The 144,179-nt window shown below is 39.1% G+C and overlaps 2 protein-coding genes and 2 pseudogenes across 18 annotated transcripts; 2 read left to right on the plus strand and 2 right to left on the minus strand.

Moving 5' to 3' along the window:
* Positions 1-6,908: 6,908 nt before the first annotated feature.
* On the minus strand, positions 6,909-118,345 carry MTMR8 (myotubularin related protein 8). 17 transcript variants are annotated; one of them, XM_005593777.5, is made up of 14 exons: positions 118,240-118,345; positions 85,632-85,754; positions 82,369-82,531; positions 80,963-81,120; positions 76,146-76,274; positions 74,842-74,976; positions 70,991-71,123; positions 69,550-69,659; positions 63,125-63,250; positions 61,949-61,998; positions 59,441-59,641; positions 56,659-56,787; positions 13,698-13,824; positions 6,909-11,793 (listed from the first exon to the last, which is right to left on the minus strand). In XM_005593777.5, exons 1-14 carry the CDS (start codon positions 118,261-118,263, stop codon positions 11,269-11,271), a joined length of 2,133 nt encoding a protein of 710 aa, XP_005593834.2. In that variant the 5' UTR covers positions 118,264-118,345; the 3' UTR covers positions 6,909-11,268. The 17 variants fall into 17 exon arrangements, 16 of the variants coding, with proteins under 16 accessions (XP_005593834.2, XP_005593833.2, XP_073884954.1 ...); XM_005593776.5 differs by having other exon boundaries at positions 82,366-82,531; XM_074028853.1 differs by lacking the exon at positions 85,632-85,754.
* LOC135969296 (importin subunit alpha-3 pseudogene) lies at positions 35,835-39,946 on the minus strand (annotated as a pseudogene).
* LOC123571398 (small ribosomal subunit protein uS2-like) lies at positions 99,799-100,802 on the plus strand. The gene has a single exon (XM_045384443.2). The coding sequence runs from the start codon at positions 99,878-99,880 to the stop codon at positions 100,763-100,765; it is 888 nt and encodes a 295-aa protein (XP_045240378.1). The 5' UTR covers positions 99,799-99,877; the 3' UTR covers positions 100,766-100,802.
* A 24,545-nt stretch (positions 118,346-142,890) lies between the features above and the next one.
* The window catches only part of LOC102138747 (SHC-transforming protein 1 pseudogene), a 1,734-nt pseudogene continuing 445 nt past the window's right edge, over positions 142,891-144,179 (plus strand).

Genomic DNA, 144,179 nt, shown 5'->3' on the forward strand with positions numbered 1-144,179 from the left:
TTTTATTTCTTTGCTGAAATTTTCCAATTTTTCACCTGTTTCAAATGATTTTTTATTCCTTTTTGAATCCTTTTTATGATGGCAGTTTTAAAATCCTAGTAATTCCAACATCTGATTTATCTCAGTGTTGACGTTACTTGATTGTCTTTTCTTACTTAAATTGTGAGTCTTCTATTATATCCTGGATATTTTGTTTATTATGTTAGGAGACTCTATTTAAACTTTCTATTTTAGCAGGCACTCATCTCGTTTAGCTTTAGCATGCAGATCCTCTCCTACTTTTGTCAGCTATCGTTCCAGTGAAGTTTGGTTTTTGAAAGCTTTTTGGTGCTGTTTTGGTCTGATTGGTTTGTCTGCTGCCACTGGGGCTCCTCCTGTTTTCTGCTTGTGCTGCCTGAGGGGAGCAGGACATGGTTTCCCTAGGCCTGTTGCCCAGGGTCTCTTAGTTGGTCATGGAACTTTCAGGCTTGCAATGACAAAGAGGCTTCCCTGCCTAGTCCCTGGTTTTGACAGGGTCCCCATCTGCCTGTGGAGATGAAGTAGTCGTCCTGGGATGAGCACTTGTGGCAGGGCCTCTTTTGCTGATGTCTCCTGCTGCCCAAGTCTCTGAGTAGGGAAGGGTAGAGACGGAGAGCCCTTTGTCTGGCTGCTTATTGTTAGTGGGGAATGAGGGAGGTCTTGATGTCTTGATTAATCCCTCTCGATGATGCTGTCAGGCTCACCTCTTGTTGGAGGGAATCCTGCTTGATCTAGGGGAGGAATAAGCCTACCTGGGCTGCCTTCTCTTGTTAGGTTGGGGGTCAAGAAATACCCAGCCTGGACTGCCACTTTGTTGGGTGACAGGACATAAAACATCTTGCTGCTGTGTTTTTACTCTAGCCCTGGGATCCCAAAACAGCTCTCCTTCATACCACCTTTCAGAGTTCTCCTTTGGTTGCCACTTGTGTTATTTCCAGGCCTTATGGTTGTACTTAGTGGGAAGGAATAGTGAGAAATGAATCTACACTGTCTTGTCTGTACTGGAAGTCCAATCAATCAATAGGGGTTTAGAGTATGAAATTCTCAAGATAGACAATATTTTAGTCAGTCTTATGTTTCAGTAGCCTCCATACTAGCTTGTTGACTTTGAACAGGACTTCAGTTATGTCATCCACACAAAATATATTTAAAGCTCCCAGCCCAAGACCGGGCACGGATGAACCACTCAATAGGTATTCAGTCTTTTCCTAGAAATCATCTAGTTCAAACCACCTGTCTTAAATATAAGGTAACAGAGGCCTAGAGAAACAAGGTAGCCTTTCAAATGTGCTGTGCCTTACATATACCCAAGTAGCATTTTCCCCTGAAAGGCCAAAAGCATACTCCATTCATTCTTGATTTTGTTCCTTCCTTCTAGAGGTAGTTCTAGTTCAGTTGGACACGATTTGAAGATTGAAACTAATCATACCAATTTGTATTTGAAAAGTACTTCCAAATTTGCAAAGTGCTTTTGCAGTAACAATTTCCCTTGGTTGTCATAATCACAGCATGAGTCTGGCAAGGTAGAGATTATTCCTGTTTTGCAAATAAGGAAGCACAGTAAGTCAGAGGGCTGACAAATCCAGAAGCGCTTTCTCATTTAGGGGCTTCCTTTGACACCATCTCTCCTGTGAAACTAAGCCTTTACTGAATGACAGGAGGCTGTGAACATAGTTGATTTCAGAGTGCCCAGCTTGCCACACCCTCAGCCACAGCTAACACAGTGCATTACCTTGGGACTACAGAGTGAATAAATTCCAAGATCAGGCTTATGTTCTATACATAGTACCATGAAAATTTGGAGCTCAAATTACCCTTAGAGTTTGATATGGTTTGGATCTGTGTTCTAACCCAAATCTCATGTTCAATTGTAAGCCCAGTACTGGAGGTGGAGATCCTTCATTAATGGTTTAGCATCATCCACTTGGTGTTGTTCTCCTGATAGTGAGTTCTTGTGGGATCTGGTTATTTAAAAGTGTGTAGCACCTTCCTCTTCACTCTCCTGCTCCTGCTCCTGCCATGTGAGATGCCTCACTTCCACTTTGCCTTATGCTCTGATTGTAAGTTTTCCCAAGGCCTCCTCAGAAGCCAAGCAGATGCCAGCATCATGCTTCCTGGACAGCCTGCAGACCTGTGAGCCAATTAAACCTCTTTTCTTGATAGATTACCTACTCTCAGGTATTTCTTTATAGCAATGGGAGAAAGCACTAATACAGAGTTTGTTTGTTAAAAAAAAAAAACAAAACTCCTACCAGAATAGATGAAATTACCCATCTGTATAGGTCACCTCAGGGAAGGTGGTTACCTCAAATTAGAAAGCAGGTTGCTGAATTCTAACCAAGGAAAATAGGGTATAGCTCAGAAAGGCAAGATTGAAATTTGATATAGAAGAAGGCTGTAGCGTGTTTGACAATAGGAGCCTGATTGAATAAACTATAGCTCATATAGTGAGATACTATGTGGCCGTTAAAATAGCAAAATAAACCTCTATTTATAGAAATGGAAAGATGTTCAAAATTAAGTGAGACTATTACATAAGAGTGAACAGTACAGTCCTATTTTGTTCTCTGCATGTAGATTTCTCTCTGCATAGAAAAATTATGATGTGTTCTTTTTTGGTTGTCTATATTTTAAAAACATTATACAATGAACAAAGATTTGTTGGTTAATTCAGCATAATATATATTGGAATCTGACTGTACATAGACATTATGTGAAGAGTAGGAAGGGGCTGAATGGAGGTGAAAAAAGAGGCATAAGAGTGAGAACTTGTCAGTGTAATCAGCAGCATCAGGGCTGAAGGTAGGACGAGGCTGACTAATGCTTTTTGACTTTTTTATGTGCCAGGGACTTTACCAGGTGGTACTTTACATGTTAGCTCTGTTAACTTGCATAACGACCCTGTGTGGTAGGTACAATTATCATTCCCATTTTATAGATAAGACGTCTGAGGCTGAGAGAGAGAAAATGACTTGCCCAAAACCACTGGGCTAGTGAATGGCAGAGACAGGACTAGAACCCAGGTCCCTCTGTGTTCCACCCACTGGAGGCCCAGATCACGTAGTCCCCAGAGAGGGAAGCTCTTTTGAGGCCTGGAGGAATAACCTCCAAATTCATGAGTGAGGTTGCTGGGAGAGGGGGTGGTGGGGGCAGGAGAGAAGGCCCTGAAAGGGGATGAAGAGCTTGGTCCGTAAACAGGTCTGTCCCCAATGTGAACGGACAAACTGATATACTGTCAGCACTCTTTTGTGAGTTAAGTTGGTGTCAGTCTTGCCCTCACAGCTGGTCACTGACAGTGCTCTTCAGAACCAGGTGCCCGGATACCTTTCTTGTCTTATTTTAACATCAACAGAGTATTTTAACCTATGTGCAGATTCTGTCTTTGTAAAGTGGTTCATCTGTTGAGGCTAGGTCAGTGTACCATTTTTGGAGGTATGCCATCTTTTCTTTTATTTGTAGCTAATACACAGGAACCTCACACATGCAAAAGACTGAAGGTTTTTAATTTTGGATAAAAAGCACTGTATCGTCCAAACATTTACAAACTGTAACATAACTGCAGTAGAGGGCCAATGGGCTCTGTGGCACTGGACAAAACAACTGGCAGTGAACATCGTCACTGGGTCACACATCCATATCGCAGTGGTGTGACAGGCTTAAGATAACACATAACAGGGGATTAAAGTCAATCATTCACGCTGTTGTACCTTGGCAAGTTCAGACTTGAGCTGCTGTGACAGTGTCAGTCTGTAAACCTGGAGCTAATAAAAAGTCAGGTTCTCAAAGAACCTATATAGTTCAATTCTGAATTATACATCAGTTGCATATCTTCATGCAGGTATGTGGCTGACATTAATGTATTACAGATAACACTGGTCATATACTTGAATCTTACTTTTAAAGCTGCCTGATAATATATCCCAGAGAAAAGGCCAATTGCTTCACTTTGGTTTGTATCTCTGGCTTGGCATGTCCCAAAGTACTCATTAAACTTAGCTGGACAATAGCAAAGTAAGAGGCTTAGCACTAAAAGAGTTTCTAATTTCTTGGACAAATCCTCTTCATCTGAATGCCCAAATAACCTATGAGACCAGATGCTACTAAAGTTCTAGTACACACACACACACACACACACACACACACACACACACACACACAGCTACACTATGAGCTATATTCCAAAAGGACTGAACTTGTTAGCTGTTCCTATGCCAGAGGCATTGTCAAACTATAATATACAACATGCTCTGTTTCAGAAGTAGAATATGTGCTCTGCATTCTCATTGGCATTCACAAAATGAAGAAACCACCCTGTCTGCAAATGCAAGTGAAGTGGAGACTTGGAGACACTTTATGTGAACTGGTATGGCCAAATGCATGTGAAGTGGGACCAGAAGATAAGGGTCTTTGAACAATGATTATTTATGATTTTGGTGCATGTTTCTCACCTGACAGGTGAGAAATCCAATGTTGCTTCAGCAAAAGAAGCAAAAGAAAGCTAAGGACTGATCTGCCTCAGGGACATGTTAAGGGGAGAGAATACCACCCATCATCCTTCACTCTCTAGAAGAAGAGAAAACCCAGGACTACATATCACAACAGAAAAATGTTGACAAAGAAAATACACAACTCATAGCATTCTTAAGGAGAGTTTCTACCAGTGTAAAAGCCTTAAAAAGAAAATATAGTAGTCTCAGTACCACTTGGAAAAGACTTTTGGACCTTATTGTGAACAATTTAATCTCAAGGAGCACATGAAATTTTAAATAACTGGAATGCTGGTAATCATGGATAGGTATATACTCTTTTTGTTGAACTGGCCAGGTATGTTTCTGTATTATTCTCTTCCCCCGACCCTTCCCACCTCCTTCTCCACAACTGGGATTCTGTAAGGGCTGATGTAGAGCCCTCTAAAAAGTTAAGTATGAAACCATGAAAATGGTTGAAAGGTTAACAAAGCTGTGGAAGAGAAAAAAGCTTTCAGGTTACCCCCAATGCTTCAAAAAGCACCAAGAGACAGGACACCAGACTTAACATGGAAGCCATTGGTTTCACACATGCCAACTTCTCAGCATATGTTTGTTCAGTTTCTGTAAGACTCATGGGTCTAAATGAGACAGCTGTTTTCAAAGCACACTTCTCTTTTGTGAAAACAGTCACAAATCACAGAGAATGTAACATGCTTTTACTTGCATTGACATGTAAAGGAGACATGGGCTGCCAAGACTGGTGACAATACTAGTACTTCCTATTTCAGGGGAAGGCAAAGACTGTCAGTCCCACAGCCAGGGAATCAGAGAAGATGTTTTATAGGGCTTGAAAAGCACATTTTGCGTTTTTGTTTTTTGCTTTGGAAAAGTTTCTATGCCACCATCAAATACTCTGAAATCACAACTGCCTTTAAAAGGACGAGAAAACAAGAGTCCGTTATGACCTCACATCTTTCCATTTGTCTGTTACTGCCTGACACCTCAACCATTTCTTCACAGTATATTAAAACAAAAACAAAAACATAGGAACAGCATGTAAGGCTTAAGCCTTCTCTTTTTGTTTTTAAATGTGTACATCAAAAGGAAGGTTTTGATTTGGCACTTAGAATAAAGCAATCAGACTTGGTTGGAATCATATCTGCCTGTATCATACAAACAATTCTGAGAGTGAGATGCCTGAAGGTGAGGTAAAAATTTAGTTTAGAGATCACTAAATCATAAACATTGGAAAGTAATAAAGTGAGAATTATCCTCCTAGGTATAAACCAATCTGGAGTACAGTAAGCCCCTTTTGAGAGGGATATTTTAATGTAAAGGTAATTTACGTTACCCTACAAAATTGTTTAGAAAAAGTACACTTAATAAAATACGCTCATAGAAAGATTTCCCAATAGTATATCAAAGCCTAATTAGCATCAAGAAGAGTTGGGTGTTTAATAAAAGCCAGTATGTAACAAAGAACTAACATGATCATCTTTAGTTATTAAACTTCTCTTTCTACTAAATTAAGGCCAAGCTTAAATAGTTACCAATTAGGTTTGAAAAGCACCTCTTAAAAAGACTTGGATTCCTTTTTGGCTGGAAGTGTTCTGAGAAAGGTCTCACTTCCAGTGAAGTGTGAGGGGTATCTCAGACAAAAGGTGTTTCATGTATGTTGGCAGGCAATGACAACTGACTTGCTGGTAAATGAACATAATTTCTAAGGGTACTTTCCAAAGATACACATGTCTAATATATTCACCATAAGCTTTAAATTCTTTTAATTAGTTCTATATAGAGTTTCAGGTTTTCTTTCATAGAGCAAACCTTATTAGTGAATTTCTTCTTTAAAAAGTCAAACTGTTAGCTGTTATTTAAGTTTGTTATTTAAAATTGTTTTATTACTGTGATAAATCTGTCATTCCATAAACTAAGTAAATAATTAATGCATTTTTAAAACGGTGGCCATGGTAGACTCTGAGCATGGCCACAAGCACAGGGACAGAGCCTGCCTCATGCTTAGAAAAGATAAGCAGTAACCCCAGGCCTGTGAAACTTGCGTAGAAAGCAGGCAGAGGTCAGATTAGTGGATGACAGTGGCAGGTGGTTAAATGCCTTCCTATTTAAGTAGAGTAGTCACATGAGAATGGAATTTCTGCTTGGGGAACTGGAAAGGTAGGACAGTGGGGGAAGGGAGTCACATTTCTTTCATAGGATAGGTGCTATATCAGAGTATGAAGTGAAAGCCATTAATAGATCATCTTTTCTAGTACTCCTGGCAACTTACCTTCAAGAGTCTCCTCACTATTGCTGGGCTCCTACCTATAGATAGCTAATCTGCTTTTAATAGTGTATAAATACCTGGATTCCATCTTTTTCTTCTCAGATTTTAATTAATTATTTATTTATTTATTTATTTATTTATTTATTTATTTTCCTATCTTGAACGCTTTGTTCTTCTTCTTTTTTTTTTTTTTCCCGTGGTGAACAGGTTTTATTTAGATAGAGTTTTCATGGCAAAGGGAAACAAAAGATATGGATAAACAAAATCTTTTCCCTAATACATAGTTCAGGTAACATTTTCTAATGTCTCATCTCTTGTTCCAACCAAACCACTGCAGAACATCTAAAAGTACAGCATCTGAATCCATAAATTTCCAATCTCATTCCTGGGGAAAGTGTAGAGTAGTAGCTGGTATTATTGGAACATATTAAAAATTTTGGGATTTTGTCACTGTGGGAGAAATGACTTTTCCAACTCTCTTTTGCCATTCAGGTCTTCAACAATGACCTGCCTCTCAAATATTCCTCTCCAGCTGAAGTTACCCAACCTTCTAAGACAACTAATTAGCCAAGGACCAATCACCTGAGGGCTAAAGTAATTATCAAGACTATATCAACTTGTTCCATGTATTAAATTAGATCACTGGAAAGCTACAGATCCCAAGTTACGGCCTTCTCACTGCATGACTTAATACTCTGTTGTTGAATTTTGAAGTTTAATGGTAAAGGTACAGCCATATGGAAAACATTGCATAAAACAACTGTGACATATAACTGCTTAGTAGATAATCGGATGTCAAGAATATTAAGATATAAGAATTGTTGAAAGACAATACCTTAAAACTTTTTTTTTCTAACGAGCTGGTACAAACCTTGTCTTAAGTAATGCAATCCATGTAACTCCTTACATTTCTTCTTTTGTCTTATTTTCTAATATTAACTGCAATTGCAGCAATCATCTTTACCTTAATTTTTCTGGAACACATATTTTACCCAACTGTTACTTGTATTAATTCTTATTTTAATGGTTCTTTTATATTTTTATTGGTTTTGATGAAGCCAGATCAAATCTAATTTGGATTTAGAAAGGTATAAATAATAGATAAAACCTGCCTACTTTCTTCTATGTTGTCTTTGAAAGTTGATGGAGGGTTATTTTTTGAATTAGAGTATTTTTCACATCAGGAAAACAAAATTAGCTAGGTGTCTGGGTTAGGATGGGGTATCATGGGTATAGCAGAGAAAGAATGGAATAGTTCACTCTAACTTACGCAGAGAGAGAATGCGAATAGTTCACTCTAACTTAGGCCAAGATTGATTTTCTGAAATGGCTTTGGAAATATGCTACCTTTCCAACACTATAGCTCCCTCTTCGGCATTGAAAAGTCTTAGGTTAACTTTATAAAAAGGTGACTTATACTCCTGGTTTAACAACAGCCTGTATATATATATCTTTTAGGATTACTTTGCAGATGGGACATAGGTAAAAAAGCATGGACTGAAGAGAGAAGATGAATGACAAGGGTGTGAACCCTCAGGCACCATTATTTTAGACTGTCTTTCAGTGATCAGTGACTATGATGAGGAAACAGTCTTAGCAGTGAGAGAGGTCTTAGAGAAGATTTAGGTTCTCTTGTTTCTTTTGTGTGTGTGTGTGTGTGTGTGTGTGTGTGTGTGTGTGTGTGATAGAGTTTTGCTCCTGTCACCCAGGCTGGAGTGCAGTAGCGTGGTCTCGACTCACTGCAACCTCCGCCTCTGGGGTTCAGCGCTTCTTGTGCCTCAGCCTCCTAAGTGGCTGGGATTACGGGCACCCACCACCACGCCTGGCTAATTTTTATATTTTAATAGAGACAAGGTTTCACCATGTTGGCCAAGCTGGTCTCCAACTCCTGACCTCAGGTGATCCACCCGCCTCGGCCTCCCAAAATGCTGGGATTACAGGCGTGAGCTACCACGCTTGGCCTAGGTTCTCCTGTTTCTCTTTCTTCCTTTGCGGCCAGGCTCTTCTCAGATTTTTAAATCCAACTGTAAAACCAAAAGGTGTTTTGTGTTGAGAATAAATAGGTGATTTTCATGCAGTCTTTTTTTTTTTTAAGTTCTGTATATTTTATATGTAAGTAATAATGTGGCATGTTAGGGAATAAATATATCAAAGACCAAACAAACTGGCCTCACAGATTTTGAGACTGAAATCAATCCCATGGCCTTAGATAATTAACAAAATAATCCAGTCTTTTAAAAATGCTGTTTTCACCTTTGGAAATACCAGAGTTGTGGTTTACTACTTCTAGTATAGAATTATATTGAAAAGACCTTCCTTTCACTATTGATTAATTTTGTTTTTGATCTAAGAAATAAGATTAGGTACTATGTACTGTACCTGTACAGATCTTTAGGAATAAATCAAGACTCTTCAGTCTTTTATAGAATTTGCAAAAACTACTACATCTTGTCATTTACCTTTTTACTTTCTTCTCTGAAAACACACTCTATCCAGAACATCATGCTAATTAATAAACTGCAAAATGCACATTGAGATATGGGAGAAAGATCTGGGAGCAAGATCCAGAATGGCTCACTGGTGGCAGATTGGTACCGTCATCCTTTTTGGCAACTTCCTTCACAAAGCCAGGAGTAGATGTAGCCTCCAGATCAAAACGGTGTGCACAAACCCCATTTTTTTTTTCCAAAAGAAGTCAAATGACAACTGGCAACATCTGATGATTTAGGTTATATAAAGCAAGGAATAAATCATGGAAAGAGGAGGACCAGCGAGATAAAAAAAGGAAATCATCTTGATGCTTTAAAATTATAGGATCAAGGTAGCTATCAAGAACATGTAAGTAAAATATGGCCTTTATTTATTAATGGGGAAGACCCAAATAAATTAAGAGTTCTTTAAAAACAAAAAATTAAAAATTTACCAAGAGGAAGTAAATAGAAAAATGACTCCTGTTTACATATAAAAAAAGACAACCAAGATGATTTAGAGTTCTTCCACTAAAGAGGATATTTTGGGTCTACAGTTTAGCTAGGGATAAGAAATCAAGGAGCTATCCTGGCACTCCTCTCCTACATTTAAATTAAACCCTTAAAAGGTTCCTCTTTCTCTCAAAGAAAAGCACCTAATGAGGTAATCCTTTAGATATTTCTACGTGCACAACTGGATGTGATAATCAAGGGATGCCTCTTTAAGTCATCTAATTTTTTAGCTTAAGCCAAATATAGAGTATTTGGAACAGACATTTTGGGTGAGGACCTGGATTCTGTTGGTATTAAGAGTTCTGGAATTGCTGAGAATATACAGAGCATGACCTAAACTGACTGAGGCCTATCCTACTCTCAGTATGTGGAAGTAGCAAAATCATGACTGAATATCCAATAGGACAGATGAAAAACCCATCAAGTATATCAACCCCTAGGAGAAAAGCTGGTGTTTAAATAAAAATACATCCCTTTCCCCAGGAGTATCTGGATCTGCTATCAGAATGGACTTTTTTCAAAACTGTACATTAGCACAAGGTGATAAACCTACCAGATTTAAAAGTAGTGCCAATTGTGTCTAAAAAATCCACAAACCTCATGAGATATCTAGATAAGCAAAACCATTTGTCTTCATAAAAAGACCTAAAAAGGGTCCTATTTTCCACAAAACCAGATGGGCACACAGACCATGTCTCAGTCTGAGTCTGAAGCACTGAGATTTTCAGTTACTTCCTGAACTGATGCAATTAATGTTACTAATTCAAACCCCATTAATTTGAAATTTATAATTTTAGACTGTAGTGGATTCAAATTTACCTATGGACTATCTATGAAAAAGGGAATTGGCTAAGTATTATAACAAGACCTAGCTGGCGTGTGGGTTGGGGAAAGCATGTGTTGTAACTTAAGAAAACTTTCCTTATATATTTCAAACCACCAAGCACTCATGCACTCATGCTAACAATTAAGCATCATTTTGATTTCCTTTTCAGGAAAACATTATATGTCTCCATTGGCAATAATGTTAGCTAATATCCCATGACTAAGCATACCTGAAAGTAAGATTTTCTTTTAATATATTCTGCAATTCAGTTACCTACTGTATACCATCTCTCCATACCCTCAAAAGGGTCATTATTGACCACTGTGACAATATTTCCACTTCACTCTCACATTACAGCAGTTAGGATAGAAAATAGGGGCGGTCGATCATTAAGGAAAACAGACAGTAGAACCAGCTTAATATGTGTCTCACCTGAGAGGCAACATTTCTATAGTTAAATCCCATTTTAGAACAATAACATATTCTTTCTCTTGCCTACACTCTGTACTGCTTAATATGAACATATTGGTCACTTAATCAGTAAAGTAATTCCCTTCCAGACTTAAGTGGGGAGAGGGATGCCTTGGCTTCGCTCACTTAAACCAATTGGAAAAGCAGCATAGCCCTCTCTGGGACAAGAATCATTGTAGCTGCTGTAGGTATACCTAGCATGGAAGATGAGTAACTAACTCACTGATGCTTGGAGTAGTCTGCCTCCTTGGTGCTGGCCTTGGAGATGCCTGTGTCCCCCAAGATGCCCATGTCCCCAGAGAAACCCCTGGCCTCAGAAATACCCATGTTTCCAGATATGTCAGTGGCCTCAGAGATATCCATGGCCCCACAGATTCCTAAGTCTTCGGAGAAGCCCATAGTCTCAAAGGTGCTCATGTCTCCAGAGATGCCCATGGCCTCAGAGATGCCTGTCCCTCCAGAGATGCCCACATCCCCAGAGATATTTATGGCCCTAAGGCTGCTCACAATCTCACAATGGTTATGGTGGAGGTCTGCACACTGGCTTTTTACTTGATCCATCTGAGCTCGGAGGCCTCCTTCCCTGGAGAGGGTGCCATTCTCCATCAAGGTATTCAGGTCTCCATCGATACCCATGAAGCCAAGAGGATTGGTCAAAGGACTTCCCAGATGCTGGGATAATAAGTTTCCTAATTGAGTGCAGGTACAGATCTCTTCTGGTGGCTCATCACGGGCTTTTAGTTTCTGCCTCAGGAGCAAGAAAGGGTTAAGAAGAATTAGAAACAGGAGAAAAACTAGGCAAACATCACCTTGATCTGCAGAGATCCTATTGCTGTCACTTATAATGGTAGCAAATGACCTTTTGCTCGACCCCTCCCCAACAACATCTTTCCCTCATCACATGCCATAGTACTTTAGAAGCCCTACCATTGAAGAATCTCAAAGGTCTTATATCTATAAAAGTCCTCTTTTATGATAAGTGCAATTTTGTTCATGGGATGGGGAGAGGGCGGGGGAATAGATCACTAATATTTATTGAATACTTCTATGTGCTAGGCACTTTACACACAGTATTTCTGTTTATCCTTATAATAAACCTATTAGTTTAGGTATTAGCTATATTTTACAGATGAAGAAACTGAGGCTGAGAGAAGTTAAGTAAGTCACCCAAATTTGCACACGTACGAAGTAAACAACTAGGATCTGACCCTGCATCTACCTAATGCCAAAGTCTATGACCTGTCATCTACCTCATGCTACCTCTAACAGATATTTTCACTTTCAGAGATAATATAATGATTCACTGATACTTTACAACAGTGATTCTTTGGGGTCATAAGTCCCCATTGAAAACGTGATGAAAATTATGGACCTTCTCTTCAGAAAAATGCATACATTTTTCTGAAGGTGATGGGGGGAGTCTTTTAAATTTTCATTTTGTACCTTATTATATTCTGTATTTTCTAACTTTACACTTATATTGTCTTTTAAAAAAAGTAAACAGGGTTATCTGGGTGATACTATCAGCCATTTTTGTTTTTCTGCTCTGTATTAAAAAAAGAAAGTTAATAACACACATACATAACAACACATACACACTTCAAAAAGAAGTCTTTCCAGAGTGATCTGAGTCTATGTGAAATGAATCTGATTCTCTCTCAGGAGTCAGGCAGGGATAAGTGAGAGGGCTGGGTCAAGAATAGGGCACCTTCCCTGAGGGCCTTGTGGAAGAATCTGCTAGTAGCTAAAAGAGGAGCCCTAAGAAGAAGTTTCTCTACTACATCTAATCTACTGAAGACTGGGCCTTCTCGGGGATGCATGCTTCCTACGATTTTAAGTTATGCTTTAGTTCGCCCTCCCACCTTTTTTTCAAATGGAACCAAGTAACTGGCTGTTGCCTCCCAAGAGGACATTAAAAAGGTTGGGATCTGATGTAATCACAACACATTTATTTTCACAATAAAATGACATTTGTTTACTTACAGGAAGCAGAAAAGCTATGCCTTATCTGGCTTAAAGTGGGTTCACATCCAGTTCCTAAATAGCACACCATTTCCAATAATTCTTTTCTAAGAGGTACCTTTCCCCTGTCCTTCAAACAAACCCTTAGGGATCCCTACATTTCATAAGCAGCTCAGTTTATGAAATCAACAAGAAATAATTTTTGAGTTCTGTAACCTGTAATTAAAAAACAAGTGTCCAACATGGTCACTCAATAAGCTGAGTTTGCAGTCTACATGGGAAGGAAATAAGAACCTTCTTTTATAAGATTTTTAATTGGAAAACAGCAATTGCACTGTTCTTATCAGTATACCCAAGATGTTATATTTATTCTCTTGATGGATAACAAATGCTATGTGATTTCCCTAGTCATTCCCTCTTGTTCCTCCTACTCATTCCATCCAGATCCAAAAAGAGATAAAGAGAACAACTTTACTTGTTTATCTAGTTGAGTGACATATTTACCACATTTTGGGAAGTAAGAAAAGGAGTTATGCTGAAAGCTTTGTAGACACGGGACACATGAAAAGCCAAAGAGTATAAAAAAGCCAGTCAGGGAGCTTTCCACAAGTATCAATTCAACTCCAAGCAGGCTGGACCTACCCAGAATGGGCAAGAAGATCTCTCTTTGGGACTTTTCTCCTCACCTTTTCTAGTTCATGCACATCTGTCTCCAGCATTGCTCTCTGTTTCTTAATTTCCAGGAGGTTCTCTAGTATACTCTGCTTGGCCTGCAGCCCTTTGTCAAAGCGGTTATACATCCCACACCAGAACCTCAAATAGACAAAAAGGGTGGGGGGGGGGAGTGGGTTAGTTTAGCTGGAGTGATTGATTACCAATGTTTTCCTTGTGCCAAGAAAATATTAGCCTAGTAGGTGGGAAGATCTCATGAGTACTGTAATTTGATGACATTAAAAAGAATGGACATGCTCATAATTGGAAAGAGTAAAGATACCAGCAGAAAAATCTCAGGTGAAGGAGACACTTTAGACTTTAGCAAACTTGAGGTTCTTTTAAACAATCAAATTATGCTTTTACTTTGAGATAATTATAGACTCACATGTAGTTTTATGAAATAATAAGGGAGAGGAGTGACATCACCAAGATGGCAGAATAGGAAGCCCTGGACTCTCCTTCCCCCAATGGATACACTAATTTAATTGCAACACAAGGATCAATTCCCTTTATGAGAAATCCAGCAACTCATGGAGAGGCTTCTGCAGCCTGGATAAGTATGAAACCAACCAGATTGTAAATAAAACATCTGTAGAAAAAGCAGAAACATCCACTCATCATAATCCCTACTCCCAGCACAGTGCCACAGGATCAGGAGGAAACCCCCATTCCCAGCTTCTACCTCAGAATGGAAGAAGCTGGACTGCACATCTAACATCCCAACTTCTCCAGGTGCCACCTGAAAGACCGGCTTCTTTCTCACCTATTTCAAAGAGTTGAAAGGGTCTGGCATGTGATAGTGTCCGGAGGGCTACAGAGAAGAAAGTGGCAGTTTCAACTAGCATGTAGGCATGTACCACAGCTCCTGTACCTGGCTCAACACAGGGTAGGGGGAAAATCCCAGTTCCCAGCTTCTCCCTGGGAAGGGGAAAAGTTGGAACATGCACCCAGCATTCTAAATTCTCCAGGATCTACCAAGGGAATGGCTTTTGTGCCACCTGCCTAGGAGCATTGATGAAACTGGACATACTCTGGATGCCTGGGGGACACTAATAACAAAGACAGCAGTTTAAACTAGGACAATGGGTTGAAAGGCCCACAGAAGCTCTGGCTTGGTTGGCTGGTGAATGTCTTCTCCTATACAAGGCCAATTCATATGACTGGGAGTGATAGTGGATTTTTCTAATGTGGAGAAAAAGGGTAACACAATCTGAACAAAGAAAGAAGCTAAAACTCCAGAAAGTGACTCTAATGAAAATATATGAATGACCCGACATAGAACTCAAAGTATCCCTCATGGAAAATCTCAACAAGCTCAGGAGAACAATCCATAAACAAAGTGAAAATTTCAACAAAGAGACAGAAAATGTAAAAGAATAGGCAGATGTCTTAAAGCTGAAGAATACAATAACTGAAGTAAAGAATCCAATAGAGGAGTTCAACAACAGACTAGAGCAAGCAGAAAAAAGACTAAGCAGACTCAAACACAGATTATTTGTCATTATCCAGTCAGAGGGACACAAAGCAAAAAGAATAAAAAAATAAATAAAATAGCTTAAGGGACCTATGGGACACCATTAATTAGCAGACCAATATATGCATTATGGGAGTCCCAAGAGAAGATAGGAAGGACTAGAAATCTTATTTAAAGAAATAATGACTGAAAACTCTCTAAATCTGGGGTAGGAAATGGATATCCAGATCTAGGAAGCCAAAATGACCCAAATACGATGAATCTAAAGAAATCCACACTGAGACATATGATAATCAAATTGTCAAAAGTGAAAAACAGAATTTTGAAAGCAGTAAGATAAAACCAACTTGTCATATGCAGGAAAATCCATTAGGACCATCAGCAGACATCTCAGCAAAAAAACCTTTCAGGTCAGAATAGAGTAGAGAGTGGGATAATATATTCAAAGAGCTGAAGGAAAACTAAAACTATGAACCAATAATGATATATGTAGCAAAACTGTTCTTCAAAAACTAAAGAGAGAACACGACTTTCCCAGACAAACAAAAGCTAAGGGAGTTCATTACCACTAGACCTGCCTCACAGGAAATCTAAAGGGAAGTCTTCTCTTTAGATTGAAAGGGAAATGAAAATGAAAACAAAAATGAAAGAATGCTAAATAGCAACACAGTAGCATAAAAAAGTATAAAAGTTGTTGGTGAAGGTAAGTATATAAACTAATAAAGAATACTATATTACTGTAATGATTGTGGGTAAGTCACTTTTAATTGTAGTATAAAGTTTTTAAAAAGTATTAACATAATTATAAAGTATGCCAATGAATATACAATATAAATAGATGTAAACTTTGACATGAATAACATAAGGGAGAAGAAGAAAACGTGTAATGTGTGCATAATTGAAGTTAAGTTGTTACTTGCTTAAGACAAGAGTGTTAGACTGTTAGATATTTTATGTAAGCCCCATGGTAGCTACAAAGGAAATACCTACAGAAGTTAAAAAAAAAAAAAAAAAAAAAAAGTGAAACAAATCAAAGCATAAACTAAACAAACAAACAAACAAAACAAACAAAACATAAAGGAAGAGAGCAAGAAATGAAAAGAGGAACAACAACAAAATCCCTACAAGGCAAACAGAAAACAATGAACAAAATGGCAACAGTAAATCATCCCCTATCAATAATTACTTGAAATATATTCATAGATTAAACTCCTCAATAAAAATACACAGAAAGACTGAATAGTTTAAGAAAAACATCCTATTATATGCTGTCTATAAGAGACTCACTTTAGATTTAAGGGTACACATAGACTGAAAGTGAAGAGATAAAAAAAGATATTCCATGCAAATTGTAACTTAGAAAAAGAAAAAATGCACGTGTGGCAATAGTAATATCAGACAAAATGAACTTTAAGTCAAAAAATGTCACTGAGACAATGAAGAATTTTATATAATTATGGAAGAATCAATACACCAGGAAAATATAACAATTATAAATATATATGCATTCAACATCAGAGTACCTAAATATGTAAAGCAAACACTGATGGAACTGATGGGAGAAACAGACAAAAATACAGTAATAGATTACTTCGATACTCTACTTTCAATTATGGATAGAAAAATCAGAGAAAGAAATCAAAAAACAAATAGCAGACTTGAACAACTCTATGGAACAAATGGACCTAATAGATATACAGAATATTCAACCCAGTAACAGTACAATACACATTCTTTTCAAAAGTACATGTAACATTCTTCAAGGTAGATCACATGTTAGGTCATAAAATAGAGCTTATCAAATTTAAGAAGATTAAAATCATACCAAGTATTTTTTTCTGTTCACAATGGAATGAAACTAGAAATCAATAGCATAAAGGAAACCTGGAAAGTTAAAAAATATATGGAAATTAAAAAAACACACTCTTAAACAACCAGTGGGTCAAAGAAGAAATCAAAAGGGAAATTGGAAATTATCTTGAAACAAACAAAACCACAACATACCAAAATATGTAGGATGCAGCAAAGGCAGTACTAAGAAGGAAATTTATAAGCTCAGCTATTACAGAAAACGGTATGGAGGTTCGACAAAAAATTAAAAATGGAAGTACCATATGATCCAGCAATCCCACTTCTGGGTAGAGGAACTGAAATCAGTATTTTGAAGAAATATCTGCACTCTCATGTTCATTCTGGCATTATTCACAAAAGTCAAGATATGGACTCAACCTAAGAGTCCATCAATAGATGACTGAATAAAGAAAATGTGATAAATATACATAATGGAATACTATTCTACCTTAAAAAAGAAATAAATGCTGTCATCTGTGACAACATAGATGGAACTGGAGGACACTATGTAAGTGAAATAAACCAGACACAGAAAGACAAAAACTCTGTTCTCACTTATACGTGGAAGCTAGAACAATCAAACTCATAGAAACAGAGAGTAAAATTGTGGTTATCAGAGGTTGAGATAGGAGAGAATGGGGAGATGCTGGCCAAAGGGTAGAAAGATGCAGTTAGATAAAAGGAATGAGTTTTTGAGGTCTTCTGCCCAGCATGCTGACCATGGTTGACAATAATGTATTGTATATTTCAAAATTGAAGAGAGTAAATTTCAACTGTCTCACCACAAAAAATGATGGCTAAATGAGGTGATAGATATGTTAATTAGCTTGATTTAATCATTCCTCATTTTATTAATATATCAAAACATCACACTGTACACCTGAAATATATACAATTATGACTGGCCAATTAAAAATATTAATAAAAAGAGAAATTTATAGTGATAAATTATAGTGATAATTTATAGTGATACTAAAAAAGAAGAAAGATCTAAAATGAAAAACCTAACTTTATATCTCAGGAACTAGGAAAAGAACAAACTAGCCCAAAAGTAGTGGAGGAAGGAATAATAAAGACTAGAGAAGAAATAAAAGAACTAGTGAATATAAAATCAAAGAAGCTAAGAGGTGAGGCCAGATGCAGTGGCTCACTCTTATAATCCCAGCACCTTGGGAGGCCAAGGCAGGAGAATTGTTTGAGGCCAGAAGTTCAAGACCAGCCTGGACTACACAGAGAAACCCCACCTCTACAAAAAAATTTAGAAAACAGCACATGCTTGTAGTCCCAGCAACTTGGGAGCTGAGTTTGAAGGACTGCTTGAGCCTTGTCCTGTCTGCAGCCAGGCCAGCAGAGTGAGTCTCTGTAAAACAAACAAACAAACAAAGAAACTAAGAGGTGTTTATTTTTCAGAAAAAAAATTCCAAAATTGATAAAACTTTAGCTAGACTAATACATAAATAAAATCAGAAATGAAAAAGGAGACATTACAACTGATGTAACAAAATTTTAAAAGATCATAAAGACAACAATGTACCAATAAATTGGATAACCTAGAATAAATGGATAAATCCTTAGAAACATACAACCTACCAAGACTGAATCACAAAGAAAAACTGAACAGACTAGTATTGACTAAAGAAATTGAATCAGGAATCAAAAACCTCCCAGCAAAGAAAAGCCCAGGGCTAGAGGCTTCACTGAAGAATTCTCCCAAATATTTAAAGAATTAATGCTTTTTAAATTGTGTCTATTTGATTCTTCTCTCTTTTCTTCTTTATTAGTCTGGCTAGTAGTCTATCTATTTTGTTGATCTTTTGAAAAAACCAGCTCCTGGACTCATTAATTTTTTTGAAGGGTTTTTCATGTCTCTATCTCCTTCAGTTCTGATCTGATCTTAGTTACTTCTTGTCTTCTGCCAGAATTTGTTTGCTCTTGCTTCTCTAGTTCTTTTAATTGTGATGTTAGGGTGGTGATTTTAGATCTTTCCTGCTTTCTCCTGTGGGCATTTAGTGCTACAAATTTCCCTCTAAAGGCAGGTTTAGCTGTGTCCCAGAGATTCTGGTATGTTGTGTCTTCGTTCTCATTGGTTTCAAAGAACTTATTTATTTCTGCTTTAATTTCATTAATTACCCAGTAGTCATTCAGGAGCAGGTTGTTCAGTTTCCATGTAGTTGTGCAGTTTTGAGTGAGTTTCTTAATCCTGAGTTCTAAATTGATTGCACAGTGGTCTGAGAAACTGTTTGTTATGATTTCCGTTCTTTTGCATTTGCTGAGGAGTGTTTTACTTCCAATTATGTGGTCAATTTTAGAATAAGTGCAACGTGGTGCTGAGAAGAATGTATATTCTGTTGATTTGTGTTGGAGAGTTCTGTAGATGTCTATTAGTTCGGCTTCGTCTAGAACTGAGTTCAAGTCTCATTGCTCCATCTAATATTGACAGTGGGGTATTAAAGTCTCCTGCTATTATTGTATGGGAGTCTAAGTCTCTTTGTAGGTCTCTAAGAACTTGCTTTATGAATCTAGGTGCTCCTGTATTGGGTGCATATAAATTTAGGATAGTTAGTTCTTCTTGTTGCATTGATCCCTTTACCATCATGTAATGCCCTCCTTTGTCTTCTTTTTTGACCTTTGTTGTTTTAAGACTGCTTTTTTTAAAATTTATTTTTTATTTTTTGCTTTCCATTTGCTTGGTATATATTCCTCCATTCCTTTATTTTGAGCCTATGTGTGTCTTTGCATGTGAGATGGGTCTCCTGAATACAGCACACCAATGGCTCTTGACTCTTTATCCAATTTGCCAGTCTGTGTCTTTTAATTGGGGGCATTTAGCCCATTTACTTTAAGATTAATATTATTATGTATGAATTTGATCCTGTCATTATGATGCTAGCTGGTTATTTTGCCTGTCAGTTGATGTGATTTCTTCATAGTGTCGATGGTCTTTACCATTTGGCATGTTTTTGCAGTGGCTGGTACTGGTTGTTCCTTTCCATGTTTAGTGCTTCTTTCAGGAGCTCTTGTAGGGGAGGCCTGGTGGTGACAAAATCTCTCAGCATTTGCTTGTCTGTAAAGGAGTTTATTTCTCTTTCACTTATGAAGCTTAGTTTGGCTGGATATGAGATTCTGGGTTGAAAATTCTTTAAGAATGTTGAATATTGGCCCCCACTCTCTTCTGGCTTGTAGGGTTTCTGCAGCGAGATACGCTGTTAGCCTGATGGGCTTCCCTTTGTGGGTAACTCGACCTTTCTCTCCCTTAACATTTTTTCCTTCATTTCAACCTTGGTGAATCTGACGATTATGTGTCTTGGTGTTGTTCTTCTCGAGGAGTATCTTTGTGGTGTTCTCTGTATTTCCTGAATTTGAATGTTGGCCTGTCTTGCTAGGTTGGGTAAGTTCTCCTGGATAACATCCTAAAGAGTGTTTTCCAACTTGGTTCCATTCTCCTCATCACTTTCAGGTACACGAATCAAATGTAGGTTTGGTCTTTTCACATAGTCCCATATTTCTTGGAGGCTTTGTTCGTTTCTTTTCATTGTTTATTCTCTAATCTTGTCTTCATGCTTTATTTCATTAAATTGATCTTCAATCTCTGATATCTTTTCTTCCGCTTGGTCAGTTCAGCTACTGATACTTCTGTATGCTTCATGAAGTTCTCGTGCTGTGTTTTTCAGCTCCATCAGGTCATTTATGTTCTTCCTTAAACTGGTTATTCTAGTTAGTAATTCATTTAACTTTTTTTCAAGGTTCTTAGCTTCCTTGAATTGAGTTAGAATATGCTCCTTTAGCTCAGAGGAGTTTGTTGTTACCCATCTTCTGAAGCCTACTTCTGTCAATTCATCAAACTCATTCTCCCTCCCATTTTATTCCCTTGCTGGCAAGGAGTTGTGATCCTTTGGAGGAGAAGAGGTGTTCTGGCTTATGGAATTTTCAGCCTTTTTGCGCTGGTTTTTCCTCATCTTTGTGAATTTATCTACCTTTGGTTTTTGAAGCTGGTGAGCTTCAGATGGGGTTTCTCTGTGGATGTCCTTTTTGTTAATGTTGATGATATTTCTTTTGCTGTTCTGTTTTTTTTTTTTTTTTTTTGACGGAGTCTCACTCTGTCCTCCAGGCTGGAGTACAATGGTGAGATCTCAGCTCACTGCAACCTCTGCCTCCTGGGTTCAAGTGATTCCCCTGCTTCAGTCTCCTGAGTAGCTGGGACTACAGGTGGGCGCCACCACGTCTAGCTAATTTTTTGTATTTTAGTAGAGACAGGGTTAAACCATGTTCATCAGGCTGGTCTTGAACTCCTGACCTTGTGATCCACCTGCCTCAGCCTTCCAAAGTACTGGGATTACAGGCATGAGCCACTGTGAACAGCCAATGTTGATGCTATTTCTTTCTGTTTGTTAGTTTTCCTTCTAACAGTCAGGTCCCTCTGTTGCAGGTCTGCTGGAGTTTGCTGGAGGTCCACTCCAGACCCTATTTGCCTGGTTATCACCAGTGGAGTCTGCAGAATAGCAAAGATTGCTGCCTGTTCCTTCCTCTGGAAGCTTTGTCCCAGAGGGGCACCTGCCAGATGCCAGCCAGGGCTCTCCTGTATGAGATGTCTGTTGACTCCTGCTGGGAGGTATCTCCCAGTCAGGAGGCATGGGGGTCATGGACCCACCTGAGGAAGCAGTCTGTCCCTTAGCAGAGCTCAAGCACTGTACTGGGAGATCCATTGCTCTCTTCAGAGCTGGCAGGCAGGAATATTTAAGTCTGATGAAGCTGTGCCCACAACCGCCCCTCCCCCCCAACACTTCTCAAATTATTTCAAGAAATCAAAAAGGAGGGCATGCTTCCAAACTCATTTTATGTTAGCCAGAGTTACCCTTATACCAAAGAAAATTATAGGCTAATATTGCTGATATTGAATATAGATGCAAAAATCTTCATGAAAATACTAGCAAACTGAATTCAACAGGACATCAAAAGGAACGTATACCACCATCAAGCACAATTTATCCCTGCAATGCAAGGATAATTCAACATGTGCAAATTAATTAATATGAGACACCACATTAACAGAATGAAAGATAAAAATTACATGATTACCTCAATAGATGCAGAAAAAATGTGGCAAAATTCAATCCTCTTTCATAATAAAAACTCAGTAATTTAGGTATGGGAGGGATTTATCTGAACACAATAAAGTGTATATATTACAAACACACAGTAAACATCATACTCAATGTTGAAAGACTGAAAGCTTTACCTTTAAGATTGGGAATAAGACAAGAAAGCCTGCTTTCACTAAACCTAAGCATGCAGGTAAGAGACTTATACACAATAAACTACAAAACATTGTTGAAAGAAATTAAAGATGATACAAATGAATAGAAAGACATTCCCTGTTCATGAATTGAAAGACTTAATATTGTTAAGATGTCAATACTACCCAAAGGGATTTACAGATTTAATGCAGTTTCCATCAAAATCACAATGGTGGTTTTTTATAGAAATGGAAAAAATACATCCTAAAATTTATATGGAATTGCAAGTCACTCTGAATAGCAAAAACAATCTTGAAAAATAAGACAAAGTTGCAGGTCACACACTTCTTGACTTCAAAACATATTATTAAGCTACAGTAATCAATACAATATGGTACTGGCATGAAGACACACATATGGACCAATGGAATAGAACACAGAACCCAGAAATAAACCATTGCATATACAATGAAATGATTTTTGATAACAGTGCCAAAATAATTCAATGCAGAAAGGACAGTCTTTCAAAGAAATAGGTGCTGGGAAAACTTTATATCCACATGCAAAAGAATGAAATAGAAATGAATAAATTCCTGGACACATACACCCTCACAAGACTAAACCAGGAAGAAGTTGAATTATTGAACAGACAAATAACAAGTTCTGAAATTGCAGCAGTAACAAATAGGCTACCAACTAAAAAAAGCCCAGGACCAGATGAATTCACAGCCAAATTCTACTAGAGGTACAAAGAGGAAATGGTACCATTCCTTCTGAAACTATTCCAAACAATTGAAAAGGAGTGACTTCTCCTTAACTCACTTTATGAGGCCAGCATCATCCTGATAGCAAAACCTGGCAGAGACACAACAAAGAAAGAAAACTTCAGGCCAATATCCCTGATGAACATCGATGCAAAAATCCTCAATAAAATACTGGCAAACTGAATCCAGTAGCACATCAAAAAGATTATCCACCACAATCAAGTCGGCTTTATCTCTCAGAGGCAAGGCTGGTTCAACATACACAAATCAATAAACGTAATTCATCACATAAACAGAATCAATGACAAAAACCACATAATTATCTCAATAGATGCAGAAAAGGCCTTCAATAAAATTCAACGTCCTTCATGTTAAAAACTCTCAATAAACTAGGTATTGATGGAACGTATCTCAAAATAATACGAGTTATTTATGACAAACCCACAGCCAATATCATACTGAATGGGCAAAAGCTGGAAGCATTCCCTTTGAATACAGGCACAAGACAAGGATGCCCCCTCTCACTACTCCTATTCAACATAGTATTGGAAGTTCTGGCCAGGGAAATCAGGCAAGATAACGAAATAAAGGGTATTCAAATAGGAAGAGAGGAAGTCAAATTGTCTCTGTTTGCAGATGACATGATCCTATATCCAGAAAACACCATCGTCTCAGTCTAAAAGCTCCTTAAGCTGATAAGCAACTTCAGCAAAGTCTCAGGATACAAAATCAATGTGCAAAAATCTCAAGCATTGCTATACCACCACCAAAAAATAGACAAGCTGAGAGTCAAATCATGAATGAACTTCCATTCACAATTGCTACAAAGAGAATACAATTCCTAGGAATACAGCTAACAAGGGATGTGAAGGCCCTCTTCAAGGAGAACTAGAAACCACTGCTCAAGGAAATGAAAGAGGACATGAACAAATGGAAAAACATTTCATCCTCATGGATAGGAAGAATCAGTATCATGAAAATGGCCATACTGCCCAAAGTAATTTAGAGATTAAATGCTATTCCCATCAAACTACTATTGACATTTTTCATAGAATTAGAAATAACTACTTAAAAATTCATATGAAATAAAAAAAAAACAGCCCATATAGCCAAGACAATCCTAAGCAAAAAGAACAAAGCTAGAGGCATCACACTAGTTGACTTCAAACTATACTACAAGGCTATACAGTAACCAAAACAGCATGGTACTGGTACCAAAACAGACACATAGACCAATGAAACAGAATAGAGATCTCATAAATAACACCACACATCTACTACCATCTGATCTTCGACAAACCTGACAAAAGCAAGTAATGGAGAAAGGATTCCCTATTTAATAAAAGGTGCTGGGAAAACTGGCTAGCCATTTGCAGAAAACTGAAACTGGAGCCCTTCCTTATACCTTATACAAAAATTAACTCAAGATGGATTAAAGACTTAAATGTAAAACACAAGACCATAAAAACCCTAGAAGAAAATCTAGGCAGTATCATTCAGAAAATAGGCATGGGCAAAGACTTTATGATGAAATTGCCAAAAGCAGTTGCAACAAAAACTAAAATTGACAAATGGGATCTAATTAAACCAAAGAGCCTCTGAACGGCAAAAGAAACTATCATCAGAGTGAACAGACAACCTACAAAATGGGAGAAAATTTTTGCAATCTACCCATCTGACAAAGTTCTAATATCCAGAATTTACAAGGAATTTAAACAAATTTACAAGGAAAAAAACAACTCCATCAAAAAGTGGGCAAAGGACACAAACAGACACTTAAAAAAAAAAAGATATTTATGTGGCCAACAAACATATGAAAGAAAGCTCAACATCACTGATCATTAGAGAAACACAAATCAAAACCACAATGAGATACCATCTCACGCCAGTCAGAATGGTGATTACTAAAAAGTCAAGAAACAACAGATGCTGGCAAGGCTGGGGAGAAATAGGAACACTTTTATACTGTTGTTGGGAATGTAAATCAGTTCAACCATTGTGGAAGACAGGGTGAAGATTCCTCAAGGATCTAGAGTCAGAAATACCATTTGAACCAGCAATGCCATCACTGGGTATATACCCAAGGGAATATAAATAATTATATTATAAAGATATATACACACGTATGTTTATTGCAGCACTATTCACAATAGCTAAGACTTGGAACCAACCCACATGCCCAACAATGATAGGCTGGATAAAGAAAATGTGGTACATACACACCATAGCATACTATGCAGCCATAAAAGGAATGAAATCATGTCCTTTGCAGTAACATGGATGAAGCTGGAAGCCATCATCCTCAGCAAACTAACACAGGAACAGAAAACCAAATACCGCATGTTCTCACTCATAAGTGGGAGCTGAACAATGAGCACACATGGACACAGGGAGGGAAAAAACACACACCAAGGCCTGTCAGCAAGGGCAGGGGTAGGGAGAGCATCAGAACTAATAGCTAAAGCATGTGGGGCTTAATACCTAGATGACAGGTTGATAGGTGCAGCAAACCACCATGACACATCTTTACCTATATAACAAACCTGCACATTATGTACATGCATCCTGGAACCTAAAATAAAATAAAATTAGAAAAACAGAGACAAAATAAAAAAGAATGAAGTTGAACCCTTACTTTACATCATAAACAAAAATTAACTCAAAGTATATAAAAGACCTAAAGGTAAGAGTGAACATTGTAAAATTATTTACATTGAACACAGGATAAAACGTCATGACACTGAATTCAGCAATCTTATATCACAGATATAAGACCAAAAGCATAGGTAACAAAATAAAAATGGATAAATTGGGCTACATCAAAATTAAACTTTCGTGTATCAAAATACACTATCAGAAGAGTGAAAAGGAAACCTGCAGAATGGGAGAAAATATTTGAAAATCATGTATCTAGTAAGGAGTTATTATCCAGAATATATTAAAAACTCCTACAACAACAAAATTATAAAGTGTGCAAAGGACTTTAATAGTCATTTCTCCAAAGAAATTAAAATGGACATGACACACATAAAAAGATGTTCAACAACACTAATAGAGAAATGAAAATCAAAACCACAATGATATATCACCTCACACCCATTAGAATGGCTACTATCCAAATAAAAGGAACAAAGCACAAAGAATAACAAGTGTTGGTGAGGATGTGGAAAAATTGGAAACCTTGTCCACTGATGATGGGAATATAAAATGATGCAGCCACTATTTAAAACACTATGGTGCTTCCTCAACAATGTAAAAACAGATTTAACGTATAATCCAGCGATTCCACTTCTGGATACATATCAAAAGAGTAGGAGCCTGAACAACATAGCAAGACCCTGTCTCTACAAAAATAAAATAATTAGCTGGGCGTGGTGGCACATGTATGTAGTCCTAGCTACTCGGGAGGCTGAGGTGGGAAGATCACTTGAGCCCAGGAATTACAAGTTACAGTGTGCTATAACTGTGCCACTGCATTCCAGCCTGGGTGACAGAGCGAGACTCCATTGCAAAAAAAAATTTAAAAAAAAAAAAATTGGAAGCAAGGACTCAAGATACTTTTACAAACATGTTCCATTCAGTATTATTCACAAAAGCCAAAAGGAGGAAGCAACCCAATGTCCACTGCCAGATGATTAAAAAAAAAATATGGTATATACAACCAATTAAATATTACTCAGCCTTAAAGAGGAAGGAAATTGTGACACATGCTACAATATGGATGACTTTTGGGGACATTATGCTAAGTAAAATAAGCCAGATACAAAAGGAAAAACATCGTATGATTCCTCTTATATGAGGTAGCTGGATTAGTCAAGTTCAGAGATAGAAAGTAGATTGGTGGTTGCCAGGGACTAGGTGGCATGATTTGTTTAATGGATCGGGTTTCAGTTGAAATGATTTGTTCAATGGGTAGGGTTTCAGATGAAAAAGTTCTAAAGATTGACCTAACACTACTGAACTAAAACCTAAAAATGGAACTAACCTAAAACCTAAAAAAGTGAACTAACACCTAACAATGGTCAAAAAGGTAAATTTTAAGTGTATTTTACTACACTTAAAAGTAAATTTAAAAAGAAATAATAGCGTTCCCATGGACTCTTTACTCAGTTTCCCCAATGGGTAACTGCAGTACAATATCCCAACCAGGATACTGAAACTGATAGTCAAGATACCAACAATTCCACTAGACAAACTCCTGTTCTCCTTTAGTAGCCACACCCACCTCCCCCTCATATCCACCACCCCCTCAGAGTGTGGACTCTGTCCTTAGCCCTTCGTAACCATTAATTTGTTCTCTATTTCTTTAATTTTGTAAAGAAATTTATGTAAATGAAACTATGCAGTAGATAGCATTTTGAAATTGGCATTTTTCATTTAACATATTCTCTGCAAGGTGCTGCATATATTTAGTTTGTTCTTTATTGCTGAGCAGTATTCCATGGTACAGATGGACCACAGTTTGTTTAACCATTTACCTGTTGAAGGACATCTGGGCTGTCTTCAGTTTTTGAGTATATGAATAAAAATGCTATAAATATTCATGTAGAGGTTTTCATATAAACAGAAAGTTTGATTTTTTTCCGGCATATATGGCCAAGAGTACAATTTGTGCAATTGTTGGGGCATATGGCATTTGCATGTTCAGTTTTTTAGAAAACTGACAAACTGTTTTTCAAAGTGGCTCCATACTATTTCATATTTCTATTACATAAATGAGCCAAAGGTAGCCTCTGCATATGGACCTTATGTTGTTTATTTTTTCTGAGCAGGCTGGGAACCCATTCGCTCAAAAGCCTACCAGTACCAAAATCAAATTTTTACACATCCAATTGTTTTAAATAGCCAAAGTAAGCATTTTTTAACCCTTTAGAGCCTTCCTGTCTTGCATACCCCACAAAACTGCACCCAACATCTGCTAACCAAAGATAAGATTAACCCTGGAGTAATAAAGACCTCACATCACTGTTGCCCTTCAGAACCCTCTGACCCAGCAACTTCCTGACATGCTGCCTAGTGATCTAGACATGTAAACCCCTCTGATATTCCTCTTTCTTGAAGAGAAGTTTTCTTGCCTTTCTCCCCTTCTGAGTGCTGGCCTCCACACTCATGCAAACATGCCTGCTGAACACCCTACACCCGCCCCCCTCAAAAAGCTTGTTGTGTGCTACGGCGGTCATATCTTTTCGTTTTCTCCTTGATCAGTCCTGAAATCCCTCAACTCATTACAAGTGGCAACAAGGATGGAATTTTAGTGATGACCAGGAAATCAATATGGGACCTACCAAGTCAATAGGAGGATTAATGTCAAAACAACCCTGGATGACCTTAAGTACTTGGGACTCAGAATTTGGAACACCTTCGCATAACTTTGGCATGGCATTCTTCTGTACTGAATTGCACTCTACATTTTCCTTTTTTTTTTTTTTTTTTTTTTGAGACGGAGTCTGGCTCTGTCGCCCAGGCTGGAGTACAGTGGCCGGATCTCAGCTCACTGCAAGCTCCGCCTCCCGGGTTCACGCCATTCTCCTGCCTCAGCCTCCCGCGTAGCTGGGACTACAGGCGCCCGCCACCTCGCCCGGCTAATTTTTTTTTGTATTTTTTAGTAGAGAAGGAGTTTCACTGGGTTATCCAGGATGGTCTCGATCTCCTGACCTCATGATCCGCCCGTCTCGGCCTCCCAAAGTGCTGGGATTACAGGCTTGAGCCACCGCGCCCGGCCGCACTCTACATTTTCTATGGTCTCCCCCATGCCTCATGAGACTGGAGAAGTGGCAGTGCCAGTATTTGAGTAAATCCTCGCCATCAGAACTGACTTTTGAGAGAGAGGCACCAAGCTGCCCAGGGAAGGGCAGTCTGCTCACCTGGGTCTCCCACTAGAAAAGCACTAGGTCGGCACTTGTGGGCCTGAATAGAAAAAGGGAAAGTACATACCTATGGATCACATGTGGGTTACCCCAGATCCCATAATGGTCTATAGTGGGAGAGTTCCCCATGGCCAGACTGGTAATATGTGATGAGAATACTCTGAGATGAGAGAATATCCTTGTCCCTGGACACTGCTATGGCAGGCAAACAAGCTGATAAGGCAGAGATGTCAGTCTGATGTGGTCTCCTAAGTACAACTGGGAGAGACACTTGCAAGCAGCTAGTAGTCCTCTGCTATCATGACAATAATGCTTTTGATACTCTCATTCCAGTCCTCTGTTGGAAGTATACTGAGCTCTCCATCTTTTGGCTGAGCCGACTAAAGCATTATTTCAGTGACTAAATCAAGGAAAGTTATATCCCAGGACACCAAAGGAAGTGACTATCCTACTCAAGGGATGCTCCAAACCATAAAGTAGGTGCATGTTGGACCTCGCTGTTGGTTGCTTTTCACCAGGGTTTGCCCAGAGAGGAGGCAGAAACTCAAACTCCTGTAGGAGATGAGTTGGAAGGGAAGATCCTGGGGAAGAGAATTGGTGACCTCTAAAGAAGAAAGCAGCAGCATGGTGTCATCATGCTAGGGACTAGGGCCATTTACCCTCTGCTTTGCCAGTAACCACCAGCAAAGTCATAAAACAGAAAAACAAAAGAAGATGGCCACTTCTCCTTTGGAGCAGAAAATGCATCCTCTTTCTTGCCCTTACATCCAGTCTCTCCTTAAGGACCTGACCCAGGAACTGAACGAAAAAGGGGCTGTCTGACTATATATACAGAATATATCTGGCAGGGAGCAAACTCCACCTAATAGGGGAATTAAACAATTGGCTGCCATAGTACAAGATGGAAAAAAATGGTGTCACTGCTAAAGGATCCCACATAATAAGCATGGAAGGTAGGAATGACCCTCAAAAGAGGCTTTGTGCCTCAGTCCACATATACCTTGTTGATGTGGATTTTTATGGCTTGGTGGGCTTCCCATCCTATATTAGGCCTTATAAAGGCCTGGGAAGACTGTCAATGGAAAATGTTAACCAAGGCTAAAGATCTCCTCCATCAGCTGGGGATGTTGAGGTGGGTTTATCAGGCAACAGATGACCTGCAGCACGATGACTTGGCAAGTCCAGAGGAAACTGAATTCAGTCCCACATCTAACTACTTATTTCTCAGGAGGGTTCCTGACAAGTGTAAGTCCTCCTTTTGGGCAATAATGGCTAATGCTAAAACAATTTAAGAGTTCATAGCTTCACTCGATTTAGTAGAAATACATGAAAGACAAACTCAAGTGTTGCCTGTTAATTTTATGAATATAACTCCATCTAGCCTAAATCAAAATTACTACCAACAGTTATGCTGCACCCTTCTAGACCAAGCAAACCACGTAGAGCCAGGTCCATGGTTTAGCTTGAGCCCTGAGATAAACAAAAGGGGTTACATTGGACTCTAATGGACAAAGGGGCCCAAATCGGATGTTCTCTCATACATTGGTGAAACAAGTATTAACATTTACTAGGGTTAGATTACAATCTGCAGCAGGTATTCAAAGTCAGTCTCATTTGGGAAACCTGCTCCTGATCTCCTTCAGTGGCAGGGACCCACCCCCACATAGGGATCTGGTGGTTGCAGAAGGTGGCTACTTCCAGCAGACAATCACCCTTTTACCATATTAACTGTAGTTTGGCTCCACAACATTGGCTGGCTTTGTTGGACATGGGTGCCCAAATCTCCCCAATCCTAAGAATCACTCATGCTTTAAAGGAATCCCCTCAACCCTCACCCTGTCCAGGAGGATGATTATGTAAAGGAGCAATTATTTACTTAACTATTAAAACTGATCCAGTTCTGCTAAAAGATGCTTTGAATCTGGTTGTACCCCTGAGACTATCCCTTTTCCCATTATTTGAATAGACTTCTTCAATCAGCTAGTAACTCCACAGAACCTAATGCTTTTATGGTATTGGTGGCACTACCTGGTAGGAACCAATTAACTTTCCCCTACCAGTGCAGGTGGTAAATATGGCACAGAACAAGCTAAGGCAAGACCCTGAAAGATTATAGGCCATCATAGCTTAGTTAAATAACATGTACTGATTCTTACCATCTCACCTGTCAATTCCCTGGTAAAGCCTATGTGTAAAGCCACTATTAATAAAGAGAGGTTAACTACAGAGAGTTAAATAAGAGCACCTTTTTATTGGAGCACTTCTACCAGATATCATCACCTTAATGGACGACATTCAAAACAACATAGATAAATTGTACGGAGTTATATACTTGCCTAACATGCTCCAATTGGGAAATATTTTGTAGAAGAGCTAATCACAATTTGTCTTCACTTTTGAGGGTGAAGAGTGTATTTTTTTCCCAGCGACTTATGGAATACTCAAATAGCCCTGTGATCAAACATGTGCAGACATGACTTAGATGCCTGCCCCATATTTCCACCAGAAATTCAGCTTTGGCATTATATTGATAAAATCCTCCTTACTAAACCTTGCCAAGATTCTGTCTCAGAGGCTATCACAACTGCGAGCAAACACTTCAATGAGAGGGGATGGTGTCTCAGTCCACTTAGGCTGCTATAACACAATACCATGGATTGGGTGACTTATAAACAATAGAAATTTATTCCTCACAGTCATGGAGGCTAGGAAGTGCAAGATCAAGATGACAGCAGATTTGGCATCTGGTGAAGGTCCTCTTCCTGCTTCATAGATGGTTGTCTTTTTGCTGTGTCCTCACATGGCAGAAGGAGCAAACAATGTCTCTGGGGTCTCATTTATAAGGGAACTAATCCCATTTATGAGGGCTTTGCCTTCTCGGTCCCAACTCCTAATACCATCACATTGGGAGTTACGATTTCAACATATGAATTTGGGAGAACATAAATATCGTCTACAGCAGATAGGAAACTGCCCCACATAAGGTACAAGACCTCTCTATTAAATCTCGGGGTTACCTTTGGAACTCAGAAGGCTGAACTATTCTCAATCTGGTAAGACAAGCTCCTAGTGCTCCAACCTCGCACACTGGTAAAGAAGATCCAACATTTGATAGGAATGTTTATATTCTGGCTCCAACACACTCCTCACCTCCAATATTTGCTACTGAGTCACCTGTAAGTCTCATTTTTCAGTGAGAACCTGGAGCAATGAGGTACTAGATAAACTAAAGGATGCTATCACTTTGGCTCTCCTGTTAGTGTACCTCAGATAAAACTTAAAATGAGATGTTTCTGACACACACACACATACACTCTCTCACACACACACACACACACAAATTGTTTCCTAGATTCTCTGGAGGTAAACCTAAATGCAAGAACTAAAACTGTAAAATTCTTTTTTTTCCCCACAAGAAGATTTAGAAGACTAAAACTGTAAAATTCTTAGAAGAGAACATAGAGGGAAATCTTCATGACATGGAAATTGGCAATGATTTCCTCAATATGACACTAAAAGCACAGGAAACAAAGAATAAATGGATAAACTGTACTTTATCAACATTTTGTGCACCAAAAGATACTATAAAGAGAATAAAAAGGCAATCAGAGAATGGGAGAAAATATTTGCAAATCATATATATGGTAAGGGATTGATATAACGAATATATAGAGAATTCCTAAAACTCAACCACAAAATCAAACAACCCAATTCAAAAATGGGCAATGGACTTCAATAGATATTTCTCCAAAGAAGATATACAAATGGACAATAAGCACATGAAAATATGCTCAATGCCACTAGTCACAAGGAAAATGCAAATCAAAACTATGAGATACTACTTCATACCCACTAGGATGGATATTATCTAAAAAAAAGGAAAAATACAATTATTGGTGAGGATACAGAAAAAATGGAGCCTCTGTGCATTGCTGGTAGGAATGTAAAATGGCACAGCCACTGTGGAAAACAACTTGGAAGTCATTTAAAAAGTTAAATATAAAATTACCATATGATCCAACAATCCACTTTTAGGTATATATCCCCAAGAACTCGAAGCAGGAAATCAAACAGACAGTTTAATACCAATGTTCATAGACAAATTATTGACCAAAGCCAAAAGATGGAAGCAACCCAGTTGTCCATCAATGGATGAATAAACAAAATGTGCTATATCCATACAATAGAGTATTTTTCAGCCTCAAAAAGGAATGAAGTTCTGATACATGCTACAACATGGATGGACCCTGAAAATACTATGCTAAGTGACATAAGCCAGACACAAACACATACAAAAACAAATATTGTATGACTTCACTTACATGAGCTACCTAGAATAGGTAAATTCATAAAGATAGAAAGTAGAATAGAGGTTGCCAGGGGCTGCTGGGAGGGGAAAATGGAGAGTTATTTTGTGATACTATGGAGTTTCTGTTTGGGATGATGAAAGAGTTCTGGAAATGGATAATGATGGTAGATACACAACTTCTGATTGCTGATTACACTGTACACTTAAAATGATTAAAATGGTAAATTTTATGTTATGTATATTTTACAAAAAGCAAAACAAGCAAAAAATACCATGGGGCCAGAGGACAGACTGTTATATAAATGAACCACAGATAGCCTCTGTATATGGACCCTATGCTGTTTACTTCTTCATCATAGGTTAGGAACCCATTAGCTGAAAAGCCTGATGGTACCAATCTGAAAATTTTACACATCCAATTGTTTTAAATATAGCCCACATAAGTATATTTTTAGGCATTAGAGCCTGCCTGCTTTACATACACTACAAAACTTCACAAAACATCTACTACCCATAGACAAGAAAAACTGTAGGGCAATAAAGACCCCAAGCTGCTGCTGGTCTTCAGAGTTTCCTGACCCACAGACTCCTCGCTGTGCTGCCTAGCAACATCATATATTAATAGATATGTCAGCCCCCTCTCCTTCATGAGTTCCTTAGCCCTCCTCCCCTTATGGGTTATGCCCTCAGGCCTATACCAGAGAGTCTGGATGGCCTCGTGCTGTGAAGGATTTTCCCAGGTGCAAACCTGTCAAAGGATCACTTCAAGTTTGCTGTGTGTTAATGCCATCTCATGATTCTTATCAGAGGTAAAATCCTTCAAAGTCACTATAATCCCCACCAGGAAGGCAGGAAAAATTCAGCTTTTCGATATCTTTGACAGCACTTTGTACTGTCACCATGTTTTTTAAATTTTAACCATCCTGATAAATGTGTAGTAATACCTGATTGAGCTTTTAATTTGCATTTACCAAATTGGCTAATGATGTTGAACATTTTTCTTTTTTTTAAGTTTTAATGTTTATTTCCCCAAGACAGCCTAGCTTGCACTCAACTTGGATAAATTTCATAAGCTAGTTTTCTGCTGTTACTAGTTTTAAACTTGAATTATATTTCTGATGACAAGACATGCTGCAAAAAATACTCTAATTCAACAGAGTTATGCTCACAAAACAATTTTTATCCATTCTACAGTGTTTCAGAATTACTAGTTGATTTTTAAACACAAAGTATATATAGAGGCTAATGGTGGTTAATGTGATATATTTCTTATAGCAAACTGCGGTTCACACAATACTTGTGCTCAAAGGGGAAGGCGCAGGATTTCCTAAAATGAGCCATCTTATAAAGAGCTCTTACTGTACAAATTACATCACATTTACTGTACGTAACCTCGAAACTGAGGTATTATTCAATTTATAAAAACCACTTGATCAGTCTTTATGAAGCAGTACATATGTGACAAATTCCATTTTAGAAGTTTCCACCTCATTCTCATATAAAACAAAATTTGAAAACAAATAACATTTAAATACAGCATGGTATTCTACCACAACCGAAACTTTTTTCTTCTCTACAGGACCCAACAAAATCCGAAAATGAATTATGCTGTAGATTTACCTCATGCAAAGATCTTTATGTTCTCCCGGAAAGTGAAAAGCATGGCCTTTTAAGTACATTTTACTGTTTTATACTATTATGGCAACTTGTGTACTGCAGCACAGTCTCTTTTGAGAAAAAGTTACGATTTTTTTTCACGCAAAAATATACACAAATTAGCTTTGATAAGGAAAGGCTTTCATAACATCAAACATTCATTCAGTGCAAATGCACAGGAAAATCTTCCTGAAATGTTTTCTGACTTGAGAGTCAACTAAGAAGAAAGTCATACTAGGTAAAGTAAATAAAAACTCGTAGGGGTGGGGAGGAAAAGGGGTAAGGGGAAATAGAAAACATAAGTTGCAGAGTAAACAAATGTCTGCTGCTGATCCAGTATTTGTTTTTATGTCCAGTGTACATTAATACTCATGATCACATTTTGACGATTTACTAGGTTATCAGCCACCTGAAGGCAAAACAAGCTTGCACGTGTTCATATACAGCACCACTACCACACTCCTGTACATAGTCACTCCAGGACTAGGAGTCTAATTCATGAATGAGAGCCCCAGATTTTAAAGATGATCCTGACTGTCCATCACTGAGCCAGATATTCATTCAACATTTTCCATTCAGACACTGCTTCATAGCAAGGCCTAGGCTCATTTTCCTTTTACTTATACGGGCATCCAATTATCTTTTCTGCTTACAAGCCTTGAAGATAATAGTACTACACTTTCCCCTCAGTTTATATAGAGTAAGTCAATGTTCTTTCTCAGTCACTGAACATCTGTGACCTGTAGCCCTTTTTACTATGAACAGCCTAAATAAGCATTCATGTAAAGTTTTCATTACATTTTGCCACTCATTCTCACTCATACCCATTCACCATCTTGACCACATTTGGGTATTTTCTGTGATTCCAAATGAAATCTTCACATTTTCTTTCCCAATTTAATGCAGAAGCAGATCCCATGAGCTAAGCTTGATGGATCAAACATACATATACACACATATATATATATAATATTTTATATACATTTATATATATAATATATATAAAATTGCACCTAACTTCCACAATACTGTTCTAAAACTGGAACCGTTCTACTGGTATACTGGCAGATAAACTGAAACCAAATGTTCCACCTTGAATTGCCTCTGGATCAAGGCTAAGATCTTTATCAACATCATTTGAAGAGAACTGAGCAATGATTTCATAGGTCAATTTGTAGATGTTTCCATTTTCATGATTTTGAAGTTTTTCAATTTTCTCCAGTCCCCCACATTTTTCTATAAGATTGGCTATGGATTCTGCCTCATTTTTAGCCATTTTTAATATATTACTTAGTCCATCCTGTACTACTTGTACAACTTGTACATCTTTTACAGTCAGCTTCTGAGTGCCAATATCCCCTTATCCAAAAGGTTTATTATTCTTGGTACAATATTGGCATCAATTACTGCCTATATCTGCTGCTGATTACCTGCAGTAATGTTACAGAGGAACCATACTGCCTCTTTATTAATTTTCTCTTTGGGATGTGTCAGGATTGCCCACAAGTATGAAAGAGCATCATAATTCAAAACTACTTCTGTTTGCTCTTCAATTCCAGTGGCCAAGTTGCCCACAGCTTGAGGTGCAGCAGTCTGAACTACTTGGTGGCTGAACAGAGGAACCAAATGAGGAACTATTGCAGAGTCTATTACTATCTGTATTTGTTAATTGCCAGAAGTGTCTGTTCATATGCTTTCCCTATGTTTTGATGGGGTTGTTTTTTTCTTGTAAATTTGCTTGAGTTTGTAGATTCTGGATATTAGCCCTTTGTCAGATGAGTAGATTGCAAAAATGCTCTCCCATTCTGTAGGTTGCCTGTTCACTCTGATGGTAGTTTCTTTTGTTGTGCATAAGCTCTTTAGTTTAATTAGATCCCATTTGTCTATTTTGGCTTTTGATGCCATTGCTTTTGGTGTTTTAGTCATGAAGTCCTTGACTATGCCTATGTCCTGAATGGTATTGCCTAGATTTTCTTCTAGGGTTTTTATGGTTTTAGGTCTAACATTTAAGTCTTTAATCAATCTTGAACTAATTTTTATATAAGGTGTAAGGAAAGGATGCAGCTTCAGCTTTCTACATATGGCTAGCCAGTTTTCTCAGCACCATTTATTAAGTAGGGAATCCTTTCCCCATTTCTTGTTTTTCTCAGGTTTGTCAAAGATCAGATGGTTCTAGATGTGTGGTGTTATTTCTGAGGACTCTGTTCTGTTCCATTAGTTTATATCTCTGTTTTGGTACCAGTACCATGCTGTTTTGGTTACTGTATCCTTTTAGTATAGTTTGAAGTCAGGTAGCGTGATGCCTCCAGCTTTGTTCTTTTGACTTAGGATTGTCTTGGCAATGGGGGCTCTTTCTTGATTCCATATGAACTTTAAAGTAGTTTTTTCCAAATCTGTGAAGAAAGTCATTGGTAGCTTGATGAGGATGGCACTGAATCTATAAATTACCTTGGGCAGTATGGCCATTTTCACGATATTGATTCTTCCTATCGGTGAGCATGGAATGTTCTTCCATTTCTTTGTGTCCTCTTTTATTTCGTTGAGCAGTGGTTTGTAGTTGTCCTTGAAGAGGTCCTTCACATCCCTTGTAAGTTGGATTCTGAGGTATTTTATTCTCTTTGTAGCAACTGTGAATGGGAATTCACTCATGATTTGGCTGTGGTTGTTTGTTATTGGTATATAGGAATGCTTGTGATTTCTGCACATTAATTTTGCCTCCTGAGACTTTGCTGAATTTGCTTATCAGCTTAAGAAGCATTCCCTTTGAAAACCAGCACAAGACAACGATGCCCTCTCTCACCACTCCTATTCAACATAGTGTTGGAAGTGCTGGCCAGGGCAATCAGGCAAGAGAAAGAAATAAAGGATATTCATTTTACTAATGAATAGGAAAATGGAACTCAAATTGTCCCTGTTTGCAGATGACATGATTGTATATTTAAATGTAAATGGACTAAATGGTCCAATTAAAAGACACAGACTGGCAAACTGGATAAAGAGTCAAGACCCATCAGTTTGCTGTATTCAGGAGACCCATCTCACACACAGAGACACACATAGGCTCAAAATAAAGGGATGGAGGAAGATCTACCAAGCAAATGGAAAACAAAAAAAAGCTGGGGTTGCAATACTAGTCTCTGATAAAACAGACTTTAAACCATCAAAGATCAAAAGAGACAAAGAAGGCCATTACATAATGGTAAAGGGATCAATTCAATAGGAAGAGCTAACTATCCTAAATATGCATGCGCCCAATACAGGAGCACCCAGATTCTAAAGCAAGTCCTTAGAGACTTACAAAGAGACTTAGACTCCCATACAATAATAATGAGAGACTTCAACACCCCACAGTCAACATTAGACAGATCAACGAGACAGAAAGTTAACAAGGATATCCAAGAATTGAACTCATCTCTGCACCAAGCGGACCTAATAGACATCTACAGAACTCTCCACCCCAAATCAACAGAATATACATTCTTCTCAGCACCACATCACACTTATTCCAAAATTGACCACATAGTTGGAAGTAAAGCACTCCTCAGCAAATGGACAGAACAGAAATTATAACAAACTGTGTCTCAGACCACAGTGCAATCAAACTAGAACTCAGGACTAAGAAACTCAATCAAAACCATTCAACTATGTGGAAACTGAACAACCTGCTCCTGAATGACTACTAGGTACATAATGAAATGAAGGCAGAAATAAAGATGTTCTTTGAAACCAATGAGAACAAAGATACAACATACCAGAATCTCTGGGACACATTTAAAGCAGTGTGTAGAGGGAAATTTATAGCACTAAATACCCACAAGAGAAAGCTGGAAAGATTTAAAATTGACACCCTAACATCACAATTAAAAGAACTAGAGAAGCAAGAGCAAACACATTCAAAAGCTAGCAGAAGGCAAGAAATAACTAAGATCAGAGCAGAACTGAAGGAGATAGAGACATAAAAAACCCTCCAAAAAAATCAATGAATGCAGGAGCTGGTTTTTTGAAAAGATCAACAAAATTGACAGACCGCTAGCAAGACTAATAAAGAAGAAAAGAGAGAAGAATCAAATAGATGCAATAAAATATGATAAAGGGGATATCACCACCGACCCCACAGAAATACAAACTACCATCAGAGAATACTATAAACACCTCTACGCAAATAAACTAGAAAATCTAGAAGAAATGGATAATTTCTTGGACACTTACACTCTCCCAAGACTAAACCAGGAAGAAGTTGAATCCCTGAATAGACGAATAACAGGCTCTGAAATTGAGGCAATAATTAATAGCCTACCAACCAATAAAAGTCCAGGACCAGACAGATTCACAGCCAAATTCTACCGGAGGTACAAGGAGGAGCTGGTACCATTCCTTCTGAAACTATTCCAATCAATAGAAAAAGAGGGAATCCTCCCTAACTCATTTTATGAGGCCAACATCATCCTGATACCAAAGCCTCGCAGAGACACAACAAAAAAAGAGAATTTTAGACCAATATCCCTGATGAACATCGATGCAAAAATCCTCAATAAAACACTGGCAAACTGAATGCAGCAGCACATCAAAAAGCTTATCCACCATGATCATTGGGCTTCATCCCTGGGATGCAAGGCTGGTTCAACATATGCAAATCAATAAACGTAACCCACATATAAACAGAACCAAAGACAAAAACCACATGATTATCTCAATAGATACTTTCAATTTGTCTATTTTATTATAATTGAAGTGTAAAACTTGTAGACAGCATATATTTTTTATCCACTCTGCTTAGTTTTGTCATTTAATTGGTGTATTAAGATCATTTACATTTAAGATTATTATATGTTAGAGCTTAATTCCCCATGTTATTGTTTTTGCTTGTTCAATCTGTCATTTCTGTTTTTTTGTCATGCCTTCCTGTGGGTTACTTTTTTACAATTTTATTTTGATTAATCTAAAGTGTTTTTGAGTGTATCTCTTTGTATAGGTCTTTCAGTGGTTTCTCTAGGCAGTATATTATATGCGTGCCTATACATACTTTCTCTGTGTGCCCGTGTATCATGGCGTACTGGTGTCAGCATTTTATAAGTTTGAATGAAGTCTACAAATCCTCCTTCCTTTTACATTCCTTTTCCCTCCCCTATTTATAATATAATTATCTTAAACATTTCCTCTCTACATATTTAGAATCATATCAGATAGCATTATAATTTTTGCTTCCACTGTCATACATTTGAGACAATTCAAGAAGAGATGGAAAGTCTATTGTATTTATACATATTTCTATTCTTTCCATTCTTCTTTCTTCTTTTCTGATGTTCCAAGCTTCCTTCTTTTATATTTCCATTCTCTTTAGATAATTTCCTTAAGTCTTCCTTTTAGGGTAGGTCTGTTGGTGACAAACACGTTTTATTTCATCTGAGAATATCATCACTTCCCTTTCATTCCTAAAGAATATTTTTGGGCTAGATGCAGTGGCTCACACCTGTAATACCAGTACTTTGGGAGTCTGAGGTGGGCAGATCACTCGAGCTCAGGAGTTCAAGACCAGCCTGGACAATGTGGCAAAACCCCGACTCTGCAGAAAATACAAAAATTAGGTGGGCATGATGGTGCATGCCTGTTGTCCCAGCTACTCAGGAGGCTGAGGTGGGAGGATCACTTGAGCCTGGGAGGTCAAGGCTGCAGTGAGCCATGATCGCACCACTGCACACCAGCCTGGGTGACAGAGCGAGGCCCAGTCTCAAAAAAAAAGACTATTTTCACCAGTTATAAGATTTTGCATTGTTATTATTATTATTATTATTATTATTATTATTATTATTTTGGCACTTAAAGATGTGCAACTTCCTTCTGGCTTCCACGATTTCTGATGAGAAATCCACTGTCATTTAAATTGCTTTTCCCCTCTAAGTAAGGTGTCATTTCTCTCCTGCTGCTTTCAATAGTTTGTTAGGCCAGGTGCAGTGGCTCACGGCTATAATCATAGCACTCTGGGAGGCCAAGGCAGGTGGATCACTTGAGGTGAGGAGTTCGAGACCAGCCTGGACAATATAGCAATATCCCGTCTCTACTAAAAGGACAAAAAATTAGCCAGGCATGGTGATGTGTGCCTGTAGTCCCAGCTATTCGGGAGACTGAGGTGGGAGGATCACTTGAACTTGAGAGACAGAGGCTGCAGTGAGCCAAGATCATGCCACTGCACTCCAGACTGGGTGACAGAGCGAGACTCTGTCTCAAAAAAAAAAAAAAAAAAAAAAGAATATTTTAGTTTTCATAAGTTTTGCTATGATGTATTTTATGTAAATTTACTTGGGCTTTATCCTGTTTGATGTTCACTCAGCTTCTTGAATCTATACATATAAGCCTTTTGCCATACTGGAATATTATCAGCCATTATTTATTTGAGTGCTTTTTAAGGTCTTCCATCTTTCCTCTATCCTTCAAAGTTTCCAACTATACAAGTGTTAGAACTTTCATTATTGTCCCACAGACCTCTATGTTTCTGTTTATTTACTTATTTTTTCCAGTCAGTTTTCTCCCAGACTGGGTAGTACCTATTTTTTTTTCTTTCTTTCTTTTTTCTTATTATTATCATACTTTAAGTTCTAGGGTACATATGCACAACGTGCAGGTTTGTTACGTATGTATACTTGTGCCATGTTGGTGTGCTGCACCCATCAACTCGTCAGCACCCATCAACTCATCATTTACATCAGGTATAACTCCCAGCGCCATCCCTCCCCCCTCCCCCCTCCCCATAATAGTCCCTGGTGTGTGATGTTCCCCTTCCCGAGTCCAAGTGATCTCATTGTTCAATTCTCACCTATGAGTGAGAACATGCAGTGTTTGGTTTTCTGTTTGCCAGTATCTTATTGAGGATTTTTGCATCGATGTTCATCAGGGATATTGGTCTAAAATTCTCTTTTTTTGTTGTGTCTCTGCCAGGCTTTGGTATCAGGATGATGTTGGCCTCATAAAATGAGTTAGGAGGATTCCCTCTTTTTCTATTGATTGGAATAGTTTCAGAAGGAACGGTACCAACTTCTCCTTGTACCTCTGGTAGAATTCAGCTGTGAATCCATCTGGTCCTAGACTTTTTTGATTGGTAGGCTATTAATTATTGCCTCAATTTCAGAGCCTGCTATTGGTCTATTCAGGGATTCAGCTTCTTCCTGGTTTAGTCTTGGGAGAGTGTAAGTGTCCAGGAAATTATCTATTTCTTCTAGATTTTCTAGTTTATTTGTGTAGAGATATTTATAGTATTCTCTGATGGTAGTTTGTATTTCTGTGGGGTCGGTGGTGATATCCCCTTTATCATTTTTTATTGCATCTATTTGATTCTTCTCTCTTTTCTTCATTAGTCTTGCTAGCGGTCTATCAATTTTGTTGATCTTTTCAAAAAACCAGCTCCTGGATTCATTGATTTTTTGGAGGGTTTTTTGTGTCTCTATCTCCTTCAGTTCTGCTCTGATCTTAGTTATTTCTTGCCTTCTGCTAGCTTTTGAATGTGTTTGCTCTTGCTTCTCTAGTTCTTTTAATTGTGATGTTAGAGTCTCAATTTTAGATCTTTCCTGCTTTCTCTTGTGGGTATTTAGTACTATAAATTTCCCTCTACACACTGCTTTAAATGTGTCCCAGAGATTCTGGTATGTGGTATCTTTGTTCTCATTGGTTTCAAAGAACACCTTTATTTCTGCCTTCATTTCGTTTTGTACCCAGTAGTCATTCAGGAGCAGGTTGTTCAGTTTCCATGTAGTTGAGAGGTTTTGATTGAGTTTCTTAGTCCTGAGTTCTAGTTTGATTGCACTGTGGTCTGAGAGACAGTTTGTTATAATTTCTGTTCTTGTACATTTGCTGAGGAGTGCTTTACTTCCAACTATATGGTCAATTTTGGAATAAGTGTGATGTGGTGCTGAGAAGAATGTATATTCTTTTGATTTGGGGTGAAGAGTTCTGTAGATGTCTATTAGGTCTGCTTAGTGCAGAGATGAGTTCAATTCCTGGATATCCTTGTTAATTTTCTGTCTCATTTATCTGTCTAATGTGGACAGTAGGGTGTTGAAGTCTCCCATTATTATTGTATGGGAGTCTAAGTCTCTTTGTAAGTCTCTAAGGACTTGCTTTATGAATCTGGGTGCTCCTGTATTGGGTGCATATATATTTAGGATAGTTAGCTCTTCCTGTTGAATTGATCCCTTTACCATTCTGGAATGGCCTTCTTTGTCTCTTTTGATCTTTGATGGTTTAAAGTCTGTTTTATCAGAGTCTAGTATTGCAACCTATGCTTTTTTTTTTGTTCTCCATTTGCTTGGTAAATCTTCCTCCATCCCTTTATTTTGAGTCTATGTATGTCTCTGCACGTGAGATGGGTCTCCTGAATACAGCAAACTGATGGGTCTTGACTATCCAGTTTGCCAGTCTGTGTCTTTTAATTGGAGCATTTAGTCCATTTACATTTAAGGTTAAGATTGTTATGTGTGAACTTCATCCTGCCATTATGATATTAAATAGGTATTTTGCTCGTTAGTTGATGCAGTTTCTTCCTAGCCTCGATGGTCTTTACATTTTGGCATGTTTTTGCAATGGCTGGTACCGGTTGTTCTTTTCCATGTTGAGTGCTTCCTTCAGGGTCTCTTGTAAGGCAGGCCTGGTGGTGACAAAATCTCTAAGCATTTGCTTGTCTGTAAAGGATTTTATTTCTCCTTCACTTATGAAACTTAGTTTGGCTGGATATGAAATTCTGGGTTGAAAATTCTTTTCTTTAAGAATGTTGAATATTGGCCCCTAATCTCTTCTGGTTTGTAGAGTTTCTGCCGAGAGATCTGCTGTTAGTCTGATGGGCTTCCCTTCGTGGGTAACCCGACCTTTCTCTCTGGCTGCCCTTAAGATTTTTTCCTTCATTTCAACTTTGGTGAATCTGACAATTATGTGTCTTGGAGTTGCTCTTCTCGAGGAGTATCTTTGTGGCGTTCTCTGTATTTCCTGAATTTGAATGTTGGCCTGCCCTACTAGGTTGGGGAAGTTCTCCTGGATGATATCCTGAAGAGTGTTTTCCAACTTGGTTCCATTTTCCCCCTCACTTTCAGGCACCCCAATCAGACGTAGATTTGGTCTTTTCACATAATCCCATACTTCTTGCAGGCTTTGTTCATTTCTTTTTCTTCTTTTTTCTTTAGATTTCTCTTCTCGCTTCATTTCATTCAGTTGATCCTCAATCGCTGATACTCTTTCTTCCAGTTGATCAAGTCGGTTACTGAAGCTTATGCATTTGTCACGTATTTCTCGTGTCATGGTTTTCATCTCTGTCAGTTCGTTTATGTCCTTCTCTGCATTAATTATTCCAGTTATCAATTCTTCCACTCTTTTTTCAAGGTTTTTAGTTTCTTTGTGCTGGGTACGTAATTCCTCCTTTAGCTCTGAGAAGTTTGATGGACAGAAGCCTTCTTCTCTCATCTCGTCAAAGTCATTCTCCGTCCAGCTTTGATCTGTTGCTGGCGATGAGCTGCGTTCCTTTGGAGGGGGAGATGCGCTCTGATTTTTTGAATTTCCAGCTTTTCTGCCCTGCTTTTTCCCCGTCTTTGTGGTTTTATCTGCCTTTGGTCTTTGATGATGGTGACATACTGATGGGATTTTGGTGTGAGTGTCCTTCCTGTTTGTTAGTTTTCCTTCTAACGGTCAGGACCCTCAGCTATAGGTCTGTTGGAGATTGCTTGAGGTCCATTCCAGACCCTGTTTGCCTGGGTATCAGCAGCAGAGGCTGCAGAAGATAGAATATTGCTAAACAGCGAGTGTACCTGTCTGATTCTTGCTTTGGAAGCTTCCTCTCAGGGGTGTACTCCATCGTGTGAGGTGTGGGGTGTCAGTCTGCCCGTAGTGGGGGATGTCTCCCAGTTAGGCTACTCAGGGGTCAGGGACCCACTTGAACAGGCAGTCTGTCCCTTCTCAGATCTCAACCTCCATGTTGGGAGATCCACTGCTCTCTTCAAAGCTGTCAGACAGAGTCGTTTGCGTCTGCAGAGGTTTCAGCTGCTTTTTGTTGTTGTGGTGGTTGTTTAGCTGTGCCCTGTCCCCAGAGGTGGGGTCTACAGAGACTGGCAGGCCTCCTTGAGCTGCTGTGGGGTCCACCCACTTGGAGCTTCCCAGCGGCTTGGTTTACCTACTTAAGCCTCAGCAATGGTGGGCGCCCCTCCCCCAGCCTCGCTGCTGTCTTGCCCTTAGATCGCAGACTGCTGTGCTAGCAATGAGGGAGGCTCCGTGGGCATGGGACCCTCCCGGCCACGTGTGGAATATAATCTCCTGGTGTGCCCGTTTGCTAAGACCCTTGGTAAAGCGCAGTATTGGGATGGGAGTTACCCGATTTTCCAGGTGTTGTGTGTCTCAGTTCCCCTGGCTAGGAAAAGGGATTCCCTTCCCGCTTGCGCTTCCCAGGTGAGGCGATGCCTTGCCCTGCTTCAGCTCTCGCTGGTCGGGCTGCAGCAGATGACCAGCACCGATTGTCCGGCACTCCCTAATGAGATGAACCCAGTACCACAGTTGAAAATGCAGAAATCACCTGTCTTCTGTGTCGCTTGCACTGGGAGCTGGAGACTGGAGCTGTTCCTATTCGGCCATTGTGCTCCGCCCCCCCCCGTAGTATCTATTTTTATATCTCGAGCTCATGTATTTGTTCCTCTTTCCCTTCCACTCTCCTGTTGAGCTGATCCATTTAGTTTTCTTCATTTCTATATTATTCATTTGAATAATTTTCATTTGGTTCTCCTTTATATCTCGAATTTCTTTGCTGAGACTTTTTTCATTTGTTTCAATCATGTTTGCAATTGTTTCTTGAGGCATCATAATGATGGCATCCATTGACTACCTTTTTTCATTCAAGTTGATAGTTTCCTTGTTCTTGGTCTGATGACTGATTTTCAACTGAAACCTAAATATTTGGGGAATTTTGTGACGAGACTCTGGATTGCATTTAGATCTGCTGTTTTAGCAGGCTTACTATAACACTGTTTTGGCAGGAGATAATAAAGAAGGAGGAGTGCCTCCTCATTATTGCCAGGTGGGAATATAAGTCAAGGTTCTCCATTTAGTTTCCACTGACACTTAAGTTGGGGAGATGCCCCATAGTACCACCGGGTAGAAGTGGGGATTCAGGCTTCCCACTTGGTCTATGCTAATAACACCCTAGCTGCATTGGATAAAAGTGGCTCATTGCTTTTCCCCATGTGACCTCCAATGACAACACAGGGCATGGCCATATTAATGCTAGGTGAAAGTCCAGACTCTCCACTAGGCTTCTTCTGATCATATCCAAGTGGGGAGGGATTACCACTTAGTGGAAGTCCAGACTTTCCATATGGTCTCCACTGACACCTCAGGGACAGAAGTGTCTCTTTTAGGGATTTAAATTCCAACTCCTCACTTGGCCTTTTCTGACACCACCCTGGCAGGGGGCCATTTGGGTATTTTGTGATAGCTCGATGAGGCCAGAAATCTAGACTCCTGACATGGCCTTTTCTGACTAAGTAGAGCCATAGTGTTTTCTGTAGTGTTTGACACAGAGCAGTTATTTTCTCAAGTTTTCTGTCTTACTAGGCTCTTTTCTGGTCCTTTGGCTAGAAAGAGATGACTTCTATTTGTGGTTTTTTTTCTGTTCCCATGTTATTTCTGGGTTGTCAGCTTCTTTATCTCCAAGTCTGGGTTATATGAGGCAAAAAGAAAACCCAAGAAACTCACCATCGTGTTGTTCCTTAGGTCCTGTGGACCCTAGCCAATCTGCCTTCTACTCTGAATTTTTCATGATGGGTTAATATTTGTTTCATAATGTGCATGGGCTTTAGTTTTACTTAGTGGGGGGAGTAGGAAAAATATGTTGACTCCATCTTCCCCTAAATCTGTTTTTTTGTTTTGTTTTGTTTGTTTTTCTGAGATGGAGTCTCCCTCTATCACCCAGCCTGGAGTGCAGTGGCGCGATCTTGGCTCACTGCAACCTCCGTCTCCTGGGTTCAAGCAATTCTCCAGCCTCAGCCTCCCACGTAGCTGGGGTTATTTTTGTATTTTTAGTAGAGACGGGGTTTCACCATACTGGTCAGGCTGGTCTCGAACTCCAGACCTCAGGCCTTCCAAAGTGCTGGGATTACAGGCATGAGCCACCACGCCCAGCCTAAATCTGGTTTTTATATCTTAAGGAAATGCAGAATTTCTGGCACTACAGTTGTCAATAAGTACATGTAAAATACCTTCACTTCACTGCGAAGTTCCCATTTGGAATACTCAAAGCTAAAAAGAATAATTGGTGGCAATGAAAAATACCTATCACTGGTGATAACACCAAAAATGGTGGAGTAGGGAACTCCATACCTCCATGAAAGCAATAATTAAGCAGGAAGAAACTGTAAGAATAAACATTTTCAAATTCTAGAATCTAATTTAAATAAACTTACACCAACTACAAAAACCAGGAAAATACTTAGTTAAAAAAAGAGACTAATAAATTTTGGTAAGAGGGTGCTACAACATGTCGACTTCCCTCTCTGCCATCCCCTATTCCCCAGCTTAGTGACGGCCTTGGAGATGGTAGACTACATTACTGATGTGGCTTGCTGCTGCAAGGGAAGCAATATAAATCTTGATCTCAGAAAACTATGGTTATATATTTTGGCCTGCCTGGTAGATCCCTAAGGTATAGGCTCAGGACCTTGACTTTATTTTGTCCACCTTGGAACTTTCTCAGAGCTGGAGTGGCCTTTTTCATGATATTTGTTGAAAGCGCTTAAAGGCAAATATACTAGCCACAGCCACCTGAGGCAAGGGATAATAGATGGAGCAAGCAGCAGACAGAATAAAAAGCCTGGGAAGAAAAAGGCTGGGGAAGCAGATACATAAGAAAAAAAATTGCTCTGGAAAGCTCTTGCAAATACCAGGTAGGAGGTCAGACACATGCCGAGGGCTGGACCTATTCTCAGAAAATATGTGAGGAGACCCTAAGCTTTCACCTGTGGCTTACTTTTAGGCTCCACAGAAGCAGGACATGGCTAAGATACAAGTGGCCCAGCTAAGCATTGAAGATAATACATCAACAAAAAGCCAACCTGCAAAGGCTAGAATAACTATTGTTATTTTTCTGGAATTTAAGGAAATCTCTGTGAAATCACTATCTGAGAACTAAGCTAACTGACAGAGAATTCACTGACTACATGTGGCAAATAACACAGTCTTTAAAAACATAGTTTAGAAAAACTACGAAACTAACAATTACAACCCACAACAAGGCGCAACAAAAAACCCTAGAGAGAGGTAAAAATCTGATTTCCACTACATTATAATATTGAAACTACCTAGTTTTCAACAATAACAACAAAAAAAATCATGAGGCATTAAGAAAAAAAAAACAAAAACATATGCCCCATTCATAAGAGAAACAATTAATAGAAACTGTTTATGAGAAAACCCAGATACTAGCTAGTCAACAAATTTAAATCAACTGTTTTAAATATGCTCAAACAGCTAAAGGAAACCATAGAAAAATAACTAAGGGAAACCTGGAGAATAGTATCTCACCAAATAGATAGCATCAATAAAGAGACAGAAATAATAAAAACAAAACAAAACAGAAATTTTGGATATGACAAGTACAATAATTGAAATGAAAAACTCACTAGAATAGTTAAACAACAGATTTCAGCAGGTAAAAGAATGAATTAATGAACCTGAAGATAGGTCCACTGGGGTTACCCTGTCTGTGAGACAGAAAGAAAAATGATGACAAGAGCCTCAGGGGCCTGTAGAAGATTATTAAGCAGACCAATAAGTGCATAGAGAGAGTCCTAAAAGGATAAGAGTGATAGAAAGGAGGGAAAGAATATTCCAAGACATAATGAGAGAGTATGTCACAAATTTGATGAAAGACATGAATCTAGATAACTACAAAGCTCAATAAACTCCAAGTAGGTAAGCTTTAAATTTTTCCCTGTTGTTACCTGTGGGTTTGTCATATATGGCCTTTATTGTACTGAGGTACATATTTTCCATATATAATTTGTTAAGTTTTTATCATGAAGAGATATTAAATTTTGTCAACTACTCTTTCTTTACCTGTTGAAATGATCATATGGTTTTGTCCTCCATTCCACAGCATTCTGTATCACATTTATTGATTTGCACATGTTGAGCCATTCTTGTATCCCTGGGATGAATTCCACTTGATCATAGTGAATCATCTTTTTAATGTGCTGTTGAATTCTGTTAGTATTTTTTTTTTTTTTTTTTTTTTGAGGCAGGGTCTTGCTCTGTGACCCAGGTGGGAGCGCAGTGGTGCAATCATACCTCACTGCAACCTTGATCTCCTAGGCTTCAGCCATACTCCTGCCTCATTTTTTTTATTTTTATTTATTTTTTTGTAGAGATGAGGTCTCACTATGTTGCCCAGACTGGTCTCAAACTCCTGGGCTCAAGTGATCCTCCACGTTAGCCTCCCAAAGTAATGGGATTACAGGTGTGAGCCACCATGACTAGGCCCTGTTTGCAAGTATTTTGTTGAGGACTTTTGCGTTCGTGTTCATCAGGGGTATTGGCCGGGGATATTCCTTTTACTGTTATGTCCTTGTCTGGTTTTTGTATTAGGGTATGCTGTTTTTATAGAATGAGTTTGGAGGTACTGTCTCCTCTTCAATTTTGTTGACTAGTTTGAGAAGAATTGGTATTCGTTCTTTAAATGTTTGGTAGAATTCAGCAGTGAGGCCATCGAGTCCTGGGCTTTTCTTTGATTGGAGACTTTCTATTATGGTTTCAATTTCATTACTCACTGTACATCTTTCTCTCACCATAACCCAAGCTGCAGCTATACAGTGCCGTCTTGAAACCAGAGCCACAGCTAGCGTGTATCCTGCTCCAGGAGCCAGCAATAACTGCATCTTTTCATTGCTGAAGCTGCACTGCCATTACACCACCTTAATGGTGGTGCACCATTCCCCAGCCAAGCTGTCACAGCACTCTATCCTCTGAGAACAAGCTGCCTAGGAAAGGCTCTGTCTTGCACATTTTGGTGACTGCAGCAACCAACCCTAGCCTCTCAGAGTCTAGGTCCACTGCTCCAGCACAAAGGCAAGTGGTACTCTGTCCCTAGAGGAATAGGTAATCTTGCCCAGTAAAGAAACTGAGTACTGCCCAGTGATGTGCGCAGTCAGCACACTCACCAGCCAGGTTCACTGTCCATGTGCAACCCCGTGCACTCACTAGCCAGGCATATTGCTTCCAGGTGCCCCTGCCCCAAGATGGTGATTTGGCCCCCATGTGACAATGGTATACCAGCCAGAAATGTTGCTTCCATGGAGCCCCGCCCCAAACTGGCAGACCTCTGCTGCCTACATACTTACCAGCCAGGCATACCAATTCCAGGGGGTACCTGCCCAGAGTGACATGCACACTGAAAGTGAAGAGATGGAAAGTGATATTCCATGCAAATGGAAACCAAGAAAGAGCAGGAGTAGCTATAATCATAACAGATAAAATAGACTTTAAGGCAAAAGCTATAAAAAGAGAAAAGAAGGTCATTATATAATGCAAAGGAGTTATTTAGACAAGATGATACGAAAATTTTTAATATGTATACACCTAACACCAGAGTACCCAAATAAATGAAGCAATTATTATAGATCTAAGGGAATAGACTGCAATAAAATAATATAAGGAGACTTCAGCATGTCACTTTCGGCAATGGACAGATCATCCAGACAGAAAATAAAGAAACATCACACTTAAATGACACACTAAATCAAATGAACCTAGCAAACATTTACAGCATATTTGACCAAATGTTTGCAGAATAAACACTCTTCTCAACAGAACATGAAACTTTCTCTAGGACAGATCTACCTGTTCTACAGGTAGCCTGTAGAACAAGCCTTAACAAATTTAAGAAAATCAAAATAATTTCCAGTATATTTTTTACCAGAATGGTGTAAAACTAGAAATCAGTAACAACAGAAACTTCTGAAAATTCACAAATACATGAAAATTAAACAACGTGCTCTTATATCACCAACAGGTCAATGAAGACATTAAAAGGAAGTTTAAAAATTTCTTGAGAGAAATGAAAATTGAAATACAACATACCAAAATTCTTGGGACACAGCTAATGCAGTTCTAAAAGGAAATATTATACCAATAAATGTCTACATTGAAAACGAAAAAAGATCACAAATAAAAACCTAACAATGCACCAAAGGAATTAAACATTTTAAAACCCAAGTAAACCTATAACTAGTAAAAGCAAAGAAATAATAAAGAGTAGAAATAAATGAAAGAGCCCAGGCACAGTAGCTCATGCCTATAATTCCAGCACTTTTGGGGAGGCCAAAGTGGAAGGATCACTTGAAGCCAGGAGTTTACACCAGCCTGGGCAACAAAGCAAGACCCCATCTCTACAAAAAATTAAGATTAGCCAGGTGTGGTTGCATGTACCAGTAGTCCCAGCCACTTGGGAAGCTGAAGCAGGAGGATCATGTGAGCTCAGGATTTTGAGGCTACAATGAGCTATGATTGCATTACTGTATTCCAGCTTGGTCAACAGAGTGAGATCCTATCTCAAGAAAGAAAGAAAATAAAGAAAAGAGAAGAGAAGAAAGAGGACGGACCTGGTGGCTCACACTTGTAATCCCAGCACTTTGGGAGGCCAAGAGGGAGGACTGCTTGAGGCCAGGAGTTCAAGACCAGCCTGGACAACATAGTGAGACCCCCAACTCTACAAAGAAATTAAAAAACTAGCCAGATGTGGTGGCATGCACCTGTAGTCCCAGATACTCAGGGGGGCTGAGGCAGGAGGATCACCTGAGCCCAGGAGGTCAAGGCTGCAGTCAAACATGATTGTGCCATTGCACTGCAGCCTGGGTGACAGAGCAGGACCCTGTCGCAAAAAAAAAAAAAAAAAGAAAAGAAAAGAGAGACTTAAAATAGATCAATGAAACAAAGAGTAGTTTTTTTGAAAAGATAAAATTGAGATGCCTTTAGCTGACCTAAGAAAAAACAGAGAAGACTCAAATAAAATCAGATTTAAAAAAAGAGAGATACTACAATTGATGACACAGAAATAAAAAGCATCACAAGATAGTATCAGGAACAATTCAATGCCAGAAAACCCAGATAACCTATAAAAAATGGATAAATTCCTGGTCATATACAATTTTCAAAGATAATAAAATACCTAGGAATCCAACTTACAAGGGATGTAAAGGACAACAACCCCATCAGAAAGTGGGCAAAGGATATGAAGAGACATTTCTCAAAAGACATTTATGCAGCCAACACACACATGAAGAAATGCTCATCATCACTGGTCATCAGAGAAATGCAAATCAAAACCACAATGAGATACCATCTCACACCAGTTAGAATGGCGATCATTAAAAAGTCAGGAAACAACAGGTGCTGGAGAGGATGTGGAGAAATAGGAACACTTTTACACTGTCAGTGGGACTGTAAACTAGTTCAACCATTGTGGAAGACAGTGTGGTGATTCCTCAAGGATCTAGAACTAGAAATACCATTGGATCCAGCCATCCCATTACTGGGCATATACCCAAATGATTATAAATCGTGCTGCTATAAAGACTCATGCACACGTATGTTTACTGCAGCACTGTTCATGATAGCAAAGACTTGGAACCAACCCAAATGTCCATCAATGATTGACTGGATTAAGAAAATGTGGCACATACACACCATGGAATACTATGCAGCCATAAAAAAGGATGAGTTTGTGTCCTTGTAGGGACATGGATGAAACTGGAAACCATCATTCTGAGCAAACTATTGCAAGGACAATAAACCAAACACCGCATGTTGTCACTCATAGGTGGGAATTGAACAATGAGAACACTTGGACACAGGAAGGGGAACATCACACACTTGAGCCTGTCATGGGGTGGGGGGAGGGGGGAGGGATAGCATTAGGAGATATACCTAATGCAATTGATGAGTTAATGGGTGCAGCACACCAACATGGCACCTGTATACATATGTAACAAACCTGCACGTTGTGCACACGTACCCTAGAACTTAACGTATAATAAAAAAAAAAAAGAAAAAATAAGTTTTCTACAGAAAAAAAAGAAGAAATAGAAAATCTGAACAGACCAATAGTGAGTAATGAAATCGAAACAGTAATAAAAATCTCCCATCAAAGAAAAGCCCAGGACTCGATGGCTTCACTGCTGAATTCTATCAAACATTTAAAGAACGAATACCAATTTTCCTCAAATTAGTTGACGCAATTGAAGAGGAGACAATATTTCTAAACTCATTTTATAAGGACAGCATTACCCTGATAGCAAAGCCTGGCAAGGACACAATTGAAAAAGAATATCCCTGATGAACACAAATGCAAAAATCATCAACAAAATACTATCAAACAGAATTCAACAGCACATTAAAAAGATTATTCACTATGATCAAGTGGAACTCATCCCAGGGATGCAAGAATGGCTCAACATATGCCAATCAATAAATGTGACACAGAACACTAAATGGAATGAAGGACAAAAACCATGTGATCATTTCAATAGATGAAGAAAAGGCATTTGACAAAATTCAATATCCCTTCATGATAAAAACAACATATTATGTATAGAAAGTATGTACCTCACTACAAATAAAAGTCATATATGACAAACCCACAGCTAACACCATATTGAACAGGGAAAAGTTGGAAGCTTTTCCTTAAGATCAGGAACAAGACAACAATGCCTACTTTTACCACTTCTGTTCTATTCAGTATTTGAATTCCTAGCCACAGCAATTAGGTAAGAAAAAGAAATGAAAGTTATCCAAATTGGAAAGGCAGTTAAACTATCCCTGGTTGCAGATGACATGAGTGCATACAGTTGACCCTCAAACAATACCAGTGTTAGAATTGTCAGACCCTTGCACACTGGAAAATCAATGTATAAGTTCTCACTTACCAATAAACTTAACTACTGGTAGCCCACTGTTGACCAGAAGCCTGATCAATAACATAAATCATTGATTAACACCTATTTTGTATGTTATATGTATTATATAGTGTATTCTTATAAGTTAAGCTAAAGAAAAAAATATTAAGAAAATCATAAGAAAGAGAAAATACATCTACTATTAATTAAGTGAATGTAGATCATCATAAACATCTACATCTTTGTCATCTTTGCGTTGAGTAGGTGGAGGAAGAGGAAAAAGAAGGGTTGTCTTGCTGACTCAGTGGTTGCAGAGGTGGAAGAAAATCCACATATAAATGGACTCACACATTTCAAATCCGTGTTGTTTAAGGGTTCACCGTATACAGAAAACCCAAAAGACTCCACCAAAAAACTGCTAGAGCTAATAAACAAATTCAGTAAAGTTGCAAGATACAAAAATCAGCAGTATTTTTATACATCAATAGTAAACTATCCGAAAAAGAAATCATGAAAACAATCCCACTTACAATAGTTACAAAAAACATATACCTAGGAATAAGTTTAACAGAGGAGGTGAAAGATCTTCACACTGAAAACTATAAAACATTGGTGGAGAAAATTGAAGAGGACACAAATAAACAGAAGGATATCCCATCTTCATGGACTGGAAGAATTAATATTGTTAAAGTGTCTACACTATCCAAAGTGATCTACAGATTCAATGTAATCCCTAATGAGAATATCAATGGCATTCTTCACAGAAATAGAAAAAACAATCCTAAAATTCGTATGGAACCACAAAAGATCCCGAATAGCTGACGCAAACGTGTGGGGGGGCGGGGGGGAAGAAAGAAAGAAAGCTGAAGATATCACACTATCTGATTTCAAAATGTATTACAAAGCTATAGTAAGCAAAATAGCATGGTACTGATCTAAAAATAGACACATAGACCAATGGAATAGATACCCTAGAAAAACAAATGCATATACAGGCAAAGGTGTGAAGAACAAACATTGGGGAAAGTACAGTCTTCAGTAAATGGTGTTGGAAAAAAAAAATGGATACCCATATGCAGAAGAAAGGAACTAGGTACATATCTCTCATCACATACAAATATCAACTCAAAATGGATTAAAAACTTAAATGAAAGACTGAAAGCTATGAAACTACTAGAAGAAAACATAGGGAAAACACTTCATAATATTGGACTAGGCAACGATTTTTTGGCTATGACTCTAAAAGCACAGGTAACAAAAGCAAAAGTAGACAAATGGGATTACATCAAACTAAAAAGCTTCTGCTGCACAGTAAAGGAAACAATCAACAAAGTGAAGAGACAACCCACAGAATGGAAGAAAATATTTGCAAACTATCCTTCTAAAAAGGATTAATAACCAAAATATATAAGAAACTCAACTAAATAGCAAAGCAAACAATCTGATTTTAGAATGGGCAAAAGATCTGAATAGATACTTTTCAAAAGAAGACAAATGGCCAATAGGTATATGAAAAAAATGCAACATCACCAATCATTATGAAAATGCAAATCAAAACCACAATGAGATATCATTTCGCCAGGTTTGAATGGCTATTCACAAAAAGACAAAACATATCAAGCGCTGACAAAGATGTGGAAAAAAGGGAATGCTCACATACTATCAGTGGAAATGTAAATCATACATTCATTATGAAAAACATTATGGACTTCCTAAAAATATAAAAATAGAACTGCCCTATGATCTATCTGGCAATCCCACTACTGGGTATATATCCAAAGAAAATGAAGTCATTGTGTCGAAGAGGTATGTGCACTCCCATGTTTATTGCAGCACTATTCACAATAGCCAAGATATGAAATCAACCTAAATGTTCATAAACGGATGGATTGAGAAGGAGAATGTGATATATACACACGAGGAAATATTATTTTAGCAATATAAAAGAAAGAAAAGCTGTCATTCACAGCAACACAGATGAGCTTGGAGAAATTATGTTAAACGAAATAAGCCGGGCACACAAAGGCAAATACAGCATAATCACTCTATATCCCATATGTAGTACAATTATTGTGTCAATTAAAATTTAAAATATAATAATAGCAAAAAAAAAAAATACAATGAGCACTCAACTGGAAACAGAAGAGAACATCCGAAACATGAAAAAGGAAATTTGTGAAAAACCTACAGCTAACATCAATACTCAATAGTGAAAGACTGAAAGCTTTCCCCCTAAAAAAAATCAGGAACAGGACACAGGTGCCTCTTTTCACTACTTTTACCCAACACTGTACTGGAAGTTCTAGCCAGAGCAATTAGGCAAGGAAATAAAAGACATCCAAATTGCAACTGAATAAATAAAACTCTCTATTCAGAGATGACATGATCTTACATTTACAAAATCCTAAAGAATCCACAAAATGAGCTATTAGAGCTAATAAATATATTAATGTCTGCTTTGCACTCTTTGTGAGTGCTTCAGCCTGCAGAAGCTTTGGAAAAATATAACAAACATTACCAGCACTCTCCTGGTTTCCTTTATTTTTCTTTTCTTTATTGGGTAAGGGACAGAAAAGTAGAAGATACAGAGGAAGAGTAAATGAATCAAACAAATGGTATCTTGACTGGCTGTATTCCTACAAATCAACTACAATTTCTTATCTATTTCCCTAAGCAGGTAACAGCAAAGCCCTGAAAACCAAAAGGAATTGGGCTCTTGTTTTCAGAAGCAGCAAGGTATGGGTGATATGAGGACAGAGTATCCTACTCCATAGCCAGGCTTGTACAGATGATGGCAGCTATCTAAGGAGAAGCAAGGAAGCTGAGACCCTGGGACCTGCTATAAGAAAGGAGGGAAAAACTTAAGAACTTACTTAATGTTGTAGGGCACAGTACTAGGATTGAGTACCCCATACATAGTGAAGCCTTTATAGAGAGGGTTCCTGAAGTCTGGTTTCCTCTGAACCAAGAAAGGCCACACAGAATGTGTTTTCTCATAGACTCTGTTAGAAAAGAAAAACAAGCCAAAAAATTAAAAGCAGTAAGCAAGTAATCTCAATAGTCCTGTTGAACTGATAAGCAGCAAATTTTACTAACAAGTAACCCAACTCAAGAAAGGAGGACAGGATATGACAGAATAAAAATAAGTAGATAAAAAGTGTTGATGGAGTAACAAATTATCTGGGCTTCAATTTATCCATCTTTAAAATAAATGAGAGGCTAGAAAGAGTTCCATATTGGAGAACAGGAGGTTCTAAGTCCAGTCTCTGTGTGGAACAGCTGTGTGATCTTAAGAAAATCCCGAGTTTTTTCTGGGCCTATTTCCTCACTGTTAAATGTGACCTCTAAGTTATCTTCCAAATCAAGGATTTTATGAACTAATGACTTTTCTGGTTTTAAAAATTCTGGAATTGCTTTTAAAAGTCTGGTAAGTTAAGAGATAGGTTCTACGGGGTGAATTTGTGGCTCTTCTATTTTTCATTTTACTTAAAGCCAGCTTCTCCTCCCTTCAGAAGGTTTAACATAGTGAAAGACAATTGGAAATTTATACTAGAAAATGTTCATGAGCTATCCCAGGTGGGCAACTAAAGACTATGGCATTTATATTACAGAACTGATTCTTATACTTTAGTTGAGACCATGGGGAGCCTGCTTAACCAGTAAGCAAGTCCCTTAGTTAACACCTCAAAATACATGAGATCCACTGGTTCCCAAAGAGAGCTGCTGTATAACCATTCATGAGAAGGTCATTTGCACACACACCATGTCAAAGGAAGCTAAAGGAGAAATGAAGAGTGATATAAGCAGTAAGACCTAAAATTGTGGTCTTGTAACTTTTACAATTGTCAGAGCATTCCAGTGAGGCCAAAGGCTCTGTATATCCATCTTTCTCATTTGCTGTTGGTTTATAACAGAAAAAAAAATTCCGTTGGTAAAGTAACTAATTTGTTGAGTATTTACTATGTGTTCAAACACTGTTCCAAACTCTTTACCTAAAATACCTCCTTAAATTTTCCCAATAAAACCTTTTGAGATATTTTAGCCCAAAATTACCGAGAAAATGAAACTAAATATTATTTTGTTCAAGGTCACATAGTTAGTAGGTAACAAAGCCAAAGTTTGAACCCAAGTCTGCCTGATTCTAAAGCCCGTGCTTTTCCGTTCATGAATGAATGACACTTCTGCTTATTTTAAGTAATCACTATTTTAAAATATGTTAAAATGTTCAACTGTTATGTTTTTTAAATGGATATCCAGATTTGTGTGAAAAATACCACATATATTGACTTGATTTTAAGAGAAGGAAAAAGATTATGGAAAAGATTCTCGGTTTTAATGCATAGGTAAACAAAGACAGAATGAATACCTTAAAAGAATTTGGGGAGAAAGTGACAAAGGTCTAGTTGTAAAGAGAGAGAGAGAGAAACATGCATGGCATCAAGAGAGACACTACCAAATAAATACAAATGTTGAAGCAGAAAGACTTATTATTGTTCTCTATGTTGACAGGAAAACCAAATCACAGAGAAGTAATGTCATCCTGGCTATGCTATAAAGGGCCCTGTGGGTTGGGCTAACTACTAACTCAGCCAACAGCTGTGAAATAGGAGTGAGTTGTGAAACAGCTACTTTTCTATTTCTTTTTCTCTGTCTCTAAAATAACGAAGATACTGTTCATAGGAGCTCTACCTTGTCAATTTCAAAAAGTACTTATGTCTCATATATTGCCAAGATGTTAGTTTAAGAGAGGGGTGCAAACTCAATTGCCTGCTAGAACTAGGCAGATAACATTAGAAATGGGCTAAGAATAAACTATAGAGAATGGTAAGAACTGCAGTCAACAAGAGTGAGTTTGCCTCATCCAAATGGAACAGCTACTATTCACCTCTAGCTTATTATTATCATGAGAAAACACAGTCTAGTGTTGCCAAAGCTCCTGATTTTTCAGAATATTTATAAAAAACATTCTAAAATAACTGGATTTTTATGTGAAATCTACTGATATTTAAATGTTAGCAACTAGGCATAAGAATGACACAATGGACTTTGGGAACTCAGGGGGAAAGGGTAGGAAGTGGGTGAGGGATAAAAGACTACAAATTGGATTCAGTGTATACTGCTCAGGAGATGGGTGAACCAAAGTCTCACAAATTACCACTAAAGAACTTATTCATGTAACCAAATACCACCTGTTCCCCAAACACCTACGGAAATAAACAAAAATGTTGGCAACTAATTAGGAGTTTAAAAAAATACTCCACAGACTAAACAAATCATGCCTGTTGGGTTGGGTTCAGCCTACGAGCTGCTAGTTTGTGATCTCTGATATGAGTGAGAAAGGACTGTAGATAATGACTACTTGTACCTGCACAGCAATTAATTATTTGCAAAGGCCTTGTACATCCATTATTTTATTGGATCCTCATGATTGCTCTAAAAAGTAGGCATTATTATCCCTATTTTACAGATGTGAAATCTCAGGGTTCTGAGAGATCTCTGTGCAAACATTGAGTGCTTTATGCTTCAAAAGTTCTTTTTATTATTGTTATCTCCTCCCCTTTCTTGACTGCTATGTCAAATTCAGGGTGGTAGGTACATTCTTTTTGCACTGACCCCCTTCTCCCTGTTCAGTGTCTTCTCACAAAGTAAATTCACCTTAGATCTTCCCGATCCTTCTGGCAGTTACCAAGGAAGTTTCCAAACTGGCAGGAGAAAACATGGTCATGAATCTCTAGCAGGAAGTTTTCATTAAACTCAAAGGCACAGGGAAACTGTTCCATTAATTGCCAGATACAGTCTAGGAACTGGGTGAAGATAGGGGACACTTCTTTAGAGTCCCCATCGAGGTGGCCACACCTGAGAGATGCAAATAAAGGTAAAGGAAGACACTAGTTAGCATTAAGGATTACACTGTTGGGAATAGGCTGTAGGAGGGTCATCTTTTGTCTCTGTTGGCAGCAGCAAGGAAACACCTCATACCAAAATGCCAGCCAGAATTTCAAAGCTAGTTAATCCCAGCAGACCTCTTAGCTGCTGGTGTCCTTCACTGTCATCCATACTCTAAACCCTTTGGTCATCTAGTCTATTTTTTTATACACCCTCTTTCCAATAGAACTTTCTGCAATGATGGAAAATTTATACAGTTGTGTTGTCCAATATAGCAGCCACTAACTGTTAAGCACTTGAAATGTGGATACTGTGACTGAGGAACTGAATTTTTAATTGTATTTAATTTTAATTAATTTAATTTAAATAGCTACATTTAGCTCTATGTGAGCAATGACCACATCTATATTGTTTACTGCATAGTGTCTGGCACAAAATTAGTATTTAAGAAACATTTATTAAAGTACATGAATGAAACCTCATCCCAGAACTGTTTAATGTTTCCTCCCATCTTCTGGTGAGTTCTACTTCCTGAATACCCTTGTATCTATCCCATTGCTTCTGTCTTTTTTCAGGCCCTCATCAATTCTGGTAGCCTACTAATTCAGCCCCTTGCCACCAATTTCAATCTTCTGCATGCTGTCAGAGGGATATTTGTAAAATATAGATCTAAACATCATGTCACTGCCTTGTCCAAAGTCCTCCAATATAGCTTTACTATGTACACAAAACACTCAAGTGTTTTAGCTTTTTAAAAAAAAAAAAAAAAAAAAAAAACCAGGGCTCTGAATGATCTTCTCCTCTGGCTCCGCTTCCCTGGCCTCATTTCCTCTATTCTCCCTACACACCCTTTGACCCAGTCACACTGAATTGCTTGCAGCTCCTCAAACACATAATCCTGTTTAATGCCTTTATGGTTTAAAACACATCAGTAGCTAGAATGCTTTCTCCCTTTCTAAATAACATCTACTCATACTTTAAATCTCAGTTAAAATGTCAGCTATTACAGGAAGCCTTCTTTGCCCCAGAATGGGTAAACTTCCTTAGTTTATGTTTTCCTCTGTCTTAAGCACTTACCATACTACACTGTCATCACTGATTTTTCTTTTCTTTCAAAGAAGAGATAGGGACTATATCTGATTCAACTCCGTCTTCTCAATACCTAACATAATGACTGGTCCAAAGTTTGTGGGTGAAGGAAGAATAAATACATGGACCCAGATGGCTAGAGAGTGGCAACCAAATGAAATTAAATGAACACATATCAATGGGGGAAAATAAGACCTGAATTATAATCTCCTTGGGGTAAAACTCAAATTTTTTTTTTTTTTTTTTTTTTTTTAGACAGAGTTTTGCTCTTGTCACCCAGGCTGGAGTGCAATGGTGTGGCCTTGGCTCACTGCAACCTCCACCTCCCAGGTTCAAGCGGTTCTCCTACCTCGGCCTCCCAAGGAGTCGGGATACAGGCACTCGCCACCATGTCTGGCTAAATTTTTGTTTTTTTAGTAGAGAAGGGGTTTCACCATGTTGGCCAGGCTGGTCTCAAACTCCTGACCTCAGGCGATTCACCCGCTTTGGCCTCCCAAAGTGCTAGGATTACAGGCATGAGCCACTGTGCCCAGTCAAATCTCAAATTTTATTTGCCTTTGGAATCAGCTTAGTGTCTGATATAATATACAGCACATTGTTAGGCATTTGACAAATATTTATCGATTGTTCTGATAACACAGATAAAGCCTTAGTGAAGCAGTTTGGTTTATGGCAGACAACAGATAAATATAAGCCCTTATCCTCACCCCTTAAAAAAGAACAAATCTGCACCTTTTATCTTTCAAAAGGTGCACCTTTTAAGGTGCATTATCTTGATATTAGTCCCTCTGAATGACCTCCTCATTCCCTTGTTCTTCCTATTATATTTCTTCTCATTTCCAAAAACTCATCCTTAAATGCTGTGTACTCCTGGAAGCCTACCCTGACCTCTTCGTGCAATGTTAAGCACTTTTCCTTCTGTAGCCTGTGATGCCTTTTTCTTCCTTGAAATATTTAACAATTTGATATAATTACTTGTACTCCTTAAAAACAGGGATAATATTCTGGTTACTTTTGTCACCTTAGTGCCCTAGCATAGTATCTAGAATACTTGTTTCTTGATGAAAAGAGATTTATGCAATGTTCAACTTCCTCTTCCTTCTTTTACATGTACATACTGAGGTTCTGACATACTTCACCCTAATGAACTATCCTCAGCCTCTTCCTTCAAAATGAGTATATTTTTACCTTTGGGAAAACTTGTGGCCCATGGATATCCATTCCTTCTCTATCAAGATCTTCATTTTATACAAAAGAAAGAGTTTGCATTAGGAAAATCATAAAATGAATTAATTATGCACACAAGAATGTCAAAACACTTTGCTGAAATGGTTGAACTGATCATAAAATAGTTAATTTCCTAAATGATAACTAAGTAACTTAGATTTCATTCACAGGCCTATACAGGGTGCCTTCAAATTTCAGATGCTCTCAGACATATCCAGAGTCAAATTTCCTTTGGCTTTCACATGATGTGTGACAAGCCACTGAGCCATAACTAAATGCAATCCTGACAAGCACGATATTAAACTCAAACTTTGAAAAACAGAAATCCAAAGGCAGCTCTTAGCTTTATATTAGTAACAAAACCATTTTTAACCATCAAAAAAAAATTTCCAGCCAGGCATGGTGGCTTACACCTGTAATCCCAGCATTCTGGGAGGCTGAGGAGGGCAGATCACATGAGGCCAGGAGTTTGAGACCAGCCTGGCCAATATGACGAAACCCAGTCACTACTAAAAATACAAAAATTAGCCGAGCTTGGTGGTGCACATCTGAAATCCCAGCTACTTGGGAGGCTATGGCACAAGAATCACTCGAACCCAAGAGGCGGAGGTTGTAGTGAGCCAATATTGCACCACTGCACTCCAGCCTGGGTGACAGAGCAAGACTCCATCTCAAAAAAAAAGAAAAAGAAAAAGCTTTCCAAAGAAATGAGAATAAACCACTATGGTGAGTCCTGTTTCTTAGAAAGATCAACTAAGAGGCCTTAGATTCAGCACTAGAAAACAATCATGAGTCTGACATTCAAACAGCTGACATGTTAAAGATGATGAGCCCCTTGGACAGCCTATTTAACAGTCATCCATTAAGTTTTGCAAACTTTTTGAGCTTTTCCTACTCTGTACAGTAGTCTATTACATATAACTTATGTTCTGATAGGTAAGAAGTATGTTGAACATACAAAAGAAAGTATACAGATAGTACACACCTAAATTTAATGAAAAGAAGCTAAATTGAAAAAGCTATTTTTGTAGACTTAGAGTTAATTCTGGCAAAAAAAAAAAGTTGTTTGAGAGTTCTTTTTATTTTGTCGCAATCTGTCTCTTACACAAAGTAAAATACAGTAGCGTGCTCTCTTACCATGAGTCCTTTGAATGTCCTATAAAATGGATCTAGGAGGATGCTAGCCACCGAGCAGACTTGTGCTGTGCGGTCCCACCCATCAGAACAATGGACTAAGACACTGGCCTTTTCTACCTTCACTGCCTGTGAAGACAAGAGGCAAAAAAAAGTACCATAAGCAACCCTTGCATAGCTTGTTGGGTTAAAGAGTTGCCAAATACAGTCCCTAAAGCACAGAGAACCTGGTCTTATGGGCTACATTAATTTTTTCTCATAAAGTTAGCATCTTCTATGGGGAATGAAAAGGAAAACAATGGAGTGCAAGAGAGGGACAGCTTACCAAATAGGAAAAGAATATCAAAACTAACCCATAATGCAGGGCAAAAAGAAAAATGAGGGGATTTCTAAATTCACTAAGCTTCTGAAGAAACCAAGGATCAATTCTCAGAGGAATAGGTGAACTGGAGGAAGAATTCACACTCAAAAACACAGACAGCTCTGCATTCTAGTCCCAGATCTGACAACAATCTCCTCTAGCTGTTTTAGTCTTACTAACACAAATGCTTTCAACATAAGATGGAGGTGCTCGCCTGTCTTAGGTCACTTTAATAAGCGATTATATAAATACAATCAGAATGATGTAAAAATCTGGGCAGTTACTCAACCTGGGAAATTTTGGCAATGGTACATATTGACCATTCACTTATTCATTCTAACAATTTTGCGCCTCTATGTGCCAGGTATTAGAAATACAAAAATAAGACTCAGTTTCTGTTTTCAAGGAACCCACAAACTAGTCAGGGTGACCGAAGATAAATAAATAATTAAAATACAATGGAAAAACTACTGGTAATATACAGTAATGTATAGTAACAATATTCTTTTGCAGGAGCCAGGGAAGCTCGACCCTTGAAGAAAGACTAGGATTTCCTTAGGTGAAGAAGGACATTAATTCACTCATTCATTCATTCATCCATACACCTAGCCAATAATTGAGTGACTGTACAAGAGGCACTATGATGTGCACTGGGAATACAAAAGAGACAAACACTTACATGCATGGCTGCAAACCAATGAAAAATAAAAGGTAAAAATCCATGCCAGGTATAACAAAGGCACAAAAGATAACCAGGGAGGAGGAGACAACTAAGGTGGGTCTGGAAAGATGAATAGGAATTTATCAGATGGACCAGGAGGAAAGGACATTTCAGGCTGGAGAATGATGTAACAGAGTGTACACTGCAAGGAGGCATGACATAGAGGAAGAACACTTAATGGCTCAGGCTAAGCTGGAAGTGAGAGAACAAGGAGTGATAGAGCCGGCTAGGAGGACAAGGGTCAGACAAATCAGGTATACATTTTATCTGATGGCAATAGGGAGTTGATAGCAGAGGAGTGCCATGATCAGATGTACATCGTTGAAAGATCCCTGTGGTGGCAGTAAGGAGAATGGATTGAGAGGACATGAGTTTGGATATAGGAAGACCAGTTAGGGAGCTACTAAAATCGTGGAAGTCCATATAGGCCTGAGGTAAGGTAGTAGCAGTGGAGCTGAAAAACAGAAGAGGGATTTTAATTATGAACATTTTAACAGGACAGAGTGAGAGACTAGACATGGGATGAAAGAGAAGGAAAACTTAAAGATAACTCTGAAATGTGTGGTTTAGCAACCAGGTGGATGGTAGTGCCATTAGACTAAATAATGAACACAAAAGAAAGTTTTAGGTAGTAGTGGGGATATGTAAGATTTCTGTTTTGGCCATGGTGAGTTTGAGGTAGTTCAGGGACATCTAATGGAAAGTCCAGTGGGACAATTGGATATGTGGGTTTAAAGATCAGAAGAGGGAAAGATCTGAGCCAGAGCATAGATTTCACCACTATCTGAATAGAGACAGTAGTATACACTGTACACTGTGTGCATAGTTGACGCTGTCCAGGCAGAGACCAAATGTGACAAAAGAAAAGACCTTAAAAAGCAGTGACCCTTAAAGGGCATGTAGAGGAAGGAGGATTATCATAAGAGTCAGCCTGTTCAAAAAAGCCCAAAAGGTTAAAAAAAAAAAAAAAAAAAAGATCCAGGAGGGAGTAGTTGGATAAAAGTCAGGACTATAAAAAGGGTTCAAAGTGAAAAGGAGTGAACAGTGCCAAATGCAACAGAAAGGTCAAAATAGAGTGAAGACTAACAAGTGAGTCTTAGATACGACAAATCAAAGGTCATAAGACCTCTGGAAGAGCAATATATGAAAATTGGATCACAGTGGGCTGAAAGGTGAAGGGAGATGAAGTACTAATAGGAAAGACTAACTACTTTTCAGAAGGTTATATCCAAGAGGAAAGAGGGCAATAGCTAGAAGACTGAAAAAGTACTTTTTCTTTAGGAATGAGAAACCATTTGAGCATACTACTGAGGGAAGAAGCCAGTCGAAAATAATAGGTTGAAAATGTAAGACAAAGAGGGTTTAACCGATAGAGTTGGTTCCTTAAAGTAGGAAGAGATGGAATTTCAAATATAGGTGGAGTGAGTATCCTTACACAGAAGATGGGGCACCATGCCCTCTGAGATAGTGAAGAATTTGGTAAGGATAATAGTGAGAAGAGGTATTACATACATTTTTCCATGAAGGACATGTTTCAATATGGGCTTATAGAGGGGAAGTTACCATGATGTAGCCAGTTTGAAAGCAAGGTACAAGGAATATCTGCTTGGTGAAACAGGACTGGAAGCCAACCAAATACACATAAAATAACTGTTCCGTGGCCCTGCAACTACAGGACCTCAGCTAAGACTATCAAGCATAAACCTGTGATAGTACCAACTAACATATCTATGGGATATATTTATTTGCAGCAATGCTTAGAGGTCAGGGTGTAAGAGCAGAGAATGACCGTGGCTAGCAGGGCAGGTAGAGTGGAAGGATAAGAGACAAGGTGGAATGGATGAAGTGCTATACTATCCGGTCTTGGTATACAGGGAAGAAAAAAGAAGTTTGGAAAAAGAGGAGTTAAAAGTGCAGAGGTTTCCATGAGATAGAAGAACTATGCTAGCTGGATTAAGGATGTGAAAGCTGGAATTATAAAAAGTCCAAAGAACTATAAGTGCAGAATGTTTGATAAATTGTATATTGACATTCAAATCTCTTCAGATGACGGGAAGAACCAGGATGGAAAAGAAGGTGGCAAGGCTGTTCCCAACATCCTTAATGGAGGGGGAAGAGTAACTAGGAGGTGTATAGGGTGGTATAGCTAAATGAAATAGATCTGAAAGGAGGAGGGGCTTTTGTAAGGAGCAAGAATAGTGAAACTGCCCTTGGTCATGTGGTTCATATGATGCGGGACAATGAATAATCTTTGTAATGGGGTACAAGAAAAAATGGTATTCCTAGAAAAGTAGTCAGGTTGCAGGTAAAAAAGGAGTTAAAGAGATCTGGAAAAAAGTTTTTCAACCTTTTTGACTTCTCAATTAAGCAGACACCTCAGGTAGTAGGCAGAGCATGATGGCAGCAACCATGTTCTTTGTTTAGGGCTCCAAACGGAGTCCAAAGTCACTGGTGGACAGAAAAAGATGCTGGATTTCACTAATGATTAAAGAAATACAAATTAAAACATAATATAAAATGTATCACCTATCACACTGGCAAAGATCAAAAAGATTGATGATAACCATTGCTGCCAAAATGGAAAAACAGGCACTGTTGATAGGAATGGAAACTGGTATTACCTACTTGGAGGGCAATTCGGCCACATCTATTAAAATTTGAAACATTCATACTCTTTGACTCAGAAAATCCACTTCTATAAAGATACATGTTTAAGAATATTTGATGCAGCAATATCTGCATTAGCGAAAAATTAGGAACAACTAAATTCTCCATCAACAGGGGACTATGGTAAATTACTACAATGGAATATAACATAGTTGCTGAAAAGAATGACGTAGTACTGACTGAACTGTCTTAACAAATGCTCATTAAATAGTATAAGTATAAAAGGTCAATTAAAGAACAGTATGGGACGGGTATGGTAGCTTACACCTGTCATCCCAGCACTTTGGGAGGCCGAGGCTGGTGGATCACCTGAGGTCAGGAGTTCAAGACCAGCCTGGCCAACATGGCAAAACCCCGTTCCTGCTAAAAATACAAAAATTAGTCAGGCGTGGTGGCATGCTCCTGTGATCTCAGCTACTCAGGAGGCTGAGGCAGAAGAATCCCTTGAACCCGGTAGACGGAGGTTGCAGTGAACCGAGATCAAACCACCGCACTCCAGCCCAGGCAACGAGAGCAAAACTCTGTCTCAAAAAAAACAAAAACAAAAACAAAAACAAAACAAAACAAAAAAAACCCAGTATGCACAGTATGAGCTCATTTCACAAAGTATTAATATGTGTAACTCTATACGTTGAAAAATTCTACAACGGCACTGTCTAATATGGTAGTCACTAGCCACCTATATCTACTTAAATTTGAATTTGTTAAAACTAAATAAAGTCATAAATTCAGTTCCTCAGTCTCACTAGCCACATTTTAAGTGCTCAATTTCCACATGTAGTGGTACTGTATTAGACAGTACAGATAGAGAATATTTCCATCATCACAAAAAATTCAAATGGACAGTGCTGATCGAGGGACATAAACATTAAACTACTATCAGTGATGTGTGTGCACTGTGGGACAAACTATGGGGAATGTTTACATTTTATGTTATATATTTCTGAAATGTTTACTTCTTTGATAATATACATGTACTGCTTTTGTAATGAGAAAACAAGTAAATATAATAAACATTTTAAAAAGAGAGAGAAAAAGAAGTAACATAGTATGTTAGAGAATAGCAAGAGGTCCACTACAGCCAAGTTGGGGTGACATTGTGAAAGACTCTGAATGTCAAGCTTATGAGTTCTTATTGGCAATAGAATTGATAACCAATGGAGGATTTTGAGTTTAAAGTGACATGATCAGACATGTTCAAGAAAAATAACTTTAGTAGCAATTTGGTTCCCAAACTAAAGAGTAACTACTAGAGACAAGTAAAGCAGTTAAGAGGTTATTATACTGTGGGCAATGTGTTGTGGCTATCTTAACTAGAGAATTAGCAGTGGAGACTGGGAAGAAAGGACAGATTTGAGAAACACTTTTGAAGCAGAACACATGGGACTTGGCAATAGCCAGATGGAGGAGAAGAGGTAGAATTCAAGGCTGACTGAGGTTCTCAAGCTTGGGATACTGGATAGGTGGTAATAGAGATAGGGAACACAGAAACACTGTGCAATCCAAGCCTATCTTTTTGGTTCATTCATTTTAATTCAACCAATATTTATAAGGCTGTACTGTCTATCAGATCTCCCTCTTATCCATCCTCACTCTCTTTGGTCTAATAAACTTGGTTTCAGAAAGGGACTATAGATATATGGATATAGAATCTATGAAAAAGGAACAGAACAAAGAATAGTTAGAATAGTGCGCTTGAAACAACTGACAGGGTCACATAGTGAACATCAATAACAATGAAAAGTGCAGGCAACAGGACTAGGAAAGCAAAAAGCATTAGGGCTTGGATATTTAAGGCAGTTAATTGCATACAATCTTCAAACCTTTTAAGCCAGAAGCTATATATAACATTGCCTTCAACTGAGAAAATTATAGCAGATGGATGAAAAGTCATTATCTCCTTTACTTTTAACAAATAATGGGGGTGGGATGAAGAGGGAGAGTTCTCATGTAGAAATACATAAAAACAAAATGTCAAAATGAGAAAATATACACTGAATTTTGTTTTTGTTTTTTGTAAGAAAACAAACCACTTAACAAAGGCTACAGAGCCTAGGGTCCTAGAGATCAGAAAATAAATGGGTCAGCATAAATACAGGGTGACAAAGCCTACCTAGACTGCATTTGGAGGCAGATCTATACAAAGACATTTTAAAAAATAGGTCTTTGTATTCAGAGTTCTGAAAACTCATAGATACGTAAGCTCTGCATTTATTTCACACACACTCTTGTACTTAATACCTTAGTATCAACACAAAAATATATCATAGAATAACTGAGCCAGAGATCAATTATTATCACTTATCGATTAGAGATCACCTAAGAGTTTTTAATGTGAAGTCCAGGGTTCTGTGGACCCTCTGAAATTGAGGTTCATTTTCTGTATGTACCATCATATGTTCATTTTTCCAGTTGGGGAGAGGGTTAATAATATTCCCAAAGAATTCTGTGGCCGCCTGAAAGTTACATCATTAGATTTTAGTTCAACCACCTTGTTTAAAGATGGAGACACTGAGACCCAGAGAAGAAAAGAGACTTGCCCAAGGGCACACAGTGAATTAGTGGCAAAGCTGAATCTAGAAACTAGATTTTCTTTTCAATATTCTTTCCATGGCACACTACTACTTCAACATATCTCATAATTAAAGTCAGTGCAATTTTAAAAGTCCTGATTATTACCTTTGTAATGAAAATTCCAGCATCCATAATAGCTTTAATGTGTCTTAACCACCCTGAGCTCTCCAGGCCGCTAAGAAATTCACTCATTGTTGGAGTTTTCAATTCACAAACTAAGGTAGAAAAGGAAGCAGAGATTGAAATTCACGATCAACTCGATTTATTCATTAAGAAAGGGGAGAAAGTGGATCTCCATATTGTAAGTGAGGAAGCTGAGGCAGAAAGGTTAAATGATTAGTTAGAAACCACACAGTGAGTCAGGGACAGAACTAGGTCTAAAGCCTACCAGATCTCTTAGCCTGGGCCCCTGCTTTATTACGCTGTAGAACCCACTCTCAAGCCCTTAGAAATCTCTCAAGAAGAGAGCCAGAAGACTGAATTAGCATCTACAGGAAAACATACCTCCCCTGATTAGAAAACATATTTGATCCCTATCCTAATCCCACCCACTTATGCAACCTCTGAAGGCCCTCAGCATCTGTCTCTACTCCCACATCCCCATCTACTCCCTGTAGCCCTGTTCTGTCAACACGTTGAAAAAAAAATTACCAGTTAATTTTTATGCACTCTGCAATAATTAGCCAGCAGAGGGAAATCTTTTGCCTTAAAAATTTGTAAAACAAAGTCCTTTTCCATAACATATTCTGGGGCAAAAAAGAAAGGAGTAAGAGACCTAAGGAAGAGGGACATTAATATTTTAAAAGGGATGCAGACTGAGCAGATGAGATCTGGCAAGGGTGATGTAAAGGGGAGGTCATGGCAGACTACACAAGTAAGAAATTGAAGAAAGGAGAGGAAGAACGGGGAGTTCACTAAAGAAGGCAGGTTTTCACTATCTCTGCCTGAAGTGACATAGAACATCATGGAATCTGGGTAGTGGTTTTAGGAGAAATGTTCTACACCCAAGAGTCTTGTAAGGCCCCAATCCCACCTTGCCTCCTTTCTGACCCTAATCATTTTGTAGTCGATAACAGATCACCAAAACTGTCTGATATCAACTTTATTTTTTGAGGTCTAAATTCAGCTTCATCAGCATAGTGATGAAATCAGACTAAATCCTTATACCAAATTAAATAAGGTAATTTCTTACCTTGAGGATGATAAAATCAACCCCAAATTTATTTAATACTTATGTTGGTTTGCCTATCCCTGAAAATCAACCTCTGTATTTCTACGGAGAGAAATAATTTTCATACCAACTAGACCAGACCCAGATGAACTTTATCGAATTATGAAAATGAACATCTTACTCCTTTTTCCAGACCAACACTGCTGTAATTCAGTACTATGTAAGCTAGATTTGTACGACAGTTAAACACCTAACCACTTACTGACTCTGCTCACCTGCTTGCTTTTATATTCCACCTCAAATCAGGCATGCTTTCTGCTTACATAATAATGCAAAGCTATGGCCGCTTGCCTAGCCAAGGTGAAATCCCTGTACCTTCCAAGAGTTTCTGCAGACTGTTCCGCATTACATGGATGTTCTCAATGCCCATGAATCTGAAGCGAATGTTGGCATAGTTGTCTTCATTTTCATATCCCTTCCCAGCTGCTCGGTTGGCCATGGCATTCAACTGCAATAGTGGATAACATAATAGAGCAGATAGGTCAGATGATGAAAGAATGGAGTTCATCAATCTCAATGCCTCATTCTGAACAGTTTAAAATCATAATTCTTTTTAATCCCAATTAAAAAGAAGTTAAATCAGATGAGATACATTCTGGAATGGAGAGAATTTCACTAGTTTTTACATCAGGTACTTTTAGTAACAGACTCATATAGGGGAAAAATAGGGAGACATAGTGTTTTGTTTCATTATGAAAACCTTTCTTAAGAGATAAAGGATATAGCAGCTATGAGGATATCTGATCTAAAAAACTGAAATAATAATTTTGAGCTGCCTACCACAAATGTTTTCTCAGCTGAAAGGGTTTTATACTGAGAAACATGCAAAAGTTCAAAAATATTTACAACTGAGAAGCTCTAGAAAGAAGCTTAAGAGCTTTAGGATGAATTAATTGTATTTATTTTTTAAGAGACAGAGTCTCACCTGTCATTAAGGCTGGAGTGCAGCAGCACAATCACAGAGTTCCCTCCAGCCTCGAACTCCTGGGCTCAAGCAATCCTTTTGCCTCAGCCTCCTGAACAGCTAAGACTACAGGCGTGCACTACCATGCTGGGCTAATTTTTTTTACAATTTTTTTTTGTAAAGATGCAGTCTTGCTGTTCCCCATGCTAGCCTTGAACTTCTGGACTCATGTAATTCTCTTGCCTTGGCCTCCCAAAGTGCTGGGATTATAGGCATAAACCACCACAAAAGCCCAATTAGTTTTAAATAGCTGTTCTAGAAAAATGTCTAAAATGTGACTGCATGAGATAAATGACTTTTACTCACTGACAAAATTGAAATGGAGACACCACCAATTGTTTTAACACTATGTTCAGTTTGTGGTAATCAGAAAATATCTAGGTCATATGAAGAATGCTCGGTGAGGTAGGGAGTAAATGAGACTTGCGGAGATATGAATAGACTAACTAGAAGGAAGCCAAGAGACTGTCTATGATAATGACCATCTTACTAATTAAGTGATTTTCTATTTTCTGGGCCTATTTTCTCATCTCCCAATATGGTGCATTTCAGAAGGCAGGAGAAGCATGTATGTGGACAGGGTATAATTTTTGTATTAAAAGAATACAAAAATCTCAAAGCACAAACTATTCAAGTTAAAACATGCAGAGGAAAAAAGTCAGTGTGCTAAACATATTCTGTTTACAATGCAAGACATCTGTTAAAAGGGGAAATGTGATGGTAATTTTGATCTTTTATCACATTGATAGTGTTACTGAGCTTTCATTAAATTAATGACAAATGTCAAAGGTACACCTGTGGAAGCATAAGCAATAGTCACCTAGTAGCAAGGATGTTTATGAGTGATGCCTCAGCAAAAATAACAGTAATAATAATAATTACAGTAGTCACTACCCAGGTCTGGGTAGGCCACCTAATGCAGATAACGAGTTACCTCATACCAGTATTCACTCTTTAAAAATATGTCTGGCAGATCTGAGTAACAGATACCTATTTAATATTCAGGTGGCAAACTGAGAGGAAAATGGAACCTGTTAAAAGGGGCTTTTTGGTGTTGGATTTGAACAAAAGGCAAGAACCCTTTTGTTTCTTCAAAAGCCTGCTGTTGTTCTCTTTACTATTTTAAGATTATTTAATCTTTAAAGATACAGACGCGATTAAACTCTTTCCAATTGCAGAATGTCAGATGTAATATTTATTGTAATGTAATATTTACTGAGCTCCTACTATGCGTGACACTGTGCTAAATCCTTTATGTACATTATCTCATTTAATCCTCATTACAGCCTCTCAAAGTGGGTACTAATATTATCCCCAAAAGAAAACAGGCTCAGAGAGATGAACCAATTTGCCCAAGATGATATGAATAAAGGCTGAAAGCAGGATTTGACCACAGGTTTGACTGACTCCTAGAATAAAATTTTGTCAGTATAATATAGTTCCTACTAAAAATACAGATCTAGCCATCCAGAAGAGAGGGAATGCCAGATATTTCTAGGCCTGTCTCAATTTGCTCAAATTGGAGAGAGGAAAATGGAACATAAAAGGGGCTTTTGGGTGTTAGATTTGAACAAAAGGCACCAACTGTTTTGTTCCTTCAAAGCTTGGTATATTTCTCTTTACTATTTTAAGATTATTTAATGTTTAAAGATACAGACGCGATCAAACTCTTTACAATCGCGGAATTTCAGATGTGGTTATGGTTGAAACAAGACAGCAAGCTTCTGAGAAACTGAAGGATGGACCTGAGCAGAAAGGGAAATTATTTTCTCTCCTGAGCTCAGTCAGTCCTAGGTAGCTCTGGAGAATAGCCACTGAGGGATCACAAAGATGGGGCAGAAAGCTGTCTAAGGCAACTATCTGGTTTCATGCACATCCAACTGCTCAACTCTTAAGTCACCACCATCTGGCTTAGGCTTAGATGAAAATCACCAATTTAGTAATCACTAGAATCAGCAATGAAACCTTTTAGTCAGCCACACTTTACATACCAAATTATAAGCAAAATCATTTTTTTCTGGGGCTGTTTGTAAAAAGGACAACATTTAAGAATAGGGAATCTATTCTTTGTGGGACACAATGAGTTCTTCTACAGCCCATATAGAGCTAGACAAAACGTTGAAGGTTAAGGAGTTAATGCAGAGAGGAGTGTAAGCTGATACTTAGGTTAATATGAGGACACTCTATTCAGCAATGTTCATATTTGAAAGAGACAAAGCCTGAGAAAACACATTGCAACAAATCATGCAGTATTAAATTATTGGAAAGATCAAAGGATTTGACTAGGTCTATCCATGTCCACTGCCAAAATCCATGGCAAATTTATGAACTTGGTCTTTTTTATTCTCTGGGACCAAGATTTAAACTGCACTGTAGTAAACTGGAAAAAATTTAACCAGCTAACAGTGCTAGATGCTAAAAAAGAATTACTGCCACATGAGCTAAAGATTTTTTGTTAATCGTATAGCAGTAAAATTTGTGAACCCTGGTGCTTTGGGAGAACCAAAGTATTATTAAACTACTGTGACCTAACACATTTACAGAAAAAAAATACGCTGGTTGTAGTAAGTTTCCAATGTCTAAGTTGAAGCTCTTTCTCGGACAGTAAATTTGGACCCCAGAATGGGAATACTGAAAATTCTGGTTAAGGAATAGACTTGGTAAAAAAGATGAGGGATGCTAATATGCCTTCTATGCAGGACGTCACACTGAGGTGGCAAAGCCGGGTTGTTCGAATTACCCTCTCATAACCTCACTTGTCAGTGACCACCTTATAAAAGGAGCCCCAAATGACGTCACACTGCGGTGGCAAAGCTGGGTTGTTCGAATTACCCTCTCATAACCTCACTTGTCAGTGACCACCTTATAAAAGGAGCCCCAAATGACGTCACACTGCGGTGGCAAAGCCGGGTTGTTCGAATTACCCTCTCATAACCTCACTTGTCAGTGACCACCTTATAAAAGGAGCCCCAAATGACGTCACACTGCGGTGGCAAAGCCGGGTTGTTCGAATTACCCTCTCATAACCTCACTTGTCAGTGACCACCTTATAAAAGGAGCCCCAAATGATTTTACACAATGTCCGAAGTAATAAACACACATACACAAACCTAACTTCCCCAATAACACTGCATGTCTCAATATATGAGGAGGAAGACTGCAAGAGGCAGAAATATCAAAGACATCACTGACAAATAGATACCTTTGGTCTTGTGTCTACAACATACATAAACTGGCTCCCTGGGTTTGCTTGGCTAATGGCCTCCAACAAGAGCTCATCATCTACACAGCGAGTGTAAAATCCAGAGAGAGGCTGGCTACAGCGGCAAATGGCAGCCTGTAAGGAAAAAGTGTGTCAGTTGAGTGATTATATACACAAATGGTCAAAAATCTTCCTTGACCCTGGCCAGGTTCCATGAGTAGAGGGAGAGGCTAAGCCAACTTAAGATAGTGTCCAAAGCAAAGAGAAATGTGACTCTAAAGTCATTCTCCACTGACATTGCGCTTAACCTCCTGCCTACTCTGGGCATGTGGCTCTAATTACTAACCCAGTCTTGGCAAATCAGACTACAGAAAAAAAAAAAGAAAGAAAGAAAATCACATCGTTGAGTATTTCCTTAGTGAAATTCTATTCTCGATACATACTGGGCTATTTTTCTGAAACTGCCTCACTTTTTACAGTCCCAGTGATATTGCCCACATAAACCATAAGCTTGCAGAGGCAGCAGAATTCAAGATAGAGCAAAGATCTACAGCGTCTTAAGAGAACAGGGTTCACTAGTTTCAGAAGTTAATGCCAAATCAGAAGGGTGGTTTATTTCAAGCCACTTTAACACAAAACCAACGTAACTATTTAACATGAATGTCTGGTAATGATTAGTTAATGAAATTGATTACACTTTGATGTGGTTTTTAAGGGGTCGACTCACTTCAATAGTATGACACCCAATTGCATTACTATACTCTTTAGCACTTGAATGGCTGCCCACTTGACAACTTGCCTATTTGTCTAACCCCAGATCTCAGAGTGATTACAAGAGGTGATAAATATTATCACTTCCTACATAAGTAAGGGGACTGAAACACAGAGAAGTCAAGTGCTTTCTTACTACTACCTGAAATTACATGAAAAGCAGTAAGAAAGTATCAAGGATATCTGTATTCTACCGGGAGGCCACAGTCCCAAAAAATCCTGTATACAACTAATTTCCGGTCATTTCACAACTTTCCACCAAGCTGGATCCCATAGAAAAGGAAAAAAAAAAACCAAATAAACACACTAAAATGCCACTTAATATCTGCATAACATTTTACAATTTACAATTTACAAGGTACACATATATTATTCCCTCCTGAGATCCTCTCAAAAAACTTCAGAAGTATGAAAGTCCAGAGAAGTTAAGGAACTTGCTTGAGGTCACACAGCTACTAAGTGGCAGCATGAAACTTAAAACAGGTCTTCCAGAGCCAAGTATAATTCTCATTAGAGAAATTTGCTTAACTCACATTGTTCTCTTTGTAGAGGTAGGAGAGCACAGGGACACGTTCTTTACTTCTGAACTTTGAACTTCCAACCACCGTTCCCAAGGTAACAGATTTAGGAACCACTATTTCAGGAGGGTAGGTGCTGCATATCTAAAAGAAAATAAACACAATATATATAAATATATATTTATATATAACTCTCTCTTTGGAAATACGTATTTTGGTAACCACTAAAAGCTGATAAACTTGAGAAAATATGTCAGTCTTTTCATAGAGTAAGTCATACCTAAAATGCAACAGCTCTACCCCCAGACTAGTGTTTTAAAGGCCATCCAGATATGAACACTAGGAATCTAGTAGGCAGTTTATGAAAGAGTACATCATATTTTCTCCTCCTTCACCTGTCTGCTTCATATTTGCATCTGTTCATATTAATTTACTTGTTTACAGTTATTGTTTTTGCTCTGATGGGCACAGGCAGGAATTTCAAGATGGGGTTTTATATGTGTTTCTATGAATTTTGTTATTCTAATTCTAAAAGTACATTTTGTTTTTATATGTCTCAATCCCTTCCTTTCTAGAAAATAACAGCATACTTGGAAAAGCTTTTATACCAAGGATATTTTCATTTCTATTTCTGAGGAATAGATGATTAAATACCAGCTAGTTAATGCTTGAGTGATTGCGAATTCCAGCCTGTTGCTAGCAAGGGAAAAAGTTATATATGTAAACTGCATACTAGGTTCCTAGTATTCATATCCGAATGGCCTTTAAACCACTAGTCTAGGGGTTGGAGGTGTTGACATTTTAGGTGTGACTTACTCTATGAAAAGACTGATATATTTTCTCAAGTTTATCAGCTTTTAGTGGTTACCAAAATACATATTTCCAAAGAGACAGTGACAAAATATTATAACACCACAGACCTGACATTGCAAAATTAATTCTAATCACTCCCCTAAGTAAAGAACACCCCTAAACATTTAACAACACATGAAACAAATATAAACTGAACTGGCAAAAATAAAAAAAAAAGTTAAAGGTAGATAAGATCAAGAATGCTCTATGTAACTCATTAAAATCAATGTCCCCAAAATATAGACCATTTAAAAATGTTTTCTACCCACCCCCTTACCCGGACTTAAACTTTGGAGAAGACAGTCATACAAAGAAAAATAAATGGAGCTCCCCGTTCAGCTTAGAAGGTTATACACATCAAAAGACCAACAAGAATATTTCAGACCTTCTTTGGAAGACTCAGACACACATTTGAGGTGGACAGATTTTACTTCCAATCTCTACTCATTCCTCTCAAGCATGACCCTAACAAGTCACCTCACAGATGACCCTGCGAAGTCACAGCTCATCAATCCCCATACCTAGTAGACATTCAAAGCTATGTTACCAGAAAGTCATTGCAATTACAGTCTTACTATGATAGTAAAAACACTGTTAAAGATGAACAATTCAGGGATATCACTTAAACACCAACGACTCTCTCTGCAGAAAAATTATCCTAGCAGGCCTGATTGCTACCTGTATTAGTCAGGGTTCTCTAGAGGGAGAGAATTAATAGGATATATGTATATATGAAAGGGAGTTTATTAAGGAGAATTGACTCACACGATCAAAAGGTAAAGTCCCACGGTAGGCCGTCAGAAAGTTGAGGAGCAAGAAAACCAGTAGTGGATCAGTCCGAGACCCAAAACCTCTAAAGTAGGGAAGCCGACAGAGCAGCCTTCAGTCTGTGGCAGAAGGCCTGAGAGCCCCTGGCAAACCACTAGTGTAAGTCCAAGAATCCAAAAGCCGAAGTACTTGAAGTCTGATATTCACGGGCAGGAGGAATTTAGCATGGGAGAAAGATGAAGACCGGAAGATTCAGCAAGTCTGCTCATTCCACCTTCTTCTGCCTGCTTTTTCTAGCTGCACTGGCAGCTGAGGGAATGGTGCCCACCCAGATTAAGGGTGGGTCTGCCTCGCCCAGTCCACTGACTCAAAGGTTAATCTCCCCTCTAGTAACACCCTCATAGACACACCCAGAAACAATACTTTGCATACTTCAATCCAATCAAATTGACAATATTAACCATCAGACTACCCTTAGAAAGGCCTACTTGCATTGTGTTTAAAACTGTTTGTACAATGTGGCTTATTCTGAATACCTGCTTTCCTTCTGGACATCTGGACTTCTGGCATACACTAGGCAGAACTTGCCTATGTGGGCAGGTCCCAATAGAAGCCCTGAGCACTTTGCCTCTAATGAGCATCCTGGTAGATAACATTTCATAAGTGTTGTCACAATTTCTGCTGGAGGAATTCAGTGTGTCCTATGTCACTCTGCTGAGAGAGGACTCTGGAAGCTTGTTCCAGTTTTGTTGACTTTCTCCCCTGAACCTTTTCCCTTTGCCGATTTTTGCTTTGTATCCTTTCACTGTAATAAATCACAGTCATAAGTATGACTATACGCCGAGTCCTATGAATTTTCCTAGTAAATCACAAAACCTGAGGAACGGTCTTTGGGACCTCCAACACATTCCCAGATGTCCATATTTGGCCCAGAGCTCTTTCTTGAGATCCAGACCCAAATGTTTGAAATCAAATACTTGATATCTGTTTAATCACCTTGAAATCAAGTGTAAAATTGAAGATACCATCTGTCCCTCTTCTTGTGGTCCTTATCTTTGTTAACATCACCACTACTCATTGGTCATCACAGCCAGAAACCAGGAAAGCTGGGATGCATATTAAATTCCTCCACTTTTCTAGTCACATTTGATCTGTCACCAGTTGCTTTCAATTCTACCACCTAAATATCTTTCAAAACCATCTCCTTCTCTCCATATGCAGCCATTGCCTTAGTTCAGGTTCTCATAACTTCACATATCATTCTTCTGCATTCTTAGCTCCAGCAAACAAATTCTCCACACTAATAACAGTTATCTTTCTAAAACACAAATATACATATGTTCCTTTTAAGCGTAAATACTCTTGTGACTCACAACTGTCTTCATGATAAAGTTCAAATTCCTTAATTTGGCCATGAAGCCCTTTATGATATGGTTTCACTTCCTGACCTCCTTCCTTCTCCCCCTGTATAAATTAGGAGAGAAACTCAGAAATAATCCACACATTTACAGTTCACTCATTTTCAACAAAGGCACCAAGAACACATATTTGGGGGAAAGGAGTCTCTTCAATAAATGGTTCTGGGAAAACTGGACATCCATACGCAGAGAAACACTTCAGGATATTGGTCTGGGCAAAGACTTCTCGAGTAAGACCTCAAAAGCATATGCAACCAACCAAAGCAAAAATGGACAAGTGGGATAACACTGAGCTAGAAATCTCCATGGCAAAGGAAACAACCAACAAAGTGAAAAGATAACCCACAGAATAGGAGAAAATATTTGCAGATTACCCATCTGACAAGGGATTAATAACCAGAAAATATAAGGAGCCCAAGCAACTCAAAAGAATGAAAACAAATAATCCAATTAAATATGGAGAAAGTATCTGAATAGACATTTCTCAAAAGAGGACATACAAATGACCAACAAGTATATGAAAAAACATTCAACATCAATAATCATCATAAAGATGAAAACCAAAACTACAATAAGTTATCATTTCACCTGTTAAAATGGCTTTTATCAAAAAGGCAATAATGGATGCTGGTGAGGATATGGAGAAAATGAAATCTTCATACACAATTGGTAGGAAGGTAAATCATATAGCCACTACTGGCCAGGCGTGGTGGTTCACACCTATAATCTCAGCACTTTGAGAGGCCAAGGAGGGAGGATCGCTTGAGCCCAAAAGTTCAAAACCCCCATCTCTACAAAAAATGAAACAAATTCGCCAGGCATGGGGGTGGATGCTTGTGGTCCTGGCTACATGGGAGGGTGAGATGCGAGGACCACTTGAGCCCAGAGATTGAGGCTACAGTGAGCTATGATCATGCCACTACACTCTACCCTGGGCAACAGAGTGAGGCCTTGTCTCAAAAAGAAAGAAAAGAAAACTGTGGTATATATGCACAATGGAATATTACTCAGGCACAAAAAAATGTAATCCTGTCATTTGCAACAACATGGATGGAACTGGGGGACATTATATTAAGTGAAATTAACAAAGCATAGAAAGACAAATATTGCATAACCTCACTCACATATTGTACGAGCAAAAAAATAAAAATGAACTCATGGATAGATGATGGTTACCAAAGGTTGGTAAGGGTAGTGGAGTGGGGTGATAAAAAGAGGATCCTCAATGGGTACAAAAATACAGTTAGATAGAAGGAATAAGATCTAGTATTCAGCAGCAAAACAGGACAACTACAGATAATAATAATAAAATAACTGAAAATGGAATTGGAATGTTCCTAACACAAATAAATGATAAATGCTTGTGGTGATGGATACCCCAGTTACCCTGATCTGATCATTACATATTGTATGCCTATATAAAAACATCACATGTACCCTATAAATATGTACAACTATTATATATCCATAACAATTAAAAATAAAAAATGTTAAAAGTAAATTAGCCTTCACAAGGCTACTCCGCAAAGCATCAGGCTGTTTCTGGCTTCCTAGGTTGATTTTCATGCCCTGCACCTATGCTCACATAGCACCCTATGCTTTAGGCCATGAGATCTCTTACTCAGTCCCTATTGCACAGTAGGTACTCAATAAATGTTTGTTGAATGGCTGAATGTTGAATGGAAAGGAGAGAAGGATTATGAATCATTTCTCTCTTTTTTCAAAATCTTGTTTCCTGATATTCTGCCATTTTAATTGAATGCACCAAAAGGCAAACAACAAGGACAAAATTACCTCATAGTTTCTGTTGGCATCTGTTATGGTCCAGTATCTGTTGGGTATTCCCATACGCCCAAAGTCTGATATTGCTTCAATCAGTTTCCATCCACTTTCCCTCATCTCTTTTGAAGATTTGGGATTATAAGAAAAAGCATAAAGGTCTTCAGGTAATGCTGGAGAAGAGAGATAGGCATGGAAAACAAAATGATGAATGAAACCTAAAAATCATCAAACAATGCAAATAAACGCTAGATTTCCTTTTCCCAAAGGGAATGTTTGTCAAACAGTCCCAGAAAAAGACTGTGATGCGTGCAAGTTTGCCCTTATGTAAGGAATAAAAACTGGAATACTGTTTGGGTTCTTTCAAAAAATGTTTTAATTTTTTGTGGTATCAATACAAAGTGGGATCTTTCTGCCTGGCTTCCTATAAAAAAAAGAATGCTGGATAATTGACTGAACTGAGGCTTCAGGGTTTCACATGTTAGGAAAAGAGTCCTTACCAAAAGTTTTTAACTGGGCTCCCATGTCCTAACAGTACTGCTTATTGTAACATGTTGCACACATCTTCAACAATGTTTTTGCATTCTACTTGTCAGGCCAACAGCAACTTCTGACTTATAAATGGCCACTTCCTCTCTTTTCTCTGTCAGTCCTGCTTCCTCCCTTCACAAGATACAGCATCCAATCAAATAACTCATTTGACTAATTTATGTGGCAACAACTTCTCCAGAGATGAATGGAGCCTATCAGAGACTTGTAAAATGCTGGGTCATCCAGCAGGTAACTTTATCCATAAAAATCAGCAAATATTGAGGAATTATTTTGGGGGAATAGGGGAAAAATAGGGGAGAAAATGTAAGAGCATGATTAAAATCAAAGACTAAAATCAGAGGAAGCTGACGGTTAATTGCCAGGGGTGGGGGATGGGGAATGAAAGGGTGAAGCTGGAGGAAGCATTAAGTCCTACATTAATGAGGACTTTGATGAACTGCTTTAGTCTTCTAGATGGAATTAAAAGTAGGGGTGGACATCGTGGGCCAAACAAAAAGTCTGCAGGACAACAGGAAACAAATTTTGTTCCACAGCAGTCTTCCTTCCTGAACTGAGGAAACATTCACAAGTTGATACTTAAAAGGAGGGAGGGAGAGAGAAGAAAATATCTACTAAACATCTACTATATACTAATACATGAAGGTATTCAAGGCTCAAAACAACCCCCATTGGAGAGCTTTTACTCTCCTTACTTTTACAGGTAAAGAAAATGAGTTCAGAGGTTATATAACTTGTCCAAATATAATGGAGCTAATAAGGGGTAGAGTCCAGATCCAAACACTCCTCTGACTCCATAGCCCTGATCTTTCCATTATGCCATTTTGGAAAAACATTAAAATGGTTTTAGATAAAAATACTATCACAACCACCTGGCTGAGAAAGCTTGAGCAGTGAAATATAAACCTCATGGCACACAAGGTCAGAGTCTAAAACAAAGTGGGCCACCCGGAAATTCTTGCAGCGGAGGGTCAGGGGACAGCCCAGGCTAGTGATGGGTAACTTCTCCACGGTGGCAATGTGATGGAGTGCAATCTGAAAAACATAAAAGAAGCAGCGTATACATACAGATGTGCAATATCTTTATCACTATCAGTATTCCTGACTCTCCGTAATGGTAACAGCATGACCAGATCTGTAGGCTACATCTATAGCCTACAACCATTCTTTGTAAGACACAACTGGGGTTCTCTCAAATAGAACTAAAGCATAATAGTGGTAAAGCAACAAGAAGCAGACTGCAGTGTTAGAAAACTTCTCTCTCCTTCAGGATACAAGATTACCAAGTCGTGGGACAATTTTGGTTGATCAGCTCAGAATAGATGACTTTTAGCATGCTGTGAGAGAGTTCACAATCACAGAATAATTGTTACAGAGGAAAATAAGAATTTCTTTTCTTATATCAAATTACTAATTAAGATAGTTATTAATAGCTGGTATTGTGCTTTATTATAAACAAAGTAGTCCATGACCATTAGCTATTTAAGAAGAGCCATTTGACATGTAATCATCCTATTTCAGGAATGAAAAAAACAAAGCTCTGAGAAGTGAATTCCTCTTCAGATATCATATAGCCAAGAAGTGGCACAAACAGAATTTGAACCATAGCAGTCCATATAAGGCCAGGATTCTTCTCTGGGAATTCTAAAAACTCTAGTTCTGGAATAAGGATTTAACTAGAAATGTTAAGGAGGAACTATTCCTCTACATTTTAAACTCTAGTGACAGTAAAGCAAAGAATGTAGGATGATTACTTCTGTTCATGCTGATGCCAGCAAAGAAATGCAGGGAAAGGGAACTGATGAAACAAAATGTGTCCAAATAATATTAATTATCTCTTAATTGATTCACAAAGCCATAGAATCATGGTTTTGCATTTTGATCTTTGATGTTCTCCTCCTATCCCTATCTGATGTTTCTGCAACTATGGAGCCTGGATGTGCTCTTTCCATTATCTAGACTCCCTGTCCTGTGCCTGGAATGGTCTTGCAATCAATAGTGCCTTTTCTGCTCTCCCACCACCTCAATGTCCCAGTCCCTAATTTATTTGGAAAAGTCATCTCTTCAATGAACTCTTTCAATCATATCCACCATCTAAGAATGGAGCAAGTGTGGAAATGATTCAGATATTCCTAGGATAAATTTTCTATTTTTTTAAGGCAGGGTCTTGCTCTGTTGCCTAGGCTAGAGTGCAGTGGCTTAATCATGACTCATTGCAACCTCAACCTCCTGGGCTCAAAGGAGATCATCTTGCCTCACCCTCCTAAGTAAGTTAAGAATACAGTTGTGTGCTACCATGCCTGGCTAATTTTTTAACTTTTGTAGAGACTAGGTATTGCTTTGTTGCCCAAGCTGATCTCAATCTCCTGGCCTCAAGCGATCCTTCTTCCTTAGCCTCCCAAACTGCTGGGATCACAGGTATGATTAATTTTTATCTTAACTGTTTTGTCACACTCAAGTCCTGCCATGGCAGTTCTGGAGGTATTACAAAATGTAATATGAATTAATATATTCAACCTCAAGAAAATCAAAGATCTTCCAGTCAACATGAGAGATGTGTGTTTTGGTAGTACAATACTGATAATCGAGATCAGGGCCCAGGCAAACAATTGTGGTGAAACTGGGAAGGGTCGGGGGAAGGTAGGCAGACTAAGTCTGGGAAGAACTTCCCTAATTGGGTAAATAAGCCTCCTTTGACATCAGAAATAGTGTAAGTCCTCCATTCCAGATACAGTCCCCTGGATTTGAAATCATACCCAAAAGGAACAAATCTGGAGACATCTGTACTGTCTATAAATGCAGGTAGATAGGAGATAGGCTCATGGCACAGTACTAAAGAACTGGTTCCTAAACTGTTAGAACTGCAAGAATCCTTACTAATTATATAATCTAACCACCTCATTTTACAGATGAAGAAACAAGCCCAGAGAGTAAGAATCACTTGCCTAAGGTTACGCAGCCAGTTAGCATCAGAGCTTAGTCTAGCCCAGCTCTCACTCCTCTTTTGACATTCTTATCATCACAGCACAAAAAGCAAGATATATATGGGGAAAGTTCAGTTTTAAAAGGAGGTATTAAGATACTTTTTTCATATACATACTCAATTCAATTTATTTTATACTTTTATGATAGTATTTACCATGTTTCAGGCATTGTTATAAGCACTTATAAACATTCACTTTATAATTCTTGTATCTTGACTTTTTAAAACTCTTTAAAAATATTCAAGGTATTATTTTATCTCTATTTTACAGATGAAGGAAGCGAGACACAGAAAAGTTAAACAACTCGCCCAAGGTTACAAAAGTAGTAAATGTTGAAGCCGGGATTTTAACCTGAGCAGACTGGCTCTAAAGCTTTAATCACTAAGCTATGCTGTATAAAAGAAGCATGTTGTACTTCTTATAAATGAAGAGGTCTAAGCATAAATCTAATGATTAAGATTAAATTATGATCTTTAGGATGGGTAAGGCATAAAGTAATGTTGGGGTGCTGAAGTAATTAGAAAACATTACTTACAGGTGTAAAAATAAACACACACACATGCCTGTGCATGCACACACACACACACACACACACACACACACACACACACACATATATATATATCTCAATCTTTTACCTAGGTAAAATCCTGTCTTAGGACAGAGAGATGGTCTAAATTAGTGCTGCCCAAGGTAAAGTCAATAAGGCCTTAGCATCAGCATAACCTGAGCCCTTTTTATAAATTCAAAATCTTATGCTTAACATTCTGCATTTTTATCAAGTTCCCATATGCTACAGATACTGCTGGTTCTTGAACTACATTTTATGGATAGCAGGCTTTAAATTACTTCAAGATGCTTACAAACATAGTTCAGGAAGTTAGCAGAAACTATTCTACCTAAAAATAATTTAGCTAATCCCCAGGAATATTACAATGTAGAATAAAATGACTACGATGACCAGAGTCAATAACTTGAAAAAAGAGGAGTAATACAATTCAGACCACAAAAAGATTATTACAATAGGTCCTTTGAAGAAAAGGTTTTACAGCAATTTAAAAATTATACTTGAAATTTCAAGAAACTACCATATAGACAGCATGTATGCACAACTCTTTAAGACCCTTTGATACTTCTTCTCATGAACATACCCATGTTTCTTTCCGGGCTGCACCAGAAGCCTCCACATAGATCAGGTGGGTTGCAGTAAGATAAAGAATCCCATTAGCTGGTTTCTTACTCACATAACGATCCACCAATTTCACATTTTCTACCTGTTATTGGAGTAAAAAATACTGATTAAGTTACCAACTCACAACCTGTGATTGAAGTGGGGCCATTCAAAGCAAGATAAATGCTGTTAATTTGCTACAAAACTTGAGTTTTTCCAGTTCCTACCAAGGTGGCAAACTAGTATGATCCGTATTACCTTTTCTGAAATCAGCACTGGAAAAACTATGAAAGTGAGAGGAAAACCTGTATTCTAGAAAAGATAAAAATTCTAGACAAAGTTTACAAGATGAGGTATGTATAACTGGAAACTATATAGAACCTGAGAGCTTGCTGAGGTACTTATCTTGTTGGAAGAAGGTACAGCTATTGTATGTGTAAAAAAATCAGTAAGGGTAAATAACATGAAGATAGATCTTACATTACAGGGCAAGAATAGAATAAAACAGAAAAGGAGAAAAACAAAACAAAACAAAACAAAAAAAGGAGTACCATAAATAAAACACATAAAAAGAAATGCCAGAATTAAATCCCAATATAAAAGTAATTGCAATAAATGTACATGAATTAAACTTACCAATTAAAAGAAAGACACAGACTAAAACAAAAGATTCAACAATATTCATACTAGAAGAGATATACTTTAGAGTCACAGACAAACTGAAAATAATAAGATATGCCAGGCAAATATAAACTAAAATAAAGCTGAGGTAGCAGTCTCAATATCTGACTAAATAGAATTTACATGACAAAAATCAATAGGACAAGAAGATATAGCCATCATAAATATAAACATATTGTATAATACAGTCTCAAAGTATATCAAGCAACTAGCAGAACTGCAAAGAGAAAAGGAACAAGTGCATATGGATACTTTAATACTCTTCTTAGGAACTGATAGGTCAAGCAGACCAAAAAAAAAAAAAAAAAAAAAATCAAATGAAGATACAGAACACTTACACATTACAACTAAAAAACTCAAGCTATTATATACCGAGTAGAACTCTATATCCAACAAATCGAACATTCAAGACAACAACAAAAAAAAAATTCCAAAAAGAGACCATGATTACAGCCGTAAATGAAACATCAATAAATTCCAAACGTTGAATATCATACAGTTTAGGCTCTCCAACCACAATGCAATAGCACTGGAAATTAATAACAAAATAATAGCCAAAATTTAACAAATGTTTGAAAACACAATAGCTTATTATTAAATTAACCTTGAGTTAAAAAGAAAAAAGAAAGGAAACTAAAAAAGATTTAAAAGTGAATGATAATAAAAACACAAATAAAAATTTGTAGGACGGAGTTAAACAAGAACTAAGTAGTAAATGTACAGCAGTAAGTTTATCATGAAATGAGAAAGGTTAACGACATACTAGTTAAACAGGCAATGTAATGGAAATAGCAAAATTACAGAGAAATAAGATGGTAAAGGACAGAAATTTAAAACCAGAGAATCCTCCTCCACAGATACACACACACAGCCTGAACAGAAAAGATTAACAAACCAGAATTTAATTATGTCAAAAGGTTAATAGGATAGATCGTTGCTAAAAAAGAGAAAAGATGCAAATAAAATACAGAATGAAAAAGGGAAAACATAAAAAGTTAAAACTATGAGTATTATGAAAAACAATATGCTAATAAATTGGAAAACTTACAAGAAATATTTTTAAATATCAAGAAAAAAATAAAATGGCAATGGTAGTCAAAGATTTTCCCTAACAAAACCCTCAGGTCCAGATGACGTTATAGGTTTATTCTACCGAACTTCCAAAATATAATTAATTACTACCTTATCCAATTGACTCCGGTCACTGGAAAAAAAATAAAGTTACTCAGTCCATTTTATGAGGGCAATTTAATCTTGATTCTAAAATCAAATAAAGACAATTATAAAGTAAGAAAGTTTAGGGCTATTTCATTTATGAAATATAGACACAAAAAATGCTAAATAATGTTAATGAATCCAACAGTATATTTTTAAAAATACATTTTGATCAAGTGCAGTTTATCACAAGAAAGCATGGGGAGTTCAACATCAGAAAATGTCAATGTAATATATCAGCAAGACTAAACAGAAAAATTATATGCTTTATCTCAATTGATACAGAAAAAGCAGCATTTAATATAGCTTAATTCTATTTATAATGATAATCCTTAGTGAACAAGGAATAAAAGTAAACATCCTTAACTTGGTAAAAATTATATACAAAAAACCTACAAAGAATGTTATGAATAATGAAGAAACTAACTGCATTAATTTAAAATCATGAACACGACAAACTTGACTCTATCACTGCTACTGTTTTAAATATCGTGGCTAAATACTATGAGGAAAGGGGGCGTGGAATTAAGAAATGCAAGGATCAGAAGGGAAGTTCTATATTTGGCACCACTTACAGAGAAGGTAATCATTCAACCAGAAAAAAAAAAAATGAAAGAAAAGAATCAACCAAACTCTCAGAGCTAATATAAAAGAGTTCAACAAGGATACCAAATATAATATCAACCTACAAAAGTCAATAACATTTTCCTACACCAGCAATGACCACTTAGAAAACATAAAAATACCATTCATGATGGCAACAAAAATTATATAGAATCTAGAAATTAGCTTAATTAACCAAGCATATACAAGACCTTTACAGAGTAAACTTTAAAAGTCTAATGAAGGATATAGAATACAATCTAAAGAAATAATGTCTATGCTCTTGGATAGGACAACTTAATAAAATAAAAATGGCAATTATCCCTCAAATTAATCTATAAATTCAATACAATTTCAATCATATTTCAAAGTGGATTTTCTAATAAACTTATTCTAAATTTACATAGAAGAACAAAACCCCACAAATTGCTAAATCAAACTTAAAACAAAGTAAAGAGGGTAAGATTTGCTGTACTAGGTATTAAAACATACTCCAAGCTGTGGGGAAAAAAAACCACCACCACCACCACCACCAACAACAACAAAAACCTCTAGTACTATTGCAAAAACAGAAAAATAAACCAATGGAAAAGGACCAGAGCTCAAAATCAGACTGATGTGAAAAATGGGAGTCTAACAGAGCATAAACATGGCACTACAAATTGACAGACAAAAGAGTATTTACTAGATGTGTTGGGGAAACAGTATTAGTACACGCAGTAAGATAAAGCCATATCCCTACCTAACACCATATACAAAACTAGATTCTAGATGCATCTATATGTAACTTTTACATAAAACTATAAAGTTATTGGAAAATGCAGAGTACCTTGGATCTATGAACAGGGAAAGACTTTTTAAAAATTAATAACAGAATGGGAGAAAATAGGTGCAACTCCTAAAACTAACAAGGAATTATTATCTAGAATATACAAGGGACTTTTGTAACTCAACAAGAAAAAGAGGCCCCAAAAGAAAATATATGAAGCATAAGAACAGGCAAGTTGCGTAAGAGACAATCCCAGAAGCATACAACCATGAAAAGAAGCTCAAAACATTGGGAATAAAATAAAGTTAAATTAAAATAAGATATTGCTTTAAGACTACAAGATTTGCAAAAACTAGAAAGCAAGAAAATGCCAAGTGTTGGTAGGGTTGAAGGCATATAGGAATCCTCATCCACTATAACCAGGGGGTTACAGACAGGTGGGGTCATTCAGAAGGGCAATCTGGAACTACTTAATCAAAAAAATATACATATATGTTTCCTACGACTCAGCAATTCTATTCCTGAAAATGGGCCCAAAGAAATGTTCATGTAGGTCTACAAGAGGACATATAAGGATGAATATGTCCATCACTTTGAGAATAGTCAGGTAACATAGTCTGGATACTTGTCCCGACCCAAATCTCATGTTGAAATATAATACTCAATGCTGGCGGTGGGGCCTGGTGGGAAGTGAATGGATCATGGGGGTGAATTCCTCATGAATGGTTTAGCCCCATCCTTTGGTACTGTCCTCATGATAATGAGTGAATTCTTGTGAGATCTGGTTGTTTAAAGGTGTGTGGCACCTCTTTGGTCCTGCTCCAAACATGTGAGATGCCTGCTCCTCACCTACAATTTATGCCATGATTGTAAGCTGTCTGAGGCCTACCCAGAGGCGGATGCCTGTGTTATGGTTTCTCTACAGACTGCAGAACTGTGAGTCAATTAAACCTCTTTTCTTTAAAAATTACACAGTCTCTTCCGTTCTAAGATGGCTGATTAGGAACAGCTACAGTCTACAGCTCCCAGTGTGATCGACACAGAAGACAGTGATTTCTGCATTTCCAACTGAGGTACCTGGTTCATCTAATTGGGACTGGTTGGACAGTAGGTGCAGCTCATGGAGGGCAAGTCAAAGCAGGGTGGGGCATCGCCTAACCCAGGAAGTGCAAGGGGTGGGAGATTTCCATTTCCTAGCTAAGGGAAGCCATGACAGACTGTACCTGGAAAATTGCGACACTCCTGCCCAAATACTGCACTTTTCCAGCAGTATAAGCAAACGGCACACTAGGAGATTATATCCCATGCCTAGCTCAGTGGGTCCCACGCCCACAGAGCCTTGCTGACTTCTAGCGCAGCAGTCTGAGATCAACCTGCAAGGCAGCAGCCTGGCAGTGGGAGGGGTGTCTGCCATTGCTGAGACTTGAGTAGGTAAACAAAGCTGCCAGGAAGCCCAAACGTGGTGAAGCCCACTGCAACTCTGCAAGGCCTGCTGCTTCTCTAGAGCCCAACTCTCGGGGGACAGAGCAAAGCTGAACAAAAGGCAGCAGAAACGTCTGCAGACTTAAACATCCCTGTCTGACAGCTCTGAAGAGAACAATGGTTCTCTAAGCACGGTGTTTGAACTCTGAGAAAGGACAGACTGCATCCTCAAGTGGGTTCCTGAACCCTGTTTAGCCTAAGTGGTAGACACCTCCCAGTAGGGGCCAAATGACACCTCATACAGGTAGGTGACCCTCTGGGATGAAGCTTACAGAAGAAGGATCAGCCAGCAATATTTGCTGTTCTGCAATATTTGCTGTTCTGCAATATTTGCTGTTCTGCAGACTCCGCTGGTGATACGCAGGCAAACAGGGTCTGGAGTGGACCTCCAGCAAACTCCAGCAGACCTCCAGCTGAGGGACCTGACTATTAAAAGGAAAACTAACAAACAGAAAGGAATAGCGTTAGCATCATCATCAACAAAAATGATGTCCACACCAAAATCCCATCTGTAGGTAACTAGTATCAAAGACCAAAGGTAGATAAAACCACAAAGATGGGGAGAAACCAGAGCAGAAAAGCTGAGAATTCTAAAATCCAGAGCATCTCTTCTCCTCCAAAGGATCGCAAAATTGACCACATAATTGGAAGTAAAGCACTCCTCAGCAAATGTACAAGAACAGAAATTATAACAAACTGTCTCTCAGACCATAGTGCAATCAAACTAGAACTCAGGACTAAGAAACTCAAAACCGCTCAACTTCATGGAAACTGAATAATCTGCTCCTGAATGACTACTGGGTACATAATGAAATGAAGGCAGAAATAAAGAAGTTCTTTGAAAACAATGAGAACAAAGATACAACATACCAGAATCTCTGGGACACATTTAAAGCAGTGTGTAGAGGGAAATTTATAGCACTAAATGCACACAAGAGAAAGCAGGAAAGATCTAAAATTGACACTCTAACATACAATTAAAAGAACTAGAGAAGCAAGAGCAAACACATTCAAAAGCTATCAGAAGGCAAGAAATAACTAAGGTCAGAGCAGAACTGAAGGAGATAGAGACACAAAAAACCCTCCAAAACATCAATGAATCCAGGAGTTGGTTTTTTGAAAAAATCAACAAAATTGACAGACCACTAGCAAGACTAATAAAGAAGAAAAGAGAAAAGAATCAAATAGACGCAATAAAAAATGATAAAGGGGATATCACCACCGACCCCACAGAAATACAAACAACCATCAGAGAATACTATTAACACCTCTATGCAAATAAACTAGAGAATATAGAAGAAACGGATAAATTCCTGGACACATACACCCTCCCAAGACTAAACCAGAAAGAAGTTGAATCCCTGAATAGACCAATAACAGGCTCTGAAACTGAGGCAATAATTAATAGCCTACCAACCAAAAAAAAGTCGAGGACCTGACGGATTCACAGTCGAATTCTACCAGAGGTACAAAGAGGAGCTGGTACCATTCGTTCTGAAACTATTTCAATCAATAGAAAAAGAGGGAATCCTCCCTAACTCATTTTATGAGGCCAGCATCATCCTGATACCAAAGCCTGGCAGAGACATGACAAAAAAAGAAAATTGTAGACCAATATCCCTGATGAACATCGATGCAAAAATCCTCAATAAAATACTGGAAAACCGAATCCAGCAGCACATCAAAAAGTTTATCCATCATTATCAATTCAGCTTCATCCCTGGGATGGAAGGCTTGTTCAACATAGGCAAATCAATAAACATAATCCATCATATAAACAGACAAAAATCACATGATTATCTCAATAGATGCAGAAAAGGCCTTCAACAAAATTCAACAGTCCTTCATGCTAAAAACTCTCAATAAACTAGGTATTGATGGGTTGTATCTCAAAATAATAAGAGCTATTTATGACAAACCGACAGCCAATATCATACTTAATGGGCAAAAACTGGAAGCATCCTATTTGAAAACTGGCACAAGACAGGGATGCCCTCTCTCACCACTCCTATTCAACATAGTGTTGGAAGTTCTGGCTAGGGCAATCAGGCAAGGGATGTAAAGGACCTCTTCAAGGACAAGTACAAACCACTGGTCAACGAAATAAAACAGGATACAAACAAATGGAAGAACATTCCATGCTCACGGATAGAATCAATATAGTGAAAATGGCCATACTGCCCAAAGTAACTTACAGATTCAATGCCATCCCCATCAAGATACCAATGACTTTCTTCACAGAATTGGAAAAAACTACTTTAAAGTTCATATCGAAACAAAACAGAGTCCGCATTGCCAAGACAATCCGAGGCAGAAAGAACAAAGCTGGAGGCATCAGGCTACCAGACTCCAAACAATACTACAAGGCTACAGTAACCAAAACAGCATGGCACTAACACCAAAACAGAGATAGACCAAAGAAACAGAACAGAGACCTCAGAAATAACACCACACATCTACAGCCGTCTGATCTTTAACAAACCTAACAAAAACAAGCAATGGGGAAAGAAATTCCCTATTTAATAAATGGTGCTGGGAAAAATGCCTAAGGATACGTAGAAAGCTGAAACTGGATCCCTTCCTTACACCTTATATAAAAATTAATTCAAGATGGATTAAAGACTTAAATGTTAGACCTAAAACCATACAAACCCTAGAAGAAAACCTAGGCAATACCACTTAGGATATAGGCAGGGGCAAGGACTTCATGACTAAAACACCAAAAGCAATGGCAACAAAAGCCAAAATAGACAAATGGGACCTGATTAAACTAAAGAGCTTCTGCATGGCAAAAGAAACTACCATCAGAGTGAATAGGCAACCTACAGAATGGGAGAAAATTTTTGCAATCTACTCATCTGACAAAGGGCTAATATCCAGAATCTACAAAGAACTTAAAGAAATTTACAAGAAAAAAACAAGCAACCCCATCATAAAGTGGGCAAGGGGAATGAACAGACATTTCTCAAAAGAAGATATTTATGCAGCCAACAGACACATGAAAAAATGCTCATCATCACTGGTCATCAGAGAAATGCAAATCAAAACCACAATGAGATACCATGTCACACCAGTTAGAACGGCAATCACTAAAAAGTCATGAAACCACAGATGCTGGAAAGGATATGGAGAAATAGGAATGCCTTTACACTGTTGATGGGAGTGTAAACTAGTTCAACCATTGTGGAAGACAGTGTGGCGATTCCTTAAGGATCTAGAACTAGAAATACCATTTGACCCAGCAATCCCATTACTCGCTATATACTCAAAGGATTATAAATCATGCTACTATAAAGACACATGCACACGTGTGTTTACTGCGGCACTATTCACAATAGCAAAAGCTTGGAACTAACCCAAATGTCCATCAATGATAGATGGGATTAAGAAAATGTGGCACATATACACCATGGAATACTATGCAGCCATAAAAAAAGGATGAGTCCATGTCCTTTGAAGGGACATGGATGAAGCTGGAAACCATCATTCTCAGCAAACTATCACAAGGACAGAAAACCAAACACTGCATGTACTCACTCACAGGTGGCAATTGAACAATGTGAACACCTGGACACAGGGCAGGGAGCATCACACATGGGGGCCCGTCATGGGGTAGGGGGCAGGGGAAAGGATAGCATTAGGAAAAATACCTAATGTAAATGACGAGTTGATGGGTGTAGCAAACCAACATGGCACATGTATACCTATGTAACAAACCTGCACATTGTCCACATGTACCCCAGAACTTAAAGTATAACTTAAAAAAAATTATCCAGTCTCAGGTATTTCTTTATTGCAATGTAATAACAGGCCAATTCAGAAGGTCAAATGTGGTGGGATATTATGCAGCTATTAGAAGCAATGGGTTAGACATACATACAGCAAAATAAATATGACAGTGAAAAAAGTAAGAAAGAGAATGACATACAGAAGGCATCACTATATAAACTAAAAATTCATGTGTATAAAACAACTATCATGTTTTGAAAGACACATTCTAATTCAAATCACATTAATCATATTAGAATGCTTGCCTGTGATGGGGGAGTGGAATGGGGAAAAAACAGGCTAATTAAATAAAAATGAGAGGTAGCTTTTCATGGACTAATGATGATAAGTACCAAGAATTGAGGAGTACGTGATGAACTCAATGCAATATACCTGAGGTTAGAAAAATAGAACAAAACAAACTAAAATACCACCTTTTCTTTTCAGAAACATGAGAAACAATCTTAGATATTTAAACGGTGTTGTATGATGTTGGCCTCTTTAACTCAGAGGTGAATGAGTGGTTCAGAACTCATGCTATTAACATGTATGTCCATACCCTTAGGTGTCATGATTTTCATTTACATACACACAAAAAAAGGAAAGGCAAGATGCCTGTGAACATAAAGTCGCCAGCCTAATGATCTTTTCATTTCATATATTCTCTTGTTGACATCCACAAGTCATTAGCCCAAAGTCTATCGGTGTGACAAATTATGTAGGCAAATTACATATAGCTAAAAGGGATAACACAAAAATGGCATCAGCTTTTTCCCTGAAGACATTTAAGAACAGGATATTCATTTACCTACTGAGGCCTTGATGCTTTCTTTTATACAGTCAAGTACCACATAACAACATTTCAGTCAACGATGTACCACAAATACAATGATGGTGGGAGCAATAGATTATATACCATATAGCCTAGGTGTGTAGTAGGTTTGTGTAACTACACTCTATGTTGTTCACACAATGACAAAATTGCCTAGTGAAGCACTTCTCAGAACATATCCCCATGGTAAAGTGATGCATGACTGTAACTGTAAATGTGCTCTAATTAGGGATCCTCAATATCCAAGACAGACCAGATATGGTGGATCAAGCCTGTAATCCCAGCACTTTGGGAAGCCAAAGTGGGAGGATTGCTTGAGCCCAGGAGTTCAACACTATCCTGGGTGACATAGCAAGAACTCGTCTCTACAAAAAACAATAAAAATAATTAGCCAGACATGGTGGTGCATGCCTGTAATCCCAGTTACTTGGGCGGCTGAGTCAGAAGGATCACTTGAACTCAGGAGTTTGAGGCTGTGATTGCACCATGCCACTCCACACCAGCCTAAGTGAGACAGCAAGACCCTATCTCAATCAATTAACAAATCAATCAATATCAAAAATATTCTCCTTATTATTCTTCTAAAGTATAAATACCTTATTTACATTTATAAGAAAAGCATTACAAGCTCAACAGATGAAGGAGCCAAAGAACATGAACAGATAATTCACATATGAGAACATAAAAATGTGATGAGTTAAATTTCACTAGTAATGACAGAAATGCTAAATTTAAATGACATGGAGCTACTATTTTATATGTATTAAATTTGCAAAACATCAAATACTGCATGGTTGTGGTAAAACTGCTATGCTTATACATTGCTGATTGCAATGCTATATCACTTTTAGAAAGCAATACGGAAAAACTGTCAAGAACATGTAAGTATGAACCAGTATCCTTTGACCCAATACCCCATTCTTAGCAGTTTATCCTCTGAAGTCTATCCTTATACATTGCTGATTGCAATGCTATATCACTTTTAGAAAGTAATATGGAAAAACTGTCAAGAACATATAAGTATGAACCAGTATCCTTTGACCCAATATCCCTACTCTTAGAAGTTTATCCTCAGAAAATCAAATTTATACACATGAGAATATTCCCTGAGATTCTGCCAATAATAGGAGAAAACTAGAAATACCTATACGTCCAATAATAGGGGAAAGGATTTGGTAAATTTAAGAACATTATATTAAAATTGACTATTAAGTAGATATATAATACTAAGGTTTCTAGATAGGTGCCTTTCACATATTAAGTGTCCAAAAAATTAATTAGATCTGAAATTTGGTGCTGTTAAAAATCTTTCAAGAACTGTATAAAAATACTTAACATAATAATAAATTTAAAAGTTAAGTAAAACTATTATAAATATGTTAAACAATGTCGGTATGCATACAAAGACTGAATGAGAACATAATGGAATGAAAACGGTAGCCTAAATGTAGAATGACAGGATTTGGTGTAATCCTTAATGTTAAGATTTTTAAACCTTATTTTTTATTATGAAATAATTATAGATTCATAGGAAATTATAAAAAAAAAAAAATTTACGGGAAGGTCCTAAGGACCTTTTGCCCAGTCTCCCAAAATTTAACATCTTACAATAACTATAGTAAGCCATCCAAACCAGGAAAATGATATTGGTACAATCCACAGATCTTACTCAGATTATACCAGTTATATATGTAGTTATACATGTATACTATGTACAGTTATAAATTGTGTGTGTATGGCTATATGCAATTATATCACATGTACAGCTTTGTGTAACAATCACCACAGTCATGATACATACATACATACCACAAAACTCCCTTCTGCTATTTCTTTAAAGTCACACCCATCCCTTCTCCATCGAACCCTTGGCAAACACTAATCTGTTCTTCATCGCTACAATTAATTTTTAAAGAATATTATACAAACAGAACCATTCAGTATGTAACCTTTTGAGATTGGCCTTATTCACCCAGCATAATTCTCTTAAGATTCATCCAGGTGTTTGCATATATCAATAGTTTACCTCTTTTCATTGATTAGCAGTATTGCAACTGTATGGACATATCACAAGTTATCTAACCATTTACTCACTGAAGGGACATATGGGTAGTTTCCAGTTTTGGGCTATTATGAATAAAGCTGCTATGAACATTAGTGCACAAGTTTCCGCATGAAAACAGGTTTTCATTTCTCTGGGATAAATGGTCAAGAGTGCAATTTCTGTAATGTTTTTCAATGACAAATTAAAATGCATACGTATGCACTTAAAGGAAAAGAGTACTTCACTGTCAGACAAATAACTCTAACAGGGCTGGGCCAATCAATCCACAGACACCAATAACACCAATCTAGGGAGTATGTCCAAGCCAAAAGTGGGAACAAAGAGAGATGATAAACACTGTGCTATACTCTACATGTGTTATCTCATTTAATCCTCATAATAACTATTTAAGATAGATGATATTGTTAATCCCATTTCATATATGTGGAAACTGGGTCTCAGAGAGGTAAATTAACTTATCGAAGACCACATTGGTGGTTAAGTGGTGAGGTAAAGGCAGGCAGTGAGAAGCAAGAACCCAAACTCTTAACCATTTGATATGGTTTGGATTTGTGTCCCTTCCCAAATCCTATGTTGAATTGTAATCCACAGTGTTAAAGGAGGGGCCTGGTGGGAGGTGATTGGATCATGAGAGCAGATTTCCCCCTGGCTGTTCTCATGATAGTGAGTTCTCATGAGATCTGGTTGTTTAAAAGTGTGTAGTATATCCCTCTCTCTCTCTCTCTCCTGCTCCAGCCATGTGAAAATAAGCCTGCTTCCCCTTCACCTTCTGCCACGATTGAAAATTTCCTGAGGCGTCTTCAGCCATACTACTTGCACAGTTTGCAGAACTATGAGTCAATTAAACCTCTTTTCTTTATAAACTACCCAGTCTTCGGTTATTTCTTTATAGCAGTGTGAGAATGAACTAATACGCCATTATACTATACTGCCACAGACTTACTAACCGTGTGTGCTTGGGGAGAGAAAGGGAACTGAAAAAAGTCTTCCACCCCTATGGCCCACCCTCTAAAAGAGAAAAGTAACAAAAATGTAGTCAAGGCATGGAGGCTAGAGGAAGATGCCAAGATACCCGAATCTAAGCACACCACATTATATTTGGGCAGGGACAGATTAGAAGACCAGGTAGTAATAATGGGAACTTCCTGCCAAAGTAACTGAATCTGAAGAATACTGATCTTGTAGTAAGATGGTACAGCACTGGGCTCAAAGAAAAAAAGCCAAATGGACTCAGGAAGTTTTCTTTCAGCCAGATATCTTGATGTTCACTCTACCACAGAGTCAGACACCAGCAAAAATACAAACAACTAAAGCTAGATTTAATTCAATAATACTTTTTTGAATGCCTACTATGTACCAGATTCTGTGCTAAAACATCCTATGCAAAATAAAAGTAGAATATATGAGACATTGTAAGTTATAACTTATAAACTCTTGGGAGTTTATAATTTGTTGAAGAAATGCAAACATGAACCCAACTCAACATAACATAACAAAAGACACCCTGTGGTCAATGTCAAAACAGGTGCATGAGCAGAGTACTAGGGCAACCAGAGGTCCAGGTTTCAGAAAGATTCCCCTGGGAGACAGCTAGAACTGAATATTCAAAGTATTCTTTCTTTAATTCAAGATTCTTGAGTATCTACTATTTTCAAAGTATGGAGTTAGGCATTTTAAGGGAAAATGAAATAAACAAGGCATGATCCCTCCCTACAACCATCCATTTAACAAACATTCACTGAGAATCTACTATATGCCAGGTACTGTGTCAAATGTTATAGAATTAAAGATGCCTAAGCACGCTCTTTACCCTAAAGGACCAACAGAGTTAGTGCTCACAAATCAGTCAAGGAAGTACTATCAGTATTTAGGAAACAGAATAAGGATTATACTCAGCCAAGCGTGGAATGAAAGTAGTTAAAGAGAAGTGGAAAAGGTTGCTGAACACCTATAGTGGGTTGAACGGCAGCCTCCTGAAAGACAGGTCTTTTTTCTAATACCTGGACCCTGTGAATGTGACCCTATTTGGAAAAGGGGTCTTTGCAGATGTAAGTAAGTTAAGGATCTAAGATGAAATCATCCAGGACTGCCAAGGCGGGCTGTAAATCCAATGATAAGTGTCCTTATAACAGACAGAGAGGAGACGGCACACAGAGAAGGCCATGTGAAATGGAGGCAGAGATTGGAGCGATGGATACAGCCACCAGGAATTCTGACAGCTACCAGAAACTGGAGGAGGCAATAAGGAAGGATTCTCCCTTAAAGCCTCCAGAGAGAGAGGGCAACCCTGCCAACACGTGAATTTCAGACTCCTGGGCTCCTGAACGGTGAAGGATCAAATTTCTATTGTTTTAATCCAAAAAAAAAAAAAGTAAAGGAATGGCCAGCTGTGGTGGCTCACACTTGTAATCCCAGCACTTTGAGAGGCCAAGGCAGGAGGATCATTTGAGCCCAGGAGTTTGAAACCAGCCTGGGAAACACGGCAAAACCCATCTCTACAAAAATTAGCCAGGCATGGTGGTGGGTGCCTGTAGTCCCATCTAATCAGGAGACTGAGGAGGTGGGAGGATTGCCTGAGCATGGGAGGCAGAGACTACAGTGAGCTGAGAGCACACTAATGCACTCCACCCTGGGTGACAGAGAGAGACTGTCTCAATAGAAAGAAAAAAAAAAAAAAAAAGTAAAGGAATGGAGAAAGATATACCATGCTTACACTAATCAAAAGAAGTTGAGCCTTTCCGCGCTACCTACAGAGGGGTCCATACGGCGTTGTTCTGGATTCCCGTCATAACTTAAAAGGAAACTTTCACAATGTCCGGACCCCTTGATGTCCTGCAAATGAAGGAGGAGGATGTCCTTAAGTTCCTTGCAGCAGGAACCCACTTAGGTGGCACCAATCTTGACTTCCAGATGGAACAGTACATCTATAAAAGCAAAAGTGATGGCCTCTACATAATAAATCTGAAGAGGACCTGGGAGAAGCTTCTGCTGGTGGCTCGTGCCATTATTGCCACTGAAAACCCTGCTGATGTCAGTGTTATATCCTCCAGGAATACTGGCCAGAGGGCTGTGCTGAAATTTGCTGCTGCCACTGGAGCCACTCCAATTGCTGGCCACTTCACTCCTGGAACCTTCACTAACCAGATTCAGGCAGCCTTCTGGGAGCCACGGCTTCTTGTGGTTACTGACCCCAGGGCTGACCACCAGCCTCTCACGGAGGCATCTTATGTTAACCTACCTACCATTGCTCTGTGTAAGAGAGATTCTCCTCTGCGCTATGTGGACACTGCCATCCCATGCAATAACAAGGGAGCTCACTCAGTGGGTTTGATGTGGTGGATGCTGGCTCAGGAAGTTCTGCACATGCGTGGCACCATTTCCCGTGAACACCCGTGGGAGGTCATGCCTGATCTCTACTTCTACAGAGATCCTGAAGAGATTGAAAAAGAAGAGCAGGCTGCTGCTGAAAAGGCAGTGACCAAGGAGGTATTTCAGGGTGAATGGACTGCTCCAGCTCCTGAGTTCACTGCTACTCAGCCTGAGGTTGCAGACTGGTCTGAAGGTGTGCAGGTGCCCTCTGTGCCTATTCAGCAGTTCCCTACTGAAGACTGGAGTGCTCAGCCTGCCACGGAAGACTGGTCTGCAGCTCCCACTGCTCAGGCCACTGAATGGGTAGGAGCAACCACTGAATGGTCTTAAGCTGTTCTTGCACAGGCTCTTAAGCAACATGGAAAAATGGCTGATGGAAAATAAACATCAGTTTCTAAAAAAAAAAAAAAAAAGAAGAAGTTGAAGTACATATATTAATACAAGACATAAAAGACTTCAGAGCAAGGAAAGTTATCAGGAATGAAGAGAGGTGGAATAGTCCGAATGCTGGTGTCCCTCAAAAATTCATATGTTGAAATCTAACTCCTGCCAATGCAATAGTATTAACAGGTGGAGTATTTAGGTGGTGATGAGCTCATGAGAGTTCTCTGCTCACAACTGGGATTAGTGCTCTTATGAAAGAGGCTTAAAGGAGCCTGTTTGCCCCTTCTGCCATGTGAGGAGGCAGCAAAAAGACCACTGTCTATGAGCCAGGAAGTAGGACCTCACCAGATACCAAATCTGCATGCATCTTATCTTGGACTTCACATCCTCCAGAACTGTGAGCAATAAATTCTATTGTTTCACTGAGTGATATGGTTTGACTCTGTGTCCCCACCCAAATCTCATGTTGAATTGTAATTCTCGGTGTTGGAGGACAGCCTGGTGGGAGGTGACTGGATCGTAAGGGTGGACTTCCCCCTTGCTGTTCTCATGATAGTGAGTTCTCACACAATCTGGTTGTTTAAAAGTGTGTAGCACTTCCCCTTCACTCTTTCCTGTTCCACCATGTGAACATGTGCCTACTTCCCCTTTGCTTCCACCATGATTGTAAGTTTCCTGATGCTTCTCTAGCCATGCTTCCTGTACATACAGCCTGTAGAGCTGTGAGTCAATTAAACCTCTTTTCTTCATAAATTACCCAGTCTCAGGTAGTTCCTTCTAGCAATGCAAGAACAGACTAATACAGAAAATTGGTACCACAAAAGAGGAACATTGCTAAAAAGATACCTGAAAATGTGGAAGCAGCTTTGAAACTGGGTAATAGGCTTTGGGTGGAAAAGTTTGGAGGGCTCACAAGAAGACAGGAAGATAAAAGTTTGGAACTTTCTAGAGTTGTTGAATGGTGACCAAAATGTTGATAGTGATATGGACAATAAAGTCCAGGCTGAGGTGGTCTCAGATGGAGATGAAGAACATATTGGGAACTGGAGTAAAAGTCACTCTTACTATGCTTTAGCAAAGAGACTAGCGGCATTGTGCCCCTGCTCCAGGAATCTGTGGAACTCTGAACTTGAGAGTGATGATTGAGGGTATCTAGAGGAAGAAATTTCTAAGCAGCAAAGTGTTGAAGATGTGCTCTGGCTGCCTCTAATAGCATATTCTCATATATGTGAGCAAAAAGATAATCTGAAACTCTAACTTATATTTAAAAGGGAAGCACAGCATAAAAGCTTAGAAAACTTGCAGCCTGGTCATGTGGTAGAAAAGAAAACCCATTTTCAGGGGAGGAATTCAAACTGGATGCAGCAATTTGCATAAGTGAAGAATAGCCAGATGTTAATAGCCAAAACAATGGAGAAAATACCTCAAAGGCATTTCAGAGACCTTCACAGCAGCCCCTCCCATCACAGGTCCGGAGGCCCAGGAGTGAATCAAGGTTTTATGGTCTGGGCCCAGGGCCCTGCTGCCCTGTGCAACCTGGGGACACTACTGTGTCCCAGACACTCCAGCTCTATCCATGGCTAAAAGGACCCCAGATATGTCTCAGGATGCTGCTCCAGAGACTGCAAGCCTTGGCAGCTTCCACATGGTGTTAAGCCTGCAGGTGCTCAGAGGGCAAGAGATAAGGCCTAGCAGCCTCCACCTAGATTTCAGAGGATGTATGGAGATGCCTGGATGTCCAGGCAAAAGTCTGCTGTGGAGCCAGAGCCTTCATGAAGAACCTCTACTAGGGTAGTGTGGAGGGGAAATGTGGGATTGGAGTCCTCACAAAGAGTCTCCACTGGGGGACTGCCTAGCGGAGCTGTGAGAAGAAGGCCACCATCCTCCAGACCCTAGAATGGTAGATCCACCCACAGCTTGCACTGTGCACCTGCAAAAGCTGCAAGCACTCTACACCAGTCTGTGAAAGCAGCCAAGGGGGCTGTACCCTGCAGAGCCACAATGCAAAGATGCCCAAGGTCTTCTGAATCCACCCCTTGCATCACTGTGGCCTGGATGTGAGAAATAGAGTCAAAGGAGATTATATTGGAGCTTTAATATTTAATGACTACCCTGCTGGGTTTCAAACTTGCATGGAGACTGCAGCCTCTTAGTTTTGGTGAGTATATCTCCTTTGGAATGGGAGTATTTACCCAAAGCCTGTACCTCCATTGTATCTTGGAAGCAACTAACTTGCTTTTTTTATTTTACAGGCTCATAAGTACACGAGATATGTCTTATCTCAGATGAGACTCTGGACCTGAACTTTTGAATTAATGCTAGAATGAAGTAAGACTCTGGGGAACTGTTAAAAAGGCATGATTGTGTTTTGAAATGTGAGAAGGACATAAGATTTGGGACGGGCCAGGGTGGAATGATATGGTTTGGCTCTGTGTCCCCACCCAAATATCATGTCGAATTGTAATCCCCAATGTTGGAAGAAGGGCCTGGTGAGAGTAATTGGATCATGGGGACAGACTTCCCCCTTGCTGTTCTCATGACAGTGAGTTCTCACGAGATCTCATTGTTTAAAAGTGTGTAGCACTTCCCCTTTTGCTCTCTCTCTCTCCTATTCCGCCATGTGAAGATGTGCTTGCTTCCCCTTCATCTTCTGCCATGATTGTAAATTTCCTGAGTCCTTCCCAGCCATGCTTCTTGTACAGTCTGTGGATCTGTGAGTCAATTAAACTTCTTTTCTTCATAAATTACCCAGTCTCAAGTAGTTCCTTACAGCAATGTGAGAAACAACTAACACACTAAATCTATAGTATTTTTGTTATAGCAGCCTGAACAGACTAAAACAACAAGAATTATATAAAAATAGAGGGGTCAGTTCTCTAAGAACATATTTTTTAATACGATCATGGCTCACTGCAGCCTCAACCTACTGGACTCAAGTGATCCTCCAATCTCAACCTCCCAAGTAGCTGGGATTACAGGCATGGATCACCATGCCAAGGTAATTTTTTAACTTTTTGTAGAGAAGAGTTCTTACTATGTTTCCCAGGCTGGTCTCAAACTTCTGGCCTCAAACGATCCCCCTGCTTTGGCCTCCCAAAATGCTAGGGTCTCAGGCATGAGCCACTGTGCCCAGCCTGACACGTGAATGTAACAACGCAGTTCTAAATAACACATGGATCAAACAAGTTGCAAGAAAAATGTTTTTAAAACATTTCAAAGTAAAAGAAAACACACCTTAAAAAAATTTGAAGGATATAGCAAAAGCAGTGCTTAGAAGAACATCTATAGCACTGAATGCATATATTAGAACAAAGAAAAATCTAAAGTCAATAATCTAAGCTTCTACTTTAGAAAACTAAAAAATACAAGAGCAAATTTAATCCAAAGTAAACTTCTGAAATATTACAGAGTAGAAATCAATGAAATTGATAACAGGAAATCAATAGAGAAAATCAACAAAACCCAAAGCTGGCTCTTTGAAAAGATCAAGAAATTGGTAAGATGCTAGCCAGGCTACCTGAGAAAGAGAGTGAAGACACAAATAACATCAGAAATGAAAGAGGGGTCATCACTACTGATCCCATGTACATTAAAAGGATAATGAAACAATATTATAAATAACTATATGTCTGCAAATTTGATAATCTAGGTGAAATGGACCAATACATCAAAAGACACAGTCTACCAAAACTCATACAAGGAGAAACAGATCATCTGAGTGGTCCATATCTATTAGAGAAACAAAATCCAAAATTAGTAATCTTCTAAAACAGAAAGGTTTAGGTCCAGATGGTTTCACTGGTGAATTTCACCAAACAATTAAGAACACAATTATAGCAATTATCTACCATCTCTTCAAAATAGAAGCAGAGAGAATACTTCCTAACTCATTCTATAAGGCCAGCATTACCCTAATTCCAAAACCAGAAAATACATTACTAGAAAGGAAAAGTACAGACTAATATTTTTCATGAATATAGATGCAAATATCCTCAACAATATAATGGGGTATTAGTTAGGTAGGGCTGCCATAACAAAGTACCAGAAACTGGGCAGCTTAAACAAGAGAAATTTATTACCTCACAGTTCTGAAGTCCAGACAACCAGAATCAAGGTGTCAGCAGAACCGATTTCTTCTGAAAGATGTAAGGGAAGGATCTAATCCAGTCCTTTCCCCTTGGCTTATAGATAGACATCTTCTCCCTCTGTCTTTTCACATCAGCTTCCCAATATGCATGCCTGTGTCCAAATTTCTCCTTATAACCCAGTCACATTGGGTTAGGGCTCACCCTAATGACATCATTTTAACTTGATTACCTCTGTAAAGTCCCCATCTCAAAAAAAGTCATATTCTGAGGTATGGGAGGTTAGGACTTCAACATATGAACTTTTTGGGGGACACAATCCATCCCGTAACAATTAGTAAATTGAATCCAACAATGTATAAAAATAATGAGGCCGGGCGTGGTGGCTCACGCCTGTAATCCCAGCACTTTGGGAGGCCGAGGCAGATGGATCACGAGGTCAGGAGATCGAGACCATCCTGGCTAACACAGTGAAACCCCGTCTCTACCAAAAATACAAAAAATTAGCCGGGCATGGTGGTGGCCGCCTGTAGTCCCAGCTGCTGGGGAGGCTAAGGCAGGAGAATGGCGTGAACCCGGGAGGCGGAGCTTGCAGTGAACCGAGATCGCACCACCGCACTCCAGCCTGGGTGACACAGCGAGATTCCATCTCAAAATAAATAAATAAATAAATAATAATGATACACCACAACCAAGTGGGATTTATTCCAGATATGTAATGTTGGTTCAACATTTAAAAATCAATTAATGTAATCCATTACATCAACAAGCTAAAAAGGAAAAAAATCACAGAGTCATACCACTAGATGCAGAAAAGCATTTGACAAAATCCAATCCCCATTAATGATAAAAACCTCTCAACAAACTAGGAACAGAGGTGCATTTCCTCAACTTGATAAATAACATCTACACAAAACCTACAGATAACATTCGTGGCTTAGCCTCACAAACACAAACCTCCTTTCAGTTAAACCAGGGAACTGACTTCACTGCACTATGCCAATTTCCCAATCATGCCTGCCACTGAGGTTATTGCAAACACCAAATGAATATGTGTCTGACTTCACTTTGTAAACCACAAGAGATAATTATTCCAGAACAGTGTTACCCAGAAATGCTCACACATTTCAGAGTTCCACTAAATAATTATGTTATGGCTGTAGCAATTAAACTCTGCAGTGACTTAGCCTTACAACACAAACCTTCTTTCAGTTAAACCAGTGGTACTACCTGGGCTATATGCCAGGGGAGATTTAAAAAAACATATTCAGGCTCTACCCTCAAAGGTTAACTTAATTGGTCTGAAGTGAGGCATTTAAATTTTTTAAGCTCCATCTATTGTGTAGCCATTGTTGAGAACCACTGAATTAATCCAAACTTCATCTAAATACAATTTTTATTTGAGAAAAATTAAGGACATGGAAAAATCCATTGATCCGGAATTATTTTTAAAAACAACAACAAATTTAGTGCAATGGCTCTCCTGCTTAGCTGAATATTGGAACTGGAGAACTTCAAGAAATACTGATTCTTGGGTCTCACCCCTAGATATTCTAACATAAATGATCTCAAGAGTCTGAAAAAGTTCCCCAGGTTATTCTAGTATGCAGTCAAGGATGAGAACCACATTCATCCCATTAATCCTCTTATTTTCCAGGGCTAGGTTCCAAGGTTCACCCTTAAATACAGAAACAACAACAACAACTATAATAACAAAAGAGAGAAGTTACTATACACCAAGTATTGAGCTTTACATGTTATATTTCATTTTAATCCATACGCTTCAAAGAAAAAAGATCTCTTTTGATCATCTGCCCCTAGGATTCTGTCCTTCAAAGTCATTCTTAAAACTGTTTTCCAATCCCAAGAGGTCTTATTTTCATGTACAAGCTAGGAAGGCATTCATTTTCCAGCATAGATCCATCCTTCCTGGAGGCATATAAATACAATTAGATATATAGATAGATATACATATATTTTAACAAAATTACTGGAGGCAGTATTATATATATTATATAACTTATAATTATATATATATAATTCCAAAACCAAAAATTATATATATGATATATTTAAAATCAAAATCAGAAATTATGTATATTATTATACATACATAATTTATTATATATAATTTGGCTCATGGTTCTGCAGGCTGTACAGTAAGCATGATGTTGGCATGTACTCAGCTTCTGGGGAGGCCTCAGGAAACTCACAATCATGGTGGAAGGTGAAGAGGGAGCAGGCATTCACACGGCGAGAGAAGGAGCAAAATGGGGGGAAGGAGCCATACACTTCCAAATGACCAGATTTCATGAGAACTCACTCACTATTATGAGAACAGCACCAGAAGGATGGTACTAAACCACTCATGAGAGATGCACTCCCATCATCCAATCACCTCCTACCACTCCCCACCTCCAACACCGAAGATTATAATTAAACATGAGGTTTGGTGGGGACAGATCCAAACTATATGAGTCTGCCCCGGTCCCCCAAATCTAATGTCCTACTCACATTGGAAAATACAACCATGTCTTCCCAATCGTCCCCAGAAAGTCTTAACTCATTCCAGCATTAACTCAAAAGTCCAAAGTCTCATCTGAAACAAGGTAAGTTCCTTCTACTTTCTAGCCTGTAAAATCAAAAACAAGTTAGTTACTTCCAAGATACAATGGGGTTATAAGCATTGGGTAAACATTTCCATTCCAAAAGGGAGAAAGCTGCCAAAAGAAAGGAGCTATAGGTTTCATGCAAGTACGAAACCCAGCAGGGCAGTCATTAAAACTTAAAATTCCAAAGTAAATAACATCCTTTGACTCCATGTCCCACATCCAGGGTACATTGCTGTAAGGGGCGGACTCTGAAGGCCTTCGGCATCTCTGCCCCTGTGATTTTGCATTGTTCAGACCCTGCAGCTGCTCTCACAGGTTGTAGGTGAATGCCTCCAGGTTTTTCAGGTGCAGGGTACAAGCTACCAGTGGATCTACTATTCTGTGGTCTAGAAGGTGGTGGCCTCCTTCTCACTGCTCCACCAGGTAGGGCCCTGGTGGAGACTCTGTGTGTGGGCTCCAACCCTACATTTCTCCTCCATACTGCCCTCGTAGAGGTTCTCTGTGAGGGTTCCGCCCCTGTAGCAGGCTTCTGCCTGGGTACCCAGGCATTTTCATACAACCTCTGAAATATAGGCAGAGGCCCCCAAGCTTCCTCTTTTGCAATCTGTGTCCCTGTAGGCCTAATACCATGTGAAAGCCACCAAGGCTTACGGTTTGAACCCTCTGGTGCTAGAATCCGAGCTACACCTGGGCCCCTTTGTGCCAAGGCTGGAGCCAGAGTAGCCTGGATTTGAGAACCAATGTCTTAAGGATGCCCAGGGCTGCAGGGCCTTTGGCTTGACCCACAAAACTATTCTTCCTCCTAAGTCTCTGGGCCTGTGATGGGAGGGGCTGCCATTAAGGTCTCTGAAATGCCTCTGAGGTCTTTTTCCCATTGTCTTGGCTATCAGTACTTGCCTCCTTTTTAGTTATGCAAATTTATCCAGCAAAGGAAGCTTATAACCGTGGTGGAAGGTGAAGGGAGAGCAGGCATCTCACATGGCAGAGCAAGAGCAAGGGTAGGCCGTGAGGTGCCACATACTTTTAAACAACCAGATCTCATAATTCACTCACTATCATGAGAACAGCACCAGAAGGATGGTGCTAAACCATTCATGAGAAGTCCATCCCCATGATCCAATTACCTCTCACTAGGCCCCGTCTCCAACACTGGGGATTACAATTCAACTTGAGATGTGGTGGGGACAAAGATCCTAATCACATCAGAGGCCATTGTTTTAGACAGAGCTCCTGCACTTGGTCCCAAGAGGCCAGACCAAACCAACAGAGAGTCACTCAAGTTAAATGTCTCATAATCAAACTGAAACTTTAAGGAAACATATAGATCCCCAAACGGACCAGTTTTTCCTGAAAACAGGAGACTCCAATCTACCTGAATCAGCTTAATAAGAAAGTCTTCTCTGCTTTAACCCTGACAAAAAAAAAAAAAAAAAAGTAACCTGAAGTAACCTCATGTTAACTGATTAGTTTTTTTCTTCTATTGTTTTCTGGTTCCCACCTTACAAAATACACTGTTCTGCTAATGCCCAGTGGGAACATTCATTCTACTTTGTAAAATGGAGGTTCCCCAATTCATGAATTAGATCTATAACTAAATTTTGTTGTAATTTTGTCTTTTCACAATATAGAAGGTGGCTAAAGGGTGGCTGAAGAAGAAGAGGCAAGTGAAGTCAGCTACAAGGGGCCAGCTATAGAAAGGAGGGAGCAAGGTGGGACAAGGCCAGAGAAGGATTAAAAAGTTAAGTGAAAAGCCAGAGGGACCAGTGTAAGATAAATGCAAAATAACTCTCAGAATTCAGGGGGCACTTTAAAACCAAAAACCCACATGGGGATGAGAGGGGAAAAAAGAACTCACAGGGACCTTCAGGCACAGAATAGGCAGAACGCTCCCCCTACCCCCATGGAAAATACTTATGGGAAAAGCTGCAAAGAACTACAGCAAGAGAACCATGAGTACATACCATTTCCTTACGTAATGGGGAAGCTGCAAGGAGGTACTGTGCTAATCTCAATGCAGAAGGATATGTAAACATGATAGAAATAGTTTGGTGAAAGCATGTCATCAGTTCAGCCAACTAAGTCAAAAGGGGCCAGGTACAATGGCTTTCACCTGTAATCCCAGAACTCTGGGAGGCCCAAGCAGGATTGCTTGGGCCCAGGAGTTCAAGACCAGCCTGGGCAACATAGTGAGACCTCATATCTGCAAAAAAAAAAAAAAAAAGTTTAAAAATTAGCCACGTGTGGGGACACGCTCCTGTAGTCCCAGCCACTCAGAAGGCTGTGGTGGGAAGGATCGCTTAAGCCTGGGAAGTTGAGGCTGCAGTGAGCCAAGTTCATGCCACTGCACTGCAGCCCAGGTGACAGAGCAAGGCACTGTCTCAGAAAAGGAAAGAAAGAAACTAGGCTTGCCCTTGCTAGACAAAGTGTAGTGTGATTAGATTGAAAGAAAAACAAATCAGTGTCAATTGCACAGGGGCTCACTCAATAACACTCAGGAAAAGAAGTCACACTTCAGGGGAAAAAATGGTTAAGGGATGAGTAGTAGGAATTGAAAAAAAACAAAGCATCTTTAGCTTTCCCCTGACTGTCCCAGATATCCTTATGCAGTCCTGAATGGTAGGAGACGCTCAACAAGAGGAAAAACTGGCCACTCAGAAGAAATTCCCGCTAAGGCCCAGGGCACTACCTACCAAAAGGCTACATTATGCAAGTACAAAGAGTGCTGTGCGATGCTTGGAGAGCAGTCTTTGAGGAAGTCTGAAGGAAGGGGAAAATTATTGAAATCCAGGCTAGACTTCCTATATAGTGTCTCCCCAAGGCAGGAATCCTGTGCCTATTAGTAGGTAGGACCTTCTAGGAGACTTGAAGTTACTCAGACCCTCCCTCTTTCTACTCAAGGGCAGCAGAGCCCCATCTGTTTCTGACACAATGTTATAAGAGGGTTCCTCTACCTGTAGTGCTTTTACCTGGCAGAAACTGAGGTCTCACACAATATGTGTGTGGGGTTGGGGGTGAGGGGAAGAGAGAAAGAAAAGACAAAAAGGAACGGGAGAGAAGGGGATGCAAGAGAGAAGGTAAGAAGAGAAGGGAGGAGAGAGGAAAGGAGGGAGGAGAGAGAAGAAAAACGAGAAGAGAGGGAGAGTAAAGAGGAGACAGAGAAAGATGAAAAAAGAAAGAAAAGGGGAGAAAAGAGGCTGACCACCACTAAGTATGGTACAGATTTTAATTCCCAGGTAGGCCACCCAATTGTTTTGTTATTTCTCCACTCCTGAGCTGTAGATAGAGCACTCTGACATTTATAAGATCTTTGCTCTTGGAGAAGCTGTGAACCATAATCCATGTTTGTTTGTTTTTCTCATTTCCTTTCTAGGAAGGGAGGAAGAGAGGAAATCAGGTGTACTTCAGAGGTCTCTGAATCCATCTACTGTCCTGATTTGCTACAAGTATTGGTAACAACTTAGATGCACTGCAACAATAAATAAAAGAAGTGACACCTGGCTCTAGAATACCAACCAGTGTAATCATATTCATCAGTCACACCCATGTCCCAAGTAAGTCCTGCCCCTTGTGTCACTGCCTCCAACAGCAGAGAGCATTCATCATGAAAACAACCGCTGTGTCCTGTACGTATTAAAAAGGATAGGCTTTCATGACAAGCCTCTCTAATTTAGGTCTCTTCTTTAAAGTAGTAAGTGAGAAAATATGTAACAGGAGGAAGGAAGAGGAATGGTGGAATACTTTTGTGTCAAGACGTACAAGGTCATTGAAGGTAAGTGTTAAAAATATAATCCAGAATAGCTTTGAACTTATGCCTGTCCACACCCTACTTCTCCGTGTCCCTCCAACCAAAGCAAATTTCAGACGTGGAAAGGAATCCTGCATCTTGTGGTCCCCACATCTATCATTTTTAAATGCTGAAAGCACTCAAGAGTTAGAATGAACCTTCCAGATTGATACCAGCATTCTTAAGGCATTTTCTATGAATCCTAGTTCCACAGGATGTTAACAGGCATGTACACACATGTACACACACAGTTCTGTGGTCAGCATAGGGGAACACTGGGTGAAACAAACACAAACAGGTTTATTGCAGGGCTTCTCAGAGTCTGTAATAGGTGAACATTCACTATGAATCTCCACAGTGTTTGTTGTGTTAATATATTTTACCTTAGAATCATTTTTTAAAACAAATTATCTTGTGGGACTAGTGTTCATCAGGAACATAGTTTAGGAAATGCTAGTATACCCACTCAGCTCATTTTATTGAAGCACTATAGTACATGGGTAAAGAGCACAAACTTGGGTCACAGACTGTTTGGCTTCACATTTCCAGCTCTGGGCAAGTTGCTTAAGCTTTCTGGATGCTTTCTTTATATTTAAAATGAGGATAACAGTATTGTTGCAAGGGTTAAATTAGTATATAAGTATGTAATATTTATTAATTCTAAGTGTAAAGCACTTAGAATAGTACCTGGCACATAGCAATTGCTCTATAAAGGTTAAATATTATTTTACTGATGAAGAAAGTGAACCCTAGAGAGGTAAAAAGGCAGTCTAAGGTCACATAGCATGTCAGTATCAGAACTGGGGCCAGAATTCAGGTCTCCTAACTCTCTGTCTAGTATTGGTGTCTCAAATGATGAAAATGTCTTTAGAATTTAGCAAAAAATCTCTCTAAACCACTTAAGTATTTTACCACAAAAAAACAGAAAATGATATCTAAAAAGACACAACCCTAAAACAAATCCCAGTGGTTTCTAGGAGTAACTGCTTAGTTGGGGTTTCCCAAGTACAAAGTGAGGTTGAAGAAGTGGGTTTTGGTGGCGAGGAAAATTATTCCAATGCCTACAAAACAGTGTCTAAAATTCCAGACCACTGCCACCAGGGCTTCCTAGGTAGTCTCTTTCCTTGCAATGTAGTACCAAGAGTCTTTCTGGATGCTCAGGCAAATCTCCCTGAGACAGGCTGATCTTTGAGACCTCCCACAACTAATGTATACTAAAGCCTCTACTATTGTTTGGCTCTGATGGAGGGAGGAAAAAACACAGTTATAGAGCACTTATAATGTGCCAGGCCCTCATCATACCTTATCTTAATCTTCATCATAGTCCCAACAGACTCAGGGTGTTTAAGTGACTTGCCCAAGAACTCAGAGCTAATAAATAATATAGCTTGAATTCAAATCCAGCTTTGTCCATGCTTTTTCCATTATATCACACTATTTCCTAGACTGGAAGGATCACAGTGAAGCCAACTGGATTTGCAATTTTGGGAATTGGAAGGGGAGCACAATTCTCACCTCTAGAAATCTCATTTCTTTCATAATGAAAAACACTTCTTTTTTTTTTTTTTTTTTTTTTTTTTTTTTGAGACGGAGTCTTGCTCTGTCACCCAGGCTGGAGTGCAGTGGCGGGATCTCGGCTCACTGCAAGCTCCGCCTCCTGGGTTCACGCCATTCTCCTGCCTCAGCCTCCCGAAAAACACTTCTTTACCCAGTTTTATCTTTCTTTATTTTGACGCTGCCTCTTGTCTAAATGCATTTCAGGTTGTTTATAATAAAAGACATATCTACAATTAGGTTATTAGAATAGAAAACCAAAGCCATGAAGAGGGGGAGGAAGCAATTATGCTAAGTACAAGGGCTAAGGTAGTTAACATGACTGAATATTTGGTCTTAGTTTCCTGGAAGTAAAGGCAAAAAGTATCTACTTTTAAGAAAGCTTCATACAAATTGTAATCTCCTGTGTAGTACTACAAAGTGCTACAAAGTGTTATTAACATACTACAAAGTATTATTATTTTTTATTATTACTACCCAAGATAACATTCTGTACCCATCTGGCACTCCAATTATTTTGGATGTTGTTTCTGTGATAACTCCACAATTTATTACAGTCTGAACAAGCTATGCATTCAAACAACTAAAAGACAATGCTACCTCTGCTACTTGCTAGATGTTTAACCTTGGATAAAAAACTCTAGCTCTCTGGGACTCAGTTTTCACATCTGTGAAATGAGAGGCTTGGACCATCACAACACAATCCTTATTTATTAATTAACTTATGTATTAGCAACTTTATTGAACTATAATTTACATACCATAAAATTCACCCTTTTTTGTGAAACAGGGTGTCACTCTGTTGCCTAGGCTGGAGTGAAGAGGCACTATCAGAGCTCATTGCAGCCTCAACCTCCCAGATTTAAGCCATCCCCCACCTCAGCCTCTTGAGTAGCTGAGACCACAGGTGCAAGCCACCACACTCAGCTAATTTTTTCTTTAATTTTTTGTACAGATGGGGGTTTCACTATGTCACCCAGGCTGGTCTCAAACTCCTGGGCTCAAGAGATCCTCCCACCTGGGGTTCCCAAAATGTTGGGATTACAGGCTTGAGCCAACCGGGCCCAGTCAAATTCACTCTTTTAAGTATACAATTCAAATAGTTTTAGTAAATTTGGAGTTACACAACCATCATCACAGTGTAATTTTAGAACATTTCCATCATTCCGAAAAGAAACTTCATCCCCATTCCTCATTTAGATAATCTTTTAAAAGATCCTTTCTAACTTTTCCATTTCTAGACTTATAAAGCTTTAGTAGCTCTTTGGCTATTTACAAGTTCAAATTCCTCAGTGTAACATTCAAGGTCCTTTACAATCTATAAAACCTTCACTGTCTTTTTTTTTACCCATACAAATGTAGAAATTACTTTTTTGTGTTAAAACATTCCTTAATGAGCTAGCAATTATTTATGTGAAGGAGAGTCCAGAAAACAGATTTTTGACTAAATTATCCTTGTCCTTGATTAAAGAGATTCATGAATTAAACACATAACGCTATTCTCTAGAGTAGTTACTGAGGTCTAAGAGGCTGTAAACTTGGAAGAGCTTCTCCCTGCCTGTCAGGCTGCTCCCATTAGATCACAAGACAGAATGGACATATTTCTCAGTGTCTTTCATTTTTGGACCTTATGCTTGGCATCTCATCACCTTACTTGATTAAGAGATCCCGGAGGGCAGTTGCCATATCTATATCCAATTATGTATCCTTAACTCCCAATGTGGGATTCTGCATACAATATTTAATAATGATAATAGTAACTGGTAGCTAAATTAAGCATCTACCATGTGCCAGACACTGTTCTAAGCAATTTACAGATACTAATTTATTTAATTCTTATAACAACCCTGTGAGATAGGTACTATTTTTAACACCGTCTTATAGATGAAGAAACTGAGGCAAGAGAGATTACATATTTGCCAAAATCACAAAGCTAGTTAAGTAGCAGAGTTGAGATTTTATTTCAGACAGTCTGGCTCCAACGTACGCACTCTTAAACCACAGCAAATTGTCAAACCAGTTGAAGCTCAATAAATGTTAATTGCATAAAGCCTTATTATTAAGGTTCCATCCCAGGAAAGAAAAGTAATTAAGAATTCTGGGTGCCAACTGACACAGATGTAATGAGGGTAGGGAAAAATACATAGAACAAATTCTGATTCAGACAAGAGAGTCACCAAACTTTAGGGTAGGTCTGAGATGCTCCAAAAATAGTTGTTGAACCCTAAACTATATCTTAGAAAGATAGATCTGTTCTCATACATAGGTGGTGGGAATGTAAAATTGGTAGTGTCTAGCTGAACATGTGCATGTTCTATGACCCAGATATTCCTCTCCTATGGCATATACCAACAAAAATATATATTTAAATCTGTCAAAATGTGCTACTGGTAATAGGCAGAACTGGAAATTCCCCATCAACAGAAGAATGGATAAATCGCATGTGGCATGTTAACAAAACATAATATAGCAATGAGAATGACTTATAACTTCAAAAAATAATATGGATAAATCTTTCAAACAATGTTGAGCAAAAGAAGTCAAACACAAAAGAGACTGTATTAATCCATTTATATTAAGTACAACAAAAAGGTAAAATGAACGCATCCTGTTACAGGTCAGTATAGTGGTTTACCCTTAGGAGGGGTATTGACTGGAAGGGGGCATGAAGCAGACTCCTGGTAATGTTCTTTTGGTGGGGGGCAGTTGTTGTTGTTCTTTTTAATCTCAGTAGTGGTTGCACAGGTGCGTCGAGTATATAAGTTTATAGCATAATGAATACTTCCAATCTATACACTTTTCTTTACGTGTACTGTACTTCAATAAATTCTTTATAGTCTTTCTGAGTAGAGAAAAAGACTCAAGCAAGAGCCAAAAATAAAAGTCACTTTTGTACTTGACATGCACAACTAATAACTGACAAACTCAAAGTTATCCCTTTGACCTGAGATGGACAAGGCAGATGTTTCTCTCTTTTGTGGAAACAGTGAGTTAACAAAAGGGAGGCCATTTTAATCCCGAGCCATTAATGCAACCCTAATCCTTTCTAAAAACTGAGGAAAAAACAGATTCACAGCAGCATACCACCTGTGGGCACTCACAGCCCTGCCAGGCAACAAAACAAATACTAATTCTGTTTAAAGAATCAAGTCTTCATTTGGAGTTTTTATTTATACTTCAAGACTAATGACACTATCCATGCAGTACAAATGGATTCTGACCGTGATGCAAATTTAAGTTTTCTTGAGCACAAACCCTATCCCAGCGCCAGTCTGAGCACACCTATCTTTATTTATTAGGCAAGCATTCCACATCTATGGATCTCAGTTTCCTTATCTGTAACATGGGAATAATAATAGTATCTCCTAATAGGTTAATGTAAGGATTGAAGGCATATTTCATGTAAAATATCTAACACAGGGCCTGCCACATAGTTAAATATTCAATATGTATTAGTTGCTATTATAATTTTCATATGGGCCCATTAATGGTTTCTTCTCCCTTCCAATTTTCATACAGCAAGCCCAGTTTATAGTTTCAATCCTTAACAGGGGAATTTTAATATTTTAACACTCAAGGACAAGGGCAGTTCTGCCTCCCCATCTCCCCCAGTTGTCAAAAGAGAGAAAAAAGGAGTATTCAAGTGAGCTGATTTTGAACTAGAGTTTAGGTAGGTTGGGAGAAAAGGGAGTGTGGACAACAGAAGTTCCTTTCTTTTAATGGTACCACCTTCTTATACCATGTCAGAGCACCTCGTACAAATGACATGATCTGGAAACAAAGGGACACAGAAAAAGGCAAGGCTGGCTGTTACACGGGATGTGGTTATCCTCCACAGAGAAAGGCCCTGAAGAGGAGGGAGTCAGAAAAAGAGGTTGAAGGTTGGAGTTTGTGCTTTGCCCATCAGGCAGCATCAAGGTCTTATGCTAAAAAGTGGGCAAAACATTACTAGTTACAAAAACTCTTTCACACACATCCTCTTATTTAATCCCACACCCATCTTGTGAAGTGAGTCAGGCAAATTTCATTATCCTCATTTGGTAGGTGTATCAGTCCGTTTTCAGGCTGCTGATAAAGACATACCCCAGACTGGGCAATTTATTGCAGGTTTATTGGACTTAACAGTTCCACATGGCTGGGGAAGCCTCACAATTATGGCAGAAGGCAAGGAGGAGCAAGTCACATCTTACGTGGATGGCAGCAGGCAAAGAGAGAGCCTGTGCAGAGAAACTCCCGTTTTTAAAACCATCAGATCTCATGAGACCCATTCACTATCACAAGAACAGCGCGTGAAAGCCCTGCCCCCATGATTCAACCATCTCCCACCGGGTCCCTCCCACAACACGTGAGAATTATGGAAGCTACAAGATGAGATTTGGGTAGGGACGCAGAGAAAACCCCTATCAAAGCTAAGGCTCAGAGAGGTTAAATTTGTCCAAAGTCATTAGCTAGTAGTTGGTGGGGGTGCAGTGGGCAGCACTTTAATTCAAGTCTTCTGGCTTCAAAATCCATGTTCTTTCCATTAAAAACACGCTGGATTTTTTACCAGGACTTTAATTAGCCTGGGCCACGTGTGTTACGATCAACAGGAAAAAATAACGACAGACTAGTTGTGAACTTTTTACTGTTCCCCAGCCCCAAAGAGGAGAAGGAAGGGAAGTGGATTTGAAACAGAAAGGGGCTGGTGTTGGGAAAGGAGGGAGTAGGATCTGGAAAGATGAGAGGAAAAAGTAGCAGAAGCAACTTTAACTCGGGGCTGGCTAAAAACAGGAGACAACTGGCTAGATAAACCTCTTGGGTTTCTCCTACCGGCTGAGCAGGGCCAGATCCACTCTGCCCTAGTCCCCTTCATTTTCTATTGCCCAGCTTTGGCCGAAGAGATGCTGTAGCCCCACAAACCCTCACAGGCATGCCGTGGAGCTGGGGCGAGAGTGGGGGTCTGGGCAGCCCCTGGGGAAGGTTAGTGGCTGGAGGAGCCAAGAGGATGGTGAAGAAACGCTGGATAAAGGAAGTAACTCTGCAGGAGGCAGTGCCATGTGGGGTATTCGCGAATGGCGGTTTCAAGTGCGGCTAGTATAAAAAGCTGAGATAAGGGTGGGTGTGAGGTCAAGGCTAGGGAGGAGCTGGAGTCAGAGGGCCAGAACAGGTGTGCACCGGGCGCGGGGGCGCAGACCACCTCTTTCCCGGCCGCCGACGCCCGCAAGCGGATCCTGAGAAGGGGTGTTTGGTTGAAAAGGGGTGTGGACCCAGAAAGGGAACCCAGGACCCCGCACGGGAAAGACGCGTCAAAAACGGCTGAGAAGGCTGAGGAGGTGTGTCTGGGCTCCCAGGTGAGCACCAAGAGGAAGCTCGCAGCTGTCAGCCTCGCTTAACTCTTCTCCTTACCTTGGGTACCGTAATATGATCCATGACCGCAGTTCCCGCCACCGGAAGATCTCAGTGCTACTCCGGATGCCGCCGCCACCGCTCTAGCCACCCACTGGCCCAACCCGGGTTTCTACCCCGCCCTCCCGGTCGTATCTCAAACTCTCGTCACCTGATCCTCGGCGGCAGCTCCTATCGCGACACTTTGACCGCAGCCGTTTCCGCCATCTTGCTTCCTGGCAAGTGCCCTTTTCTTCGGGGAATTGATTATTCTGGTTCAGGTTCAACGTTTGGCCCAGTCTTTAAGTCCCAGATTCGAGTACTGCCACCCTTCTCACACTCCTTGATGCTATAAGGGCTCTGAACACAGATGTCAGTCCTTTACTCTAATATTACAATGATAGCATCCTGCAGTGGTAACACAGGCTGCCCCATGGTGGCAATTGGGTTTCTGAAGAGCTTCCTAGATGTGAGACCTTGGGGAAGTCACCAGAGAATATTTTTTGAAATATGGAAAGGTATATCCTCCTCTGTGTCTCTCCTTTATGTGTCTGCTGCCATCAACCTAGTTAAAATCTGAAATACTACAGTAACCTCATCACTTTTGCCATCATAGATATGGGAAGAGGACCAAGGAAGGGCCCACTTGACCAGTTATCAGATGAGGGGTAAATAGGTGCAGACCCTCAGTGGTGTGCTCCAAGTCAGACTTGTGATGGGAAAAAGAACAATCTGAGAGTTGGGAAATCTGGGTTCTACTCCTCTCAGGTCTGCCACTAACTTGCTATGTGACCTTGGGGAAATCACTCCACCTCTCTGAGTCTTAAGTTGACCAAGGTTACAGTGAGGGTATTGTCCACTATCTCAGGGTAATTTCTAGCTCTACTATTGCAGTGTTATGGTTTGCAGTCTCACTGCCCCTACAAAATAATTTTGTTCTTCTTTGAGTTCTTATAACATTTGCTAGCAAAACTATCCGTTTATCATATTCTGCCTTTTTCTCTAGCCTGAAGGCCCTTCCCTCGATCCATGACACTATTCTCCCTTGTACCATCGTTCCATCATTTTCAGCCCTTTCACTGCCAAATATCTCAAAAGAATAGTCTACTTATCATCACCTTCACTTCTCCATAACAAACTCACTCCTCCCTACCACTCCACTCAATTGGCTCTTTCACATCATCCTCAATTCCAGCTGCTGATTCCAAACAGCTCTTCTCAGTGCTAATTTTCTGTTTGTCTTACAGCATTTAAAACTATTGATTCATATTCCTTTTTGACATTCTTTCTTCTCTTGACCTTTATTATAAAGCAAACTCACTGCCTGCATCCCCAGCTGTTCCTTCTCTGACTCCTTCCCAGCTCCTTTCTCCTTTTTTAAAGCCATTTTCCTGGCTTCTATCCTCATTCCTCTTCTGTTTTCTTTCTTTTGGTTATCGTGATCTCTTCCACAAGTTAAACCCTTACTCCCGGATATGGCCTGGATCTGTGTCCCCACCAAATCTCATGGCTAATTGGAATCCCTAATGTTGGAAGTGGGACTTGGTGAGAGGTGATTGGATCATGGGGGTGGTTTGTTCTGAATGGTTTAACACCAGCCTCTTTGGTATTGTTATTGCCATAGTGAGTGAGTTCTCACGAGATCTTATGGCTTAGAAGTGTGTGGCACCATCCCCTGCCCACTTTCCTCCTGCTCTGGCCATGTGAAGTGCCTCACTCCCCATTTGCCTTCCACCATGACTGGAAGTTTCCTGAGGCCTCCCCAGAACCAGAAGCTACTATGCTTCCTGTACAGCCTGCAGAACCGTGAGCCAATTAAACCTCTTTTCTTTATAAATTACCCAGTCTCAGGTATTTATTTATAGCAGTGTGAAAAGGGGCCAATGCACCCTCAGTAGGGGATTCCCAACTTCATATCTCAAGTACCATGACCTTTTTCGTGAGTTCAAATTTAGAACTTCCAATTGCCCTCTGAAAGTTCTACTTGCGTGTTCCTGCTAGCACATTAAAGGCATCCTGGCCCAAAACAAACTCATCTTTCACACTCTCTCACAACCCCCTTGCATTTTCCTACCTCTACCACTTGCTCTTTCTCAATTTTTTCCTATCCCTACTAATTGCACCACCATATACCCTGTTACTCAGACTCAAAACCTTATTTCGATGCTGTTTAGGATAATGGAAAGGGTGTGTGGACTCTAGTCAGACCAGGTTCAAATTTTGGCTTAGCAATATGCTAATAATACATGGCCCTGGGCAAATTACACAAACTCTCTGTGCCTTAGTTTTCTCATCTATAAACCTATTCTCATAAATTTCTTGTGGGAACTCAAAATGTAATGTATGTGAGGTTCCGGGAACATTGTAAAGACACAATGAATATTGATAGGTTCCTTCCTTTCCTCAACTTTATCATCAAATATCTCTGTTTTCTCTCTCAAATGCTTACCTTGCTTCCTAGTTTGCTGATAAAATAGAAACTATAAGAAGGGAACTTCCACATCATCCCACAACCAAATTTGCTTGATGCCTTGCATGTGAGCTCATATAATCTGTCTTCAATTAACGAACTCTTCCTCAGCATCCCTAAGGCAACCCTTCCACTTGTCCACTCAATTTCATTCTCTTTATCCTGCTCAATTGTTTCCTTGCCTTTATTACTAAATGTTTCCACTTTACTGGATCACTGCCATCAGCATGAAAGCATGCCATAGAATTTCCAATCTTAAAAAAAATCTTTTTGGACCCACATTTCTGTCCCCAACCTGCCATCCTCCCATTCCTCTTATACTTTATAGCAGAACTCTTCAAAAGATTTATCTAAATCCATTCTCTTCTATTCCTGTCCTATTTTCACTTTAAATCTCTCTAATCAGGCATTTCTTCCACCACTCCACCAAACTATTCTTGTCAAGGTCACCAATATTCTCCCCATTGCAAAGTCCATTGGTCATCCTCAGATCTCTTTTTGTCCTCTCAGCAGTATTTGATCACTCCCTTCTCATTGAATACATTTTGTTCACTTGGCTCCAGGGATAGGGATACCACTTTCTCTCCTACGTCACTGACTTCTCATTCCCAATCTCTTTTGCTGTTTCACTTCATTTTACCTATCTCTATATGTTGTAATGCTGCCAGAGCTCAGAATTATCCTCTTCTTTATTTACTCTTATTCCTTGGGTGCTGTCATCCAGTGCCATGGCTTTAAATAGCATCTATTTGTGGACAACTCCCAAAATTTTATCTCTAATCTTTATCTGTCCTCTGAACTCAAAACTTACATAATATTCAGCAGCCTACTGACATGTCTCCTTAGATATCTTAAAGACATCTCAAACTTATTACATCCAAAACAGAATTTTTGACTCTTTTATTTTACTTTATTTTATTATTATTATACTTTAAGTTCTAGGGTACATGTGCACAACGTGCAAGTTTGTTACATATGTATACATGTGCCATGTTGGTGTGCTGTACCCATTAACTCATCATTTATATTAGGTGTATCTCCTAATGCTATCCCTCCCCCCTCCCCCAACCCCACGACAGGCCTCAGTATGTGATGTTCCCCTTCCTGTGTCCAAGTGTTCCCATTGTGCAATTCCCACCTATGAGAGACAACATGCAGTGTTCAGTTTTCTGTTCTTGCTATAGTTTGCTGACAATGATGGTTTCCAGCTTCATCCATGTCCCTACAAAGGACGTGAACTCATCCTTTTTTATGGCTGCATAGTATTCTATGGTGTATATGTGCCACATTTTCTTAATCCAATCTGTCACTGATGGACATTTGGGTTGATTCCAAGTCTTTGCTATTGTGAATAGTGCCTTAATGAACATACGTGTGCATATGTCTTTATAGCAGCATGATTTATAATCGTTTGGGTATATACCCAGTAATGGGATGGCTGGGTCATACGGTGTTTCTAGTTCTAGATCCTTGAGGAATCGCCACACTGTCTTCCACAATGGTTGAACTAATTTACAGTCCCACCAACAGTGTAAAAGTGTTCCTATTTCTCCACATCCTCTCCAGCACCTATTGTTTCTTGATTTTTTAATGATCGCCATTCTAACTGGTGTGAGATGGTATCTCATTGTGGTTTTGATTTGCATTTCTCTGATGACCAGTGATGATAAGTATTTTTTCATGTGTCTGTTGGCTGCATAAATGTCTTCTTTTGAGAAGCATCTGTTCATATCCTTCGCCCACTTTTTGATGGGGTTATTTGTTTGTTTTCTTGTAAATTTGTTTGAGTTCTTTGTAGATTCTGGATATTAGCCCTTTGTCAGATGAGTAGATTGCAAAAATTTTCTGCCATTCCTAGGTTGCCTGTTCACTCTGATGGTAGTTTCTTTAGCTGTGCAGAAGCTCTTTAGTTTAATTAGGTCCCATTTGTCAATTTTGGCTTTTGTTGCCATTGCTTTTGGTGTTTTAGACATGAAGTCTTTGCCCATGCCTATGTCCTGAATGGTATTGCCTAGGTTTTTTTGTAGAGTTTTTATGGTTTTAGGTCTAACATTTAAGACAATCCTAAGCCAAAAGAACAAAGCTGGAGGCATCATGCTACCTGACTTCAAACTATACTACAAGGCTACAGTAACCAAAACAACGTGGTACTGGTACCAAAACAGAGATATAGACCAATGGAACAGAACAAAAAAGCCCTCAAAAATAATACCACATGTCTACAACCATCTGATCTTTGACGAACCGCACAAAAACAAGAAACAGGGAAAGGATTCCCTATTTAATAAATGGTGCTGGGAAAACTGGCTAGCCATATGTAAAAAACTGCAACTGGATCCCTTCCTTACACCTTATACAAAAATTAATTCAAGATGGATTAAAGAATTTTTTATTTCTACCTGAATCCTCAAGCCTGCTCTTTACACAGTATTACTCATCTCAGGAAATTGCAACTTTATCCTTCCAGTTTATCCTGGTGCATTTGTGCTGCTAAAACCAAATACTCTAGACTGGATAATTTGTACAGAACAGAAATGTACTTATCACAGTTCTGAAGGCTGGCAAATCAAGCTTAAGGAGCCAGTAGCTTCAGTGTCTGGTAAGAAGGGCTGTCTTTACTTCCAAGATGGCATCTTAAATGCTCTCTGGAGAGATGAACGCTGTATACTCACATAGCAGGAGATACACACATGGCTAGTTCCATCCAGCCCTTTTATAAGGCACTAATCCTATCCATAAGACTACAGCCCTCATGGCCTAATTACCTTCTAAATGCTCCTTAATCATTAGTTCTTAATACTGTTGCATTGGGGATAAAGGTTCAATACGAATTTTGAAGGAGACACAAACATTAAAACATAGCACAGTCATTCAGGACAAGAGTCTTGGAGGCATCCTTTCTCTCATATCCCATACCTGATTCATCATCAAATCCCATGAGTTCTCCCTTCAAAATTGTCTCCAAATTCAATCACTTCTCACTCCTGTATCCTGGCCCAAGCCTCTATTTTATTTTATTTTATTTTATTTTATTATTTTTTGAGACAATGTCGCTGTCACCCAGGCTGGAGTGCAGTGGTGTGATCATAGCTCACTGCAGCCTCCAACTCCCAGGCCCAAGTGATCCTCCTGTCTCAGCCTCCCAAGTAGCTGGGACTACAGGTGTACCACCATACCTGGCTAAATTTTTTTCTTTTTAATTTTTTTTAGTAGAGACAATGTCTTTCTATGTTGCCTAGGCTGGTTTCCAACTCCTGGTCTCCAGCAATCCTCCCACCTCCACCTCACAAAGTACTGGAATTATAAGCATGAGCCACTGTGCCTGGCCCCAAGCCTCTGTTATCTCTTGCCTGGATTGCTGCCACAGCCTCTAGCTGGTCTGCATGTTTTGGCCTTGGTACCCCTAGAACCTATAATCTACATAGCATCTTCTATGGGACTAGAATCTAGAATCTAGAATGGTATAATTCCTTGGTTTAAAACTGTCTAGTAGCTCCCCATCTTAGAGTAAAAGCCAAATATTAACCATATTCTGTAAATCCCTACATAATATCTAAGCCCAGTACAACTCTTATTATATCTATTATATCTTCTATCACTCTTTTTTCTGTCTCCTCAAGTCATATTGGTTTCCTTGCTGTTTCTTAAATATACCAGACATACTTCTGCCTCAGGGCCTTTATGTTTGTTATTTCCTTTGCCTGGAATGCTTTTCCCTCAGATATTTATATGTTTACTCCTTCATCTCTTTCAGGTCTCTGATCAAATGTCTCTGTATCAATCCTTACCTACCTGAACACCATATATAAAATAAAACTATCACTAATTCTTCTCCAACATTCTCTACACTCCTAACTTTTTTCCTTCATAGTTATCAATACTACCTGATATATTATAGATGTATTTGTCATTTATTACCTCTCTCTCTAGTATGTCATCTCTATGAGGGCAGGGACTTTTTGTTCACTGTTGGATTTCCAAAGTCTGGGATAGTCCTAACCCATAGTAGGTACTCAATAAATATTTGTTGAATTAAAAAAAACAAATATTTTTAGTAGTAGCTCAAATTTTTCCCACCATTAATATTAGTGATTTCTCATAACATTCCCTTTTTAATGCAAGTTGGTGTCATTTCAGAGTAAACTGATGCACACACTGACTTGCCAAAGGTTACAGAAGAACCACAAGTCAGAATGTACCCCCATAGGAGTAGAGAAAGCCTGGCAATAAGAGAGAAAATCTGGAAGAAAAAACTACTAGGCTAATAAAAATATTTTCATTGAAAGAGATACTAGTAGCATCTATTATTTGTTTCTTCCCTGTAGAATGTCAGCTCCATGAGGGCAGCAGTTTGTCTCTGTTCTGTTCACTACTGTACCCTACTGCCTAGACAAGTTCTTGGCAAATAGTAAATGTTTGATAAATAACCAAATGAATGACTAACAGCTAATGTAGGTCAGAGGGTAAACTAAAGGAAAGAAGTCTAGAGGCAAGGAAACCAAGTAAGAAGCTATTGTGATCATCTCAAAAGAAGTTGTGAACTGACAATCCTGTGGGCTTTTTGACTTTGTACCTAAAGCTCAGGTCTCAGTAAGATTAACCAACATATGAGATACTAATTGCTGCAGTAACTCTCACCTGTCCTATTTCACATCTAAGCCTTCAACTCAATTATGTTCTACTAAAGCCTTTCCTACTGTTGGGGGTTGGTATTTTTCCCATGGTACACCAGGGAAGTAAGTAAGTACACTTTGCACCCACTATCTTTATAGCTATAGATACAGCCTCAGAAAGGTACTGGAAGAGATCACCAATGATGTAGTTGATTATGACTCTTTAAAAAGTCACAGAACCTTTGTGACCTCACTCCTATTCTTGAGATAGCTTGATAAATCACAGCAGATAGCAGCTGAGGCACAACTTTATTCAAGTCACCAAGACCTCCTCTACCTTGCTTCTGGGGAAAGGCCATGAAAAATAGACTGTATTTTTAGTTTATTTCAGTCTCAGCTTATCAGACTTCTTGAGCCAAGTGCTAACAAGTTTCCTTTGAAGACCAACTTGCTAGAGACAGCTTACCTGAATCATGCAGTGGATACAGGATATCAGTGAAGAGGTCTGGCAGGACTGCCTCACTCTCTTTCTACCAACTGGTACGTGCTGTGATGCAGCAATTATCACCAATTCCCCACCCTGGTTATTAGCATCTTACTCTGAAGGCAACTTGTTCCAGTTGACCCAGGAAGAAATTCAGATTTTACTGGCAAGAGAGGGGAGAGAGAAGTTGTTTCTCCAAGGAGTCACCCTTGCAGGAACCAAATGCTTGTTGATTCGGGACAATCTGTACACTGAAGGCAACAACACCATGGACCTGCGCACCAAAGGCCAGAGTCAGGGCAGCAGGGCAGTGACGGTAGTTCAGATTGAGTCTGTATGTCTTGTGGTGATTGGACGAAAAGGAACAGAAGGAGGGCCTCTCAACTTCGAAGCTTTTGAGATGGCAGGTTATATCAGAGAGGCCATTCAGCAGCATGTGGCCCATTTATAACTAAATAAAAAATAATTGGTGTTTGACCTGTAGTTTGAATTCAGTGTTATGTGTTTCACCTACTAAATTAATATGTTCTTCAAGAAAATAGAAGATTCCAGACCAGGTTTGGAGGGGTGTGTGTGTGTGTTTGTGTTGGGAAGAGGTATGGGTTGGAGAGTGAGTAGTTTCTTCAAGGGTTTGGGATCTGGTCCATTATTTAAAAATTGTGTGCCCCTGGAATACTACCTCTTCTGTATTAGTCTGTTCTTGCATTTCTATAAATAAATATGTGAGACTGGGTAATTTATGAGAGAAAGAGGATTAATTGGCTCATGGTTCCACAGGCTGTAGAGGAAGCATGATGCTGGCACCTGCTTGGCTTGTAGAGAGAACTAAGAAAACTTGCAATCATGACAGAAGGCAAAGGGGTAGCAGACACTTCACATGGTTGAAGCAGGAGCAAAAAAGTTTGAGCGCAGAGGTGCAACACACTTTTAAATGACCATATCGCATGAGAACTCGCTGACTATTGTAAGGACAATATTGAGAGAAACGGTGATCAACCATTCAGGAGAAATCCAGCCCCATCATCCAATCACCACCCACTAGGCCCCACATCAAACATTAAGGATTACAATTTGGCATCAGATTTGGTAGGGACACAGATCCATACAATATCATTCCACTCCTGGCCCCCAAATCTCATATTCATTTAACATTGTGAAATACAATTATGCCTTCCCACATGTCCCCCAAAGTCTTAACTCATTCCAGCATTAACTCAAAGTTCAAAGTCTCATCTGAGACAAGGGAAGTCCCTTCCACCTATGAGCCTGTAAAATAAAAAACAAGGTATTTACTTACAAGATGCAATGGGGATATAAGAATTGGGTAAATATTCTTATTCCAAAAGGGAGAAATTGGCCAAAAGAAAGGGTCTACAGGCCCTATGCGAGTTTGAAACCCAGTAGGGCAGTCAGTAAATCTTAAAGTTCCAAAGTAATATTCTTTGACTCTAGGTTCCAAATCCAGGGCATACTGGTGTGAGAAGTGGGCTCCCAAGGACTTGAGCAGTTCCACCCCTGTGGCTTTGCAGGGTTAAGCCTCCACAGATGCTTTCATGGGCTGGTTTGAGTGCCTGTGGCTTTTAAAGGTGCAGAGTGCAAGTTGATAACGGACCAACCATTCTGGGACTGGAAGATTGTGACCCTCCTCTCACAGCTCCACTAGGCGAAGCCACAGTGGGTACTCTGTGTGGGGGCTCCAATGCCACATATCCCCTCTGCATTGCCCTAGTAGAGGTTCTTTGTGGGGGTTCCAACCCTGCAGGAATCTTCTGCCTGGGCACCTAGGCTGTTTTGAACATCTTCTTAAATCTAGGCAAAGGCTTCCTAGCCCTAACTCTTTCACTCTGTGCAGCAGGAAGCTTAACACTACGTGGAAGCCACCAAGATTATGGCTTGTACCCTCCAAAGCTGCAGCCCTGAGCTGTGCCTGGGCATTTTTGAGCTGGAGCTAGAGTGGCCAGAATGCAGAAAGCAGTGTCCTAAGGTTATGTAGAGCATTGGGGGCTGTAGACCTGGCATACAAAATCATGTAGTTCTCCTAGTCCTCTGGGCCTGTGATGAGAGGGACTGCTGCAAAGGTCTCTGAAATGTCTTTGAGGCCTTTTCCCCATTGTGTTGGCTACTAGCACTTGGCTCCTTTTTACTTATGCAAATTTCTGTAGCCTGCTTCAATTACTTCCATGAAAATTGGCTTTTCTTTTCTACCACATGGCCAGGCTGCAAATTTTTTAATCTGCTTTACACTCTGCTTCACCTTTACATATAAGTTCTGACTTTAGATCATTTCTTCACTCACACATATGATGATAGGATGTTAGAAGTAACCAGGACACATCTTGAACACTTTGCTGGCTAGAATTTTTTTCTACCAGATACCCTAAATTGTCACTCTAAAGTTCAAAGTTCCAGAAATCCCGAGGATGGGAAAACAATACAGCCAAGTTCATTTCTTAGGCATAAAAAGTAACCTTTGCTCCAGTTCCAAATAAGTTCCTTATTTTCATCTGAGACCTCATCAACCTGGACTTACATATTACTATCAGCATTTTGGTCAGAATCATTTGGCCAATCTCTAGGAAGTTCCAAACTTTCCCTCATCTTTCTGTTTTCTTCTGAGCCCTCCAAACTCTTGGCCTCTTAATCAATTCCAAAGCTGCTTCCACATGTTCAAGTATTTTTATAGCAATGCCCCACTCCTGCTGCCAATTTTCTGTATTAGTCTGTTCTTGCATTACTATAAAGAAATACTTGAAACTCAGGATACAAAAATCAATGTGCAAAAATCACAAGCATTCCTATATACCAATAGCAGACAAACAGACAGCCAAATCATGAGTGAACTCACATTCACAATTGCTACAAAGAGAATAAAATACCTAGGAATCCAACTTACAAGGGATGTGAAGGACCTCTTCAAGGACAACTACAAACCACTGCACAACAAAATAAAAGAGGATATAAACAAATGGAAGAACATTCCATGCTCATGGATAAGAAGAATCAATATCTTGAAAATGGCCATACTGCTCAAGGTAATTTATAGATTCAATGCCATCCCCATCAAGATATCAATGACTTTCTTCACAGAATTGGAAAAAAACTACTTTAAAGTTCATATGGAACCAAAAAAGAGCCCGCATTGCCAAGACAATCCAAAGTCAAAAGAACAAAGCTGGAGGCATCACGCTCCCTGACTTCAAACTATACTACAAGGCTACAGTAACCAAAACAGCATGGTACTGGTATCAAAACAGAGAGATAAACCAATGGAACAGAACAGAGTCCTCAGAAATAGCACCACACATCTACAACCATCTGATTTTTGACAAACCTGACAAAAACAAGAAATGGAGAAAGGATTCCCTATTTAATAAATGGTGCTGGGAAAACTGGCTAGCCATATGTAGAAAGCTGAAACTAGATCCATTCCTTACACCTTACACAAAAATTAATTCAAGATGGATTAAAGACTTAAATGTTAGACCTAAAACCATAAAAACGTGAGAAGAAAACCTAGGCAATACCATTCAGGACATAGGTATGGGCAAGGACTTCATGACTAAAACACCAAAAGCAACTGCGACAAAAGCCAGAATAGACAAATGGGGTCTAATTAAAGAGCTTCTGCACGGCAAAAGAAATTACCATTCAAGTGAACAGACAACCTACAGAATGGGAGAAAACTTTTGCAGTCTACCCATCTGACAAAGGGCTAATATCCAGAATCTACAAAAAACTTAAACAAATTTACAAGAAAAAAACAAGCAATCCCATCAAAAAGTGGACAAAGGATATGAACAGACACTTCTCAAAAGAAGACATTTATGCAGCCAATAGACATGAAAAAAATGCTCATCATCACTGGTCATCAGAGAAATGCAAATCAAAACCACAATGAGATACCATCTCATGCCAGTTAGAATGGCAATAAAAATCAGGAAACAACAGATGTTGGAGAGGACTTGGAGAAATAGGAATGCTTTTACACTGTTGGTGGGACTGTAAATTAGTTCAACCATTGTGGAAGACAGTGTGGCAATTCCTCAACAATCTAGAACTAGAAATACCATTTGACCCAGCTACCCCATTACTGGGTATATACCCAAAGGATTATAAATCATGCTACTGTAAAGACACATGCACATGTATGTTTATCGTGGCACTATTCGCAATAGCAAGGACTTGGAACCAGCCCAAATGTCCATCAATGATAGATTGGATTAAGAAAATGTGGCACATATATACCATGGAATACTATGCAGCCATAAAAAAGGATGAGTTCGTGTCCTTTGCAGGGACATGGATGAAGCTGGAAACCATCATTCTCAGCAAACTATCACAAAGACAGAAAACCAAACACTGCACGTTCTCACTCACAGGTGGGAATTGAACAATGACAACACTTGGACACAGGATGGGGAACATCACACACTGGGGCCTGTTGGGGGGTGTGGAACTGGGGGAGGGATAGCATTGGGAGAAATACCTAATGTAAATGACGAGTTGATGGGTGCAGCAAACCAACATGGCACGTGTATACCTATGTGTCAAACCTGCCCGTTGTGCACATGTACCCTAGAACTTAAAGTATAAAAAAAGAAAAGAAAAGAAAAGAAATACCTGAGAGTGGGTAATTGATCAAGGAAAGAGGTTAAATTCACTCATGGCTCCATAGGCTGCACAGGAGGCATGATTCTGGCATCTGCTCAGCTTCTGTGGAAGCAACCAGAAACTTACAATCATGGTGAAAGGCAAAGGGGAAACAGGCAGTTCACAAGGCCAGAGCAAGAACAAGCGAGAGTAACGGGAGAGGTGCCACACACTTTTATGTGACCAGATCTTATGAAAACTCACTCACTGTCATGAGGACAATACCAAGGGGGATGGTGCTAAAACATTAATGAGAAATCCACCCCCATGATCCAATTGCATCTCACCAGGGCCCACATCCAACATTGGGGACTACAATTCCACATGAGTTTTTCTGGGGACACAGATCTAAACCATATCACCCCACTTCTCAACACCTGGTAAGCAGAGCAGTGGACTGGGAACCCAAAATCCTTAGTTCTTTTGTTTTTTTAAAAAAAATTTAACTTATTTTAGGTTCAGGGGTACACATGCAGGTGTGTTATATAAATAAATTTGAGGCTATGGGGGATTGTTGCACAGATTATTTTGTCATCTGGGTACTAAGCCTAGTATCCTTTCATCACACATGTATTAAGCCCAGTACACAATAGTTACATTTTCTGTTCCTCTCCCTCCTCCCACCCTCTATTCTCAAGTAGAATCCAGAGTCTGTTGTTCCCTTCTTTATGTTCATGAGTTCTCTTCATTTAGCTCCCACTTATAAGTGAGAACGTGCAGTATTTGGTTTTCTGTTTCTGCATTAGTTTGCTAAGAATAATAGCCTTCAGCTCCATCCATGTTCCCGCAATGACATGTTCCCGCAATGACATAATCTTCTTTCCTATGAATGCATAGTATTCCATGGTATATATGAACCACATTTTCTTTAACCAGTCTGTCATTAATAGGCATTTAGATTGATCCCATGTCTTTGTTATTGTGAATAGTGCTGCAATAAAGATTCTCATACATGTGTCTGTATGGCAGGATGATTTAAATTCCTCTGGGTATATAACCAACAATGGGATTGCTGAGTCAAATGGTACTTCCACTTTTAGCTCTTTGAGGAATCACCATACTGCTTTCCACAATAGTTGAACCAATTTATACTCCCACCAGCAGTGTATAAGTGTTCCCTTTTCTCCACAAACTCACCAGCATCTGTTATTTTTTTCGCTTTTTAGTAATAGCCGTTCTGACTGGTGTGAGATGGTATCTCATTGTGGTTTTGATTTGCAAATCATTCTGTAACGATCAGTGATGTTCAGGTTTTTTTATATGTGGTTGTTGGCCGCATGTATGTCTTCTTTTGAAAAGTGTCTGTCCTTGTTGTTTGCCCACTTTTTAATGTGGTTGCTTGTTTTTCTCTTATAAATTTACTTAAGTTCCTTACAGAAACTGGATATTAGACCTTTCTCGAATGCCTAATTCGCAAATATTTGCTTTCATTCAGTAGGTTGTCTGTTTACTCTGTTGATAGTTTCTCTTGCTGTGCAGATGCTGTTAAGTTTAATTACATCCCATTTGTCATTTTTTGCTTTTTATATGGTTGCTTTTGATGTCTGTGTCATGAAATCATTGTCCATTCCTATGTCCAGGATATGTAGGTTGTCTTCCAGGGATTTCAAAGTTTGGGGTTCTTCATTTAAATCTTTAATCCATCTTGTGTTGTTTTTTGTATGTGTTGTAAGGAAGGGGTTCAGTTTCTACCTTCTGCATATGGCTAGATAGGTAACCCAGCACCATTTATTGAATCAGGAGTCTTTTCCTCATAGCTTCTTTTTGTCAGCTTTGATCAGATGGTAATAGATATGCAGCTATATTTCTGGGTTCACTTTTACCTCCCTGGTTAGCTGTATTTCTAAATATTTTATTATTTTCATGGCTACTGTGAATGGAATTTTCTTCCTGTTTTGGCTCTTGGCTGGGTTATTGTGGTTGTATAGGAATGCTAGCGATTTTTGTACATTGATTTTGCATCCTGAAACTTTGCTGAAGTTGTTTATCAGCCGAAGGAGCTTTTGGGCCAAGACTATGTGATTTTCTAGACATGGAATCATGTCATCTGCAAGCAGGGATGGTTTCACTTCTTCTCTTCTTATTTGGATGCCCTTTTTTTCTTTCTCTTGCCTGATTGCTCTGGCTAGAACTTCCATACAATGTTGAATAGGAGTGGTGAAAGAGGGCATCCTTATATTGTGCTGGTTTTCCAGAGGCAATGCTTCCAGTTTTTGCCCATTCAGTGTGATATTGGCTGTTGGTATGTCCTTGATGACTCTTATTACTTTGAGATATGTTGCTTCAATAACTTGTGTATTGACAATTTTTAACCTGAAAGTGTGTTGAATTTTATCAACAGGCTTTTCTGCACCTATTGAGATAATCGTGGGGTTTTGCCTCTAACTCTGTTTATGTGATGAATCACATTTATTGACCTGCCTATGTTGATCCAACCTTGCATCTCAGGGATAAAGTCTACTTGATTATGGTGGATTAGCTTTGTGATGTGCCACTGGATTCAATTTTCAAGTATTTTGTTCAGGATTTTTGCATTGATGTTCATCAGGGATATTGACCTAAAGTTTTTGTTTTTTTTTCTTTTTTATTGCGTCTCTGCCAGTTTTTGGTATCAGGATGATGCTGGCCTCAAAGAATGAGTTGGAGAGGAGTGTAACCTTCTCAATTTTTTTGCATAGTTTCAGTAGGAATGGTGTCATCTCTTCCTTGTACATCTAGTAGAATTTGGCTGTGATTTCATCAGGTTCTGGGCTTTTTTTGGTTGGTAGGCTATTTATTACTGATTCAATTGTGGGGCACATTTTCAATCTCTTCAGGAAACCTATCTTTTCCTGGCTCAGTCTTGGGAGGGTGTGTGTGTGTGTGTCCAGGAATGTATCTGTGTCTCTTCTAGGTGTCTAGTTTGTGTGCATAGAAGAGTTCACAGTAGTTTCTGATGATTACTTTTATTTCTTTGGGGTCAGTGATAACGTTCCCCTTGTCATTTCTCATTGTGTTTATTTGGCTCTTCTCTCTTTTATTCCTAATTACTCTAGCTAGTGGCATATATATTTCGTTAATTTTTAAAAAACTCCTGAATTTATTGATCTTTAGAATTTGTGTGTGTGTGTTTCAATTTCCTTCAGTTCATTTCTGATTTAGGTTATTTCTTTTTTTTTTTAAATTTATTTATTATTATTATACTTTAAGTTGTAGGGTACATGTGCATAACGTGCAGGTTTGTTACATATGTATACTTGTGCCATGTTGGTGTGCTGCACCCATCAACTCGTCATTTACATCAGATATAACTCCCAATGCAATCCCTCCCCCTTCCCCCCTCCCCATGATAGGCCCCGGTGTGTGATGTTCCCCTTCCTGAGTCCAAGTGATATCACTGTTCAGTTCCCACCTATGAGTGAGAACATGCGGTGTTTGGTTTTCTGTTCTTGGGATAGTTTGCTAAGAATGATGGTTTCCAGCTGCATCCATGTCCCTACAAAGGACACAAACTCATCCTTTTTGATGGCTGCATAGTATTCCATGGTGTATATGTGCCACATTTTCTTAATCCAATCTGTCACTGATGGACATTTGGGTTGATTCCAAGTCTTTGCTATTGTGAATAGTGCTGCAATAAACATACGTGTGCATGTGTCTTTATAGCAGCATAATTTATAATCCTTTGGGTATATACCCAGTAATGGGATGGCTGGGTCATATGGTACATCTAGTTCTAGATCCTTGAGGAATCGCCATACTGTTTTCCATAATGGTTGAACTAGTTTACAATCCCACCAACAGTGTAAAAGTGTTCCTATTTCTCCACCTCCTCTCCAGCACCTGTTGTTTCCTGACTTTTGAATGATCGCCATTCTAACTGGTGTGAGATGGTATCTCATTGTGGTTTTGATTTGCATTTCTCTGATGGCCAGTGATGATGAGCATTTTTTCATGTGTCTGTTGGCTGTATGAATGTCTTCTTTTGAGAAATGTCTGTTCATATCCTTTGTGGACTTTTTGATGGGGTTGTTTTTTTTTTCTTGTAAATTTGTTTGAGTTCTTTGTAGGTTCTGGATATTAGCCCTTTGTCAGATGAGCAGATTGCAAAAATTTTCTCCCATTCTGTAGGTTGCCTGTTCACTCTGATGGTAGTTTCTTTTGCTGTGCAGAAGCTCTTTAGTTTAATGAGATCCCATTTGTCAATTTTGGCTTTTGCTGCCGTTGCTTTTGGTGTTTTAGACATGAAGTCTTTGCCCATGCCTATGTCCTGAATGGTACTACCTAGGTTTTCCTCTAGGATTTTTATGGTATTAGGTCTAACATTTAAGTCTCTAATCCATCTTGAATTAATTTTCGTATAAGGAGTAAGGAAAGGATCCAGTTTCAGCTTTCTACTTATGGCTAGCCAATTTTCCCAGCACCATTTATTAAATAGGGAATCCTTTCCCCACTTCTTGTTTCTCTCATGTTTGTCAAAGATCAGATGGCTGTAGATGTGTGGTATTATTTCTGAGGACTCTGTTCTGTTCCATTGGTCTATATCTCTGTTTTGGTACCAGAACCATGCTATTTTGGTTACTGTAGCCTTGTAGTATAGTTTGAAGTCAGGTAGCGTGATGCCTCCAGCTTTGTTCTTTTGACTTAGGATTGTCTTGGAGATGCGGGCTCTTTTTTGGTTCAATATGAACTTTAAAGCAGTTTTTTCCAATTCTGTGAAGAAACTCATTGGTAGCTTGATGGGGATGACATTGAATCTATAAATAACCTTGGGCAGTATGGCCATTTTCACGATACTGATTCTTCCTATCCATGAGCATGGTATGTTCTTCCATTTGTCTGTGTCCTCTTTGATTTCACTGAGCAGTGGTTTGTAGTTCTCCTTGAAGAGGTCCTTTACATCCCTTGTAAGTTGGATTCCTAGGTATTTGATTCTCTTTGAAGCAATTGTGAATGGAAGTTCATTCCTGATTTGGCTCTCTGTTTGTCTGTTACTGGTGTATAAGAATGCTTGTGATTTTTGCACATTAATTTTGTATCCTGAGACTTTGCTGAAGTTGCTTATCAGCTTAAGGAGAATTTGGACTGAGACAATGGGGTTTTCTAAGTATACAATCATGTCATCTGCAAACAGGGACAATTTGACTTCTTCTTTTCATAACTGAATACCCTTGATTTCTTTCTCTTGCCTAATTGCCCTAGCCAGAACTTCCAACACTATGTTGAATAGGAGTGGTAAGAGAGGGCATCCCTGTCTTGTGCCAGTTTTCAAAGGGAATTTTTCCAGTTTTTGCCCATTCAGTAGGATATTGGCTGTGGGTTTGTCATAAATAGCTCTTCTTATTTTGAGGTACGTTCCATCAATACCAAATTTATTGAGCGTTTTTAGCATGAAGGGCTGTTGAATTTTGTCAAAAGCCTTTTCTGCATCTATTGAGATAATCATGTGGTTCTTGTCTTTGGTTCTGTTTATATGCTGGATTATGTTTATTGATTTGCGAATGTTGAACCAGCCTTGCATCCCAGGGATGAAGCCCACTTGATCATGGTGGATAAGCTTTTTGATGTGTTGCTGAATCCGGTTTGCCAGTATTTTATTGAGGATTTTTGCATCGATGTTCATCAGGGATATTGGTCTAAAATTCTCTTTTTTTGTTGTGTCTCTGCCAGGCTTTGGTATCAGGATGATGTTGGCCTCATAAAATGAGTTAGGGAGGATTCCCTCTTTTTCTATTGATTGGAATAGTTTCAGAAGGAATGGTACCAACTCCTCCTTGTACCTCTGGTAGAATTCAGCTGTGAATCCATCTGGTCCTGGACTTTTTTTGGTTGGTAGGCTATTAATTATTGCCTCAATTTCAGAGCCTGCTATTGGTCTATTCAGGGATTCAACTTCTTCCTGGTTTAGTCTTGGGAGAGTGTAAGTGTCCAGGAAATTATCCATTTCTTCTAGATTTTCTAGTTTATTTGCGTAGAGGTGTTTATAGTATTCTCTGATTGTAGTTTGTATTTCTGTGGGGTCAGTGGTGATATCCCCTTTATCATTTTTAATTGCGTCGATTTGATTCCTCTCTCTTTTCTTCTTTATTAGTCTTGCTAGTGGTCTGTCAATTTTGTTGGTCTTTTCAAAAACCAACTCCTGGATTCATTGATTTTTTGGAGAGTTTTTTGTGTCTCTATCTCCTTCAGTTCAGCTCTGATCTTAGTTATTTCTTGCTTTCTGCTACCTTTCGAATGTGTTTGCTCTTGCTTCTCTAGTTCTTTTAATTGTGATGTTAGAGTGTCAATTTTAGATCTTTCCTGCTTTCTCTTGTGGGCATTTAGTGCTATAAATTTCCCTCTACACGCTGCTTTAAATGTGTCCCAGAGATTCTGGTATGTTGTATCTTTGTTCTCATTGGTTTCAAAGAACATCTTTATTTCTGCCTTCATTTCGTTATGTACCCAGTAGTCATTCAGGAGCAGGTTGTTCAGTTTCCATGTAGTTGAGCGGTTTGGATTGAGTTTCTTAGTCCTGAGTTCTAGTTTGATTGCACTGTGGTCTGAGAGACAGTTTGTTATAATTTCTGTTCTTGTACATTTGCTGAGGAGTGCTTTACTTCCAATTACGTGGTCGATTTTGGAGTAAGTACGATGTGGTGCTGAGAAGAATGTATATTCTGTTGATTTGGGGTGGAGAGTTCTATAGATGTCTATTAGGTCTGCTTGCTGCAAAGATGAGTTCAATTCCTGGATATCCTTGTTAACTTTCTGTCTCGTTGATCTGTCTAATGTTGACAGTGGAGTGTTGAAGTCTCCCATTATTATTGTATGGGAGTCTAAGTCTCTTTGTAAGTCTCTAAGGACTTGCTTTATGAATCTGGGTGCTCCTGTATTGGGTGCATATATATTTAGGATAGTTAGGTCTTCCTGTTGAATTGATCCCTTTACCATTGTGTAATGGCCTTCTTTGTCTCTTTTGATCTTTGATGGTTTAAAGTCTGTTTTATCAGAGACTAGTATTGCAACCCCCGCTTTTTTTTTGTTCTCCATTTGCTTGGTAAATCTTCCTCCATCCCTTTATTTTGAGCCTATGTATGTCTCTGCATGTGAGATGGGTCTCCTGAATACAGCAGACTGATGGGTCTTGACTCTTTATCCAGTTTGCCAGTCTGTGTCTTTTAATTGGAGCATTTAGTCCATTTACATTTAAGGTTAAGATTGTTATGTGTGAACTTGATCCTGCCATTATGATATTAACTGGTTATTTTGCTCATTAGTTGATGCAGTTTCTTCCTAGCCTCGATGGTCTTTTCATTTTGGCATGCTTTTGCAATGGCTGGTACCGGTTGTTCCTTTCCATGTTTAGTGCTTCCTTCAGGATCTCTTGTAAGGCAGGCCTAGTGGTGACAAATTCTCTAAGCATTTGATTATCTGTAAAGGATTTTATTTCTCCTTCACTTATGAAACTTAGTTTGGCTGGATATGAAATTCTGGGTTTAAAATTCTTTTCTTTAAGAATGTTGAATATTGGCCCCCACTCTCTTCTGGCTTGGAGAGTTTCTGCCGAGAGATCTGCTGTTAGTCTGATGGGCTTCCCTTTGTGGGTAACCCGACCTTTCTCTCTGGCTGCCCTTAAGATTTTTTCCTTCATTTCAACTTTGGTGAATCTGGCAATTATGTGTCTTGGAGTTGCTCTTCTCGAGGAGTATCTTTGTGGCGTTCTCTGTATTTCCTGGATTTGAATGTTGGCCTGCCCTACTAGGTTGGGGAAGTTCTCCTGGATGATATCCTGACTAGTGTTTTCCAACTTGGTTCCATTTTCCCCCTCACTTTCAGGCACCCCAATCAGACGTAGATTTGGTCTTTTTACATAATCCCATACTTCTTGCAGGCTTTGTTCATTTCTTTTTCTTCTTTGTTCTTTTGGTTTCTCTTCTCGCTTCATTTCATTCATTTGATCCTCAATCACAGATACTCTTTCTTCCAGTTGATCGAGTTGGTTACTGAAGCTTGTGCATTTGTCACGTATTTCTCGTGTCATGGTTTTCATCTCTTTCATTTCTTTTATGACCTTCTCTGCATTAATTACTCTAGCCATCAATTCTTCCACTTTTTTTTTCAAGATTTTTAGTTTCTTTGCGCTGGGTACGTAATTCCTCCTTTAGCTCTGAGAAATTTGATGGACTGAAGCCTTCTTCTCTCATCTCGTCAAAGTCATTCTCCGTCCAGCTTTGATCCATTGCTGGCGATGAGCTGCGCTCCTTTGCCAGGGGAGATGCGCTCTTATTTTTTGAATTTCCAGCTTTTCTGCCCTGCTTTTTCCCCATCTTTGTGGTTTTATCTGCCTCTGGTCTTTGATGATGGTGATGTACTGATGGGGTTTTGGTGTAGGTGTCCTTCCTGTTTGATAGTTTTCCTTCTAACAGTCAGGACCCTCAGCTGTAGGTCTGTTGGAGATTGCTTGAGGTCCACTCCAGACCCTGTTTGCCTGGGTATCAGGAGCACAGGCTGCAGAAGATAGAATATTGCTGAACAGCGAGTGTACCTGTCTGATTCTTGGTTTGGAAGCTTCCTCTCAGGGGTGTACTCCACCCTGTAAGGTGAGGGGTGTCAGACTGCCCCTAGTGGGGGATGTCTCCCAGTTAGGCTACTCAGGGGTCAGGGACCCACTTGAGCAGGCAGTCTGTCCCTTCTCAGATCTCAACCTCCGTGTTGGGAGATCCACTGCTCTCTTCAAAGCTGTCAGACAGAGTCGTTTGCGTCTGCAGAGGTTTTGGCTGCATTTGTTATTGCCCTGTCCCCAGAGGTGGAGTCTACAGAGACAGGCAGGTTTCCTTGAGCTGCTGTGAGCTCCACCCAGTTCGAGCTTCCCAGCAGCTTTGTTTACCTACTTAAGCCTCAGCAATGGCGGGCGCCCCTCCCGCAGCCTCGCTGCTGCCTTGCCGGTAGATCACAGACTGCTGTGCTAGCAATGAGGGAGGCTCCGTGGGTGTGGGACCCTCCCGGCCAGGTGTGGGATATGATCTCCTGGTGTGCCTGTTTGCTTAAAGCGCAGTATTGGGGTGGGAGTTACCCGATTTTCCAGGTGTTGTGTGTCTCAGTTCCCCTGGCCTGGAAAAGGGATTCCCTTCCCCCTTGCGCTTCCCAGGTGAGGCAATGCCTCGCCCTGCTTCAGCTCTCGCTGGTCGGGCTGCAGCAGCTGACCAGCACCCATCGTCCGGCACTCCCTAGTGAGATGAACCCAGTACCTCAGTTGAAAATGCAGAAATCACCGGTCTTCTGTGTCGCTGGCGCTGGGAGTTGGAGACTGGAGCTGTTCCTATTTGGCCATCTTGCTCTGCCCCCCACTTCTCATAATTTAGAATACAAAGCTATATGAAATTAAATAGTAGACATTGCATTATTTATTTTCCAATAAAAATATGTTGTAGGAAAACATTCTTGCTAAAAAAAGTGTGTACTTTTTTAAAAGATGAAAAGTTTTGTGTAATTTGAAGCTTATTTAAAGGTTATATATAAAACAAGGAAAAGGAAGCAGGAAATAAGAGATGTAAAGAAACTTTTAAAAATAGAGGTTTTCTCTGGTAAGAAAGTTTAACGAGAAATAATTTTATATGAGAAAGAATCTTGTATGGAAAATTCAGACCTAAAATAAAATGACTAGTTGTTTTAGAAAGAGTGATATTCAGGACAAACCTGAAAGTTCCAGCCTGTCATGAGTGGTCTGTGTAAGTCATAAAAGAGGATTAAAAAAAAAAACCTTTTATATGATCAAGTTGTATATAACTAAAGAAAAAATATAATGCTCTTTTAGAGATTGGGCTTGATGTAAAACAAAAACACTTATACACTAAATTATTTGTTAGAACAATGAAATTTTCTTAAGAGGTTGATTTACTCATTATAAATTATAAGATATATTAATTTCTTTTAACCCAAAGTTCAACTTTTATTGCATCTCACTGTTTTTCAGCTTTCTCTCACTCCCGTTTTAAAAGGTACATTTTCTAAAAGGTCTAAAGGAAATGTTTTCATTCAACATAATATTCTCTGCACTGCAGAAGGTCTTTTATTTTGCCTTTTGGTAACTGGCCTAATAAATTGTATGTTTTATCAAAATAATTTCTATGCCATTATTATTAAGTTTGGTTTGCTTAGGAAAAAAAAACTGAGATTTAATTTTTTTTTTACATTAATGTTATTATTTACATTCATGTATCTTCCTGTATGTGCTTTTAATATCCTTGTGACATTGAGTTACAGGGCTTTGACTCCTGGGTGTAAAAAGGGCACCAAGTCTTGCTAGATCTTAAACACTGAGAGCAACTAAAGTCTCATCTTCAGGCCCCATAGAAGATACCAATCAAAATAAACTGTATCCCTGAGATAGAGGCCAAAAATTGAAGCTGTGTCAACTCAAGGCCCAGAGACTATCATGGAAAAGTTGGACATGGGAGATTGTAAGGGCTGATTTTGAAAGAGAAAATAAATTCAGTTTCTCTATAAATTAATCATTCATTTCAAAGACACACTGATGCAAGACCAGCATATGGGCCCCTGTGTCAGATTAACAAGGTTTTCTTGAAGCATTAACCAAGTCCTTAATAAAAGTTATAAAGGCTTATGGAGGGTATATCTGATGGTCAAAAATTAAAATGCTATAGATCATTTGTAAAATTTTGAGAAACAAATTTATTTGGCTTCATGCTGTTATTATTAGGAGTTATTTTGAAAATCAAGTCTCCTCTCACAACAAATAACGGTTTTTGCTTTTTTTTTTTTTTCAAACCCTTGAGTTATCACTTTGGTAATTCATTTAGAATGACGTATTTTACAATGACCTGTTATTCTATTTTGTAATATCAAGTGTTTTAAACCTTTTATATTTGACAAGGTTTCCAAAATGAAATGATAAATTATGTATTTGTGGACCTAATTAATTCTTTAAGATATTAGGTTCCCTAAAGTTCAAAAATGACATAATTTGGCTTATTGGCGCAAAAAGTATACAGGAAGCATTGTCAAATATGAAATTGTGTTTGGTTTTCTTTGGGGTGTATTTGTATAAATATGTTATTGGTATGTTTTCCAAAATTATGGGAAACTCCTGTAATTCTGATATGATTTAGTGTTCATTATCAGTAATAATCATAATTGTTATGTTAGAATTATTGTGTGTCACAGAAGTAACACATTTCCTTGTCAGTTGTATCTTTGAGTATGGTTGCCCTAAAATTTTTGTTATCCATGGACAATTGTCATGTTGTTTTGTCCTCTTTAGAAGGTGATTTTATAATTAGCTATAAAGTTCTTTTTTTTTTTTTTTTTTTTTTTTGAGACGGAGTCTCGCTCTGTCGCCCAGGCTGGAGTGCAGTGGCGCAATCTCGGCTCACTGCAAGCTCCGCCTCCCAGGTTCACGCCATTCTCCTGCCTCAGCCTCCCGAGTAGCTGGGACTACAGGCGCCCGCCACTGCGCCCGGCTAATTTTTTCTATTTTTAGTAGAGACGGGGTTTCACCATGGTCTCGATCTCCTGACCTTGTGATCCGCCCGCCTCGGCCTCCCAAAGTGCTGGGATTACAGGCGTGAGCCACCGCGCCCGGCAGCTATAAAGTTCTTAACAAGTGCTCTTGAATGCAGGTTTCTGATAAGTTTGGAGATTATGACATGAGAATAGAGGAAACACTTTCAGGATTCATGGAGAAGCTAAAATTTTTGTGAATATCAAGCAAAACAGGAATTAGTGGCATGGACTGGACTAATCTTTTTGACTTTTCACTAAAAATGTTGCTGATCCTTTGTTTTGTTTTCTAGTCTTGAAACTTTTCTTTAGAGCTATTGACAACTTTTACCAATTTAGTGTGCTCCTATGAACAAAATTTGGAGCATATTTTTTCTCTCTATCTGATTTCTCCAGGATTTGGAAACTATTTTTAAATATTCTTAACTTATAACAATATAGTTATTTGCATAAAGAATCTGTTTTCATTTGTAACAGGACACAATTGGAGAAACTGATTATTTTACCAGGGCTTTGACTGGAATAGTGTGCTTTCCTTTAAGGAATAAAAACTGCCCTCATACCTTTGCTACACAACCCTTATACAGGGTTTCTGACCTGTGGTAGGTAAAGAATGCCATTTTCTGACAGGTCCAGGAGCCCCAGGTTTATCTTGGAACCTCAAGAGGAGAGGAAACTTACCCCACTTATAGGTATTCGGTGATCAAAATCCATGGCTGGGCTCAGCTTTAAAATGTTTTATCTGAGGAAGAGGCTCCACATTGGTTGGGGATAGGACCCAAAACTGTCTGGGTCTGAGCTGTGGAGCAGAAACCACTTATCCCTCTCATTCCCCAGGACTTCTGTGACTCCTGGGCCACAGAGGTCAGACCAGGCTAAGGGCCTGGGCATAATCCCTGCCTGGCCTCCTTGCCCAAACTGACAGAGGGGCCAGGCTGAGCAGTAGCCCCTCTCTCACCTCAGCTAGGGATCTCCTGCCCCCCAAGCCCAAGTACAATCCACTGTGGAATGAGTCTCTGTCATCACTGGAGGAGGGGCCTTCAGGGTCCACCCCGCCAGAGGAACTGCCTTCCCCATCAGCCTCATCCCTGGGACCCATCCTGCCCCCTTTGTCTGGGGACGATAGTCCCACTACTCTGTGCTCCTTCTTCCCCCGGATGAGCAACCAGAGGCTGGCCAATTGGGCCGGGGGACACCTGGGGCCTAAGGGGGAGCCAGGAAGGGCAGCCGATGATGGGGAGGGCATCATAGGGGCAGCCATGCCAGACTCATTCCCCTACCCCTCCTCCAGGATATGAACAAGCTGAGTGGAGGTGGTGGGTGCAGGACTCAGGTGGAAGCGGGCCAGCTGGGGGGTGAGGAGTGGACCCACCATGGGAGCTCTGTCAATAAGCCCATGCAGGGCTGGCTGCATCCCAATGACAAAGTCATGGGACCCGGGGTTTCCTACTTGATTTGGTACATGGGCTGTGTGGAGATCCTGCAGTCAATGAGCACCCTGGACTTCAACACCTGGACTCAGGTCACCAGGGAAGCCATCAATCAGGTGTGCGAAGCTGTGCTGGGTGCTAAGGGGGTGACAAGGAAGAGAAAGCCCTGTAGCCATCCACTCAGCTCTATCTTGGGAAGGAGTAACCTGAATTTTGCTGGAATGCCAATCACTCTCACCACCTCCACCAGCAGCCTCAACCTTATGGTCACAGACTGCAAACAGATTATCACTACCACATGCAATCTATCTTATTTGCATCCAGTGGGGATCCGGACACAGCCAAGTATGTTGCCAATGTTGCCAAAGACCCTGTGAACTGGAAAGCCTGCCACATTCTGGAGTGTCCTGAAGGGCTTGCCCAGGATGTCATCAGCACCATTGGCCAGGCCTTTGAGTTGCACTTTAAACAATACCTCAGGAAACCACCCAAATCAGTCACCCCCCATGACAGGATGACTGGCTTTGATGACTTAGCTTGGGATGAGGAGGAGGAAGAGCCACCTCACCATCAGCACTATAATGACTTCCTGGGAAGAAACCCCCTCTTGGGCATGTAGTATACATGAGGCTTCGGGAAGCAGCCACTCTAGGGGCTGCTCAACCCTCTCTACCCAGTGCCCAGACCCCCAGCCACTTGGGAGCTACACTGCCTGTAGGATAGCCTGTTGGGGGAGATCCAGAAGTTTGCAAACAGATGCCACCTCCACCACCCTGTCCAGGCAGAGAGCTCTTTGATGATCCTTCCTGTGTCAACATGCAGAACCTAGACAA

This window comes from Macaca fascicularis, chromosome X, assembly GCF_037993035.2.
Source record: "Macaca fascicularis isolate 582-1 chromosome X, T2T-MFA8v1.1".
NCBI lineage: Eukaryota > Metazoa > Chordata > Mammalia > Primates > Cercopithecidae > Macaca > Macaca fascicularis.

What these genes read in the sequence shown, in the direction of transcription:
- LOC123571398 (XM_045384443.2), top strand. Translation starts at nt 99,878, where the DNA reads ATGTCCGGACCCCTTGATGTCCTGCAAATGAAGGAGGAGGATGTCCTT.
- MTMR8 (XM_005593776.5), bottom strand. Translation starts at nt 118,263, where the DNA reads ATGGATCATATTACGGTACCCAAG. An exon ending in CAGCCCGGAAAGAAACATGG is followed by an intron (nt 82,532 to 85,631) that starts GTATGTTCATGA and finishes TATGTTTTTCAG; the next exon opens with ATTGCACTCCATCACATTGC. An exon ending in GGACATTCAAAGGACTCATG is followed by an intron (nt 61,999 to 63,124) that starts GTAAGAGAGCAC and finishes TATAAAATGAAG; the next exon opens with ATCTTGATAGAGAAGGAATG.